General features: G+C 50.8%; 2 protein-coding genes across 2 annotated transcripts; one reads left to right on the forward strand and one right to left on the reverse strand.

Moving 5' to 3' along the window:
- The first annotated feature begins 9,463 nt into the window (after positions 1-9,463).
- SGSM1 (small G protein signaling modulator 1) lies at positions 9,464-64,306 on the forward strand. The gene is made up of 26 exons (XM_028146832.2): positions 9,464-9,482; positions 9,578-9,621; positions 29,758-29,833; positions 31,145-31,307; positions 33,600-33,752; positions 36,642-36,709; positions 36,984-37,129; positions 37,260-37,391; positions 39,536-39,660; positions 41,092-41,159; positions 42,209-42,372; positions 42,541-42,673; positions 44,323-44,487; positions 46,386-46,524; positions 49,016-49,080; positions 50,929-51,074; positions 52,011-52,139; positions 52,546-52,728; positions 53,995-54,063; positions 54,656-55,243; positions 56,275-56,399; positions 58,337-58,419; positions 59,652-59,761; positions 61,232-61,328; positions 62,352-62,519; positions 64,218-64,306. Exons 1-26 carry the CDS (start codon positions 9,464-9,466, stop codon positions 64,304-64,306), a joined length of 3,447 nt encoding a protein of 1,148 aa, XP_028002633.2.
- Positions 64,307-67,439: 3,133 nt separating this feature from the next.
- Positions 67,440-76,665, reverse strand: LHFPL7 (LHFPL tetraspan subfamily member 7). The gene is made up of 4 exons (XM_054712791.1): positions 76,615-76,665; positions 70,816-71,033; positions 69,905-70,043; positions 67,440-67,702 (listed from the first exon to the last, which is right to left on the reverse strand). The coding sequence occupies exons 2-4, from the start codon at positions 71,014-71,016 to the stop codon at positions 67,440-67,442; spliced, it is 603 nt and encodes a 200-aa protein (XP_054568766.1). The 5' UTR covers positions 71,017-71,033; positions 76,615-76,665.
- Positions 76,666-111,804: the final 35,139 nt, after the last annotated feature.

Consider the following 111,804-nt stretch of genomic DNA (forward strand, 5'->3'; position numbering starts at 1 on the left):
ACTAGTTCTTGCTGTAGCTCCTGCTGGGGGACACACAGTACACAAGGGTACACCAAGAGTGTCCACCTCAAGTAACTGGGAGGCTGACCCATTGAACCAATAGGACATCTAGTACACAAAACTACCCTACCAACTCAGGGAAGCAGAGAAAATGAGGAGGCAAGGAAACAGATCACAAACCAAAGAAATGGAGGAGAACAAGCGAATGGACATAGAGTTCAAAACCACGGTTATAAGGTTTTTCAAGAATTTCATGGAAAAGGCCGATAAATTCAATGAGACCCTCGAGGATATGAAAAAGGACCAACTAGAAATTAAACATACACTGACTGAGATAAAAAATATTATACAGAGACCCAACAGCAGACTAGAGGATCGCAAGAATCAACTCAAAGACTTGGAATACAAAGAGGCCAAGGACACTCCTCCAGAGAAGCATGAAGAGAAGAGAATTCAGAAAGTTGAAGATAGTGTAAGAAGCCTCTGGGACAACTTCAAGCGAACCATCATCAGAATTATGGGGGTGCCAGAAGAAGAGAGAGAGCAAGATGCTGAAAACCTATTTGAAGAAATAATGAACGAAAACTTCCCCCACCTGGTGAAAGAAATAGACTTACAAGTCCAGGAAGCGCACAGAACCCCAAACAAAAGGAATCCAAAGAGGACCACAACAAGACACATCATAATTAAAATGCCAAGGGCAAAAGACAAAGAGAGAATCTTACAAGCAGCAAGAGAAAAACAGTTAGTTACCTACAAGGGAGCTCCCATACGATTATCAGCTAATTTCTCAACAGAAACCATGCAGGCCAGACGGGAGTGGCAAGAAATATTCAAAGTGATGAATAGCAGGAACCTACAACCAAGACTACTCTACCCAGCAAAGTTATCATTCAGAATTGAAGGTCAGATAAAGAGCTTCACAGATAAGAAAAAGCTAAAGGAGTTCACCACCACCAAACTAGTATTATATGAAATGCTGAAAGGTATTCTTTAAAAAGAGGAAAAAGAAGAAGAAAGATAAAAATTATGAACAACAAATACATATCTATCAACAAGTGAATCTAAAAGTCAAGTGAATTAAAAATCTGAGGAACAGAATAAACTGGTGAACTTAATAGAATCAGAGGCATAGAATGGGAGTGGATTGATAATTCTCAGGGGGAAAGGGGTGTCTGTGTGGGGAGTATGGGAAGAGACTAGACAAAAATCATACACCTATGGATAAGGGCAGAGGGGGGGTGGGAACTGGGTGGTGGGGAGATATGGGGGGGAAAAGGAGAAACAGTTGTAATCTGAACAATAAAGATTCATTAAAATAAAAATAAATAAATTACTATGCAGAGCATCAAGGAAAAAAACAAACTATGAACAAATTCCTATGCACACTGCACATATCTTATTTTGAAGTAAAAAACCAAAACGGCAAAAACACCCGCATGTGGCCCGCAGGCCGTAGTTTGAGGACGCCTGGAAGGACTTTAGATAGTTTAACTCATTTAATCCTCACAATGGCCCCAAGAAGGAGGGAGTGAGGAGCAGAGAGGCGAAGTTGCTTACCCAAGGTCACACAGCTAGAAAGTATTGGTGACAAGATTCAAATCCATACACCAGTAGCAGATTTCTGTAGCATACTGTCAGTGTAAAGACCAACTGTCCCTGCCTGGGAAGGCTATGATTTATTATTTTCTGAAGTTATGTCCTTTGTTATTATTTACGTGTTAAGATAGTCTTCTTTTATGAAATTATAGGACAATGGATTTGTATATGTTGTTGTTTTCCCTTAATCAAAATTTACAATTTTTGCTATCTTGTTTCTGTCTCTGCCCTGCTTCCACACACACACCAATATTGCTCCAGACTCCAAAAATCCAAGATCTAGGACCATGTCTCCTGATGACCAAGCTACTGATTCAACAAGAATTGTTTTGGTAACTTTATAGTAATTATAGCCCTAGTAATGATTTGCCCCATTCCAAAAAAATCACAAATGTATATTGAACACTTAGTATTCATCCTTTATTTCAATAACAAGTACTTATTGAACATCTACTAGGGCTGGTGATAGTGCTGGAAATACAATGTCAATTGAAAGAGGCATAGTCATTCCCTTAAGGAGCCTGTGGTGGAGATGAGAATGAATCAGATACACGCACACACGCACATGTGAATTTATGAGCTATGAAGGAGAGGTACTTAGGTGCTGCGAGAGAGGGGGCTATTATGTGAACTGTGATGTCGGGGCAGGCTTCCCCAAGGAAGCCACTCATGAGCTGAGATCTAAAGGATGGACAGGCATCAGTTGATAGGATAGATCCTGGAGAACATTCTAGGCAGAGGGAACAGCATGAGCAAAGGCCCTGTGGCCCAAGGGAGAATGATGGGCATGAGGTCAGCAAGAAAACTAGTGAGGCCGGAGCAGAATGAGTGGAGAGAACATAGCATAAAGTTGGGGTAAGAAGTAGATAGAGGCCAGGACTGGTCATAAGGGGCTTCCCAGGGATGTTCTCTTTATCCCAGAGCTTTATTCCTGATACTTTATGTAAGAATTGATTCTTTTCCATTACAGATGATCTTCTTCTTTAATAATTTGGCTTTTGGTTCAAATATTGGTCCTAGTCGATGTGACTGTCTAGTTGGTACCATTCAATGGACCGGTAAATGGAGCACTGGGGAATTGTTGGAGGATTTTCAACCCCTGGCACAGAGGAGAGGGTCTTGACATCATTTTTTATTTGAAAGATTCCCTTGACTGTAGAGTGGGTAAGAGGCCAGAGGGATTTCAGTGGGTCGGGGAGACAGATGAGGAATCGGTGCTCATGTGCAGGGTCAGGTGAGCAGGTGGGCAGGCTCGATCCCATTGGCAAGGGTCTGACCAACCTGTACCGTTTTAAGTAGGAAGATCAATGTGTCCAGGCCGCCAAGGACTTCAGCACTGAAAGTCTCAAGTCGGGACTCCTCCGTCGCAGGCAAACTGGGACTATCGGTCATCCTAATTTCCAGACCGGGTCTTGTCAGTCGGGGTACCCCCATGCCTTGTTCTGTTTATCATTTTATTAGGATGTGCCAGGCAACCCTAATGAGCTGAACTTGAGGTTTTGCCTTTATTAAACTTCCTGCATATGCCCCTGCAACCCAGGTATGCGCCCTTGACTGGGAATCGAACCTGCGACCCCTCGGTGCACAGTCCAACACCCTAACCACTGAACACACGCCAGGGTGGGGTATTTGTTTTCATTTCCAAGAATGAGGTTTTAGCTGCAGTTCTCTCCAGTGCTTGGTGTATGACCTGCAGCAGTTTGTTCACTTCTTCAGCAAGCATTAACTGAGGTCGTGCTCTGTGCCACGCTCTGCGCCAGGTGCTGGGGACATGTGAGCGCTGCCCTCAAGGTTCCCAGGGGATGGACACAGGACAAACCGCTCACAGAATGGGTCTGTCTTATTCATCGAGTATTCGCCAAGCTTCACGTGGTGCGCGGCACATAGTAGGAGCTCATTAATCAGCCACTCCTCTGGGCAACAAGACGATATCATGTCTCTGGCATTTGGACTTTGTCGGATAACAGCCTGTTCCGTCTGTGCTGGGTGACTATGGGCCTGTCACATCGCCTCTCTGAGACTCAGTTTCCTCTTGTGTAAACGGGATCTCACATCGCAGGCTCCTGTGGGAGTTCAAGGAGCTAATCTGTGAAAAGAGCCTGGCACATGCTGAGTACTCGGCAAAGTACAGTTATTGGGGTGAATGTTGTCACCACAATGTCAGTGAACCCTGGTGAGCACTCGGCTCTGCATCAGCTCTGGAAAAGGAGGAGCACTGACCACATCCCGGCGTGTCTGGTCCACACTGCCACCTCGGAAGCAGGAATGGCGGTTGTCTTCGGTGGGTGGAGAGCAGCATCTAGTGGAGGAGAAACAAAAGTGACTGTCACGGGGACATTTGGATGAGAAAGTTTTAAAGGCTGGGACAAAAGTTGGCAGAGAAGCCAGGAAGGTGACTCACGTGTGCTGGTGTCCCTAGCAGGGGGATGAGACAACGTCCCCGTCCTCTGACTTCTACCAAATATTTAAGACAGAAATAGTGTCCGTCTTAAACGTGTACCCGAGAACAGAGAGGGGACGCACCCAGCTGCTTTCCCTGGATCAGGAGAGTCTTGATACAACCACCCAGCAGCAGGCAGGGAATTGCAGGTCAGCTCTTCTGAACGTTAGTGGCAAAACCTGATACCAATTTTTAGCAATCTAGACTCGGAGATTTTAGAGAGAAAGGACACTGGGGTTTCCTGGCGGGATTTGCATGGGTTGATGTGGACAGGATCACGGTGAGAAGGGGCAGAGCCATCGGGCAGGTGGAATGGACATTTGGTGACAGGTTAGGAGGCTCTGGTGTTCCTCAGGGAGCGTCCTGGGGTGGGGTCGCCAGGCTGTGGGTCACACTTGTGAGTCACAGTCTTAGGTAGTGGGCATGGAGGGGTCCCTCTAAGGGGACATGGGACTCGATCCCCTGCCACTGCAGGGTCTAGGGAGGGATGAGGAGTTTGTAGAGACTGGATCTGGGGGGAGGAGGGGCAGGGGCAGGGAAGGTGCACATCCAGAGCCAGTGCAGCCACTGCCTGCTCTCAGCCGGGCCTTAGTCCAGGCTTCTCAGAAGGTTGTTCACATCAACAGTAAGTGAGACATTGAGGATCACAGGCTTGATTCATTAAACCACTGAAACACCAACCCAAGTTCCCTAGTTTTGCTTGCTACCCATCAAAATCACCATCTCATACTTTCTCATCTCTTCTCAAATCTCCTATACTTCCCTCTCCTCCCCTCCCTCCATCTAGCTCAGTCTATGATCTTGCTTCACACTTCACTGAGAAACATGAAACTCAGACAGGAATCCACTAACATTACCTTCTTCCTGTAGACGTACATTGTGCTTGTCTGATTACCATGGAGGGTGTGTCCTGCTCAGAAGAAAAGTCAGTCCCTCTACTTGAGCTATAGATTCTAACTTCACCTTCAGGGATTTTGTTCTTCTTTCTTGTACATTCTGTGTTATATTTCTCCCTCTCTATTGGGTGATTTCCACCAAGATAAATACATATTATTCTCTAATTTTTTGAAATCCTCCTCCATCTACTATACCATTTCCCTTCTCCCTTTTTGTAGCCAATATTGCTACATTTTTTTCAGTGCCTTCCACCTGGACTTCAATTCCCACCATTCCATAATTTGCTCTTGGGGATAAAGTCCATGCTGTGAAACCCAATAGACTCTTTACCTTGTATCTTTTCCACCCACCCCAGCTGTACTGTGGTACAATTGGTGTGCAAAAATGTGTACATAATTAATGTATACAATTTGGTGAGCTTGGACACACGTATACACTCTTATCTATCCCCTCCCGTATCAAGCAACCCCTGCCCCTCACCATATCCATCTGCTTCCCTCTTTTTACCTGGAAGCTGAGATGCTCCCTGTGCTCCTTGGTTGTTCCGACTCAGCCACTTGACTTTTCTCTTGCAGCGGCTGGAGTTTAGGCTGGATTTGGCCAGGTGGCTGGGTCTGCATGTTTTTGGAAGCAGAAATAAAGAATAGTATTATCTATATGTTTATTCATCATCTAAAAGTTATTGTATGCCTGCCAGGTGCCAGACACTGCCGGGGCCTAAAGCAAAGGACCTTCCCTTGAAAATCTCACCTTCCAGTGACATAAAATAAAAACAACAAATAATGTATATAGCCACAGTGTGGTCATTGCTAGGGAAATGCAGAAAAAAATAGCAAAATAAGGGAAATTGGGAGTTACTGGGAAGGTGGGGTGTAAAGGGGGCTGGTTGCATTAATTAATGGAGGACAGGTGAGAATCAAAAGGAGTCTTGGTGAGAATCCAAGACTTGAAGGAAGTGAGTTAACGAGGTTACGTGAGCTATAGGTGGAGGAAAGACAGCAAATTCTTCAGGTAGAGATGTCCAAGGAAGAATAAGGTGGCCAGGGCAGCTGGAGCAAAGCAGACTGAGGGGGAGAGAAGCAGGAGAAATCAGAGAGGGAGGAGTGGGTGGGGGGAGGGCATCTGAAGGAATTTTCTCTGCCTGCGAAAACAGAAACCCTTATGGGGTGGTGGGAAGAGGAGCCACATGAACCAATTTACCTGGTTCTGTGTTGAGAACAGATTGAGGGGAAGACCCCTGCAAAAGCCAGACCATTAAGGTGACCACTTGCAGTGTCCAGCAGGGGGAGCTGGTGGTTTGGACCAGAGGTAGTAAAAGAGGTGATGAAAACTTGTCACATACTGGCTAGTCTTGAAAGGCAGAGGCAGCAGTATCTCCTGGTTGTTTCTGTGAAGGGTTTGAGGTAAAAACATGAGTCTGGGATGAATCAAAAGACTTTTGCCTGGGCAACTGGAAGAATGGGACTTCTTCAAATGAAGTGTCGGAGGGCAAGTCAGAAGTGTGAGACATCCATGGGGTATTAGGTCCTGCAGGAAAGGGATCTGGCCAGAGATATCTGGGAATAAGTGGAGATACTTTCTTTAGGTAGAAGCAGAGCTAGTCCCTTAGGGTGTCAGGGAGGGAGATGTGGTAGGGGAAGATGTTGAAGTTTTGTTCTGATGTTCTATTTGTCTCACTGAGAGTTAGGGTGGAGGAGGAGGGTGGAAGGTTGAGGCTTGAGTGAAGACAAGAAGGAGAGGGGCATGAGATTCAGAGGAAATGAATGAACCTGGATGGTGTCGTGTGAGTGCCAGGTCAGCAGGGGACCCACTGGAGGTCATAAAAGCAAGTCCCCTCAGCACAGCTGTGGGTTCTGCTACATGAATACCAAGTGGATACAGGATAAGAGAATACAGAAATGCATACACACGGCAGGGATAACAAGTTTAAAGTATATTGAAACCTCTGTCCAACTCCGGCTGTTCAAGTAACTCTAACGAAGGGTAGGTCTGTGCCCACTCCAATTTCAACCTGCAGGCCCAGCCTCTTCCGGCACCATGTCCATCCTGGACCAAGTTAGGCTGATATTGAGCTGCATCTGGCAGGGTCTCAAACCCACTGAGTCTCAGTGGAATGGGAGTGGGTCCCTCTGCCTGATCTTTTTTTTTTTTTTTTTTGAGAGAAGGAAAGAGAGAGAGTAGAGAGAAGAGAGAAACATCGAGGTGAGAGCAAAACATCCATCGGCGCCTCCCACACGTGCCCCTACTTGAGATCAAACCACAGCCTGGGCATGTGCCTGGACAAGAATCAAACCTTGTGTACAGGAGGATGCCGCACCCAACTGAGCCACACCAGCTGGGGTGTCTGCCTGATCTCTTGCCCCCCCTTGTCTCGATCATCAACCATCCTCAGATTAACCTGCCAGGTGACCTTACTAAATGGCATGCACTTGAAAATCCAGAAACATATGCCCTTACCACTTAATACTTCAACCAAATCCCTGCCATTGCCAAGATAGCTAAATTTTAGCTGCTGTAACTGTCCTTAAATTCAAACCAAGGCTCATCTGTAATCCTCTAGGCAGATTTGTGCAAGTGGATTCACAGTGATTTGTAAGCTTTCAAACATTTTGGGTCATTTTTAAAAAAATGATATTTGTCGTATCAGTTACTTGTTGACTGCTTACAGAGAAGAAGACGGATATAGTGAGATGCAGGGATGCTTGGTACAGGAGGGGATAGGTAAGAGTGCATACGTGTGTCCAAGCTCACCGCGTTTCTTCGGCCTTGCACTTAAATTTTTTTTAAATCACAAGTTCTTTCTTTTAATATTTTTATAATTGCCTTGTTTGACATTTAAATCTTTGCTGCACACAGTGAATACCCACTTTAATTAAGAGAGAGATCGTTATCCGACACTTTTTCTTGAGCAATCCTGACCTTACCCACTGCTTTGAAATGGCAGTATTAGCTCATAGAAACCAGCATGCACCCTCAGCTCTAATTCTAAACGCAATTCTGCACTGTCCATGGTGCTCCAGGCACAGCAATGTTCAATTTGCTACATCTGGAAAAAAATTCTAAGGACTAGAAAAAACTAAATCTGCTAAGCACTGGAAAATTCCTGGCTGTTTTTTCAAATGAACTTTAGAATCACTGCATTGAGTTCCAGGATATAACAAATTCTGTTGTCCGTTAATTTGGGGTTGTATTGAATTTAGACATTAATTTAGTTCCTCCAAGTTGCAGGGCTTCACTAGGGTTTTCCTGGAAAATCCTTGCACTCGTAAGTGATTCCAAAGAAGATGCCTGTAAGTGTCCAGGTTACTGCTTAGGTTTAGCTGTAGAAACCGGCCCTGGGTGCCTTCTGGGTAGTGGCCATGCCTAGTGTGTGTTCTGGTTTGATTCTGGTTTGTCTGGTGGAGGGTAACCCAGGAGAGAGGGTGTGAGAGAAGAGAAGAGGATCAGAGGAGAAAACTTTGGAGTGTTGGGTTGGAGAAGTCCTATTCCCCTTTGCTCAAATGTCACCTCCTCATTGGGGCCTCTCTCAGCCACCCTACCTCAAAATACAAACCCCACCCATCTGGGCCGGCCCTGTCTCCCTCGTCTCGTTAATTTTTCTCCAGAATCTTCCAACATACTGTATCATTTACTTATTGATTTTGTTGTCTACCTCCTAAGCTCCACAGGGCAGGGCTTTTTGCCTGTCTTGTTCACTTCAGCACCCACAGCACGGTATCCTGGCACAATAAATATTTGTTGACTTGAGTTGCATGCTGGGTGGATGCAGTCAGAAACTTGGTGGAACCAGCCTTGGTCCCACAGAGCCCATAGCCTGCACAGTGCTGGAGATCCTGGCAAACAGCTGCGCCCTGTTGGGGACAGGCTCCTGGGAGGACCCCACTCTCCCAGTGACCTGCAAGTGGTGGGTGGAGTGCGCCACTTAAGGCCTGGCCTCTCCTGGATGGAGAGCCAGTACATCCTGTAACACTGTCAGCAATAATATTGTAACAATATTAATAATATTAATACTGGTAAAAAAAAAATAGCAGCTGCAGTAACATTTTATAGGTGCTGGACTTTTCCTCCTAGGTCTGTATTAAGTGTTTTACATTCCTCATTTAAGTCTCATATCATTCCCATGAGGTAATCACATTATACCCGTTTTAAAGATGAGAAGACTGAGGTGCAGAGAGAGTGCCCCACCATCTCTGGCCACTTTCTAGAGCCTGGCACACAGCAGACATTGAATAGAGGTGCTGTCCTTCCCTGCCCACAAAAGGGGGGCACTGGCGTGGGGCAGGAAGGTGGGGGCTCGTTGGAGGTGCAGGAGTGAGGATGTGCATCTGGCTGGGAGGATCTTCGCACTGGGAACCTGGGGGCCAGGCAGTGTGTTTCCGGGGGGCGGGGCCGCGCGCTTGACGGGTCCTGACGTCTTGGGGCGCCTGGTCCCGCCCCAACGCAGCCGCAGCTTGGGAGCCCAGCGCCCAGGAGCCGCCACCACCGCCACTGCAGGCGCCCGGGACTCGGAACGCCGCGCGCCCAGCCATGGCTTCGGGCCCTGCGGGTGAGGGGGCGCGGGGTGTGGGGCGCAGGGATGGCGGGAGGGCAGCCCCAGGCCCCGGTCCCAGCTTTCTGCTGACCCGCTGTCTTGTCCCACAGGGGCGGAGACCCGGCAAAGGCTGCTGCGCACGGTCAAGAAGGAGGTAGGTGGTGAGGTGGGGGAGGGTGGGGGCGCCACCCCTGAGGGAGGGGACAGTGGTAGCCCCCCCTCCTCCCAGGAAAGAGTCTCAAAGGTGGGGTTGCCACTGGCAGAAGGGGGCGGCCACCTTGGTTGTGGGCTCACCTGGGTGGGTACTTAACCTCCCTCAGGACTGGAGGCTGCTGGATTTGGGGGTGGGGCTTCAGGTATGGGGGGTGGGGCTCTGGATGTTTTTCTGCTACGTGCAGGGGTGAATGCAGCGGGAGGGCACTCCCACTGTGGGGCACTCCTGCATTTGTCTGGGTAGAACCCCCCTCGTGGAAGAGCCAGTGGGTGGGTCTCACTACAATGAGACCAGCACCTGCGGGGCGATAGGGCTTGGGGGGTCTGGATGGGCTACAGAAGGAGGACCAGACTTTAGGAAAGGGGAAAGCTAACCCTGTGGGAAAATAAAGCTTCCCCACACATCCCCATGCCCCCCTCCGATTCTCAGTCCTTGGGCCACCCCAGGAGCCAGGGACTCCCTCCCTGAAAGTCTCTGGTTAGTGGGTTACTTCATTTGTGGGCATGTGCCCACGTTCTCCTGGTAGGCAAGGGCCTCTCAACCCCCCACCCAAGAAAGAGGGTGAGCCGCCCCTCTGGCCCTCTCCCTCTCTCCCTGGACTGCAAGGAGTATATGCCTGTGTGGGTAAGGATCTGTAACTGTGTGTGTATCTGAGAATATCTGTGCATCTGTGTATTGTGTGTACATGTATCTGTGTGTCGTTGTGTTTGTATTTTTAGTATGTGTATCTGTGTGATGCAGGCATCTGTGAATGAGTGAGGCTGTGACTATGTATGTATATACGTGTGTGTATCCACGTGTGTGTGATGTGTGATGCATGAGTCTGTGTGAGTGAGTGAGGCTGTGACTGTGTGTATTACCCTCCTCATGTCACTCACATCCCTCAGCCTTGGACCCCATTGCTGCTGAGCGGGCATCACTGGTGTATCTTGAGTCCTTAGCCTGTAGACCGTGGGGGCTGGCCTGATCCCTCTGTCTCTGTGTGTTTGGGGTGTCAGCATCTGGTGTCCTCATTGAGCACCAAGAAGCCCCTCCCCGCTTGATGGCAGACAGCCAGCACTGGCAGCCTCCAGGCTTCGACCTGTTGCTGCCCCTCCCTCCTCCAGGAGCATGGGGTGTGTGTGTGTGTGTGTGTGTGTGTGTGTGTGTGTGTGTGTGTGGTGTGTGCCCATGTTGTTTCAAGAAGCAGCCCCAGGTTGCACATCCTGGCCTCTCTGAATAAGGAGACACATAGGATACAATGGAACCCCTCAGAAAGGCCCAGAACTTTTCAGCTCAGCCCTCGTAGAGACCCCTGTGGGGACCTGAAGAAAGCTCTGTCTAGAACCTCTTTCCAGCAAAATCTACAGACCCACACGTTATGATGACTATTTCACGGGAGGGTGTGTATAGACACCCCCCCCCACCCCAAAGCCTTCAGGTTAAAAACCTCCAATATTGTTGTTCATTGTTTAACCAAACCAGATGTTTTCACCTGGAATGGCTGTGTTTTTAAGGCTATGGTTGGCTGGTTCCATTGGGAGGAGGCTGCAGGCAGATGAGCATGTCAGCAAGGCACCTGGGGAAGGCAGTGCTTTCTGCCTCTGGGCGGGGCTGCAGTTGGGGCCCTGGTCTCAGCCCTGCCACCAGCTCCCTTGGTGCCCTTGACAAGTCCCCTTCCCTCTCAAGGACTCAGTTTCCACATCTGGAGAAGGGAGCATTGGTCCATTGCCCTTGGAGATCCCATCATACCAGTCTAGTCTGGGTTATTGGCCAAGCTGAGGGGAACACTTTGTCCCTGGTGGCCAGTGGTCTGAGCCTGCATCCTCTCTCCTGGGAGGAGCTGGGTTTAGAGGGGGCGTGGAATGAGCTTTCTGCCTGGCTCCCAGCCAAGATCATCTCCTGATCAGAGGAACCTCCTGGCATCCTGCTTGGACCTGAGAGGGGCAGGGGCAGAACCGAGCAAGTTTGGACAAAGGGCCTAAGTACCTATTGACCCTGGATCTGCAATCAGAAGGCAGGACTTAACAGTCACAAGTTGGTGACTGTTTCTAAATTCTGCATTTCCTGGGGCACATCATCTTAGTAACCAGATCTCCCATCCACCCTGTGTGCACAGTGACTGTGAGGTGAGTGAGGTTGTCCCATCTTACAGACAAGGAAACAGGCTTGGAGAGGGAGGGTGAGTTGCTCAGAGCACACAGCTAAGAAGGGACAGAGTTGAGGACTTACCCCAGGTCTGTCTGAGCCAGGCTCTTGGCCCTTGTGTCACAAACATGCCTTCCACAGCTACACAGCGCCATCATTTCAGCATGTGTGTGAGGTATAGTTTCCACTGTACGGATGAGGAAACTGGCCCAGAAGGAGTAAGTGATGTTTCAAGGGTACATCCGAGTGAAGAGAAACAAGTTCAAGTCTTCCGTTCTGCAAGCCCCTCTGTTTGGCATGGGTGCCCCTAAGGGCATGGTGACAGGTTTGTTCCCCCCCAAGCAGACCCCTCTCCTTTCCTTGCATGTCCCCCTAATACCAGAGAGCCAGTCTCCAGTGGAATGCCTAAAAATCTGGGGGTCGGGTCAGCTGTTGCTTCTCCTCACTGCCTGGGTTCAGAGGAGCCACATCCCTTCTGTCATGGTCTGCCTGGAGGCTCCCCACATCCTTCCTGTGGAAGAGGCGGCTTCATAATCAGTTTCTGTAGGTAGGCCTGGCTGGTCTGCAAGCTCTGCCTGAGCCACTGAAGCCACAAAGGCCAGCGGGGTTGTGGGGCTGGAAGCTCTGTCCAGTGCTGACTCAGGGAGCCACTGTGGAGGCAGGCCAAGGAGCCTTGGGATCCATCACCAGAGCTGGGTTCAAGTGCCGGTGCACTTATTGACTGAGGGGCACCTGTGTGCCAGAGGCAGGGCTGGACTCTGTGGATGTGGCAGTGAACAAGAGAGGCCCTGCCAGTCTAATCAGCCCTTGGAAGCTCTTGGGGCTGACTTTCTAGAACGGGAGACAGACCCCAGCAGACGTTCTGAGTGTAATTAAAAAGATAATTATAGGCTGTGCACCACGGTCCGAAGGAGAGGTACTTTGCAGCACAAGAACATAACAGAGAAGTAACTGCATGCATTACATATCTTAAATTACCTTACGTTTAAGAAGATATGTGAAGGATATGTAAATTTATTTTTATTGCTTTTTTTGAGAGAGGGAAAGGGAGAGAAAGAGAGGAAGAAAGAAACATCGATTTGTTGTTCCACTTATTTACTAGTATGCATTCATTGGTTGCTTCTTGTATGTGTCCTGACTGGTGATCGAACCTGCAACCTTGGCGTATGGGGCTGACACTCAAACCAACTGAGCTACCCGGCCAGGGTAATGAGTGGGCCTTTCAGGTGAAGGGAGGAGGTGAGAAGAGACAGAAGAAAACCATTCCTGGAGGGAGCACTGTGAACATGAGTAATGGGAGGACTCGGAGGAGGGGGGGTTCCAAGAGAAAGGAGCACAATGTGGCCAGAGCACTTGGTCCTGTCATAAAAGCAAGAGGGAAGGAGTGGGGAGAATTTAGGGAATATGGAAAGAAGAGGGAGAAGCTGACATTGATAGCTTGTAAATTGCACAGTCTTGGATGAGCATTCCTCTTTATATTCACAAGTGTCTGGGTTTCAGTTTATTCACAATGGAGATGAAAATTACTCAAGCATCAGGATAAACAATGTGAAAACACCCACCGCATTAGCCTGAGCTTTACCAGGGCAGGCATCTTATTTTTTCCATCTCCCCAATGCCACCAAGGGAAAGCTGGAGACCGGGTGGCCCCAGCATGATTTCCTCCAGTTAAACCCAACCAGCTCTATCCTGGCTCCTTTCCCTCCCCACCTCCACCACTTAATTTTGTTTTGGTTTCCAGAGAGAGCAGGCACTGGCTTCCTGTTGCCATGACAACTGCCATTAAAGGAGCTAGCCATGTGACTCAGAGTTGATAAAGGAAGCAAAGTGACTAACTGCCTTGTTTTCCTGCCTCCAGGCTGGGATTAGGAGGCCACTTAATTGGAGGAGAGAAGGCAGGGGCTTGCTGGCCTAGAGGGCAGACCCCAGGAAGGAGACAGGAGGATGCAGTGGTGCTGGAGAGGAAGCTGCTTTAGTTCTGTAGTCTGGAGCTGGAGCTGATGGAAGGATTATCATTGGGAGCAGTCAGCACAAGGGCTGAGCTGGGCTTGCTTGGGGAGCTGAGCTTCCAGTGCCCTGGAAGGCGATAGGATGGGGGAGGTGGGCTGGATTTTCTAAGAAGGTAGGAGGAAGGTGAGAGAAACCACTGATGTTACTACTGGGATGCCATGGTGATTCCACTTCAACCCAGTGGTTCGTAATGAAGGTTCTCAATCTCCCGCCCCCCATAGGGTTACCAGATGACATACAGGCAAGTCACACAATTAAATTGAATTTCAGATAATGAATAATTTTTAGTATAAGTATATATTGCTGGATCTGACAGTCTTACCCAGAGGACATCTGGCAATGTGTAGAGACATGGTTGTCACACCTGTGGTTGCTACTAGCAGCTGATAGGTAGAGGCCAGGGATGCTGCTCCACTTCCTGTAATGACAGGATGGCCCCACCACAAAGGATCCAGCCCACAGTGGCACTGCTGTTGAGATTGAGAAGGCTCTGTGCTGGGCACTGTCCCGAAGGCTCCCCAAGTGTCTCCTCCTTCACTCTCGGGACAGGCAGTCCACAGAGGCCAGGATTCAAATCCCACTGTGTTAGGACCTGGAGAATGGCTTCATGACCCAGATTCACAGAGGGCAGTGGTAGGGAGCCATGAGCTTCAGCAGAGTTCCTGGAAACACGGCGTGGGTTCGGGTGTGTGCGGGGGAAGGAGATGAGGCAGGAAGAGTCCATTAGTTCTAGCTTGTGCAGGGCTGTGAATGCCAGGCTGCAGTGTCTGCTCCATTAGATAGTGGGAGCTGTAGAGGACTGATGAGCAAGGAGGGTCTTGTGTGGAATTGTACTTAAGGAATTTTCAGCTGATGGCAGGGGCCAGGATGGACCCTTTCTGTTAGTTCTTAAATGAAAACTTCCTCTCTTCCTTCCTTCTTTACTTTCCCTTCTCTCTTCCTCCCCGCCTCCTTTCTCTCCTGCTTTCCTTTCCTTCCACAAATATTTATTGACCATCTACTATGTGCCAGGCACTGTTCTAGGATCTACAGATTGGGAAGTGAGCAAAGTAACATCCCCGTGCACATGCTTTCATGAAGCACACAGTCTATTTGGGGGTCAGAGAGATAAGCAATCTATAGATATAAAAGCCTAAGTGACCGTTATGACCGAATGACTGGTCGCTGTGATGCGCACTGACCACCAGGAGGCAGATGCTCAACGCAGGAGCTGCCCTCTGGTGGTCAGTGCACCCCCAAAGGGGGAGCGCTGCTCAGCCAGAAGCCGGGCTCACAGCTGGTGAGCGCAGCTGTGGTGGCAGGAGCCTCTCCCACCTCCATGGCAGTGCTATCGAGTGGCAGCGGCAGGTGGGGCCAGGATGAGCAGCAATGGAGCTGCGCCCGGCCAGGCTGGGGCTCCTCACCGGCCACCTGCTGCTTCAGCACTGCTACATCCCTCAGGAAGATGTCGGACTGAATCCGGATTGTGAGAGGGCCCAGGCCAGGCTGAGGGACCTCACCCGTGCACGAATCCGTGCACCGGGCCTCTAGTAAATATAGTATATTAGGAGTGACAAGCACTATGAGGAAATAAAGCTGGGAAGGGCTCACCAGAGGAGGGTCAGGGATGGCCTCTCTGATGGGGTGACATATGAGCAGAAGGAAAGGAGGGAGCCATGCCGACAACTGCAGGAAGGGTGTTCCTAACAGAGGGAACAGCATGTACAAAGGCCTTGAGTCAAGCATAGCAAGGGGGCCAATGAGGCTGGAGGGAAATAAACAAGATGGAGGAGGGGAGGAGCGGAGGTCAGAGAAGGAGCAGGAGGCGAATCATTCCTTGGAAGCTTTGGCTTTTACTCTGAGTGAATGGGAGCCGGGAGAGGGTTTGAGCAAGAGGGGAACGTGACCTCACCTATGTTGTAGGCTGCTCAGGCTGCAGGGCAAGCAATCATCGTAGGTAACAAATGGGGGCAACACAAAGTCATTAGGCCAGAGAGGAAGCTTCTATCTTGTTCTCTGAGCTTCCAATTCTTGGGCAGGAAATCACAGCTCTCTCTTTACTCCCCTGCTGGGCCAAGTAGGGGATCCAAAAATGGTTGCAGAAGGAATCTAGACATCTGGATGGGATATTTTGGGGCTCTCTGATGCTGGCAGGGTTGACTCAAACAAGTTCTGTGTGTCATGCTTTCAGGCTTAAGACGGCAGAACTTCTCTTTATGAATAATGCAACCATATCTGCCGGTGCATTTTGATAGTTTTTTCCCAGGTCTCGGACAATGCAGCTTCCAGGAGCTTCTGATAGTAATGGCTTGGGCTTTAGCCCCCAGCTCAGTGTGACAGCAGGGGCCCTGGCTTTCCTGCTTGGTTCTCTCTCCCGTGCAGGCTGGCTGGGTCTCCACTGCAGTAACCTCCCGAGGGGCTCCGGGAGAGGGTGGTAGTTGGCAGGTAGGAAGGACACTTTTGCCATCACCATGGGGAGTGAGGACACCCGAGTCTTTGTCCCAACTCTGCTCCTATCACCTGTGGCCTCCTAGCAGATCCCCTCTCCCTGTCTCATTCTCCTGCTTTCTAAGTGGACAAGATTGGACAAGATCCAGGACTCTAAGAACCTCGAGTCATCTAATTTGGCTGACATCACTCTCCAAGAGCCAAGTCTTTCTGATATTTTCTGTCTTCTGAATTTGCCAAGTCTGTATTTAAGACTTATTAAAACTCAATAGTTGATAAGACTTTTTGGGAGCCTTTACTTCACTTAAGGAAACCAAGGACTCAACTGCAGCCATTCTAATGGGATAAAGTTTTTTTTAAAAAAACAAAACAAAACATCATTTACTGAGCATTTTATATGGATGACCTCATTTAATTATTTCAACACCCCATGAGGTGGGTAAACACTCTCCCTTATAGATAAGGAAATTGAGACACAGAGATGGCAAATAATTGGCCTAAGGGAGTGGACATCATCAATGGCACAGCTTGGGGGTCTGGTTCCAGAACCCTGCTTTTCATCACTCTGGAGCCAAAATCAGTGACCCACACGTGGTTATGAGCTATCTGAGAGTGTGGAGTCAGGGAAAGGGCCTCCTTTGGAGCTGGTCAGTCCTGAGGTCAGGTCTTGGCCATGCCATCAGTAGCTGCGTGAATCTCTCTGGCTTCGGTTTCCTCGTGTATCTGAGAGTGGGGACATCACCTACCGCACAGCAGTGCTGTGTGCCGTCCCTGCCTGCCAGGCATTCAACAGAATTTGTGGGTGAGCCAAGCACAGTGTTTGGCTCACCCAGTTAGGAGCCAGATATACTCAGTTCCATAAGGACATTTTGCTACCCTCTCTGGTCCGACCTGAAGTTGCAGGTGCTCTCAGCATGGGATCTTGTTCTCCCTGGGTAAACCCTGGGCTGGGTGCTGTGGCCACAGGAGCAGTGCTGTAGACTGGGAAGGTGTATTTATGGGATCCAAAGGGACGAGCCCTTGAGTAGGAATCAGGAGGACTGAGTCTTGACCGCCTGTATGGCCGTCCTGGGTGGGCAGCTGGATCTTCCCTCTGGGTCCAGTTGCTCATTGGCCCCTTGAGGTAATCCCTCAGCCTAGGAAGGTCAGAAACCCCCATGAGCCTGCTGGCCCTGCCACTTAGCCGCTAGGAGCCCCTGGGTGAGGCGGCTAAGAGTGCTGAACTCCAGTGGGGAGCAGCATGTTTTTCTTTCTTTTGATAATACAAGAAGATAGGAGACGGGCTATGGCCAGGTAGGTCAGTTGGTTAGAGCATCATCACCATAGGCAAGACTGGGTTTGGTCCCTGGTCAGGGCACATACAAGAATTAGCCAAGGACTGCATAAATAGGGGTACAACAAATCTGTTTCTCTCTCTCCTCTCGCCCTTTCTCTCTCTCTCTCGCTCCCTCCCTCTCTCCCTTTCCCTCTCTCTCTCTCTCTCTCTCTCTCTCTCTCCCTCCCTCCCTCCCCCCTCTCCCTCCCTCCCTCCCTCCCTCCATATGTGTGTGTGTGTGTGTGTGTGTGTGTGTGTGTGTGTGCGTGCGTGCCTGTGCCTTTTCTTTGCAAAATCTTGAAGGAATTCAGATTGTGGATATTTACAAAGGACATTAACAGGTCCTTTTGCAGTAAGGCTCCGTTTAAAAATCAGAGAATTGAAGTCCTAAGAGTTCAAGAGACTTAGTGATACTTGGGCACTGAGTGAATTCTTCTTTAATTATTTAGTTAGTAAATTATGTTTAATTAGTAATTTAGAATTGCAGCAACTACCATTTCTTAAACGATGCTTTACTTTATCTCATTCAGCCCACAAAGCAGTCTTCCTATGGAGTAGGTACAAATAGAAACTCCTCTTTACTGATGAGGTTAAGAAGCCGCACCAAGGTTACATAGCTGAGAAGCAGCAGAACAGGATAGTTTAGTGAGCTCCATTCATTTCAAGTTGGATAGTATCTTGCTCACAAACTAACTAGAACAATAAGTAAATATATCAACACAAAGTGAAAAGGAAAAAGAGACACTAAAAATAGATTTACTGGTTTAGGAGTTTGGGGAGGTTTGGATGAGTCCAGCTTCAGGTACAGCTGTATCCAGGTTTTCCAGTGGTGTCATTAGGACCCCCATCTCTCTCCATCTCTCTGCTTCCTTCCTCTGTGTTGGCTTCATGTTCTGCCCTCTCTGTGGGGAGGTAGAATGTTTCCCAGCAGCTCTCCGGGCACAATCTGCCAACTTGGCATCACAACAGAAGGAGAGCTCCCCTTCCCCATGGTTCAAGCAAAAGTCTTAGTTCTCGTTGGACCAGTTTGGGTCAGGTGCTGCTTTGGTGCCAATCACTGTGGGATGGAGTGCTCTGATTGGTCCAGTCTGAGAGGTGAAGTGTGGAGCCAGCTCTCTGAGAGCGAAGGGGACCCAGAGGAGAGTCAAGGTGAAAGGACCAGACAGGGAGATGGAAACCAGGCAGAGAAGTCACAAATGTCCATCTCAAAGGAGTGAGGGCCCCTGCCTTTGGAGCCCAGCCTCTAACAGTGGACGTATCCACTCCGGTGCTCTGTGCCTGGCTGCGATCCCAGGTGCTGCCTGGGTACCTGTGTGCCAGGTATCTGCTGGATGAGGGATGAGAGATTTCCACTCAGGGGGTGTACAGAGCCCTGAAATTGTACCAACACTTGGTACTTGGTGTGTGGAGAGGGTATCCTCAGCTATCATCAGTAGCTCTAAGTGGTCCACAACTCAGATATCCAAATACGGTTCAGAACCGCCCTGTAATATGCCAGGATACATAGGTCAGCACAATACAGCGCCATGCTCAGAATGACATGGTGCCTCCTAATTTCTGACCCAGTGAGCCTCTAATGTAACAACCCATGATGATAACCATAACTAGCATTTATTGGGTACCTACTGTGTTCCAGATCTGCACTGTCCAATGTGAGCCACGAGTCACACGCCTAGTTATATTTAAATTATGTATAATTAAGTTAATAATACTTCCTGTCCTGGGTGGGTGGATCAGTTGGTTAGAATGCCATCCCGTATACCACAAAGGTTGTGGGTTCGATTCCCAGTCAAGGCACATACCTAGGTTTCGGGTTCAGTCCCGGTTGGGGTGCCTGTGGGAGGCAACCAACCAATGTTTCTCACATCGTTGTTTCTCTCTCTCTCCCTTCCGTTCCCTCTAAAAATCAATAAAAACATGTCCTCAGGTGAGGATTAAAAAAAAGAAAAGAAAAACTTTGCCAGTCAACTAGCCATGTTTCAAGTACTCAGAAGCCACATGTGGCTAGTGATACTTACTGTTGGACAACACAGGGTTAGAGCATTTCTAGAGGTTCTATCGTGTCCTAGACTTTGTGCTAAGTGCTTTACATCCATTAACATATTTAATATTTAAAAAAACCTCAGAGGGGTAGATCCTATTTATTATCCCGTATTCCAGGGAGTAAAGCAAAGCACTGGGAAAGGGAAGTCAGGTCACACAGCTGGTAGGAGGCGGAGCCAGGATGCTAATCCAGTCTTTAGAGAATATTCAACTGCTTTTCCTCCTAAGCTTGCTAGAGGTGGTTAGTCTGCTTTCTGGTTCACGCTGTGTGTGTTTTAAGCAACCATCTGTGAATCTCATTTCTTACTTTCCTCTAGCTGCCCAGCCCCCGAAGTCTGGGCAACCTTCCAGAGAATCTAGGTACGCTTGAGAGTCTGTGTATGTTTCTCGTGCATGAGGCCCGTGGGTCTGGAAGTGGGGCGCGTTGCCAGGGGAGCTGCCACACGCAGTGGGCAGCGTACCCAGGAGAAAGCTGTCTGATCTCCAGGATGTGGGCTGGGAACGTGACACACGGTGCTGTTTTCTCTGGGAGTGGGGGGTGGCCTGGCATTGTCTTCAAGGCCCCGTCATCTCCAGCGGTGACTGTGCATGGGAGTGTTGGCCAGAAGGTCCTTCGCCAAGGTGCCCCCAGGTGAATGCTCCAGGATCAGGCACTGCGGGAACCCCCTTATCAGGGGCTGTCTGAGGCTCCTGTGCAGGACGGTGATGGGAGGCCCGTTTATGGGAACCCCATTCTCAGCCCCAGAATACCCCTCTATCCAGGTTGTGACAGGCTGGCCAGTCTGTGTACTGTTAGGGCACAGTGCTGGCGCCTGTTTATAGCGCACCAGTAAATTATTAACTGGGGTAGGCTGGCAGCAGCTGAGTGGGAGGCATTCCCATCTCCTGCCAGCCCTACAGCCACAGTTAGGCCAGGTTAGGAGGGAGGAGCTGGAGGGAGGAGTTTCCTAACACTCCAGAGATCCACGTGCCACTGCTTTATCCTTGATGTCCCCTCCCCTCCCGCTCACTCCCATCACAGGATGCAGCGGTGGAGGACACTCCTGTGGTTTTGCTTTCGGAATCTGAGGATGTCAGGGCAGGATGGAGGTGAGGAGGGTGGGGCAGGCTGTCCAGGAACTGAGTGAGAGAGGCCAGAGAAGGAAGCTCTGAGCCATTGGCCAGTGGCTGCCGAGCTCCTGCCGGATGCCCTCAGGCTTCTCTCTGTGGAGGCCCCAAACCCCCGGCAGGCCATGAGCGAGGGTGTGGAGGTGCCCATCTGGAAGGAGGCGCTCAGCCTGTCTGCTGAAAGGTCGAGATCCCTGCTGACATCCTCCATTAGTGGCAGAGCAAGGAAAGGACTTTTTTTTTTCTTTCATTTTTTTTAGAGCAGTTTTAGGTTCACATTAAAAATAGAGTGGTAAGTACAGAGACTTCTCATATACCCCCTATTCCTACATGCACAGCCTCCCCTACTACCAACATCCTGCACCAGAGTGGATTTGGGTTCACTCTCAATGGTGCCCATTCTATGGTTTTTGGCAAATTCATAATGGCATGTGTCCACCACTGTAATATCATACAGAATAGTTTCCCTGCCCTAAAATCCTTTGTGTTCTGCCTATTCATCCCTCCTTCCCTGCCAACCCCTGGCAACCCTAGTCTTTCAGCTGTCTCCATATGAGACATGTTTTGCCTTTTCCAGAATGTCATATATTTGGAACCACGCAGTAGGTAGCCTGTTCAGATTGGCTTCTTTCACTTTGTAATAAACATTTCAGGTTGGACATTTCTTTTTGTTACCACAATTCTCCTTTTGGGAACGGATGTGTAACAGAGAGAGAGAGCTAGGAGGCTCCCAGGTGTCCTGGGAGATGAAAAATTATGCCTGGGGCAGAGGTGGAGGCTGGCAGGTGCTGTTGGACCTCGTTTCTGAGAGCAGGGAGTCGACTGTGAATGTGACAGTCAGCTGACTTGGGCTAAGGAAGCAGGTGCATTGGCCACCTGGCTGCTTGGGTCCCCACCTTGACCTGGGACAGTGGAGTAGGAGACCTTGATTCAAATCCTAGCTTCTTCACAGCCAGATGATCTTTGCCCCTCCCAGGTCAGCTGCCTCATTGGGAAAATGGGACACCTGTATTGCACGGTTGTTTTGATTCTTTAGGCTAGTGCATGTAAAGCTCCCACTCGGCTTGTGGGAAGCACCTGTATGTGAACCTCCTATGTGCCAGGGTCTGTACAGGGTAGACAGTCATGCGTTTGAATCTCCATCCTACCGTTTGCAAGCCACGTGCTCTTGGGCAAGTCATTTAACCTCACCAAGACTCCGTTTCCTTGCCTATAAGATGGGGAGGGTAACTGTACCCATCTCACCTAATTACCCTGAGGATTAGGTGAAATAATGCCCCTAAGCTCGGTGCCAGCACACAGTGAACACTTTATAAATAAATGCTGGTTGTCATTACATAAAACTTACTATGTGGCTGCTCTTGTGTTTAATGCTTTTGGTGCATTATCTTACACCTGTGAGGCAGGTACTAATGTCACCCATTTTACTGATGGGAATGCTGAGGCTCAGAGAAGGGATGTGATTTGCCCAAGATCACGAGTGCAAGAGCTGGGATTTGAATTCTGGAAGTTTAACTCCAGAACCCAATACTCATAGCCATAAAGGGGGGTGGGGTGGGGATAATGTCAACTTTGGAGGTTTAAGGAGAGAATGCAACGAAGGGCGCCAGGTCCTAGAGGATTCGGTGGTTTTTCCAGAGCCGGAGATGGAGGTGGGAATGGATGGGAATATCAGGTGGAGGGGACTGTGCCAGCAAAGGCAAGGTGGGGGTGGAATCTCGTGGGTCACACAGGCGGAATGGCACGTGTAGCCAGAGATCAGCATGTGGGGAGGGGAAGGGAGAGGATTTGGCAGGGAAGGAAGATTGGGCCACACCGTGAAAACAGTCACAGCTTGCAGGGTGGCACCATCCTCCCCCACCCCCTGCATCATGTCTGTTGGTGTCTAGGCTTGGGAGCTTCCTAAAATATTCCTATTTCCCCCACCCACCGTCAGCCCTGTTCCTGCCCCTCCTATCTCTCACCTCCTGCACGCCTCGCCCATAACAAAGTAAAAAATAAAAAGCCACCAGCTATTTCCATGCAGTGCTTTTCCCTGCCACATTGTCCTTGCACCTGTTCCTTCCTCTGAGCTCCAAGGCGGCTCTGTGGGGGCAGTTGCAGGGGAGGGCTTTTTCCTCTGCTTTAAAGTTGGAGAAACCGAGGCCCCAGAGTTCCTTTCTGCTTGAACTTCAGATCTGGAATGCCACCTCCTTTAGGAAGCCCTCCTGACCTCCCTGTCCACCCAGTTTCCCATTGGTATTTGTTTAATAGAACCAAGTTCTGCCGCTGCAGAGGACGGGTCTCATCTTGTAGTTACCCATTTGTGTGATCTACTTAATGTCTTTACATTTTGCTGGACTGCGACCTCCATGAGGATAGGGACGCTGATTGTCACGTGGTTCCAGACACATAGGAGGCACTGATACAAGTTGAGTGAATGAGCAACAGTTGAGGTTCATGTGATAAATGCTGGGAAGGCAAGTGTTAGTGGAATGTGGAAGAGGCACACTTATTCCCATTTGGGGTATGGATGGTCCAGGGAGGCTCCCAGGAAGTGATACCTGAGCTGAAGCCTGAGTTGCAGTTAGCCAGCGGGAGCACACGTGGAGGGACACCTGGCAGAAGGCATCGTGTGAGCAAAGGCAGGGAGATGAACCCATGGCACTGCCTTTGGGGACCTGTGTTCAAGGGTCAGTGGTTTGAACTAGGGCTGGAGATGCTGGCCTGCTAAGCACATGCACTTTTTAATATATTTATTTTATGCGAGAGGAAGGGAGGTGGAGAGGGGGGGGGAGGGAGGAAGAGAGGGAGGGAGGAAGGGAGGAGGAAGGAAGGAAGGAAGGAAGGAAGGAAGGAAGGAAGGAAGGAAGGAAGGAAGGAAGGAAGACATTTGTTGTTCTACTTATTTATGCATCATTGGTTGATTCTTGTATGTGCCATGACCGGAGATGGAACCTGCAACCTTGGTGTGTGGGGACGATGCCCTGACCAGGGCCAGGCGTGTGCATTTGTTCTCAGCAGCTAGGGTGCCTGCAGAGCGGCACAGCTATCCTCAGCTCACCCCTCTAGCCCTGGTGGTTGTCAAGGGGCCTTGGAGTCATCCCCCTCTTTTCCCCACAGGCTGTTATTTTTAAAGCCACCTCAAGGCCCCCCCTAATTTAACCATCCTCTCCACCGCTGAGTTTCTTACAAATGTAAGAGTCAGGGTGCCTGGGGGCCTTCCTCTCATAGGCCAGTGCTGGTTCAGCATTAGTCACCCACCTGCACTGCCAGGCACCCACCACCTGAGTCAGGGCTGAGGCAGCAGGCCTCTGAGGAGCAGGTGGCAGCTTGGTGATGTTTATTTAAGTCTGTTACGTGCCACAGGCACTGTGCTGGGTGCTTTAAACCAGGGGCCCAGTGAGCCAAATCCAGCCTGTTAACGTACTGCCCCTGAGCCAAGAACGGTTTTGACTTTTTCAAAGGGTTGTGCAAACAAAAGAGACTACGCGACATAGGCGGTTATGACTGAAAACAGTTTTGTAGATTGAGCAAATAAAACTTCAGGGTGCCTGGTTAAATTTGAATTTCAGAAAAACAACAAATCTTTTCGTATGTGTTCCATGCAACATTTGGTATATATACTAAAAAAAAACAAAAATTCCTTTTTTATCTGAAATTTGGATTTCACTGGGCACCCTGCATTTTATCTGGCAGCCCTAGCTCAAAGCCTAAAATAGTTGCTGTCTGCCTCTTTACAGAAAAAGTTTGCCGACCCCAGCCTTACACATAGCAGACAAGATCAGGTGTCAAAAGGCCTTAGGACACTGCCTGGAGCCGAGGTCCATAAGCACTGGCTGCTGGTACTAGTGTTATTAATCAGAGTGATCACCAAACAGATATTGAGCACTTTCCGCATGCCAGGCACTGTCCTAGGAGCTCCAGATCTACGTGGGAGGGACAGACACTAAATGGATAAACCCACAGATGAGTGGGAAAGGCAGGCGGAGCGTAAAGCCAGACACTCTATTTCAGACAGGGTGGTCTGAGCCCTCATCCTTTTTTGAGTTCTGTGCATGTTTTGTTTTGTTTTGTTTTAAGCTTTTAAAGCAGGAATTTATATTTAGAAACTCTCAAGAGACTTTAAAAAGGCCCAAAGACGTCCAAGTTTAATAGAAGATCATCCTGAGGCAATGTCTGTTTCTCCATTATTAAGGCATCTATTTGATCCTTGTTTTTTTTTTTAATATATTTTATTGATTTTTTACAGAGAGGAAGGGAGAGGGATAGAGAGCTAGAAACATCGATGAGAGAGAAACATTGACCAGCTGCCTCCTGCACACCCCCTACCGGGGATGTGCCCGCAACCAATGTACATGCCCTTGACCAGAATCAAACCCGGGACCCCTCAGTCCACAGACCGACGTTCTATCCACTGAGCCAAACCGGTTTCGGCTATTTGATCCTTGTTAATGAAACACCCTGATGATTCTCCTGGTTGGGTCCTGGTGATTTCCTCTGATTCCTGGTATCTTTCATAAGTGGCCATCAGCTCACAAACAGTGACAAATTCATTACCAGAAATAATCACGAAACATCTGCAGATTCTGCTCCAATATCCTTTCTGCATTCTTTGAAACCAGGTCCAGTGATTATCAGTTTGGGTAGTGGAGACTTTGGTGAGTGTCATCTACAAAGACTGGTATCATCTGCAGCTCTTTCAGACAGAAGCCAGAAAACACCCTTCGAGACAAAACACCCAGAGCTCTGCGCACGTTTTTATGAAATTCTCACATAGCAGCCCTGAGAGGTGGTGTGGGTTTCATCCCCATTTCACAGATGAGGAAACTGAGGCCTGAAGTCACCCAGCCAATGGCAGAGCTGGAGTTTGAACTGGGCCTGGTGGCTCTCAAGCTCATGTTCTTACTCAGTGCACTAGCGTCTCCCTTTAGATCAGTGGTTCTCAACCTTCCTAATGCCGCAACCCTTTAATACAGTTCCTCATGTTGTGGTGACCCCAACCATAAAATTATTTTCGTTGCTACTTCATAACTGTAATTTTGCTACTGTTATGAATTGTAATGTAAATATCTGTGTTTTCCCATGGTCTGAGGCTCTACAGCAGCAGTTTTCAACCTGTGGGCCGATGGTCTTAGGTGACCCTGCTAGCGGACCGCTGCTGTAGAGCCTAAGACCATCGGAAAACAGATATTTACATTATTATTCATTAACAGTAGCAAAATTACAGTTATGAAGTAGCAACGAAAATAATTTTATGGTTGGGGGTCACCACAACATGAGGAACTGTATTAAAGGGTCGCGGCATTAGGAAGGTTGAGAACCACTGCTTTAGATGGTGCCACCGTGTGCTGGGTCCTGTTTGAGGCCCTTGGCCTGCATTTTCCACAATCCTTTTGATAGCCCTGAACACTGGGCCGTGTTATTTCCTTTCGGAGCTTAGAGAGCATGAACACAGCAGTGTGGACCTGCAGGGTTCGAGGTGGGCAGCATGAGGGAACCTGGGTGTGGGCAGGTGGCAGGTATGAGGAGGGGAGCAGACAGGGCAAGCCTGGGAGCCCCAGGAGCCTTCCTTCCTGCTCTGCATATTGGCCAGGATTTCCCTGCCTGACTCCCTCCTGAGATTAATCCTCCTTTTATGTTGTTTAAATATTTGCAGGAAGAGGGAGGGATGGTGGGAGGGCGGGGCTGGTTTCCAAAGGTTTGCAAGGTAGGACTGGAGATGGGGAGGGCACATGCTCTGAGGTCTGACGTGGAGGGGCGGGGCCAGGCCAGGCCTGCAGGCCAGTGAGGCCCTGATTTGGAACATCCATTGCTGGCCAGGTTGTGGACTGAATAGTTATTGTCGGCTCAAGAGTCCCTACAGTTTGTAGAATTCCTACCAGGTGCCTGGTGCAGGGACTGTCTCCATGATCTCCTTCAAGCCTCTCATTACCCCTGTGAGGTAGGGGTGCTGCTGTCTCCATTTTACAGATGGGGAAACTGGTCCAGCATCATGCAGATAGTGAATGGCCAAGGGTTTGACCTCAGGTCAGTGACTCCACATTCCGGGCTCTTAGCCCCTTCCAGCTGCCTCCTGACATCTTGTCCTTAACATGGCTCCGTGTTCAGGGCTAATCTAGATCCAAACGGATCTGTTCAATGAGAGTCCCATCATTGAAGCAGCTGTTGGACGACTCCTGAGAATGGTGCCAGAGAAGGATAAAAGCTTCTTGACCATTTTGACCTTTGAGGTCCCCTCATCCTTGACAGGCCCCCACAGGAAGTGGTTGGCAGAGTCAGATCCTTACTCCCAGTTCAGTACTTCTTCTGGTCCCTAAATTCGGAGAGACTGAGGAATCCCTTCGCACAGGTTTCTCACCACCTTGGGATTTCAGATGTGATCTGTCTGAGGGCCTGACCCGGTACAGGGCGGGGCCGGCGGCAGAGCTCTAGGTCGGGCCCTCAGACAGATCTGGGTTCAGATCCCAAGTGGGCCCCTTCCTGGCTGTTTGTCCTTCGGCAGACTGCATAAACTCTCTGAGCCTCAGTTTATCTATCTTTTAAATGGGGAAAATAATGCTTTTGTGAGGATTAAATAAAATGTTCTATACAAAGCACCTGGTGCATAGGAGGCACTCAGTAAACGTTCTCTCTACTGTAAGCTGGGAAGTAACAAAAGCATTGGTTCTGAATGGCCTCTAGGCAAGCAAAGGCCCTGGGTCTGAATCCTGCCTCCTCTGCGTGACCTTTTGTTGAGTGATCTAATCTTTCTGTGTCTCAGTCTCTCCATCTGTAAAATGGGAATAATTTGGGAAACTACCTCATTAAGGTTGTGCCTACAATCAGTCCCTGGAGCATAGTGAATGCTCAGAAAACAAACAAAATAAAACCTGAGCTTCAGTGTCATAAAACTCCCAACTGTTTGCTAGCCCAGCCTGCCTTTTCACATGTAACAGCACGTTTAATCCTCATCACAAGCCCACAGGACGATAGGTCCACTTTACAGAAGAGGAAACTGAGGCACCAGCAGGCGTGCATAACTTGGCTGGGCTCACCTAGGACGCGAGTGCCCTAGCTGGGATGTAAATGTAGGTCTGCGTGACTCCGAAGTCGCACCAACCACAGCGTTGCCTCCCTGCTTCCAAAATGGGGCACGATTCCTGGACCAAAGCTTAGAAAATCACACAGGTTGCCAGGAGCCAGGATGCCACATTGCTTTCGCCCCCATCTCCAGACCACATGCAGGTCCTTCAAAAATGCTGACCAAGTTCAAGCCCATGGCCGGGAGGCTGAGGGGGAAAGGTGGTTGAGCTGAATTTCGGAGGCTCTGTGGCTGCCTGGCCCTCTCCCCTTGCTCACAGGTCTGTCTGGTCTGTCCCCTGGGATGGGGAGCAGCATCTTTCCTCCTGCGGTGAGGCAGTGCAGTCTCCTGTGAGACTCTCAGTGACCTTCTGGGGAAGGCTCTCATCCGCATTGCCTTTCCCATCTCCTCTCCTGGCCTCAGGCTGTCAGCTTGTTATTAACTAGGGCGAGGTTCTAGCCAACGGCTGGAGCCAGCGGAGCGGTGGGGAGGAGTCCTCACTTGCTGGAACCCTTGGTGCTGCAGTCCCACCTGCACCACCCACTGCCTGAGATGCATCCCCAGGACAGGAGGCCTGGGGCCAGACCGCCACGGGCTCCTCCCGGTAGCAGACTTACAGGCTGTGTGAGAAAGGGGTTGCCCTTCCTGAAATTCAGGACCCACGACTGTAAACAGACTGCTTGCTCTGCTCTGCAGTGTGGACTGGACACCGTGTGTGTAGTCAAGGTGCCAATAGGAAGCAGATGGTTCCCCCAAACGGAGTGAATTAAGGTGACTTTAATAAAGGGGCTATTGACTAAGGCGAGGGATGCCGGGAGACAAGGAAGGGTGCAGCACCCTGAGGCTGTTAATGGGGGCAAGGAGGACCAGAAGCCAGGAGAGGGGGCTGGCTGTGTGGGAGGGTCCCGGGACAGGAGCTCTGACTGCTCTGGCTCTTCCTTAAGGATTGTGGGAGATCATTTAGATCCTCCTCTCTCCTCTTCCTTCCCTACTCTCCCTCTCCTCCTCCTTTCCCTCCAGTCTTCTACTGCAATCTGAGTGCCTGAGAATAACTGAGAAGGTTTCGTAAACACCCTGGAGTCTGATTCAGTGGGTCTGGGTGAGCTTGAGCATTTGTATTGGAACCCGTTCCCACTGGTGCTGGGCTGCTGGATCCCGCATCTCTCTTAGCTTGTGCTGCCTTGGGCCTCACTGGAGGGGCTTCCCGTCCAGTGAAAGCTGCCCTATCAGGGCCAGATCCCTGCCTGGCACATCAGAGGTGCTTGAGAAGGATTTGTTGAGTGACTGAATCTGGCAGGAAAAGCATGTAGCCTGGGAGTCAGACACAGGCTGGAATTCTGTCTCCACTCTGGGCGAGTTGCTTCACTTCCCCGAGCCTCTGTTTCCCCAAATAAGATCACAGATCCAGCTGGCAAGTGACGACTAGGGATTTGAAACCAGGTCTGCCAGATTCCAGGCCTGAACTCCTACACAACACCCTCCTGATTCTTTTATATACTTGTTTCACTCATTCATTCATTCATTCATTTATTCATTCACCCACTCATTTAGAAAATACTTATTGAGCACTTACTGTGCACCAGGCTCCGTGGGCACAGCAGCGAACAAGGCAGATGAGGCCCTGCCCTCGGGCAATGTATATTCTAGAAGAGGGAGACAGACAGTAAACAACACTTGGGATGGGAATAGTGTGAGTCTTCTTTCTAGAATGGGATGGATGGAGGCGGGAGGGCTGCCTCAGGTAATGTGGTCAGGGAAGGAGATGACATCTTGTGTGACACCCGAGAAGAAGCCTGCCATGCACGGAGCCTGAGAGAATGATGCAGTACAATGTGCAGGGTGGAGTTACCCCAGGCCACAGGCCCCGGACCTACAGAAGACACGGTGCACAGGGTGCAGAAGGAAAGCAGTTATCAAAATTCCTCAGACAGCCTGGGAAGGCTCCGGGGGTGTCTGCACCCCAGGTCGCATTGGGGTCTCCCCTCCAGCTGCCTCTGCCTTCCAGGTGAAGCAGATCATGGAGGAGGCCGTCACACGGAAGTTTGTCCACGAAGACAGCAGCCACATCATCTCCTTCTGTGGTGAGTCTGTGGTCCGTGGCCTTAAACAGTGGCTTCTTCCTCTGTGGGCTGCCTTGGGGAGGGCGTGTTTGAGCAAGGATTCTCACATCATTATTTTGCTGTGTAACTTGGAAGGTATTTTTGGATCCCTTCATTAGGGAATTGGGAAATACAGAAAGTCTAGAGAGGAAATTAAGCATGACCTCTGTACCCCATGAAGAGGTAATCATGGTTAACATTGGAGGCCTGGCTTTCTCTGCTGTGGGCTCAGTTCACACGACCCTATCCCATGCGGCAGGGGTCCTGCATCTGAGGAATGGACTCCATGTCCTTTCCTCACTCTGCCTACGGCTGGTGCCAAGTAAAAGGAGAGGATGGATGGGGACTTTTTAAAAACGGAATTAAGAGCTGTGGACACATCCTGAGGTCCTGAGGGATCCTGTCTAGCTGGCTCAGCAAAGGAGGCAGGACCAGGCCTCAGAGCGTGACTCACCTCTCTCCTTGAACCAGCTCCGCTCACAAGGTTCCAGAAATAACCTCACTGCCAGTTCTTACTGTACATTCCAAATGGCTAGAGAGACATGTGTTTTGCGTGTCCCTGAAGTCAGGATTCAGCTCATAATCAGTGTGTACATACAAGCAGACGTGTTTCTTTTTTTCTCCCCGAAAAGCTATTTATTTCACGATTGGAGTGTCTCGTAATGAAGGACATGCTGTAATTTCCCTCTCCTGGTCTTAGCCCCTTGAAGCTTCTGTTCAGATGACTGGGGACACCACCAGGGTCCTGTTATAATGTTATCATGTCAGCTGTTCCTGGAGCCTCAATAGTGATAATGATGATGATGTGGTTCCTTACCACCGATGATGCTCAACAGTCCTGTGGTCCAGTCTCCCCTCCCCCATTAACAGGAGGAATAGGTAACGGTCAGAAAGTACTCACTAGGTCCCCGGCTCTGTGCTAAGTGCTTTTCATGCATTTTCCCCACCTCATCCTAACAGCAACCTTATGGGGTTAATGTTCATACTGTCCCCATTTTACAGATGAGGATATAGACTCACGAAAGGGAAGTCATTGCCTAAGTCTCGCAGCTGGGGAGGGGCCGGGAAAGGGTGTGAGAGGGGAGGTCCTTGGGCTGTGAGTGTGGGTTAACCACTAAGCTCTCTTTCTCCCTTTTGAGGGGGTTGAAGGTGGAGAGGCATACATGCTTCTCCCTGTGATGTTGTCACAAATCTGCGATTCTGGGGGCTCCCGTTCTCCCAGGTGCCTGTGTGACTGAGCTGGGTGCTGGGGAGCATGGGCAGGGCAGGGCCTGCTGACCATTGTCTCTGCAGCGGCTGTGGAGGCCTGCGTCTTGCACGGGCTGCGGCGGCGGGCGGCTGGCTTCCTGCGCAGCAACAAGATCGCAGCTCTCTTCATGAAGGTGGGCAAGAGCTTCCCACCAGCTGACGAACTGAGCCGCAAGGTCCAGGACCTGGAGCAGCTGATAGAGAACGCGTGAGTGCAGAGCGTGGTGTACAGGCTGGGGTGGTCCCCCAGACAGTCAGTCCATGCTCCTCCCTGCATCTGTGAGAGCTCCGGCCTCCTAGCACTCTCTCCGCTCTCCTTTCTGCTCCTCTGACCTGTCAGACTCTTTTCCACCCCAGGGCCTTTGCTTATGCTGTGTCCTCCGCCTGGTTCTCGTCCCTCATCTTCCATGGCTGGTTCCTTGTCATAGTCAGGCCTTCCCCTAGCTAAGGGTAAATTCCAACCCTCATCCCATTTCTCTTTCATATCATCTTGTTTATTTTCTTCCCAATTGTTATCACTATCTGTAATTATTCATTCATTTGTTTGTTTACTATTTACTTGATTATTGTCTGTCTCCCCTTTCTGCCTGAACTCCATGAAGACAGGCGACTACATCTGTGTTATTCCCCATTATGTCCCCAGCGTCTGGGAGAGCCTAGCACCTGGTAAATGCCCAAGAAACAGGTGTTGAATGAGTAAGTGCCTCCTGTGAGCTCAGTCCTCTTCTAAATGCAGCAAGACCGACGTTTAATAGAACCAGTGTGGTCTTGTTCACATGGGCCTCTGGTTAAAACTCACGTCGAGGCAACCACTGAAGGGGAGGGTGGCTTCACGCGCTCGTCTTGGTGGCTGATTGTATGTGTTGGGGTGAGGAGAGGGAGGCTCATGGCCTGCGTGTTTGTACATAAGTGTCTCCTGCTCGTGTCACTCCCAGAGTTCTGACCTGGAGCCTGGTCAGGGATGGCAAATAAGTTGCAACTCCAGTGGCTCCTAGTGGCTGCCTGAGGATCATGTTATGAAAGATTCTGCAGCTGTGATTGGGCTTCTTGGGAAAGAGTGCATGGATTGATTAGCCATGTCTGTTATGGGCAAGGGAAGGGAGAGATATATATGCATGCCATGTGTTTACCATCTCTGCCACGGGTGGTCACTCCACTGCACTGGATGAGAAATGGCCCTTTTCTTGACCTGCAGGCCCTGCCTGCCCAGGGCTGCTGGCCAGAACTGCATGATGGGCAGGGCTCTAGATTTGGCATTGCCAGCTCCCATTTGGTATCTGAACCCTCAGCTATTTGGTCTTCAGGATCCTCTAGTCCCGTGGTCAGCAAACTGCAGCTCGTGAGCCACATGCGGCTCTTTGGCCCCTGGAGTGTGGCTCTTCCACAAAATACCACGGCCTGGGTGAGTCTATTTTGAAGAAGTGGCATTAGAAGAAGTTTAAGTTTAAAAAATTAGTCTCTCAAAAGAAATTTCAATCGTTGTACTGTTGATATTTGGCTCTGTTGACTAATGAGTTTGCCGACCACTGCTCTAGTCCATCTGCTAAATCCCCAGATGCTGCTGATAAATTTCTTAAAGGGATGAGTTTCCATGGGCCTTCCATAATACTGGGAGTGACTTGTTAATGGAGGAATTAGAGATGCCCATAGCAGGTGGTAAAGGAGCGCCATCATTCATTCATGCAATCATGCATTTATGAATAGATACCCTCTGCTAGGCTCTGACACGAAGAGAAACCGTACTTACCCCGGGGTAGACTCTCAGGAAGTTTTGTATTTAAAAAATAATTGTATCACTTAGTCCATGCCCTCATGGTCACAGTGTGGAGGGGAAGACAGAAAAGTGAGCAGGAAGTTATGCTTCAGAGTCATCAGGGCACAGAGGAGAGCCCCTCCCCCAGTTCTGGCCGGTCTGAGAGGGCTTCTGCAGGAGGGGACCTGAAGAGTGAGAAGAGGTGAGCCTGGGAATGGGATGGGGAGGGGAAGCAGGAACAAGCAGCTCATGGACAGTCCTCAGATGAGAGCCTGGCAGCCTCAGGGATCTGCACATTTCTCTGTCTAGCTAGATCATGGGGTCAGAAAGGAGAATAGTAAGGAGATGGATGGAGAGGTGATCAGGAAAAAGGTCACGGAGCGCCCTGTCTGTCATGTTAAGCTTGCGTTTCAAGGGCAATCAGGAGCCACTGAAAGATCTATAACCCAAGGCTCTCCTTGACCAGCACTCCTTTTCAGCAGAGAGAGAGAGATTGAGAGAGAGAAATATCAGTATGAGATTCTAGCTTACCCATCAACAGTGTATGAAATTGTCTCTTTTTCCCACCTCTTCACGCTCACTGGGTATTATTTTTTTCAACTTTTTACCCATTTTCCAAGAGCAATATGGTTTTAGTTGCCATTTCTTTATTTCCTAGATAGGTTGACCATTTTCCCATTTGCATATTGATCCTGTTGGATTTTCCTTTTCGGTGAATATCTTTCTCCTTCCTTACTGGTCTCAAAGGCGAAACCAGATCCAGGGCCTCCAGGAGAATGTGCGGAAGCTGCCGAAACTACCCAACCTGTCCCCACTTGCCATCAAGCACCTGTGGATCCGCACAGCCTTGTTTGAGAAGGTCCTGGACAAAATTGTGCATTACCTTGTGGAAAACAGCAGGTGAGCTGGAAAGACCAAACACCTGGGTGCACTCTGCCTCCACCTGTTGGCATTCTTGGAAATTGCACCCCTTGCACAAAGCCACTTTCTTTTTTACCCCTTGATGTGCACTTGATTTAAAGTTATCAAATACAGGTCGTCTGGACATTTGAATCTGAACTGGCCTAGCTTAGAACCTTAGGAAGATCCAGGTGTTTAGTAGCAATTCGGGGTCTTCGCATTTGGAGTGGGTTATAGGATCTTGAGATTTTGGTTATCTTTCTTCTCCAGTGAGTTAAGCCCACAGTCTACTCGCCAACCATATGGCTGTAGGGAAGTCACTTAGCTTCTCTGTGCCTCTGTTTTCTCTTTTGGTAAGTGGGATAGGGGTTGCTGCCACTCGGAAGAAGAGATGAGAAGGGGAGTTAGTCATTTTGGAAGTGAATAATGACTCTTCACATTTTCTCTCCCAGCTCAGAATTACCTGATGTAAAGGTTTTATAGTATGAGTCCTCTTGGCAAGCATTTATCCCTGTATTCATATATTCATCCAGATAAGTAGTGATCATCTACTATGTGCCAGGCACTAACCTACATGTTGGGGATACATTGCTTTTACCTGTCATATTATGCCAAGAGCAGTGGGGAGCCCTGAAGAATCTATAGTTTGAGATTCCTCATGGCCAGGACTCCTTTCCAGCCAGAGAGAGAGAAATATCTAATAATCCCCCCATCTTTTGGGATATGAAAGTGCCTATTTAACTTAACTGTATCTTCGCGCACAGTGGATATTAGATAATAAAAGAATATCTTTTATTCTTTGCCTGTTTGCTGGGAAAATATGTATGAAAGTACAGAGCAAGGTCCTTTCCCTCACGAAGCTGACATTGTAACAAGGGATCTATAATCCAAGACTTTAATTAAATTATAGTCAAATAGTAATTTAATAATATGTGGTGAGTGTTCCAAGACAAGAGGGTGATGTTTCATCTCCTCCCGGTGCTTATGGAAAGTGTCCTGGAAGGTGTGACAGTTAAGCTTCCATTTGAAAGGTGTGTGGGCATTAACCAGATGAAGGGGGTGGGGAAGAGTGTTCCCCACAGAGGGAACAGCAGGTACAAAGGCCTTGAGGCAGGAGAGGAACTGAATGAAATCCAGGCTCTGGGGCTGCAGTTAATCTCTTCACCTTCTTGTAAATTGTAACACGTCTCTGTCCCCTGCCCTGTCCCCAGAGCCTCTGAGGTAACTGCCTGTGGTGTGTGACCTTGTGTTTTACTACTGAATATGTCAGTCAAAAGGAATGAGTAATTATTTGAGCATCAATGCTAACCTGCTGTTGCTTCATTAAACTTTTTATTTTGAATTTTTAGATTCACACAGAAGTTGCAACATTAGTACAGAGAGTTCTTGCCTCCCCCCTCAGTGATAGCATTCTACACAACCAGAGTACAAGCCTCAAAACAAGAAGTTGCCATTGGTACAACACTGTTAACTAAACTACAAGCTTTATTTGGGTTTCACCAGTTTTTACATATACCCATGTTTTTGCTATATAGTTCTCTGAAATGTTAAAACATCTTGTTTCCTATAAACATCACCACACTCAGGATGAAGAACTGTCCCACAGAAACCCATCACCTTAAAGAAACCCTTTCAGGTGCCTTTACAGTCACACCTTGCTCCCAGGCCTCCCTGGTGTTTTTTAAGGCACCATTTCCAAGGTCACATAACTGCCAATTTTTGGAAGGGACACGGAATGGTGGAATGGAAACTGTCTCGAAGTATTATCTTTAGCTCTGACACTTAACTGTATAAACTTGTTGAGGATGCCTGGGGAATGTCAGTTATGCCTCAACCAATATTCTGGTTGATAGAAGATTTCTTTGGGGTAAAATTACAATGATGCTGCAGCCATTTAGTGGGAAATTCCTGGTGTCAGAGCTGGTGCTGTTGCTATACATGCAGGTCAACATTTCATCCTCCCAATGGCCTGGATAGATGCGTCTGTCATTCCATTTTGCATCGAAGCTCAGAGAGGGTAGTCCCCTGTCCAGGGGCACACAGCATAGGAAAGATAGGCTCCCCCTCGGTCTATCTGACTCCAGATCCTTTGCCCTTCATCCCCGCTATAGGATGGAAAGAGCCAAGCCATCTGGGTGTGGCCTCCAGCAAGTTACCCTCTCTGGGGCTGAGATCCGTTAGGAGGTCAGAGCAAGATCCTTTCCAACTCCGAAATTCTGTGATCTTTAGACTATCTAAGGTTTGCACAGACTTACATACTACACAACTCAAACAAAAACCGAAAACACTCAGCACAAACACTGTAGTAGTGATGGCTTCTCATGTCATTTTGAAGAGCCAGAATCCAGGGGCGTGTGCCAGGCCAGCGTTGTCCACATTAGTTATCTGAACAGGAAGGCCTGCCTATTCATGCAGCCTTTTGGGACAGCCACAGCTGAAAAGCATTTTATCGCCTCAATAATATTAGAGGGGTAGATATCATCTGTGCCTCCTAATGACGTCCTGTGTGAAATGGAAGATGCGGTAGAAGCAGACAAAACCAGCCAGGCCTCAGCAGCCTTCTAATTATTCCCATTACCTCATTAAGGCTTTTATTTCAGCCGTGTATTAAGCAGTTACATGCTCAGCCCCGGGGAGGGTAAGTGACTTGCTGGAGTGACTGCGCTAAAATCAGTGCCTTACATCTGTTGTCTCTCTTGAAAGTCCTTCCAAAAACCCTCTGAGATACATTATCATCTTCCTGTTCCAGATGGGGCAGCTGAGGCTTACAGAGGTAACCTCATCACAAGAGGGAGATCGAACCCATTCTGTCTGCTTTTAACCACCAGGCCATGGTGCACCCTCTGCCGGTCACCTCCCAAACCTGCATGTTCTTTCCTCTCTTGCTAGCAAATACTACGAAAAGGAAGCACTCCTGATGGACCCTGTGGATGGCCCCATCCTTGCGTCTTTGTTAGGTAAGCGGTCCAGCGCTCTGAGCTTCATGTGAATCTCTAGTCCCCGCTCACAGGGCCCCTCCTAAGGGCCTCTCTCACCTCCCTCCAGCCTCCCCCATCAAAACTCACTTGTTTGCTGTCTGTTGCTCCAAGGGTCTTGTTTCTCGCCTTAGCAGGACTCTGGGGCATCCTAGCTGACCGGAGGAGAGGGATAGTGCAATGGGTGGCCCACCTGGTGGTAGATGGGAGGGCAGACTTTCAGGGGCCAAAGATTACCAGCCTCTCTGCTCTGCAGTGGGGCCCTGTGCCCTGGAATACACCAAGATGAAGACGGCGGATCACTTCTGGACCGACCCCTCTGCTGACGAGCTCGTCCAGAGGCACCGCATCCACAGCTCGCACCTGCGACAGGACTCGCCCACCAAGCGCCCAGCCCTCTGCGTGAGTGGGGTGGGCAGTGAGACCCTGTGGGGGAATCAGGCTGAGTTCCTGACTGGGCATGGGGGCAGGGGATGGAGTGGGCCTTGAAGGTCACTCCAGCCTCATCCTCTACCTCCGCTCACACTGCCAGATCCAGAAGAGGCTTTCGAGTGGCAGCATGGATGACCGCCCATCCCTCTCCGCCCGCGACTACGTGGAGTCCCTGCACCAGAACTCCAGGGCCACCCTGCTGTATGGCAAGAACAACGTTCTCGTTCAGCCGGTGAGAGCTCATCGTGGGCCCAGATCTTCCACTGGGAGTCTGGCTCCATGTTATAGAGGAGTTCCCTTTGGCTCTAGGTTGCTCATTCATTCATTCATCCACCTACTCACCCATCTATTCATTCATCTGCCAGTATTTCCGCTATCCATCATTCATCCGTATGCTACTATTTCCTTCATTCATGCATCCACATGCCAGTATTTCCTTCTATCAAATCCATCCATGCATCCATTCACAGGTCAATATCTCCAGCCAGCCAGCCTTTCACTCCTCTTGCAGTTTCTGTAGCCACCATCCCTCTGTTCCTGCACTTCCACCATTCCTTCATCCATCTTCCTGTATTTATATCCACTCACCCATCCATCCATCCATTTGTCCATTTATTTTCTAGTCCACCTGTCCATCTACCTGTTCACCCAGCCATCTCTTCATTCATTCTCTCATTACTACTCATTCAGTACACTTTTATACGGAACCTGCTAAGTGTTAGATGCTTAGGATATCAAGATAAACATCTTCATAGTTAATATTTATTAAGGACTTCCTATGTGTCGGGCACTGTGCTAAGTGCTTTTATAATTATATCAACTCATTTAAACTTCACAACAACCATTTGAGGCAGGTGCTGTTATCATAGCTGATTACACTGAGGCCCATGAGGGCAGAGTAAGGGACAGAGTTATTATTTAAATTCAGGATGGCTGGTGCCAGAAGTTGCCACTCACCAGTCACCCTCTGTGCCCTGCACTGGGCCAGGCCCCAGGAATAGCGATGAGTAAGGCATATGAAGCCCCTACCCTTTTATGGGATTTCTCCTTTGCTGTCCCCTCCTCGGGAACATTAGGGTCAGTGTAGTGTTTGGGCTCAGCTGCAAGGAAGCAGAGGGACAGCTGTTGGCCACCCAGCTCTGTGGTCACAGTTACAATCACTGGGTGACCCTGAGCAAGTCACTCCTCAGTATCCACATCATAGTGGGTACAGCACCCTATTTCCTGAGACCTAAGAAGCATCAACTTAAGATGCACCATTTTTTAACATAACTATCAGGAAATTAAAAGTGCTATTAAATTATAGACAGTGTTTTCTCTCTACTTCAAACTCTTATTTTATGTGTTTTGCAAGCTCTTTGAGATTTATTTGGGTATAGTTTTAATAAATGCCAGGCCTCATTCCAAGAACTTTTCTCCACATGTGCAGTAACCCCCATGCACAAAACGTAACTGAAATGACAATATGAACAGCTGTGACTGAGTTTACAGGAGATCAGGCAGTGATAACAGCATCCCAGTGGTAAAATGCTGCTGATTATAAGCTGCTGATTATAAGATGCATCCTCGTATTCAGGCACATTGAAATGTGAAAGACAGATGTGCATCTTAGAATGGATGAAAGACTGCAACTGTGCTCCGTGGTGGAGCTGCAGGCTTGGGTGGTTAAATTGAGACGTGTGACCCTGAGCCATACTGGATACATACCAGATGCTCAGTAAATGTTAGTTGTTGGTCTACAAATGTTGTTGAGGTGAATTGGGTGGAGGAGCTGCCACCTCTATGGGTGAGGCTTAGAGACACCCCTCTCCAGTCCCTTCCCCACTTGGGATACAGTATAGCAGGTGAGAAGCTCTACAGGCAGATTGGGAAGCCAGAAGCTCAGGCTGCTGGGTGGGGAGGATGCTGCGGGTATTTGGGGAGGGGCTTCTGGGTAATGTCTGGGGGATCAGACAGAGGTTAGCTGCAATTTTTTTCTCCCTTAAGACTGGCTAGAATGATGGTAGATAAATGTCTTCTGCTTTGAAAAGGTGATGTTGACAGGGACAGAGCTCCTTCTTGGTTCTAAAGAATTCCCAGGTCCATCCTTGCAGCAGGGCCCTGGACCTCAGAAGGGAGGTGTGGGTGTGAAAGTGCTAGGAGCAGGCAGCTCTCACAGCTGGGTCTACTAGTATAATACCCATCCTGGGTGGTTGGCTGCAATAGCTTTGCTTAGTATGGCCACTTAGAAGGAGGTTCAGGGTCGTCCAAATAGCCATGACCTTGGAGGGAATGACCCAACCTCTTGGTTCTGGTTATGTGTCCTTGAGTCAAATGGACCATGTTAACTGTTGACTCTGGCACTACAACCAAGCCTGAGTCCTTCTCTCTCTACAGAGGGATGACATGGAGGCTGTCCCAGGGTACCTGTCCCTGCACCAGACTGCTGACCTCATGACCCTGAAGTGGACACCCAACCAGCTGATGAATGGGTCTGTGGGAGATCTGGACTATGAGAAGAGGTAGGGTGCCAGGTCCCTCCCCTTCCCTTGGCACAAGGAAGTTTGTGCCCTGTCCCTTGTGCCCTGACCCTGCTCCATCTGGTTGTTACAGCCGCTTGGCCCAGCCTCCCTGTGGCAGTGGCCTCAGGGGTAACTCAAGAACTTGGGAGGATCCAGTAACCGACTGGAAGAATCTTAGGGTGTGGGAACTAGGCAGAGCCCTGGCCAAAACACCACCCAGAAATACCTTAACCAAGATTTCATAAGTTTGGCCAAGTCAGTTGGGAGTTCCCAGGCTAAAGTCTACCATTCGAGGAGTCCCCTGTCCCACAGGAATAGGCCGACACTGGCCCCACTCGTGCTCAGTCCTGGCTGAGAGGGAGTGTGGCCTTGGCATAGCATGGCGGTGCATGGGGGGGCGTGGCCTCTCATGCCATTTGTCAACTGCTCCCCACAGCAAGGTCTCCTGTTTCCTGAAGGAGTGCATTCCTCTGGCCCCACCTCCCCTTGTGTTCTGAGGGGAAAAGCTGAAAAAGGGAACCTGAAGTAAATCACAGGGCCCATTAGCCCAGTACTTTTTAAAATGTACCAGTGCCTTGTTGAGCCCTTCAAATAGGCGATTCCATTTAATCCTCACAGCAACACTGTGCAGTGGGCATTATCATCCTCATTTTCAGAGGAGGAAACTGTGGCTCACAGAAGCCTCTAGGTCACACGGCTAGGACCTACCTGTAAAGTCAAGGCTGTTGAATGGCTATTCTGACTCCTGCCGTGGACATAGGGTGGCCTGAAGTTAGGGTCAGCATTAGTCAAGACTCAGGTACCAGTGACAGAAAACCAAACTCAAGCCGACTTAAGCATTTGCACACATGAACTGAAAAACCCCGGGCAGTGGCTTCAGCATGGCTGGATCCAGGGATTCAAGTGAGAAAGACCTGAACATTCTCCATCTCTTGGCTCTGCTTCCCTGACTGTTGACTCCAGTTTTCTTGCCATAGCCTCACATCTCCAGACTTCTAGCATCCTGACCACTACTTTTCTAGCATAAAGGAGCATCTGTTTCCCAGTAATTCTAATATAAATTTGACAATTGAATCTCATTGGTTCTGCTTGTGTCATGGGGTCATCCCTGAACCAATCAATCACTGTGGCCAAAACAGTAGAATATGCTGATTGATCAAGCCTCAGTCAGGTGGCCATTCTGGAGTTCTGGGGTGGAGGGTGGGTGAGGTCAGCTTCAGCCACATGGAGTGGGGGCAAGGGAGGAGGGGGTCCTTAGAAAATTGGGACCAAAGAAGAGGAGAGAGTCTGATAGATACAGATGTTAGGGTCAGGTGGGTCCTGGTGAGAAGGGTGGAGGAACCCATGGGTGTGGTCTTCTGGCCTCCTGGGCCCTCCCCCACGATGATGTGGACAGACATCCTGCAGCTCTAACCTTCCCTCACCTTCCAGCGTCTATTGGGACTATGCCATGACCATCCGCCTGGAGGAGATCGTCTACCTGCACTGCCACCAACAAGGTAGGGACTGCCTGCCCCCTTCCACTCCCATCCTGCTTATTGCCTATGCAACCTCAGGCAAGTGACTTCACCTCTCTGAGCCTCAGTTTCCCCTCAGTGGGAATCATACCAGGACCTACTCATGGGGTTATTGTGAGGATCAAGTGGCATATGTTAAGGTCTCAGCATCAAACCCATGATGTTAGTTGCTAATACTGAGCAATTATGATGTGCCAAGCATGGCTCTGAGTATTTACATTCCTATTACTTAGTCATCACAACAATCTAGTGGTAGGGGATCCGTCACTGCCAGTTCACAGGTGAGGAAGCAGCATGGCACAAAGACATGCAGCTTGTAAGCTCCAGAGCCTGGACCTGAACCCAGGTCTTTGTCACTCCAAAGTCAGTGCTCAGCCGATCTGGGATTAATAACTAGCGTTCCCCTTTAAAGCTCAAAGAAGGTATATTCATAATCAGAGAGTCATCCTGCTTTGGAAAGCAAGGGACCTGTGGCCAACCAAGGTGCAAAACATGTAAGCTTATTTAATGAGATAGAACTGGGTTCCAGTCCACACCCTGCCATTTACTAGCTGTGTGACCCTTGGCAAGTTATATAACCTCTCTGAGCCTCGGTTTTATCATTTGTAAACTAGACAGTAATAGATATTTTGAGTACTCAGTAAGATGGTACCTTTAATGTGATGTGCTGATGTACAGTAAGTGCTCAATCCATGCTACTGACAGTTACTACTGTGCTGAGAATGCCTCCGTACAAAAATAGATCAGGTAGTTTTGTAGAAGGTGCTTGAGGGGCATGGGTGTTTGGAGGCAGCCTTTCCCTTTGGTGGGGGGCTGTAGGACATGTTCTTCTTCAGTGAACAATGATCATAGGTGGGATGAGAGGGACTTGGGGGAGGTGAAACTGCCCCTGACCTTCTGTCCAGGCCTGTCCCAGAGCCTCAGAGCAGGTCCATGTGTCTGGGCCTGGGGGTACGTGTTGGCCGGGAGGGCCCGTCGCCATGCCTCTTAGTGACTTTCTGCTGGGTCTTCTCTGGTCGGTCACATGGCAGTGGACAGCGGCGGGACGGTGGTGCTGGTCAGCCAGGATGGGATCCAGAGGCCACCTTTCCACTTCCCCAAGGGGGGGCATCTCCTGCAGTTCCTCTCCTGCCTGGAGAATGGGCTGCTCCCTCACGGGCAGCTGGACCCACCACTCTGGTCTCAGCGGGGGAAGGTGAGTGATCATGGCTGGGGGTGGGGTCAGCCAGGGTGAATGGTCATTCTTGCCCAGGGGCCCTTATGTGGCTTTTCGGGCTCATGCACACCCCATCAAGACCCTCATGCCATGCAGTTGGGGGACAGGTGTGTTCCAGGGACTGTGCATTGGGACATGTTCTTTCAGGGCAAAGTATTTCCCAAACTGCGCAAGCGAAGCCCTCAGGGTTCTGCTGAGTCCACAGCTTCAGACAAGGAAGATGACGAGGCCACGGATTACGTGTTCAGGATCATCTACCCCAGCCTGCAGTCCGAGTTCGGTAAGTTGTCCTGTTCCTGGGCCCAGGGAGCCAGCCTTAGCTGATCCTAAAAATGAACTAGGCGTTTGGAAATAGAGGACAAGTTAGGTCTGGATTCTGGGGCTAAGAGGGGACCTGGAATCAGGAAGTTTATACCTTGGTGGCCTTGATTTGCCCCCATATGAGAATAAATAACCACTCTTCTTAGCTAATAAAGATGCCATTGAAAAAAAAAAAAGATGCCATTGGCTGGGAGGTGGCATGGGATAGTGGCAGTGACATGGACTCTGGAATTCACGTTGAACTTGGGCAAGTCGTTTTAACCCCCTGTGCCTCAGTTTCATCGTCTGTAAAATGGGGATGTCTACAGCACATATTTCATAGGGCTTTGGGGGGATTAAATGAGATAAGTCACTTGACACAGAGAGAACACTCAAATGTTAGCGCTATTGTGTTATTATACTTCACATATTGTTGTAAGGATTTAATGAGATAATGAGGTGATCAATGTAAAGCCCTTAGAATAAGGCCTTGCACATAGTAGGCACTCAATAAAATGATAGTCAAAGCAGCAGAAGGGAAGCAAAGTGCTTGGCCCTAGCACAGGAGGTGATCTGCCTGCTGACTGTCGTGAGACAGATGCTTAGTGAATGGAGATTGTTGCTATTAAGATGATCATTACCATGAACTGTTGTTAGGATTAAGTGAATTACTATTTGAAAAGTTCTTAGAAGGAGGCCTGGCATTTGTTAAGCACTGTATGGACGTCTGTTAAACAAGTCAGTATTAAGTTATGCATCCTTTCTGTTATTTAACCCTCTGTGGCCCCATTGATCCAATCAGATGGATAATGGCTTGAAGCCTCCCTTTGCTTAAGTGACCTTGGCTGCGCAGTGAGAGGCTCTTTTGAAAGCAGATGTCCTTCCCAGCAAGGTTGAACTAACCATGCCCGGCCACTTAGTGCTCCATCTCTCATCCATCGCTGAGTTGGATTGGGGTGTGAGGCAGGCTTGGCAGTAAGGTCCTACAGGGCTTGGGTTAGTGTGTTTTCATCCATATATTCCTTCATGAAGAGCCACAGAGTGTCCTGAAGTGGCTGTCTATGCACACAGCCCCACCAGAGAGCTGATTCATTAGCCAAGACCAGATGCCCTGTGGCCACCTTCCCAGAAAACGCTCTCCACAGGGGCTCATCCTCCAACAGGCTCTTGCCAGAGCCAGGCTGGATTCCCTTATGTGGGGGATATCTATGTGAGCTTCTTGTGGCTGCATGTGCCACCAGGACAGACGCTAGGATTCCAGACACTAGGATGCAACAATTCGTTGTGATGGGGACTGTCCTGTACACTGAAAGATGTTGAGCAGCATCCCTGGTCTCCACCTACTAGACGCCAAGTGCCACATCCATCCCCTGCCCACCAAGTGTGGCAACCAGAATGTCTCCAGTCATTGCCAAGAAACTGGAGGCAGAATTGTCTCAGGCTGAGAACTGCTGGTTCAGAGAAAAGCTCACATCACTGCATTCAGCTCTGCTGCTGTGTGTGGGGCGGTGGGGGTTGGGGTGCAGGGGGAAGGTTCAAGTCCCGAAGAACTGGTTCTTCTGGTCGGTTCAGTGTTCTGCCCACCTCAGACTTTCCATTTCACCGGTGCTTTTTGTTTTGTGTCTCAAGTTGTTCCCGACCCCTTGGGCAGCACATCCTCAGTCTCCGTGGGCCCTGCCTGGACGGTGGTTCCTGTGGGCCGGTCCATGCTGGTGGTGGCCAGGGGCAGTCGGTTGGCCCAAACCAGATGGGACACCGCCCTTCCCATACCAGGCTTGAAGCAGCAGCCCCCCAGTAATGTCTGGGTCCCCCCATCCCTGGGACTGGGTGCCAGCCACCTCTGCCATGTTGTCATTTGAGTCTTGGTCCTAGTGGAGATGGAGGTGAAAGACAAATAAGTACCCTTATGCTGTCCAGTTGGTACCCTGTGTGATGCAGCTTGGAGTGTTGTGGGTTCAGGAGGGAAGGGATCCATTGGTGATGTCTACAGGGTGGGAGGGGCTGGGGGCAGAGGCATGCCTGCCACACCTGGGCACAACTGATCAATGCTTCCCTGAGATTGGCTAAAAACTGGGGCTGTTTTTCTAGAACATTTTACAGGGGCTTGCTGGTCATTTTTGGCCAGCTTATTGGTGCGTTTGCTTGGGAAGGTTTAGTGTAACAAGACACTTTTGGTGGCCCCAAAACCTCATTCTGGAGGCAGCTTTCTCCTATGTCATTGGGTAGGAGCTGACCTTGTCAGCCACTGAGCTCTGATGACAAGTGGGGCTGAAGCCACAACTCCCCTCCCCTTGGAGCCCGAGGGAAGAGGCCAGGTATTACCACTCATCCTTGAGGAATCATGGTACAAAGGTAAATATGCATCCCTCTTAATTCCCTAGAGCAGGGCTTGGCAAACATGGCCTGCAGGCCAAATCCAGCCACATTCTGTACTGCCCATGAGCTGAGAATGGTCTTTACATTTTTTGAATAACTGAAAAAAATCAAAAGCAGAATAATATTTTGTGACAGGTGATAAGGATGTGAAAGTCACATTTCAGTGTTCATAAAGTTTTATTAGAACACACCCATGCTCATTTGTTTACATTTTACTTATGGCTCCTTTTCTACTACAACAGCAGAGTTGAGTGGCTACAAAGCAACCAAGTGGCTCACAAATCCAAAACTATTTTCTACCTGGATCTTTACAGAAAATATTTTTTGAGCCCTGTCCTAGAGAAAATAATTTTTGCACCTGTCTCGAACCGCTAAGAGGCCAAGAAGTTAAGTATAGAAATTGTGATGTATATGTCACCAGTATGTTTGTTCTGCAGCATCACAGATCCTGCGATGTTCTTGGAGCTGGGAAAGAAAACAGTGAGGGAAACTTAAGGGCCATATCCGGGGAGCAGTTGATTATGAATCACCAATGTCCAGGAGTTAGGAGATCAGTCGTGCTTTCTTGGTTTTCAAATGTGGCTGCTATAGCAGAATTGTTTTTGAAATATAGACTCAAGGGATGTATGACCAGGAGGTTTTAATTGGCTAGGTCAGGGGTGGGATACAGGCTTATGGCTTTTTAATAAGCTCCCTGCCCCCATGTGATTCTGGGGGTGGCCAGCCTGCTTGAGACCCATTGGAGCAGCTGGATCAGGACCACGGACAGCACAGGTGCCCTCTTCCTTGTCAGTGGGAGGCTACACTGGGTTCTCGCCCTTGTGTGCCCTGCCTCACCAGATGAGTCAGGCTCCGTCTGTCTCACCACCAGAGACTCTCTCACCAGAGAGTCTGTCTCTGAGTACTGGAGACCATCTGCTTTCCCCAGAAGCCCCCAGCAGGTCCCTTTCCTTTCATGCCAGCCTCCTGTGAGGACAGCTGAATGACAACATGGTGTGAGGCTTGGCCTCCTACTCTGGGATTGGGCCTGTTTTCTTGGCTCTGGTCTCTCTCTGGGTTCTCTTCCACACTCTACTGTCATCAGCTCTGCCCATTTGCTGGGGGCCCCAAATTTTGGTGATGGCTTTCACTGGATCAGGCGGGCTCAAGAACTTGGGTCAGACAACGATTGTGGTCGCTATTTCCTACTGTGACATTAAAGGGCTTTTCCTATCCCTGTACTGGCCTAGGAGTGATCTGCTTCTTTTGGGGTGAGGCTTCTGTAACCCCCATATGCTCAATCAGGGCTCTTCTTCTACCCCTTCTACTCCCCACAGTGCCCCAGGACCTGATGGATGTCTCCATGAGCAACCTGCCATCCCTGTGGCAACCCAGTACCCACAAATCCTCTTGCTCATCCTGTTCACAGAGTGGCTCAGGTGATGGTGGCTCAACCAATGGCTGCAAACATGAGAGGTATGAGGGGCTTGAGCTGTGGATGGAGGGAATTGGGAGGATTTACCAAAGATTTAGAATTACTTGCCTTGCACTGACTTCAGAGGCTCTGGAATCATCCAGATCTAAGTTAAATTCTAGCCTTGTGAAGTCCTAGCTGTTGGAGCTTCCTTACATGGAAAAAGAAGGTATGTCGCAGTAGCAAACAGCCCTAAAACCTCAGTGGCTATTACAACAAAGATGTATTTGTCATGCATGCTATGTGTCTATTATGGATCAGTTGGAGACTGCTTTCTGCACATCAAAGGCCCTGCTGATGGAGCCAACACCATCTTGAATATTGCCAATCACAGTGACCTAGGGAAATGAATTGGAGGGACTCGAAGCAGCATTTAACCCTTTGCACTCGCTTGCTTTTTTCTCGATTCCTTTATTCTACTCGGGATTTAATTTTTTAAATACCCCAGATTTTACAAAGCGCGGCAGTAGAATAAAAAACTGGAGTTTCTTTTCATACAAACTTATTTTTTTGGATTTTTTTATATTTCAAATTATTGATACATTCAAAGAGTAATTTTAATCTCGACATCCGAGTGCAAAAGGTTAAATGCTCCAGGTCAAATGAGGCACCTGTCATTTCCACTCACACCTCATGGCCATGTCTACAAGGAGCCAGGAAGTGAAGTCCCCCCATGCACTTCCAGGCAGAAACCAGAAATATTATTAAATGACAACCACACGTGCCTAAATGGGACACTAATGCTTACTTTATGTAGCTATTATAAGGACAAATCAAATAATGGTTTGAAGTGGCCAACATGTGGTACATGGTAATGCTCAATAAATTACACGCTATTTTACTGTATAAAGTTAAATCCCAAGATCAACTCTTTCTTTGCACATAGAACTGTGGTCTCTTTGGAAGAAGGACTCAGCCCATTCATGAGAATGGTCTTGTTTCCTACTGGCCTGGCCTGCAGGAGTGGAATCCTTTTTTCCCTTCTGGGCCTCTGTCCCCATGGGTGGTCAGTCTTCAGCTGTAGGAACATCAAGGGCCGGGGTCTGGATTCAGATTTTTTAAGTCTTCTAAGCCCTGGGGACCAGAAACCTTATCACCTGAGCAGATTCTCAGTCTCTCATCCAGGACCTGCTGATGCAGAATCTGCATTTAACAAGATCCCAAGACCATGTGTACTTTTAAGTTTGAGAAGCACTGATATAACCAAGAGACTAATAAGTTAATGTGCGTCAGAATCCCCTGGGGGAGGAAGTAAAACCTACTGATGCCTAGACTACTTCCTGGAGGTCCTGACTGAGTAGGTCTATATGGGGCCCAGGAATCCACGTGGTGGAGAAATTCCAAGTGATTATGGGCTGGTGGTCCATGGACAACTGAAAAGTGCGGTTCTAACTTAGTACCCCCTTTCATTGTATCTGTTTACACACTTCTAGTGACAGGGAGCTCACCACCTTGCAGGTAGCTAAGTACACTGTGGGACAGCTGTCAGTGAGATGCTCTTCTCATGTAATCTGAGCAAGCCTGAGTCTTGCCAGCCTGAGGCCACAAAGAGGGTGACTTTAAAGTTTCATGCCTCCAGGTGTACCTGGAGGACTTCGGCCTGCTTTCTACTCAGTGTCCCTGGGTTTTCCTGGGTGTCCCTTGGGATGATTTTCCTCTACTCTGTTTTTTGCAAGAAGGTATAACACTCTCTCCAGCAGCCCTTGTTTTCTCCAACGATGCTGGGGCCTTATTCCTCTCTCCTCTTTCAGCCAAAAAAGCCCCCCAGAATTCCCATGCAAGGAGAATCTATGCAGCATCACCTACCTTGCAATCAGCTAGACTCTGAGTCCCAGTTTGGCTCAGTTTGGTTCAGGTGGGTCACTTCAGAAGTCAGAATTCTTTCTGAAAGTGTCAGAAACCCACTTCAAACTGGTTCAAGTAAAAAGGAAAATCTGCTGACAGAATTGGAAAGTCCACAGGTGCAGTGGCTTCAGGTATGGCTGGATCCAGATGCTCATAACAGGAATCTCTGTTTTTTCTTTGGCTCTTGCTTCTGTTTGCCACTATGATGGTTTCATGCTTAGGCAGGCCCTTCTATGCAGTAGCAAAAATGGATCCCAGCTGCCACTGCCCCATATCCCATTGGCTTTGGAACTTAATCAGGGAAAAGAGTGTCTGTTTCCCAGTTATCCCAACAAAAGTCCCAGGGCTGATTCTCATTGGCCCAGGTTGGATTACATCACCATCTCTGGCCCAATCACTGTGATTCCAATGTGAGTCATGCACTGGGCAGAATCAGCTCTACCCAAACCATAGGGACAGAGTTATGGAGTGACTCCCAAGCAGATAGCAGAAGGGGCATTGATGCTGTATGAGGAGAAATAATACCCGCACAGCCCCCTTGACCGGCTGGCTTTAATCTGCTCCTAGAGATAATGAGTTGTCTCCTCTCCAGGAAACCTGGGCTGTGTGTGGGTCTGCTCTAAGTGTCTCCCTTTCCTCCACCGGCAGGGCTCCCCTGAAGCTTCTCTGTGACAACATGAAGTACCAGATCCTTTCCAGAGCCTTCTATGGATGTGCGTATTGACCTTATTTGCCATCGTGATCTCCAGAGAACATTCATTGAGTGCCTGCTACATGCCATCAATATCAGGGGAAGGAGCCTGGCTCTGGAGTTTGAACCCATGCTCCTCTATTTCCTAGATGCCTGGTTTTAGTGAATTGATACTAACTTCTCTGAGCCTCAATTTCTTCATCTATAAATTGGAGATAAATATACTTTGATCCTAAGAGAGGGCAGTGAACAATGGGGTTCCTTGGTGGCAGGGGTTTGGTTTAATTGCCATTGCATTCCTAGTGCCCACCTAGAGTGTTTGTTTTCAAGACTGAATGAGAAGCATGTATAAAGCCCCTGCAGCTAGTGTTGCACATCCATAGATGTGTGCTCCCTTTTCCTGTGGGCAGAAGAGAAAGGTGGTCTGATCCCTTCCCAAGAACTTAAAAATGAAATTCATAATATAAGTACTCTGATTATTTCATTTTAACAGATGAGGAAACTAAGGTACAGAAAGGGGAAAATGACTTGCCCAAGGTCACACAGCTAATAAGCAACAGACTCAAACCCAGGCTTGCCTGACTCAAAGGCTCTGTTCTCCCCCACACACACACACTCTGCTATATCAGTTCTTAGCAGGGTTTAGTTCCCCAGCCTCTCAGCCTAAGTGTGTGTATTTCAGGATTCTAGAAAAATGTTAACACGTGCTGCATGGGCCTGTGAAATAGCAGTGCTGGTCCTATCCCTGAGTGCCTGGAGAGGCTGGGAGAGTGTGAGCTCTCCAAGATCAAGGCTTTTGCCTATTCTGTGCTGACCCATCCCCAGTGCCTAATGCAGGCCCTGGCATGGAGCAGGCATTGGGTGAGTATTTATGGAACCCAAATGGAAGAGCTTCCTGGAGGAAGGGGAGAGGGTTTAAAGGGATCTTGAATGATGTCATCACATGATGTGGCTCATCCCTGATGGCAGCTGAGAGCCCAGGTTCTGGAACTAGGCAGTTTGGGTTCAAATCCCAACTCCACACTTCCTAGCTATGAAATCTGAGCAGGTGATGAAACCAGCCTGTGCTTCCGTTTCTCCATCTATAAGATGGGGATAAGAGTACCTGCTGTGGCGAGAATTAAATGAGTGAAGTTATGTAAGCTCAGGTGGCAGCTCCCTGGCACATAGTATGTGCTGTGTAAGTGTTAGCCATTATATCATCATCATCATCACTGTTGGTAGGGGCGAGTCCTCAGGCTCAGGAAGGTCCAGGGTCCTCTCTGGGAGTTAAGGATGAGATGGTGGGGGAGATCCAGAAGAAAGATATGCAGTCAAAATCAGCAAAAGCCAGTATTTGCTGAGTGCCTCGTGTTCCAGGCATTGTGCCCTCTAGGTGCCCAGGATGGATCGGGTGAAGGTTGGCAGGCATTCTGTTTAGAGTGCAGGGCCATATTTGAAAGCAAACCAGTGCCCTCAGCATCCTCTTGGTTATGGCTCACTGGGACCTTACTTATCCAGCTCCACTTTTTCTCCCACTCTCTTTCCCTCTGTGTGTGGGTTGGAGGCACCCAGAGGCACAGGGAGCCCACCCCTACTCTGCTTCCAGCCTGTGAGTTATATACCTTGGATTCTAGCGGAGATGGTGTCACCCTGACCAAGGTTGAAAAAGGTGATAGGACCTCCCCATAGTCACGGAGCAATTAAGCAGTCAAGACCCCCTCTGACTTCCCCACTCTGAGCCTAAGCTCCTTACCTGGAAAAGGGGGTGATGAGAACTTGTTGGGTCATGAGGGTTCAGGAAGATTATAGGCAACATTTTGGAGACTCTGAGACAAGGCATGGAGGGTTGGATGGTGGGTGATGACCCTTTCTCTGTCTCCCCCCACAGGGCTTGCCTACTGCAGACACCTGTCCACCGTGAGGACCCACCTGTCAGCCCTGGTCAACCACATGATTGTGTCTCCAGACTTGCCCTGTGATGCTGGACAGGGGCTGACGGCCGGGATCTGGGAGCAGTACCTGCAGGACAGCACAGTAAGGCTTGGCCTGGCTCGGCCTGTGGTGGGACTGCAGCGAGTGGGGGGCATCTTGCAATCTAAGGAATAGACCTATTTGCTTGTGGGGACTCAAGGATGTTGTGATATCTTTGGGTTCTGCATACCCAAACTCAAGAGTTCCAAGACCCATAGCCTGCTTCTGCCCATTGGGGTGAGGATCAAGGAGGATGGAAAGTACACATGCTCTCCTGGAAGGAGTAAGAACCCACCAGTGGCTAAGCATTTATTAAGCACCAGCTGTATGCTCAGTCCTGCATGAGGTGCTATGAGTCCCCAGTGAGCAGGAATTCATAATGCGGTCGAATCTACTTAGAATGATGAGAGGTGCTAAGTTAGAGGGAGATAGCTGTTAAAGCCATCCTAGTGTGCCCCAAATCATTAGTGTATGCAGAACCAGCTACTAATGTTCACTGTGGATTAATTTGCTTTAAAACAATTTTCTTAGAGCTTAGTTGAGATGAAAAATTCCCAGATAATATTCCCAAATAAGCACAGTATACAAAATTGATTGAAAATTAAGTAGAAATATAAGTTCATTATACCCTGGCTTTTCCTTTTTTCTTTAATAAAAATGAGTTCACACTAGACATGATCTGCATCTTGTTTTTTTTTCCACTAACAGTACACATTGAACATCATTTTGTGCAGGTTCTCATAGATGCACCTTTCTACTTTCTGTGTGGTGTTCCCGTGTTGGGGTGTACTGTTCTCCCATTGGTGGGCAGTTGAGGGGTTCCCAGGGCTTTGCTCATTCATGTCACATTGTAGTGGGTATTGGGTACATATGGCTTTGCTCATTCATGCCAGGTTTCCTAAGGGCTAGGTCTGAAAAGTAGAACTGGATCACAGAGTCTGCCCCTGGCTTTCTGTTGACCAAACAAACCCTTTGCTCTCCCCTGTCTCCCCACCACAGAGTTACGAGGAGCAGGAGCTGCTGCGCCTCATCTACTACGGGGGCATCCAGCCCGAGATCCGCAAGGCCGTGTGGCCCTTCCTGCTGGGCCACTACCAGTTCGGGATGACAGAAACGGAAAGGAAGGAGGTTGGTTACCCGGAAGGGCATTGGGGTCTTTGGCAACCGATGGAGCCAGGTACTGTGAGGCTGGGGGAGCTCTGGTCCCTTTTGGACCAAGGTGGGGCAGGGAGCTGGGGGGAGCCAGGAAGCTCGAGGCAGCGCTCTCCCATAGAAATACAGCACAAGCCACCGATGTCATTTTTTTTTAATAAACATTTATTTTGAGATAATTATAGATTCACACCCTTCTTTATTACCTTCCTTCTCTCCTTCCTGGCACATAGTAGGTGCTCAGGTAATGTCGGTTGAATGTTATGCCATGAATGTTAGATGGGTGCTTCCAGGGCTCAGGATCCCAGGTCAGAGCCACCTGGTCTTCCCAGTGGTATTGGCTTTCCCCAGCACTTCCGGTGACCTTGCATCTGCCCTGCAGGTGGACGAGCAGATTCATGCCTGCTATGCACAGACCATGTCCGAATGGCTGGGCTGTGAGGCAATTGTGCGGCAGAGGGAGCGGGAGTCCCACGCAGCTGCCCTGGCCAAGTGCTCATCAGGGGCCAGCCTGGATGGTCACCTGCACCGGATGATGCACAGGGACTCCACCATCAGCAACGAGGTAATGGGCGGGTCACCCGAGGGAGTGGAGGGTGGGGTATGAAAGCCAGGATCCTCTCCATCAGGCTGTGGTAGGAATGGTGAGGGCTGGGTATTGGGCCTGTGGACAGACCTCACCCCTAGTTTTTGGGTGGAAGGAGACTTTGTAGTTTGACAGACCTAAGTTTGAACTCTAGACCATTTTCTAGCCCTGGAGCCTCAGGCAAGCACCCATACTTCTGGGCCTCAGTTTCCTCATCTTTCAAAGGGAAATATTCATTTAGAGGGAAGATTTGTGTGCAGCTTAAAGGAGTAGTGTATATAAAGCACCTCCCGCAGTGCTAGACTTTTATTTATTCAACAAATGCTTATTGAGTGCCTACCATGTGCCAGGTACTGTCAGGAATGTTCTGAGATATCAGGAATACTTAAGTGACCAAGTCAGACATATCTGTTCTCACAGAGTCTCCAGTTTAGTGGCCTAAAGCAGGAGCTGAAAAAAAAGGTAATTCTCTTCAATAGTGATGTATCAGCTATCATTTTGCTCCACTAAAACTGCATAACAAGCAATCCTCAAAGGTCAATGGTTTCCAACAACACACATTCCTTTTTTCTCATGAGTCTGTGTGTCAGCCAGGCAGTTCTGAACTCTGAAGGTCAACTAAGGTTTTCTTGACCTTCACAGAGTGCTCTCACCTGCCTGGACTGACTCAGTTACGCTCCATGTCTTATCCTCCAGCTGGTTACCTGGGTATGTTCTCACGGTGAACGCAGATTATAAAGAGAGACATACACAAGCTCTTTTTCAGGCTCTGCCCTGGTGACTTTGCTAACATCCCATTGGCCAAAGCAGGTCACATGGCCAAGCATAGCATCAGAGTAGCAGGAAGGATAAGTTATAGGGCCAAAAGCACAAATACAGAGAGGGAGTAAAAAAAAATCAGGCCATTCATACAAGTTACTCTGAGTCTAAAATGTTAGCCAGAAGTCTCAAGTAGAGAGCAGTGAAAGATGGGGTTTCCTGCTTGCAGGGGTGGGAGGTGGAGGCCCAGGGGCTGGTGGAGTGGCCTCTGAAGAGACTCCTGGGAGCAGACAATGAGACCCCCACCCCTTTCATTTCATAGATAGGAGCCTGAGGCCTTGAGAGGGGACCTCCTGGAGTCAGGAATAGAAATGAAACTAGACTTCTGACTCCCGCCCCAGCAACCCCTCCTGAGCTCAGTGCAGGGGCTCTGAGCCGGGATGCTGCAGCCTCACCCAGGCTCCCTCCTGCCTCTTTTTCTCTCAGTCCTCCCAGAGCTGCAGTTCTGGCCACCAGAACATCCGCCTGCAGAGCGACTCCAGCAGCAGCACACAGGTGACCTTCCCAAGGCCACGTCCCCTACCTGCCTATCACCCTCCCTTCATCCTGGAGCAATAATGGACTTGGATGCCCATCATCTCCGAGTCACTTACGGTTTATTTGTTTTAGCTGTTATACTAGCATTAAAGATTGAGTTTTTAATTATGTAAGTAACATGAATCTATTTTCCCTGTAAGAGAGTTAAAATATTATAGAGAAAGCTAAATTTGGCTGTGACTTTCATCATACAAACTTACGTGCACATAATTTAAGTGCAATATTAGTTAACAATATAAGGAACAGGTTAAACAAGCATATCATATCCATGTAAATTCCTTAGTAATCCCTCCACAGAGTCAACTGCAATGCTTCCTTGTTTCTTTCTGGATTATTCTATGCATTTTCATACACATAAATCACTTTTTTATTCTTCACAAATGGGAGCATGTATTGCACCTTGTTCTGCCTCACTCCTTTTACTGACTGTGTAGTATTCCATCACACGCATGTTCCATATTGGCACCAGTCCCCTGTTGATGAATATTTAGGTTACTCCTGGAAGCAGTGTCCATCCTGGTCCATCTGTCTTTGTGCACCTTGTCTTCAGGTGTTCGAGTCTGTGGACGAAGTGGAGCAGGTGGAGACAGAAGGCAAGTTGGAGGAGAAACAGCCAAAGATCCCCAATGGGAACCTGGTGAATGGCACCTGTTCCCCGGACTCCGGCCATCCTTCCTCCCACAACTTCTCCTCTGGCCTCTCGGAGCACTCGGAGCCCAGCCTGAGCACAGAGGACAGTGTCATGGACGCCCAGCGCAGTGCCTCCCTGGCGCTTCGACCTGGGGACAGCAGCGTGGATGAAGGGCAGAGTAGCGAGGCCACCACTTCCCGGGACGAGGCTCCGCGTGAGCAGCTGGCCGTGCAGGACAGCCTGGAGAGTGACCTCCTCGCCAATGAGAGCATGGACGAGTTCATGTCCATCCCAGGCAGCATGGACGTGGCTCTGCCTGAAAAGGAGGGCCCCCCGATGGAGGGCTGGGGGGGCAGCGAGGTGAAGTGCAGCCGGGTGGACAGTGAGGACAACCTCTCAGAGGAGCCCGAGATGGAGAGTCTCTTCCCAGCCTTGGCTTCTCTGGCCGTGAGCACAGCTGCCAACAACGAGACGTCCCCTGTGTCATCCAGCGGTGTCACCTACTCCGTAAGTGTCTAGAATTCTCCACTCAGTTTCCTACAGCTGCAGTAGGGAGGGAGTGTACCCCAAACCTCAGTTTCCACACAACCCTGGTTCATTGCATTTTCCCTATCACAGAGAGTTTACTATGGAAACCCATTTGGGGGAATGATGATAAAATACTTAAAGAACACAGCCTTAGGGGTCAAACAGTCCTGGGTTTAAGGTGACCAGTTTAGACAGGTCCTTTCATCTTCCTGAGCCACAGTTTTCCTATCTGTCTTCCTGGGTTGTTTTCAAAATTACTGAGTCAGGTCCTCTGGGCCTACCACACCATGAGCACTCGATCAATCAATAGCAGCCTTGACGATGAGCATCTTGACTTACACGCAGGTCCAATATCTTTTAAATCTTTGAGTTTGGCTCTTTGGGGTCCTGCCTTAATGAGGAAAGTCTCACTAGATTCCTTACCTTGAGGGTAGGGGAACCACAACACCATTAAATCCAAGCTTAAACGTTCCCGTGTTGGCACCTCCCCTCAAGCAAAAGCCAGCTTTGGTGTTTTCTTGCCTTTTTGGATTAATTTTGGCCTTCAAATGTTCTTTTTTTTTTTTTTTCTTGCCATATTGAGCCATGTCATCAGGATTTTTGTGTCCAGGCATCAGGTCCAGCGTATTTCCAGAATCGGACTTCTGTTCAGTTCTTCCACTTCTTATCCAGTCTTCAGTGGAGAGGGACATACTTCCAGCTACAGTTAGAACTCTCTTTTAGTTTCTTCCTCTACAAAATGGGAGTAATACATCCATGCACCATAGGATTGTTTTGTGTTATCAAAGAAAAAAATTAAAAGAATATTCCTCATACAGAGTGAAAGAGGATTTCTTAGAAAACCAACAACAAAAACCAAATCAAACCCTCAACTGGCCAGGTAGAGGATGTCCTTAGAGTGTCAACAGGAGAGGGACAGGAGAGGGGAAGGGGAGGGCGAGAATCTCTAAAATTAGCCTCTGAGAGGGGTTGGGGTGTAATTGTTTTCTTCCCTTCCTGTGGGCCGGCAGCCGGAGCTGCTGGACCTGTACACAGTGAACCTGCACCGCATCGAGAAGGACGTGCAGAGATGCGACCGCAACTACTGGTACTTCACGCCCGCCAACCTGGAGAAGCTGCGCAACATCATGTGCAGGTGGCTGGGGCGGGGCAGGGCTGCATCTGTAGGGGATCAGATCGGATGGGGAGGGTAGAATGTGGGCTGCAGAGAGCCCAGCTAGAACTGCAGCCTCTGCCGCTGGCACCATGCCCACCAAATCTTATTCCAGCCCACACTGACAACATAACAGTCATAGTAGTGTTAATAATAGAGGACATTTATTAAGCACGTACTGTATACTAGGCTCTATCCTGAGCCCTTTACTGACATCATCTCACTTAATCCTCACAACAAGCCTCTGAGATAAGTATTATCCCCCTTTATAGGCGAGGAAATGGAGGCTCAGGGGGTACGGCATTGCTCAAAGTCCTCCAGCTGGGCAGTGGCTGAGCGGGAACTCACCCCCACATCTCTGGGGCTCTGGAATCTGTGCTTTATTTTATAAAGCCAAGATCTGGGGCTACTGACTACTTTTCATTAAAAATTATTTCTATTTCTAAAAGTATGGAAGTAACCCATGCTGATTAAAAACCTAAATCAACCAAGGAAATCAGTTCATAGATATAAAGAGAAACTTCTCCCATATCCAGTCATCAATACCACTCACCAGAAGAAGTAAGTTACTGCTAATATGTTAGGGAATATTCCTCTAAAGCTATATATATAACACATAGATAGTATATTATATGATATATAATATAATATCATGTTTTATAGTGTAAAATTTTTTTACCTACATGGAATTATACTATAAACTTTTTCTACAACCGGATTTTTGCACTCAGTAATGCATCCTGGACTTCTTTCCATGCTACTCTAACTTGGTTTGGCAACTATTATGGCCCACAGGCCAGCTCTAGCCCATCACTTGTTTCTGTAAATAAAGCTTTATTAGAACCCAGCCATGCCCATTTGTTTGCATAGTGCTGTGACTGCTTCTGCAGAGTTGAACAGTTGAGAAGATGTGGCCTACAAAGCTGAAAATAATTGTTGTCTAGACCTCTCGGAAAAGGTTTACTAATCCCTGCTCTAGCACATTCTTATTAATAAGCACCACTGCTTAACTATTCTCTATTACTGTCCCCCAAGCAACCAAAATTTAGTCTAGGAAATACAGATATAATGTAACATATTAATGTTACATTAAAATGGAAAAGTACTGGGGGAGAAGGAAGGATAGACTGATTTTTGCTAGGTTATGGCATTGGGAAAAATCATGGAAGACACCATAGAGGTGGTGACAATCGAGATGGACTTGGACAAAATTAGGAAAAACTGAAGAAACCATTTGGCCTACAGGTTAGGAGCACATACGCTGGGCTGAGATTGCCTGGGTTCAAATCCTGCCTCTGTCCTTTATTATTGGGCATATGACTCTGTGTGTGTCACTTATCTCTGCCTGTGTCCATTTGTGAAATGGATAATAGTTCCTTTTTTGTATTATTCTGAAAATTAAATGATGCAATATATGTATAGTAGGCTGAGTAAACAGTATGATCAGTAAATATTCGCTACTTTTAAGTGGCAGATGGGAATTCAAGACAGGGAACTGTAAAAGCTCAGGGGCATGAGCATGTGCTTTATTTGTACAAGTTAAATACTTCCTTGTGGCCAGAGAGGAAGAAGTACTGGGAAGTGATGGGTGAGACTGAATATGGAAGGGAAGAGACTGTAAATGCCTTGCGCCCCCATTTCCTAGTAAGGAGCTTGGATATTGTCTTGTTACACAGTGGAAGGCTGTGAAGGTTTTGAGCATTCAGTGACTTCGTTGAGCTAGACTTTGGGAAGGTCATCCTGGTGTTGAGCATGTGATGTTTGAAGAGAGTGAGATTGGGGATGGGGATGCAGGCAGGAGGTTGAGGGCATGGTCCAAGTGAGGGGTGGGGAACTGGACCACAGAGGAGGCAAAGGAAGAACGGGTGGGAGAAGCAGGTTGTGAGTGTCCACACTGAGCCCCTGTGTCTCTCTCCTAGCTACATCTGGCAGCACATTGAGATCGGCTATGTCCAGGGCATGTGTGACCTCCTGGCTCCACTGCTGGTCATTCTGGATGACGGTGAGTGTGTTCTCCTGCCCAAGGAGGTGGGGGTGAATTCACTTTGTGTCAGGACAGGTGCTTAGAAGGCCTGTCTGGTGAACACATCAGGGTGCTCATGAAATAAAAACTCCTCTGTCCATGATGGCCAGTGCTGAATGCCAAGTGCCCGCCACCCAGCCAGGCCGTTGCTAGCCACTGATGGTACAAACAGGAATGGGAATTAAAAGAAAAACCCAGGCCCAGATTAGAATGACACGTGACCTGTGTGGTCTTTCTCCCAGTAACCCATAATTCCCGTCTTATCATGATAAAAACATCAGACAGATTCCAGTAGAGAGGCATCCTAGAAAATACCTGACACGTACTCTTCAAAACCTCTCAAGGTCATAAAAAACAAGGAAAGCCTGAGCAACTTGCATAGCCAAGTGGAACCTAACGAGACATGACAACCATGTCTATCCTAGATGGGTTCTTGGAACAGAAGAGGCGCATTAGGGTAAAAACTATGGTCTTCAGTAAATAACATATTATCAGTGGGCCATCAGTTACAACAAATGTACCACATTACATAGAAGATGTTCGTAATAGGGGAAACTGGGTGTGGCCGTATATGGAAATTCTCTCTACTCTGTTCTCAGTTGTTCTGTACATCTAAACTGTTTTTAAAAATAGTCTTTAAAAAAATGAATGAGATCCTACTGTGCCTTGGGAAACCATATAACTCTCCCCAAAATTACTAGGTGTTAAGAGAAAAAAGTTACCCCTTTTAAATAAATTTTTTAAACAGTGGGTTAAACAATATGAAATATATTTCTTTATTGTAGGACTTCTCAGAGCTTTCTTTTTTCTTTTTGTTTTTAAACGGTACAAACAGCATTTGGTTGCAACAGGAAGTGGAATAGGAGGGGATACGACAGCTCCAGATCCTGTGGCGGCTTCAGACTCCGTGGCTGCCCTCGGAAAGCGAGTTTTTTCTTAATATATGTAGTGACTCTTAAAGCAGCTTTTCTCAACATTATTTTAGCATTTCTTTGCATAACGTCCCCAATATTGACGTTGGCTGTTTTAATACAGAAGTCCCCAGACTTGAGAATTTCATGAACCCTGCCTTGAAATGGAATGCACCAGCATTCCATTGTCCATGTGTTTCTCATTTGTGGCCCAGCTCAGGGCCTCAGACCCTCACTTTGGGGCCTCCAGTTCCTTGGGCAGTGGTGGACTTGATGGTTTCTCCTGTGCTCTTTCCCCAGAGGCCCTCACCTTCAGCTGCTTCACGGAGCTTATGAAGAGAATGAACCAGAACTTCCCCCATGGAGGCGCCATGGACACACACTTTGCCAACATGAGGTCACTAATCCAGGTATGATTCAGTCCTATTCAATAATATAACTTATTCCAACTCAACCCAATGGACCTCAGGTCAACTTAATAGCCACGCCTAGTATAACTCAACTTAGTAACTCAGCCCAGCTGGGTTGAACTCAGAAACCCAAGTCTGCCCAGCCAGCATTGCTCAGTGGTTGAGTGTTGACTTGTGAACCAGGAGGTCAGGGTTTGATTCCTGGTCAGGGCACGTGCTTGGGTTGTGGGCTCGATCTCCAGTGTGGGGCGTACAGGGGACAGCCGATCCATGATTCTCTCTCATCATTGATGTTTCTATCTCTCTCTTCCTCTTTGAAATCAATAAAAATAATTTTTTTTAAAAAAACTCAAGTCCACTTAACCTCTGAATTGAACTAAAAAATTTAATTCAGCTCAACCTTAAGTCAACAACTCATCAATTCTACCAGATTCATTTTCACTGAGCATTTACTCAGTCCAGGCTCTGTGACCACACAATGACCAAGACATGGCCCCAGCCCTAAAAGGATGTTTGATGGTATTGGTCTTTTTCCTCAAAGTAATGTTTGGGTATATTTATACACACACACCACACCCCTTTATTGAGATGCAATTCACATATCATCAAATGTACCCTTTTAAAATGTACAATTCAGTGGGTTTTAGAATATTGACAGTTGTGAAGCCAACATCACAGTCTAATTTCTGAACATTTTCATCCTCACAAGAAGAAACTCCATACCCAGTAACATCAGTTCCTCTCCCCAGCCCCTGGCAACCACAAGCCTACTTTCTGTCTTACACATTTATCTTTTCTGGACATTCCATATAAATGGCATTATACAATATGCTGCTTTTGGGTCAGGCTTCTTTCACTTAGCATAATATTTTCATGGTTCATCCACGTTGTAGCATGTAGTATTTGTTTTTATTGCCAGATAATATTCCATCGAGTGGATATATCTTTTTTTATTTATCAACTCATCTGTTGATGGACATTTGGGTAGTTTCCACTTTCTGGCTGTTATGAATAATGTTGTACATTCATGTACAAGTTTTTATGTGGACATATGTTTTCATTTCTCTTGGGGATATATCGATATTCAGCCACACCATTTTCCATTCCTACCAACAGCATATGAGGGTTCCAGTTTCTTTCCATCCTTTGCTGCCTGTCATTTTTATTATAGTCGTCTTAGTGGTATCAAATAGCAACTTATTATGGTTTTATTTGTATTTACCTAATAAGTCATGACATTGAGAATTTCTCATGTGCTTATTGGCCATTTGTATATCTATTTTGGAGAAATGACTGATAGGTTGAGATAAGCTGATTTCTACTTCAAATCCTTTGCCCACTTTTTACTGCACCTGGTTATTAAGGGCTGTCTGGTGTCCGATATGGGGATGGATCATCATTTTTCCAGCTGTCCCCTCTGGCCTGGCCTTTTCCCGGGAGGCTGATGCCCACCTTTCCTTCCTCTGACAGATCCTGGACTCAGAGCTCTTTGAGCTGATGCATCAGAATGGGGACTACACTCACTTCTACTTCTGCTACCGCTGGTTCCTGCTGGATTTCAAACGAGGTAAAACTTCAAACTGGGGCCTTGTTCCCAGACTCTTTGTAGCAGAACTTCAGGGAAGAGATACTACAGAGCAAACGCTAGTAGAGGAGAGCAGCACCTGTTTATTGAATTCTCATGATCAGTTCACCTACCTTATCTTGCAGTGACACCATGCAGTAGTATTGTCGCAGTCCCCATTGTACAGCTGAGGAAACTGAGACTGAGAAAATTTGAATTCAGAGCTGGGAGGAATAGAGCCAGGATATGAGCTCCCCTCCTCCTAAGACCAGTTCACTTCCATTCTGTTATGCTGCTTATCAGAAAGCAAGAATTCTGAAGCCTTTGGAGCATGTTTCACATGGGACTTAGATAGTATGTAGAACACAGTAGATTACTATTGTGCTAATTTGGGATGATAGTAAGAATAACATCTAACACATACGGAGGTGTTCATTAAGTGCCAGGCTCTGTGCTGAGCCATTGTTAGTCTTTTACTACCATCAGCATCACTCCACTTAGAGATGAGGAAAGAGAGTATCTAGCCAAGGTCACCTTGATGGAGCTAGAATTCAGACTGAGTTTATTGGACATAGAAAGCCTTGCTCTCTTCTTTTTCTTTTTAAATTACATTTATGGGGTTACATAGTAACATTATGTAAGTTTTAGTATACAAAGCCTTGCTCTTAACCATTGCTCTATTCTATCTCTTCACTAGACCCAGATGCAGCAGCCAGTTCTGTGTACAGGGGAGAGGGGAGATACACCCCCCCCCCATGGGTGCTAAAAGAAATGGGAGGGTACAGGAAGAGAGGGGGAGACTGGTCAAGGGGTTAGCCCATTCTACAGATGGGGAAAACTGAGGCTTTTGATGGTCAAATGGCAGAGTACAGGTCTCCCAGCTCCTGGCTTGAGCTCTGTCTGCTGCACCAGGACAGAAGCTCAGAGCACAGCTGGCCTGGGGTTTTTCCAGAGGGTGGGTAGCACCATAAGCCCTGTGGCTGACTCTCTCCCCATGTGTGTGTGCGTTGGTGTCTGTCTCGGCAGAACTTGTCTATGATGATGTCTTCTCTGTCTGGGAGACCATCTGGGCAGCCAAACACGTGTCATCCACCCACTACGTCCTGTTCATCGCGCTGGCTCTGGTGGAGGTCTACCGTGACATCATCTTGGAGAACAACATGGATTTCACAGACATCATCAAGTTCTTTAATGGTACCCACATGACCGGGGTCTCATCTGAGGGGGGCAGGCTTCCAGAGGGCCCCTTCCTGGGGCCTTAGGAGGGATGGAGATTTACTGAGACTGACACACAGGAGGGGCTGGAGGGGGTTCTGCCCACTACTTGTGTCTCTTCCCATTGGATGAGTCGAACTCTGGTAATGCTGAGGATATGTTTTCCCCTGGGATCTGGCCGAAGGACCATGGGTGTTGACATCAAGCTCGGGGCAAACCCTGGCTCTGCCACTAGCCAGCTGCGCCCATAGACAAGTCACTTCCCCTCTCTAAACATCTGCTTTCTCATCTGTGAAATGGGGTAACAGTGTCTGCTTCAGAGGGTTGGTGTGTGTAGGAAAAGCAGGCAAAGGAAGGCAGTTGACATGAATAGAAAGGGTATAGCTTTGAAAATCAGAACAGATATGGATTCTGATCCCAGCTCTGCCACTCAGGAGTTGGGGGACCTTAGGCAGATGGCTTCTTGTCTCTGGGCTTCAGATCCTGGAGGATGAAAGTGGCGCTAGACCTCAATCACAGATATGTCAGGAGAGTTAAATGAGACATGAATAAAGCCCATCACATGATAGCTAATCCATAGGAGGGGCCCACAGCAGGAAGCTGTTGTTACTGTTTTTACTACTTGTGATGTTTTTTTAACTAAATAAGGTTTTGGAAAAAGCAAAAGAAGAAGAAAAGCCATCTCTGACCTTCCCCTGGAGACATCATCATTTTATTTTAGAATAATTGTAGATTTACAGAGAAGTTGCAAAGAGAGTGCCAGGTGTTCCTGATGCCCCTACCCAGCTATCCCCAGTACAGTTACTGATGCCCTGATGCCCCTTACCCAGCTACCCCCAGTGCTAAGAAGTACAGTTACTGATGGGCGTGTGCACCCGCTGGGCGTGGCCCACCTTCTCAAGCCTTGGCATTCGGTTGACACCACCACCTCCATTCCCTGTGCCACAGGATTTCCATCCGCTGTCTGGAAACCTAGCTGTGCAAAGCTACAAAGTCATCGACAGGAATGCAATGTAGTTTGTGAACTCACTCACACTAGTGTTTAGTAGATGTGGCCTATTGAGGTGTTTCCCTCTCAATTTTTTTCTGGGTTCACGGTGGTGCCCTCAGGTACCTCGGGAACCAGGGTCTTACTGCCTTTTTCCTCTGCTAAATGACTTCCTTATGACATATGTCTAAGTTTATGATTATTCTGCCTTAAAGATTTGACCATTTTGTGTGGCTCTTGATACATTTACTTATTTATTTATTCATTTATTTATTTATTTATTTTGCTTTCCGTCTTTCCCTCCCCTTCTTTTGCTTCCTTCCCCTCACACTTCTAAGCATCTACTGTGTGCCCAGCATTGCTTTCTTAAAAAGTTCCCAGGCACTGTATTTGTAGGAAGAGGATGGGAAGACCTAACATTTTTAAGCATGCACTGAACCAACATCATCTCATCTGATCTCACAGTAACCTGGTGAAGCAGGTACTATTACAATCCCCATTTTACAGATGAGAAAACTGAGGTCCAGAGGTGCCGGCCTTCCCCCAAGGTCTCTGCTTCCAGATCCCTCTGGGGATGAAGTTAGATGACAATGATGGGAAAGCCACACAGACCCTTCCAGGTGTTGGAAGTGTGTCCCAAGGATGGACACAGAAGGAGGCTCACGATCTGTCGCCTTCTGCTCTTTCAGAAATGGCTGAGCGACACAACACCAAGCAGATCCTGAAGCTGGCCCGGGACCTCGTGTACAAGGTGCAGACTCTGATTGAGAACAAGTGAGGGCCGCCTCGCCCAGGCAGCATCAACCGAGCTGCCACCTGCCTGTCGTGCCCACTTTTCCTCCCGGCCACCTGGGGAGCGAGGTCCTGGTGTCTGTCTGTGAGCATGGACTTCTGTGCAAAGAGAAACTGGCCCGACTTTGGCCGCCGGGCAGGTGGGGTCGAGGGTTTGCCCCTTGAGTTCAGCCTTACGTTTTCCTGTTTGACCAAAGATCGCCCGTGTCTGGGATTTCTCCTTGCAGGAATTGTCAGTGGACGGAGGGAACATCTTTGTTCAAGGCCTCCAGACGTCTCCTCTCTTCTCTCCCCATCCCTCCAGACTGTCGTGTCAGATGAGACTTGGGATGGGATTGTTTTGGAAGTTGGTGTAGGAGTCTGTGGGGCGCCCTCTGTACTCTGGAAGGGGCCTTTGCAGATGTTCCAGAACAGCCTGGAAGACCGGCTGGCCGCAGGGTTTCTGCACTTGGCACTGTTGCCATTTGGGCTGGGTCATCCTTTTTCTGGAGGGGGTGGGTGTGGGGGGGTGTTCTGCACATTGTAGGATGTTGAGCAGCATCCCTGGCCTCTACCCACCAGATGCCAGTAGTACCCTCCTCCCCACCCCATTGTGACAACCCAGAATGTCCCCAGATGTTGCCAAATGTCCCCACTGGCTTAGAGGAGGGGCTACCAATGTATCTCCCAACCGGTTCTCTTTCTCCCTAAGCCGCCCTTGTCCTGAGGCCCCTCCCATTTATTTTATTTTTCTCCAAATATATATATTTATTGATTCAGAGGCCCCTCCCAATTAGAAAAGGCACGCGGGAGGCCTCACACTTCTCCCCCTGAGGTTTGGGATTCCGTTTGCTGTATTCTCTCATTTTTCTCCTCCACCCGACTCTGGGAGAGACTTCTTTTCAAGAAGGGAGTCATCCTGCAGGGCACTGGGATCCCAGAAGTGTCTGCAGGTGGGAGGCATTCCAGGGCTTTTCTGGGTTCGCCCAGAGCCCCCTGTGATCCCCCCAGGAAAGACTGCCTCTCCTTTCACACATTGGTCTGGCGCTCCGGGAGCTTGGAATGTGTGTGTTGGTGCAGCTTTTCCCCAAGTGCCCTTGCTCACTCAGGACGAAGGAAGAGGAAGACAGGGCAGCCAGGGTGATGTGTGTGTTTGCCACGGTGGCTCAGGCCGGAAATGGTCCCCACCATGTCTTCTCTCAAAGGGTCCCCAGTCCACAAACAGACCTTGAGTTCGGTGGTTCGGCTGCCCACCTGTCCTCCAGGAAAGTGGTCCTGCCCACTGTGTTCTGATAATGCACCGGGATCGGGGGAAACAGAGTCGAGGAACTGCTCTTCCCAAGAATGGCAGGTCGGGTTTGGGAGATGGCAGGAGACACGTAAGCACATTGAAGCATTGACACGGGGTGCTTAGTCCTCCCGCCCTGAGCAAACCAGGACTGGAGAAGTCCCTGTCCTGCGTGCTGGGAAGCTCTTCCCTCGGTCAGTGTGAGTCCCCACCTTCCCCTGGGAGGGACAGGCAGGCCCAGAGGGCCTTTGCTTCCGAAGAGCGGACATCCTCTCACCCTGGTTCCCCAACTTCCTTGGATGGGAAAAATGTGCGAAAGGCCCCTCCGAGAAAAGTGTGTTCTGCCACATAGCTGCTCATTGCAGGGGACGTTTCGTTAGCACGACCCAGGTCCTAGACCCTCTGGTTCTTACTTATTTTTTGACAGACTCGTCACACAGCACAGCACAAGATTTCCTCTCTGCCTTCTCTCGTGGTGTCCAGAGACACGTCGTGGTTGTGGCTTGGACTAACTGCTCTCTGTTCAGCTCTCTGCTTATTCAGGTGTCCGTGTGCTGCATCCTCGTGTCCTGGCGTTGAGTGTGTGGGAGTCGTTCTGTCTGCAGCGTGCCCTTTCTCAGTGTTACCAGCACTTCTTGTAACTGTTTACTGAAGAGTTGTGTCTATATAGAAAGAAAACATATATAAACCGAGAGGTGTGTGAATCTGGGTTGTTTTTGTTTCTGTGTTTGGGGGAATATTTTTAATTTGAAAGAAAGAAATGTTTGTTTCTGAAGACTCCGTCCTCCCGCCGCAGTGGCTCATACCCCCGATGGACACAAAAGTTCAAGGCAGGTGAATCACTCCACACCCTTGTATCTTACTGTTCCCACGAGTAATGCCGCAGAACAAACCACCCCAAGTCTAGTGGCTTAAAGTAGACATTTATTTAGCTTGTGACTCTGTGTCAGCAATATGGGCTGTGTTCAGCTGGGAGGTTCTTCTGGTCTCAGCTGGACTTAATGTGTTTGTGATCAGCTGCTGGGCAGCTGGGCTGGCTGTTGGCCAGCCAGTGGGGCAGACGGGGCGCTGTGTCTCGTGTCCTCCAGCCGGCTAGCTCAGGTTGTTTACATGGCCGTGACAGCATTTCCAAGACAGTGAGCAGAAGCATGCAAGGCCTCTGGAGACTGAGGCTCGAGATTGGCATCAGGTCATTTCTACCATATTCTCTTGGTCAGAGTAAGTCACATGGCTGAGCTCAGACTCAGAGAATGGAGTAGACTCCACCACCCCATGGGAGGCTTTGGAAAGTGACATTGAAAAGGGGTGTGGGCCTGACTGGCATGCCTCAGTATGAACCAGGAGGTCATGGCTCGATTCCCGGTCAGGGCACATGCCCAGGTTGCGGGCTCAACCCCCAGTTTGGGGTGTGCAGGAGGCAGCTGATAAGTGCTTCTCTCATCATTGATGCTTCTAGCTCTCTCTCCTTTCCTTTCTGAAATCAATAAAAATATTTTAAAAAAAAGAAAGAAAGAAAAGGGGTGTGGATACAGGCGGGGAAATCATTGAGGCCATACACATTTTGCAAACAGTGTATGTACCATGTACCCCAAGGTCCATGCACAAGAGTGGTCCCCGGGTGGGGATGGTTTCTTGGTTATGACCCCAGTTTCCCTGAGTTCCCATCGTAACAGCTGGATAAGGTAGGCAGTATTTCACACACCTCCATTTTACAGAAAAATACAGTGAGGTCCAGAGAGGTGAAGTGGCTTGCCTGAGGTCACAAGGAAGCAGTAGAGGTGGCATTTTGAACCTGGGTACGTGGTGGTTTCATGTAGCTGTAAAATGGGCTCTTTTTGCTCCTGAGAAAATTTTATTTGCTCACTTCTGGCATAAGGATGATTTTCTCAGTGTCGCTGGAGAAGCGGATGGTCCTCCCCTGTACTTGGGTCGTGCGGGGCCACCTGATGACGGGCAGGATGCTGGCCAGGACTGCGTTGAAGATGGCGGTCACATAGCCCCAGCCCAGCTGGCACTGTCCACTGCGGTACACAGAGGAGGCTCCACAGGCCTCCTTGGCAAATGGGGAGGCCAGGCCGATAGGGAAAGCCAGCAGGCCCACAATGGTGGTGGTGGCTGGAGACAGCAAGGAAGGAAGCCAGTGTGTCAGGGGCTCTGGGCTAACCTTCCTTCCTGGGACTCCCTCACTCATCCACCCTCCTGTCCACCCGTCCGTCCATCCATCCACCCATTCGTCCCTTCATTCACTTATTTATCAGCCTGTCCTTAAAATTTTTTATTAAAGTATAGTTGGCATTCAATATAATACTAGTTTCAGTTGTACAACTGAAACAAATAGTGATTTGACTATTATCTATACCTTATGATGTGATCACCACAATAAGCCTAGTAACAGTCTGTCATCATGCAAAGTTAATACAATAACTCTTCTTTCCTTTTATCCACCCATCACTCAACTATCCTTGTACCCATTCGTCCATCTACTCATCCACCCATTCAACCATATTCTCATTCACTCATTCTCTCCAGCCCTCTGTCTGTCTATCCATTCACTCATCCAAACATCTAGTCACCTGCCCACTTAGCCACCTGCCCGCCTCCCATCCATCCATCCATCCATCTCCACCTTCCATTCATATTCCAATCTGCCCATTCATCCTTATCCATTCATCTACTAAGACATCCATTGTCCACTTACCAATTCATCCACCCACTTACCCACCCACTCATTCATCCATTCACCAGTCTACCCGTTCATTCACCAGAATTGTTAGAGGTGCTGTTGTGGGCACTGAGGATGCTAAGGAAATGGGCTGGACACCTCCTCACGTTGGGCACTCCCAGTGCAGGAGAATCAGGTGAACCCTCAGCCCCCCTTGCTGCTCCTCAGCCACACCAGTCTCCTGGCAGTTCCCTGCACACCCCTGCGCTCTTGTCTCCATGCCTTTGCCCCCGATGTTCCATTACGTGAAATGCCTTTCTACATGTGACCAACTCCCACTTGTCCTTCCAGACTCAGCTCAGGTGATGCCTCCTCCAGGACATCTTCCTTAACATCCTTCACCCTCCTGGAATTTCTCCTTGCACCCTGTGCTCATCCCTATTGTGCCAAATATCTATTAGTTACACATGCCTGATACACCCCGTCCTCACTAGCCAGTGTGCAAGCCTGGGACCAGGACTGTATCTCCAACTATTGAGCATCTATTCTGTGCAAAGCACCGTGGTAGGTGCTGGTGATATTAAGACAGACATATGCTCACCCTCATGGAACTGACGTTCCAGTGGAGAGAAATGGACAGGAATCAGGAAAGCAGATAAGAGATTTCAGGTAGTAAGTGCTATGCAAAACACAAAGCAAGACAAGAAGGAGAATCTTAAGGAGAGGGGAGCTCCTACCTGGGGCCATGGAGGACCTCGCGGAGACAGAGCCCTTAATGAAGTAGGGAAGCAAGGGAAGTGAAGATGTGAGAACAGGATTCCACGCAGGGGGAACAGGCTGGGTGTATCTGAGCAACAGACGGCAGGCCGGGGTGGCTGGAGCACATGGAGCCTGGCAGAGGGGGCCGGAGGTGAGGCTGGTAAGAGAATGGGGAGTTGATCAGGTGGAGCCTCAGAGGCCACCATAAGGAGTTTGGATTTTACTCCGTGAGACAGGACGGCAATGAAGGTGGATAAACCTGTCTGGTGGCAGGATCTGATGTCAGTTTTGACAGGGCCCATTTGGCCAGTGGGTGGCCAACATTCTAAGGTGGCAGGCAGCAGAGGGGCCCATGAGGTGGTGGTGGTTCTAATGCAGATGAGAGATGGTGGAGAATTAACTGGGTATGATTGCCATCAAGGCCTGGGCTAGGTCATTACAGAGACTAAGTGTGAGTCAGAGAAAAGCAACTGTTCAGGACAGAAGCACCCCCTGCAGTCTCACAGCTTAGTGAGTGGAGCGTAGGCTGGATTTCAGCGTCTGTCAGCCCTCTGCTGGCACCCTGTGCAGTACCCACACTGCCCAGCTGTGTGTGGTGGTCCAGGTAGAGATGATGCAAAGTGGACGGATAAGAGAAATAAAGGGGGACAGACTATTAGGACAGACTATTAGCTCAGGGCAGGAGAGGGTGATGTTAAGGATATCATCCCCTCCGCCCCCACCCCTGACCATTTCTGGCTTGCTAAAGGACCAGGAAGAAGAATCTACACTCACTCCTAGGGCTTATCTCTGAGATTTGACCCAGGAGGCCAGACTCTGCTTACAGGTTTTTCCCTTTCATTCATCATCCATTCCACAACATCTCTGGACCGCTTACTATGTGACAGTGGGTTTACCTGCAGCTGCCTGCACCCCCCGCATTTTGCCACTGCCCCTCCTTGGGCACAGCTCTCTGGGGGCCAGGACCCAGGACAGGAGGAGAATTGCATGGAAGGCCACCAGCAGCCAGCCTCCCAGGAGAAGCGCAGCTGAGACCTGCCAGGAGGAGAGAAGAGGGGGAGTGTTTGACTGGGTGGGGGAAGGGGGAGGTGCCCCTGCATATTGACCAGCTACTGGGTCCTGGAAACCCCAAGAGGTCTGTGCTGTTATCCCCATTTTACACGTCAGCAAACTGAGGGCCAAGGAGGTAGAGCCATTTGCCTCAGGGCACATGGCTATTTAGGTAGTAGAGCCAGGATTAAGATCTAGACGTACAACCACCACACCCGACCACCTGCTGTACGGCGGATCACCTTGGTAGTTACCGGTTTTGAAGGCTCTAATTTTCCTTACAGGCACTGGACTGGGAGCCCTGCCCCCACTGCCGCCATGGCTGAATTTGGTAATGTGCCTCATAACAGAGACTTCCAACACCTTGGCTGTGGTTTTCCACCCTAGCAGTGCATAGAGGGTGGCCAGGTAGGTGTGTGCAGGTTGTACATTGCACCACTCAAAGACGCACTGGGATCCTAGATTTGCATATTGATTACAGGAGTTCTCCAGCAGATGGCAGTATAGTGTCCTGAAGAAGGGGCCCCTTGTCTTAATTTGTACAAAGGTGCTATATGGGCTGACAGCTGCTTTTAGAATCATCCTGGGTGTTTGCTAAAATGCAAATAGCCAGACCCGACCCCACGGCTACAGAGTCAGAGGCTCAGGTCAGGGCTGCTGGTGGTGGTGCAGAACTTGGCTTTGTTTCGCTCACGTGGGTTTGATAGTCCTCCTTCCCCGACACCCCAGGTCCCAGTGAATCGAGCAGAGGACTCACCTTCCAGGCAAAGTCCGGAATATCATCCAGGGACCTGAAGATCCCACAGCTCTGGTTCCAGCTGTCACCCTGAGGCCAGGAGCAGTAGGAGAGGACGCCAAAGGAGAAGGTGGGCGTCTGGAACCAGGCAGGGGAGAGGAGGCTGAGGGCCGAGATGCAGGTCAGGGAGAGTCCCAGAGCGACCCACACGCTGCCCACCATCGTGGCGAGTCAGTGACCTGGGGGTCAATGAGCAAGATTAGAGGTGGAGACAGTGGGGCGAGGAGAGGAACAAGGTGCTCCCCTCCCCCCACTCCGGAGCCAGGGATGTGGTTCTGTGTTCATACCCCAGGTCATCAGACTCCCCTCGACCTCACGATGCAATGGGAGATGCTAACAACTGGTGTGGAGAAGTGGTTCTCCCCAACAAGTCCTGGAAGTAGGGACCCCAAATCTCCGAATAAATGTTAGTGCTTAGACCTTTGAATAGTCCCACCCTGCATTGCATGTCATCATCACTGCAAGGCCCCCTCAGTTCTGTTCGTTCATTCATTCTCTCTGCCCATCAAGCCTTGCAATGTCCAAAAGGACTGTTTCTCTCTACCCAGAGGGGTCACCTTTTCTAAGTCACACAAACATGCTGTGTTTCTAGCAACCACCCTGCCCTTTAACCCCTGCCCATCAGTGACCATTTCAATTATCTAATGTGTATCTTTTTGTTTGGAGGTATTTTTGCAAAATTGACATGGATCAGTATGCAGGTATCTTTCGTTTAAGTAAATGGCATTATTTTAGAAAACCACATGGAGACCCAGAGAGGTTATGTGACTTGCCCAAGATCCCCTGGCAAATCGGGAGAACTGGAAATAGAAGCCAGTACTCCTGCCCCTGATTTATAGAAAGAAACACCCCTTCTTCCCCCAGCCATATCCCTACCACTCCTCTTCCCCAAGTTTGTGTCCCTGTGGCTAGATCCGAGAGAGAGAGAGAGAGAGAGAGAGAGAGAGAGGAGAGAGAGAGAGAGAGAGAGAGAGAGAGAGGAGGAGAAGGTGGGGAAGGAAGGGAAGGACTCCAGCGATGGATGGAGAACTGAGAGTGAACCCCGAGGACAGAGAGAGTGCGATAATGGAGTGCAAACTGCTACAAAGGGAAGGCGAGACCCCACTTCAACCACTAACCAGTAAGCACCCCTTAGCATCCCCTCCACCCTTCCCTGAAGGGGTGAGCATGACACCCCTCCCTCACACCCTCCTCCCAGCCCCCTCCAACACACACAGCAACAAATACAGAGAGTTTATGACATAACCTCGTGCTGTGAGGTACATAGAGTACCTGCTGTCGAGTTTTCCAAATGAGGAATGCGGATGCCACGGTGCTTCTGGCGGTCCTTGGGGGACATATTCCGATGGCACCTGGACCCAGCAGCCTTCAGTGTCGCTCAGTCATAAAATGCCGGAATTGTTTAGTTCTCAGTTCTCCTTCCGTCCCTCTCTACATCTAAGACTAAGTCTCTGTGGAAGCTGATGGGTCTTAAACTCCTCTCAGGCATTTATTTGTCATCCTCTCTCTCTCACAAAGACGGAGCCCCGAGCAGGCAGCAGAGTCAAGTGGGGACCTGGGGATACAGCTGGATTTTCCTTGTATTTGTAGTGGTGACTTTGTGTTTTTGTTTTTGGCACAAAAGTGATTGCCATTTACAATTAAAATTTATTTAAATAAAAAGGTGAGTCAATATAAAGTCTAACCTACACGATAATAGAGGAGGCAGGAAGGTGGTATGCCTGCACTGTCACTGATGGCCAGAATAGCCCAGAGGGTTGAGCCTACCCAAGGGCACCCAAGGTCAAAAGCAGCTGAGCTGTCAGCCAAGCCAAGGGCCCGTCCTTTTCAACCTTAGTTTCACTTTGGGGCGCTAAGCCTGGCCAGCACTTTACACATGGCAGGAGCCCTGGGCTTGGATGCCGGCCAGTCACTCCGCCATTTCCCGGCTGTATGACTGGGGCAAGTGGCCCCATTTCTCTGGGCCTCAGTTTCTCCATCTGTGAGAGCGGATTAGGAATCCCAAGGGGCAGGTGGCATTGGGTTCCATCACTGGGCGATGTTGTAGACAGACCACATCCTCCCTTTCCCAGTGCTGTGACCTTGGGGATGTCCCCTCACCTCTCTGGAAAATGGGGGTGGGGTTGTTGTGAAGGTCAGAAGGGATAAAATCACGGGTGTGTTGCAGAGGGGAGGGGAGAGAAGCCTGGTCAGGTAGGTAGGTCGAGGTTATGTTGCCTAGACTTTTTATTCCCAGGATTAGAATAACCTCGTGGCTGCTATCCAGCAAGTGAGAGGTGGCCCTTTGAATGAGGGAAGATGGATTTGTTTTCCCTCCTCCACCAAAACCAGCCTCTCCTTGGCGTTTGGCAGGATCCCAAGGGGTGTAATTCCAGCCAGGAAGCCGGGGAGCCCTGGCGGCCCGAGGCCCGTGATTTTGCCTCTTTGGCCGTCCCAGTGGCTCTCCGGGCGTTTCTGACCTTGAAAGGAGTTTTGTTCTCCAGATAATGTGCTCAATGTCACCTGGGAAAATCACGCCGACTGTCCAGGTGCCCAGAAAGCTAAATGAGGCATTATAACCCAAAACCACATCCGGCCAGGCTCCCCTGAGCGGGACTCCAGCTAAGGGACGCCTGCAAGGGACTGGGCCGTTTCTCCTCCCGCTCAGCACTAACTGTCAGTGGCGGTCAGCGCCGTGGTCGGCAAACTGCAGCTCGCGAGCCACATGCAGCTCTTTGGCCCCTTGAGTGTGGCTCTTCCACAAAATACCACGGCCTGGGCGAGTCTATTTTGAAGAAGTGGCGTTAGAAGAAGTTTAAGTTTAAAAAATGTGGCTCTCAAAAGAAATGTCAATCGTTGTACCGTGGATATTTGGCTCTGTTGGCTAATGAGTTTGCCGACCACTGGGTCAGCGCTTCTTGAGCACCTGCCAGCCCCGTGCTGACCACGTGGGGCATCTTGTTTCATTGAAGCCTCACGGCTGCTGGGTGGTAAGCGCTGTTGTCTTGGTCCCCGTTTCACAGATGACAAAGTGAAGGCTAATTTTACACCTGCCAGAGCGGCGGACCAGCGACTTTCGCCCAGGGTATCGGGCGCCTGACTCTGGGCCCTGAGCCCAAAGAGATATTAAAGAATTAGATTAAAAGTCAAACACCCCAGTGGTTTCCTGGGGCTGCCCGGGCGGTCGCCCCTCCCACTGCTGCAGCCAGGGAGCATGGGCAGTCCCGGGGGAGCCCTAGTCGGCCAGCGCGGGAGAGCTGGGACTTGGGAGTTCAGAGGTGGCTGCTAGTGCCTTGTGAGGTCCCCAAGCCAAGTCCCTCTCTCGTCCTGGCTTCCATGTCCTCCTCGGGCAGCTGAAGGGGCTCATCATTTATTCAGCTTACACGTGCCCAGCTCTGTGCGACCCTCACGGATACAGTGTGAACAGAACACAAGTCCCTGCCCTCAAGGAGCTTAGGGCTTTGTGGGCCAGACAGATAAACAGGATAGAGCAAATATGGCCCATCTGTCCTTCCATCCACCCATCCACCCCACCCTCCCACCCATCCACCCAGGAACTGTTCTAGGTGCTGGGGATTTAGCAAAATGACTGCCCTCGGGGGGCTCACACTTTTGTGGGGAAGACAGTAAGAAAAGAAACAAGTCAACAAATAAGGGGCCAGGTGTTAATAAGTGCCAGAGAAAAATGAGCAGAGAAGGGGGATGGTGAGTGATGGGGCATGGGCATGGAAGCCTCAAAGAAGGTGACCTTTGAGCAAGAGCTGAGGGAGGCAGCCATGTGGGCGTGTGGGGGAGGAATGTTCCAGGCAGAGGGAGGAGCAGTGCAAAGGCCCTGGGGTGAGCGGGTGCTGGCATGTTTGAGGAAGCAAAGGCCCAGGTGACTGGGAGGAACGAGGAAGGAGGTGAGTGGTGGGCCTCGTTGGCAATGGAGATCTCTGGCTGTGATTTCTGAGTGAGTTGGGGAGTCTTCCAATGGTCATGAGCCGAGGAGTCACATGACCTGTCTTGTGTTTTAAGATCGCTCTTGCTGCTGGATGAAGAGTGGGTGGAAGGGAGGGCAAGAGAGAAGCAGTGAGGAGGCAGCTTCAGACAGTCAGGTGAGGGGCACTGCTGGATGGGGTGGAGGGGCAGAGAGGGCGGGCGGGGCAAGGAGTGGATGGAGTCTAGATCTTTGTTGAAGGTCAAGGGTCAAGCCAGCCGGAATTGCTGATGGAGTGTGAGAGACCTTGAGGAGGCAACGATGCCCCCAGGGCTTTTGACCTTGGCACCTGGGACAGGGGAGCTGCCATTACTGAGACGGAGGAGGCAGGGTTGCTAGGAGAGGGACAGGTATCTGAGTGTGATGAAGCCTAAGGGAAGTTTGAGGTGTGCATTTCACCAGCCCTTCAATGAACAGAAGCGAAAGGCAAGCCCCACACCGAGAGAAGGCGCAGGGCCATGTTTGGGGCAGGCACAGAGCAGGGGCACCTGATCCAGCCGGGGGCACGTGATGTCCAGGCTGAGATCTGAAGATGGGCAAGTCGGACCGGGGAGGACTTTAACCTGCACCCTGTGTCTCCTCCCAGTGAGTGGCACAGCCGAGGAAGCTGGACTTCTGGTTCTGTTCCAGGCTCTGTTACAAGTTGGCTGTGCGAGCTGGGTCTCGTTAGGCAATGTAATGGCTCAGAGCCTCAGTTTCCCCATTGCAATGCAGTGAGTCTTTGTGTGCCTTCACCCCCTCCCAATTCATGTTGAAATTCTAACCCCCAAGGTGATGGCCATAGGAGGTGGGCCTCTGGGAGGAGGTGAGGCCATGAGGGTGGTGCCCTCATGTGGGATTAGCACCTTATAAAAAAGACCTCAGAGAGCGCCCTTGCCCCTTCCTCCTTGGGAGGCCATTATGAACCAGGACGTAGGCTCTTCCCAGACACCAGGTCTGCCTACGTCTCATCTTGGACTTGCCTCCCAGCCTCCAGAACGATGACAGCTAGATTTGTGTTGTTTGCAAGCCACTCTGTCTGTGGTACTTGGTTAACAGCAGCCTGAACAGACTAAGACACCCACCTCCAGAAGGATGGCCAAGTCCTATACCAGCAACTTAGCCTTTCAGATGTGATGGATTTCTTTGAAAACAGGATTTAAAATGCTGGATGCATTCCCCCATGCAGGCTCATGTATACACACACACACCACATCACACACCACATCTCACACACACACACACACACACACACACACACACACACACACCACATCACACACACACACACACACACACACACCACATCACACACCACATCACACACACACACACACACACACACACACACACATCCCACATCTCACACACATACACACACCACATCTCACACACACACCACATCTCACACACATACACACACCACATCTCACACACACACACACCACATCTCACACACACACCACATCTCACACACATACACACACCACATCTCACACCACATCACACACACATACACACACCACATCACACACACACACCACATCTCACACACACACACACACATCACACACACACACACACACACACCACATATCACACACACACACACACACACACATCACACACACACACACACACATCACACACACACACACATACCACATCTCACACACACACATCACACACACACACACACACACACCACATCACACACACAATAGTGTATGTAATTTCCGGGGCTCACGGACCCCTGAAGCCCATTATGGCCCCTGGGTAATACTTCCCTCCTGACCTCAGAACACTCTTGCTTCCAGACTCACCGCGCTTCAGGTCAAGCCCCTCTACCGCGGCCTCTTCTGCGTGGGCTCCGGTGTTAGGCTAAGTCTGTGACCTCGTGCGATGTCTCCTTGCCTCTGAGGGAAACGCTCAGGTCGGTGAACAAAGCCCAGGTGTGTGATAAGCTGGGGGTGTGTGTATGTTTCTTCCCACTTCCTTCAGTCAACAGCCTTTCATTCTAGGCTGTCTGGTGGGCTGGGCAAAGAGGGTAAAGCCAGCCCCAAATCAAAGCGGGGCGAGGGTGTGGTGTTTCTGGGTGGAGAAGGCACGAACAGGGATTACCGCTCCACACCTAAACCTCAGGGTGGACCTTCTTGCCACTGTGCTCTCTCCCTTTCTGCCTCGGTCATTCTAGTCCTGTGAACAGATTTACGTATTTCTCTGGGTCCTGAGGCTCTCCCTTGCAGGCTGTGAAAGTTATGGGCACTGCATCTAATGAAAAGTCTTTACCCCAGCATCCGGCGTGAGACTTGCAGAGCAGGTGCTGGTCTTGTTTTCTGCTATGTGCGATGCAGGTGCAACTCCAGCTGGCTCCGGGAGCAATGGGAAATGCATTGGGCTACATGCTGGAAATGCTGTGGTGCCGCTTTAGGCATGGGCAGCAAGCAGCTCAGGACCTCACTCACTCTCCGTCTCTCAGCTGTTTTCTGTTGGGGTGGCTTCACTCTCGGGCACCTTCTCCCTCACGGTGTTGGCTTCTGGTGGCTCCAGGCTGACCTTCTGAGGCTTAGCAACCCCAGAGGGAAAATTAAAAAAAAGCTCCTCTGCACATAGTTGCAGCAAATATTGTGATGAACTCTCATTGGACAAACTTGGGTCACGTGCCCACCCCGGGAGCCAATCACTGTGGCCAGGGAAATGGGATGTTCTGATGGCCAGACTTAGGTCCTGCACCCTAGGATTGGTGTTGAGGGCTGGAGATTGGGGACCGGGTAGGGGTGTCAGGAGGGTGATTCACCCCACTGGAACTATATGGAGTAAAGGTGGGGGTGGGGTGGTTTTTAGGAGGAAAACTGAGGTGCTGGTGGCAGAGGTTGGGGGATGGATGCTGGGCAGGCGAGAACCAGAAGTGTCACTGTAATGCTGGAAATGCTGGGTGACAAATGAGCACGTACCCGTTGGAGGGTTCAGTGAACCATGAGATGGAGGTTCAGGTCCCAGCTCTGCCACTACACTCGGGTGACCTTGGTGAGGGCATCTCGGCCTCAGTTTCTTTACCTATAAAATGAGGACACTTGGAATAGGTGATTGCCAGGGATTTTTTTCCCACCCGTTCAGTCATTTATTTATACATTTTTTTTCCTCCCAATTAATATTTGTTCAAGGGCTTGGGAGTGAGCCCGAGCTGTTCTGATGTTTACTCGCTGCATCAGGCTTGACTGATGCACCTGGTCAGGTGTGCTCAGCTGTACCCTTCCCGGGCACCCAGCGGCACTGGACGCCATGTGGTCTCCGCCTGCCTCCCACCGTGGGTGGCCCGGGCCAGTTGCTGCCGTCACGTGGCCAGCTCCGCCTAAAGTGGCATGGTCTGAGTTATGGCCCAGCCTCCCAGCATCCCCAGCTGTCGCCCAAGCCATCCTGACCGGAATTCTTGGCAGGGGAGGGGAGGACCTCTTGGCCGCTTCTTCCAGACTCAGGTGAAGAAACTGCCTTCCCTTTCGGCTGCCCTAAGGCTCAGGTCACACCACGCAGAGGTGAGGAGCAGTTGGGCTCCACGGTGACTAATAGTGAACCGGAGATGGGACGCGCTGCAGATGAAGTTCTTGCCCTTCATCCCTGCAATGTTTCCTGTGGCTCCTGCGGAGACACCCTGAGTGACAGAACTCCCGGATGTGTTTTTTTGAGACGCTGTGGCCAACTCAGTAAGGCATGATTTGTACTTGTTTTCCCTCCTTCCCTGCCTCACAGCCCCCTTTCCTTCATTTCTGTTGGGTCCAGATTACATCCCCAGGAAAGCATTAGCATAGAAGTTTTGCCTCAGGCTCTGTTTTCTGGGGGAACTCAGAGATGCTGGCTGTGTGACCCTGAGCAATTTACTTAACCTCTCTGAGCCTCAGATCCCTCGTCTGCAAAGGGGAGATAATAATAGAGCAGCTATTACAGGATTGTTCAGTAAATGATAGCTTTCATTAGTATCACTACTTTGAACCAGGTGCTGGTTGTATCATGTGAAAACATTTATTCAACATTGAATTCCAAGAATATTTATTGAGTGTCAACTGTTCCAGGTTCTCTGCTAGTCTCTGCTCCCAAGATGCTCACAGTCTAGAAAGTGAGGCAGAGAAGTAATTGGGCAATTGTACTATGGTGTTATCAGTGCTTGAGAAGACTCAGGGGCTAGCCATGGTGGTCAAGGATGGTAGGAATGGCTTCTCAGAGGAGTTGATGTTAAAGCTAAGATCTGAAGGATTTGAGGGAAAATGTTTCAAAGATTATATTGGCTGTCATTATCAAGAAGCAGGTAAATTATAGGAGAAACAAAGTGGATAAATATATGCTGGCCAAAACCCATGAATATGGTCTTTGCCAAGGAGTGTGTGGGTTACTGTTCAATATGGGAACCATAGCCACATATGCCTATTTAGATTTAATTAAAATTAAATGAAATTTAAAATTCAGTTCCTCAGTCGCACTGGCCGCATATCAAATGTTCAGCAGTCATCTGTGGCTAATGTTACAGAGCAGACATAAAACAGCTCTGTCATTGCACAAGTGCTATTGGACAGAACTGCCAGAGAGTCTGAGAAGAGTCAGCCAAATCAGGACAGACTTCCTGGAAGAGGGGGTTGAAGATGGCAGACAAGGGGTTCTGGGAAAGTCCCTGGGTGGCACTGTCCTCTATCATTAGGAAGAGAAGAGCCAGGACTGGGAATGGGGGGTGGGGTGTTGGCTCTGGAAACCATGTACAACCTGACACCTCCTTGGTCAGAGTATAATCTCTGGGTGTGTGCTGGCTGGCAGCCTCATGCCTGGGAGAGAGGACACAGGAATGAGGGGGGAAATCAGCTAAGGTGGGACTGCCAGGAAGTCCCGCCTCTTCTGTGGCCAGGAGGACTCTGGGAGTTGTAGTTTGGTACCCCTCAAAGCTTGACAGGGGTAGAAGAGTTGACACTGGGCCTTTTGGAGATTAGAGTTGCGCTGGCGAAGCTGGTCAGGGCTGGGGGCACACCTGGGATTGGGGTTTCCGCAGGTAATGTCAGTAGGGAGGCTATCTTCTCTTTCCCATTCTTAAATTCTAGGATAGAGGGGAGATGCCAAGGTGAAGGACTAAGTTGGATGAGGTGTTGAGGGGCATGGAACGTTCAGTTAAACAGAACCCTCAGCCCACACATTCTGGTTGACTGAGACTTGCCCAGGAAAGATAGAAAGTTCCCATGAGGTTAGAGAGGAGAGGCAGCAGGTATCCTATCAGACCATTCTCCGACTCCTGCCACACACACTTCTCCCTGGGAGTAGAAGTCGTATTTAAAAGCCATGGAATTGGGCCCCATTGATCACTGTGCTCAAGACATCCAGATGATAAAGGAGAATATTCTGACATGGGACTTCCAGCTCACCAAGGCTGTAAAAGGGGGGTGGTGATTGTAACTTCAAAAGGATTGCTGTGCAGATTCAGTGAAACAGTGGTGTGGTGTGTATGTCCTGTAACAGGAGTTCCCTTTCTACACACACACACACACACACACACACACATACATATATACACACCATACACACAGGAGGTCAGAGAGCTCCCTGCCAATTCTCCTGAGGCTACACAGTGATGTTCTTTCCCCCCCCTCTCTAACGTTATTGTCTGATTTACAAAATGTACATATGATTTTAGGACCTTCGGTTACTCATGCTCCGTATGTTTCCTTAGGAACACGTGTCACAAATGCAATTAAATTTGTGCAGTTACTGTTGACAATGTGTGTAAACTCCACCAGTGCCTGCAACTTGCAGGCTGCTTTCACCACTATGTCCCCAAGCACCCAGCATACAGTAGGTGCTTAATACAGATCTATGGAATGAAATGAGTCAAGGATAGCAAAACCGGCATTTTCCATTCCGATTTTGAATGACCTCCACCGATTTTCTCAACTTGTCTACACGCCTCACTCCTCAGCCCCCACTTCAACACAATGGCAGAGACTGGCATAGGGCAGGCGCCCCAACTTGGGGAACTCAGGCCAGGCTCCCGGCCCTGGGTGCAGTCTCCAAGCTCGCCACCAGGGGGCGCCAGTGAATCGCGCAGACCCCGCCCGCTCTCTGGCGGGCGAGCGGTTCCACGGGCGAGCCTTTACCGAGCGCCTCCTGAGGTCCCCGGCTGCATTAGGCTCTCGGGGGGCGCAGACTCGGCGGCGCGTCAGTGTCCGTTGTGGGGGATCCGGGGAATCATCCAGGGAACGGTGGCGGGACCATGAACAATATTCCCGAGTCGGGCACGGCACGTTCCGGCCTCTGGGGCCTGGGGCGTTTCCCGGAGGAGTGTCCTGGGAGGACTCGCGACCTCTGACCCGCCGGACCGTCCTCAGGCCCCCGAGCCCGCGGGCCAGCGCGGGTCCGGCAAGTCACGCTCCGCCCTGGGGCTCTCCGCGCAGGCGCCGCCCGCCGCGGTTCCCATGACGACGGGGGGCGCTTCCCCGCCCCAAGCCCCGCCCCCAGCAGGCTAGGCTGCGCGGGGCCGCGGGCGGCGAAGGCAGGTGCTGTGGGCTGCGGGCAGGTGGCGGCGCGCCGCGGGCCGGCGGTGACGGCGGCTCCAGGGTAGGTTGCGCGGCGGCCGCGGGGGTGTGGGGGCCGGCCAAATGCCCCCTGTCCCGGGCCATCCAGGGGGCTGGGGAGGCTGCAGCCGGCGGTGGCCACTAAGTTCTGCTCGGCTGAGGCCCCGGGAGAAAAGTTGGCAAAGTTGGCCGGGGAAGAGGCGGGGAGACCCAGTGGATCTCCCCGGGCTCCGGGTCTGCGGGGAGGGGGCAATCCCGATTTGGGACCGAGGAGATCTGTTTCCCGAGACCAGGGAGTGGATCCCGCGGGTAGGTCCCGCGCCACCCGGTTGAAGATCCCAGAAGGGGTCGGGGGACGGCGGCCTGGGGTTCCACTCGGTTCCAGCCTGGGAGTGACGGTGAACGGTGATTGGAGGCTAGAATCTAGTTACCCCCCGCCTCACCCCTCACGCTGGTCCTAGAGGAAATCTGGTGTTCGGGAGCTGGGGGGTCGCTGCAGATCCGGGGTACCCAGCCTGGAGCTGCTAAGATATGGACGTCGGTGCGGGTTGGAGACCCAGGAGGTGGACACTGGGGAACCGGGTGCCGAGCGAAGCGGAGCTCTGGGCAAAGGGATTCTGCGGGCAGCCGGGGCCCAGGAGAGACCGCGCGCCGGGCCCGCGGACGCCTGGGCTCTGGACGCGCCCTCCCCGCCCGGCCTGCGCTCCGCTCCTAACGCCTTCCCCGGGCTGAGGCACCCTGATCGGTTTAGGGCTCCGGCTCCCGAGCTCCCAGGCGGGTTCCGTCGGTCCCCACCCCTCTGGCGGCGCCGCCAGGGGCTGCAGGCGGGGCCCTAGGGAAGGGAAGTGGCGCATTGACCCCCACCCAAGCCTGACCTTTCCACACCCTCCTGGCACACACACTCTCCTCCAGCTGGGGCGCCGCGCCCTGAAACCTTGCTCGGAGCCCCGGAGTGGAGCGTGCGACCTTTGCGGTTCGCCTAGGTGGCCAAAGCCTCCTGCCGCTGGACAAGTTTCTCTCGCAGGGAGCAGCCATTACCTTTGGAAAGGAAAGGGCTTGTACCTGTTGCACAAAGACGGGGCTTTTTCTTTGCAGCTTCTTTGTGACCTTGAGCAAAACTCTTAACCTCTCTGAGTTCAGGCCTCTCCTCTGAGCAACATCAGGTGAGGGTGGGGACCACAACCCTCCCTCTTCTTCGGCTGGAAAGAAGATGAGTGGGTATGATAGGCATGGAACAGATCCTAGTGGGCCCTCATTTGTGACCCCTCCTCTCCCACATCCCATCCCCTGTGCTTCCTCCACAGTATCTGAGGGAGGGCTCCAGGAACCCAACTTGTTGCCTTTGTAAACTGCAGAGGGTTAGAGAGATGTTTAACTTGGTCTTTCTTCCAAAGGGGTCGATTGCCTCTGACTCCCCACCACCCCACCCTCCCTACTCCACCCCACCCCACCCTCCTCCAGTCCTTGCAGTGAGAAGCTCTGGGGTTTGGCTAATCAGTAACCAGGGCCTTTGGATAAGGCTTCTCTCCCTCGGCCCAGCTTTCCCTTTGCTGATCCATCGAGGCTCCAGGACAAACGTGCATTCACCCCCAGACACAGGCATCTCACCCCCCGGAGACAGTTCCCCAGGGAGCTGTGCAGACACCAGCTCCCGTCCTGGTGGTTTTAGGGGGAATCCCTAAAGGTGTTTTTTAAAGGATCTACATGCTCGACAAGGGTGCAATTACCTGAGAGGGGAGCCGGGTTTCAATACAGTGTCTGGGCACATGTTTCAGTTGGGCACGTGAGCTGCCTCATTTAGTCACCCGTGTGTGTGTGTGTGTGTGTGTGTGTGTGTGTGTGTGTGTATGTGTGTGTGTGTGTAGCACCTACTATGTGGCAGTCACTATAGACGTGCTATGGCCCAGGGCAATATAGGATCTGTCCTCCTGGCATTACATTCTAGCTGTGGAGTAATCAGCTTGCCCTCCAGTCCAGTGAGGCAGCTGTGCTGGCTCTTGACGGGGGTGCAGCCCTCACCCCAGATTCTGAGGCTGGAAGGGCCTCTCGTTCCCCTTGGAGGTCCTGGGGGCTGGCTTTTGTTCAGGGCTGACCTTGGCAAGAGAATAGAGGATCCCACTGTCTGGCCCTGAGCATTTCTCCCATGTCAGCATCACCTGTTTCATCTCTGATCCACTGAGAAAAAGAGCCCCTGCAGAATATTTTAAATGTTCATTCATTCATTTATCCATCCATTCATTCATCCATTCAACAAGTACTACAAGACACTGGCAGTCACATCCTTAATGGAGGGGTAAAGCCTTTATGAAAGGAAGCAATTGTTTAGAAGGGGGCAGTTGTGATAATGGGAGGAGGGGCTGATGCCTTCAGGATGGAGGTTGTGGGGGGGGGGGGCAGAGGTCCAGGGTTTAGTTATTGGAGAGTTTGCTGTGGGAAGAAGAGGTGGGTGTTAGGGTGTTAGGGCCTGGGAAGAGAAACAGGGATAAACCTGGGAGCTTTCCTGAGAAAGCAGGGGTGGAAAGGAGGGAGCCAACCAGGGGGGTTTGGAGCCAAATCCTGGCCCTGCCCCTTCCTGGCTGTGGTCTTGGGCAGGGTACTTGTTTTGAGACTCGGCTTCCTCATCTGTGAAATGGGCTCATGATAGGCTTGTCATGTGAGTTCAGTGAACCAGTGCATGGAAATGCTGGGCAGTGTCTGCACTGGTCTGTGCTCACTGAGCAATGGGCATGATTATTAATACAGTCTGGCATTAGGATGTGTTTCAGGCAGGATGTGTGTGGGGGTGGGGGGATGAGGGGGGGCGGTGACCACAGGTGACACTTGAGCTGAGTTTTCAAGGAGGAGGCAAGGAGGGGAGAATGAACAGTCAGGCAGAAAGAGCAGCACAGGCAGAGGCCCAGCTCATTTGGAGAATTACGCATTGATTGGTATATCCAGAACGAAGGGTGTGTTGAATGAATATAAGTTAGACCATCTGCCACTAAAATTCTCTTTGCACGTCCCTGCCCCTCCCTAAATACCCAAACAGGAAGGCTTTAGCAGGTTTGGGATAGAGAGGAAGACAAGTGGATGGCTGTCCAGGAGGTCACGTTCCTTCCCACACTCACCCATCCAGATTAGAGAAGTGTGACCCCAGACAAGCCACTTCCTTCTTGGGACCTCAGTTTCTTCTTCTGTAAAGTGGGAGGATTGGAGAGACTATGGGTAAAGCACATAACAGAACAGCCGCTTTTCATTGGTTGATTTTTAGAGAGAGAGAGAGAGACAAAAAACATTGATTTGTTGTTCCACTTTCTTATGCATTCATTGGTTGATTCTGGTATGTGCCCTGACCAGGGATCGAACCTGCAACCTTGGCTTCTCAGGATGACGCTCTACCCAACCAGGCTACCTGGCCAGGACCTGTCCTAAGGTCTTTTAAAAATATTACTTATTGCCCAGTCCGTGTGACTCAGTGGTTGAGCATTGACCTATGAACCAGAAGGTCATGGTTTGATTCCTAGTCTTAGCACGTGCCCAGGTTTCGGACTTGATCTAGGAGGCAGCCAATCAATGATTCTCATCATCGATGTTTCTCTCCTTCCCTCTCTGATATCAATAAAAAAAATATTTATTTATTTTTTTGTGCCACTCCCACTACTCAGACTCCTGTCATTCAAAAGGAAGCTAGCCGCCTTTGAGTTGAGGGATACACGTGCACAACATACACCAGGCGTCCTCAAACTACGGCCCGCGGGCCACATGCGGGTGTTTTTGCCGTTTTGTTCTTTTACTTCAAAATAAGATATGTGCAGTGTGCCTAGGAATGTGTTCATAGTTTTTCTTAAACTATAGTCCGGCCCTCCCACGGTCTGAGGGACAGTGAACTGGCCCCTGTTTAAAAAGTTTGAGGACCCCTGAGTCATACACGGTTTCCTTCAGTGTGATGAATGATTGAGCATCTTCCCCGGGCAATTCCAAAGAGCCCCTGTCCTCGGGAGCCCGCCCTCAGGAATCTGGTCAGTTGGATGGGAGGCGGGGAGGGACAAGGCGAAGTGAGGCAGCAGACACACGGTCTCACATGACCCCTGGAGGTAGTGTGAACTGCTCCGATAATGACCTTCGAAATGTTCTATGGCCTTGTCTCCATTAAGAATATGAGATACATCCCCAAAGTGTGATCTTTGGGTGTTTACATGACTGAGTCAGATGTGATACACTCCGTATCTGTCTTATCGCTCTCTTTCCTACCTATCTGTTTAGTATTACGAAAATAACATATAATATGTCCCCAAAGCATGAACTCTGAGTCAGAAGTGATGTACTCACACGCTGTGAAAATAACACATACCTGGCAGCACACCAAACACTTCAAAGATGGCAAAAATGATATTGTCTTAAGTGAAGCGTGACTTTCCCACCCCAGCCCTTATCACACTCTGCTAATTGTCTAAATGGTTTTGCATCCACGCTGGAGCCAGACAGAGGGAACTGAATCTGGGTTCCACCCCTTATTGGCTGTGTGACTTTGTGCAGGTGGCTTAACCTCTCTGAGCCCCAGTCTCCTTGTCAGTAACGGGGGATCATGAGGGATCCTGCCTCGGAGGGGTGCAGTGAGGAGTAAACGAGGGAGGGGGGCTGGTACACGGCCAGTGCTCAGGCCGTGTGCATTGCTGTTACCACCCTTGTTGTTTGTGGCGGTCTTAGCGGACGTGTTATTCTCGCCTCTTCCTCCTCTAGCCTTTGCACTCCCAGAAGGCAGAACCCCTGTCTGTCTTCATTTCACTCCCCTTTCCTCCAGCTAATCGTGGTGGCATAAACAAATGAATCAGCATGTGCAGACATAGCCTTTTCACAGCAACCATAAAACAATAAATTTCGCACTTATGTTAAAAAATAGATTTGGGCACGGTCCCATTTCCGAATGTGTTGACTTAAGCCCACTCGTGTAGAGAGCTGAGCAGCGCTCCAAAGCGCGAAGGTGCTGTTCGCCATGGAGCAGATTCCCCCGTCGGCTGACACGGAGTTGTTTTTTTGCTGTGACGATGCAGCACTGCAATGAGCTTCCCTGTCCGCGTCTTTGCACACTCCCGGCGGTCGATTGGAGGGCAGATTTCAGGATGGGGAATTTTATCCCAGGCTGGGATAAAGCCCGTTTAGAATGGTGATCTAGCCTGGGGTAGTTGTACCTTTCACACTCCCACCAAGGCTGTGAGAGAGAGAGAGAGAGAGAGACAGAGAGAGACAGAGAGAGAGAGAGAGAGAGAGCCACCCCGTTTGTACATTTCAGTGAGAGCGCACAGTGGATGGCTGTGTCTTATCAGTGGCCATGAGATACAGCCTCTGGCGTGGCGGTAGGGAAGGCTATAGTTCTCCAGGCAGCAGGTTTTGTGGCTCTTTGTTTTTGATCCAGCTGGCTGGGGACTGTGTCTTGGAAGATACTTGCCCATGTATACACACGTCCACATGCTTCCTTCTGGAGATACGTGGTCCTTGTATTAGTCAGGTTCTTCTATGGGAACGGTGCGTAACAAACGTCTCCCAAACCGCAGTGGCCTTTAATAGCGAGCATCCGTTTCATGGTTGTGGGTCTGCGAGTTGTGGCTGGGCTTGGCCGGCAGGCTGGACTCCGGCCTTTGGGTTCATGTCTGCCCCGTGTATCTTCATCTTGATACCCAGGCTGACAGGCAGCAGCCGGCCAGGGAGCCCAACGGGAACCGGCAGTGCCTCTGAATGCCTCCACTTGGAACTGGGAAGGTGTCACTTCTGACCTCATTCTGTCGGCCAAAGCAAGTCACGTAGCCATGCCCAACATCGAGGAGGCAGAGAGGGAGTCAGGATGAACTTTCTGAGAAGTTAATACAGCCTGCCAAGGTCATGTTTCTGACGGGGCAGCATGGGTCCATGCAGGGGAGAAGGGTCTGCCCGGAGTGGTGGTGGGAGTCGTGGCTCGCGACTTGTGTGGGACACATCGGAACAGGGCTCTGGGTAAGAAGACCTGGTTCGAGTTTATGACCTGGAATAGGCGGTTCGCCTCTCTGAGCCTCAGTTTCCTCATCTGGAAAATGGGAATAACGCCTTCTATCTGACAGAGCTGCTGTGAGTGGGTAAAGAGGTGCTTCATGCCCGTGGCACGAGATGTGTGAGTTACAGCTCCTCAGGCGGTGGCACCTGCAGCCGGTGGAGTGGGAGCACACGGTGAGGCCAAGGGAGGCTGCACCAGAGACAGACCTGGGTTCAGATCCCAGCTCCGCCCCTAGGGGTCATGTGACCTTCCACCAGTCTCATCGCCTCTCTCAGCCTCAGTGAGTTTGCCTGTTTGTAAGGTGGATACAGGGTGCTTGTGTCATTAGCGGGAAGGACTTGGCATGAACTAGATGATAAATAAACGGTGCCTGTGGTTGTGGAGCTAAGTGGGTCCTGGTTGGGTGGAATGAGGAATTCTGCAAAATTGGGTATTGGTTCTGCAGAATTGGTTGCCGAATTAGACATTACCCAAGAACCCTTGTGGATATTACTGGGGACCCAGATCCAGACTGCCTGGGTTCAAATCCCAGCTCCACTACTTTCCAGCTGTGTGACCTTGGCCCGGGCAGTAAACCTCTCGATGCCTTAGTTTCCTCATCTGTACAGTGAGAGTAACAGTAGTGCCTGCCTCATGAAGTTGATGCACATTAAATGAGTTAATATATAGTACTTGCTAATGAATGGATGGGCATTAGCTAGTTGTGTCATTATTACTAACTAGAAGCCCAATGCACGAAGATTTGTGCAAGAATGGGCCTTCCTTCCCGTGGCTGCTGGCACCGCCTTCACTCTGGCTGGAGCCGCCTTTTCCCTCCAGCCTGGAGCCGTCTTTCTGCCTCAGCCACCTTTCTGCCTTCCCACACTGCCCAGAGGCCCGAAGCGGCTGGGGTGGTGCAGAACACCTGCATCATTGCCATGGTGATGATGCAAGAGTCCCACCAGGCCACTTGGCGCCTGCAAATTAACCTGCCATCTTTGTTGGATTAATTTGCATACTCACTCCTAATTGGCTGGTGGTTGTCGTGAAGGTACAGTCAATTAGCATGTTACTCTTTTATTTGTGTAGATACTCTTATTAGACTGTGAATTCTCAGGGAAGTTGCTTCTCGTTCTGGGAGACACCAGGGCCTTGGGGGAAGGAGAGGGAAGGAGTGAGGAGGCAGATGCTTTTTATTTATTTGTTTTTGACTTTTTATTTATTGAATTTAGAGAAAGAAAGAAAGAAAGAAAGAAAGAAAGAAAGAGTTATTTATGCATTCTCTGGTTGATTCTTGTACGTGCCCTGACCGGGGATCAAACCTGCAGCAACCTTGGCGTATCGGGTCGATGCTCTATGCTCTAACCAACTGAGCTACCTGGCTGGGGCCGGGAGGCAGATGCTTTTAGAGCAGGTGCTTTCCTCTTCTGCTGTGGCTGGAGGGCCTGTTAATAGGTCCCTCATTACCTGGTCCTTTCCCCAGAGCAAGCCTTACTAGCCAGGGAGGAACCAAGGGCCTCAACCAGCCACTCAGCACCCTTGAACCTGAAGCCACTGCAGTCCAGCTGGGAAGAGTCCAGGGAGCTCTGCATGTAAGGGACAGTCACACTGTTCCCGGGTGGAAGCACCCAGCAGGCTTCAGGGAGCCCCATGATTATGGGACTCTGCAGGAGGCCATCGACCCAGGTGCGGGGTTAGAAGTCACCCCTCCTTCATTCATTCGTTCATTGGGCAACCGTTTATCCCGTGTCAGTTACATGGCGAATCCTGTGCTGTTTCGGGGGAAATGGGATTCTGCTGGATGTCCGGGGTGGCTTCTGAAGGAAGCTGGGTCAGGAGGGTGAGAGTTCGGAGTGCACAGGTGTGGCATCCCTGTGTGACCCTGGGCATGCCCCTTCACCTCGCTGAGCATTTCCTCGTCTGTGAAGTGAGTCTCAGATGGGCCAAGGTGTCCTAGGGGGCGAGAGGGGACAGCCTTCGACTTCTGTGTCGCCGGTGGCTCCTGTCCTGGCCCCTGTGCCTTCAGAAGCTTGAAGGAGAGGACTGAGGCAGCCTTGCCTCCGTCTGCTGAGGCCTGGCTTTTGAGAGCAGTAACTGTTCTCCACTGTAGAATAAAAACAATAAGCAGAGAGTATCCACTCTGTCCTAGGTACTGTGCACATCATTGTTTTACTTGATTCTCATGTCCCCATTTTACAGATGGGAAAACTGAGGCTCAGAGAGGGAGTTGCATGCCCAAGGCCGCTACTGGGAGGGGGAATGTGGATCTGTGCAGCCCGACTGCAGCCCCTGTGCCCTAACTCTCTCTCCCCAGTGGTGAAGCAGGGCAGAGCTGGACTGTCCTACTGTTCCGTCCCATCTCCACCACATCATTGCTGTGTGACTTTGAGCAAGTGACTTTGCCTCGCTGAGCCTCAGTCCCCATCTACAGAAAGAAGATGCTAAGATTTTCCCCCGTGGGGTCATTGTGGGATTAGGTGCGTTAGCTGCCCGTGAAACTCCTGGAGCCCTTCCCTGTAAAAAGATCAGCTGGTGTTAAAAAAAAAAAAAAGAAAGAAAGTGTAAGTCATACCAAAGAATTGCTTTATAAATTACAATATAAATCTTTCTTGTTTGCAGCACAGGCAGAAATAGTGGCAGTAATAATAATTTGCATTGGCAGACTGCTTCTTATATTCCAGTTCCTATGATACATGGCTTTGTTCATTTTATCAGATCTTTTATCAAGTCCTTTCTTCATCCTATAAAGAAAGGTGCTAGTGTTGTTCCCACTTGACAGATGAGGAAACCGAGGCCTGAAAGGCGTTGTCCAACTTACCAGCTAGTGGCAGGCAGGGACCCCCAGAGCCTCTGGGCTGAGTCCTGCCTGCTGGGGACACAGCTGTCTTTTCAAAGGCTCCAGGTCAGGGCTGCGGCTCCCAGCCGATTGTGGTATTTCTTTTCTTTTTTGTTTTGCTTCCTCAGTGATGAAAGCCCTTTCTGGGAACCATCCTGTTTATCCCCCGACACGGGGAGGCCCTGCCTGGGGAAGGAAACTCGGAGTGTGCGGGACCTCCCAGCAGAAGGAGGCCAGCCAGCAGGCGCATTGGGTACACCAAGGTCGCCCTGTGAACTCCCGCAGCCCCGCCTGCCCGGACACGAAGCCTGGGCCTCGATGGGCACTGTGCCCGCCGAGCCCCGCCCAGTGCCCTGGGCTGGGCCGGGGAGTGACTTGGTTGGGGAACTCCAAGGGCCCTTTGGCCTAGGACGCTGGCCAAGTGTGTCTCTCCCTTTCATTTTAGGCCCCAGCACTGGAAACCTCTTGTCTTTGATCCTGGAACTGACACCTGCATGCCAGGCGCTATGCCTGGCCTGGGAAGGGCTCCTAGGTCACGGGGAGAACCCAGGGGGTATTGGGACGGTTCTGATACTGAGTGCTAGTACCAGCTTCTCTGCTGTGTGTCCTGGCGTAAGCCCCTTCCCCTCTCTGGGCCCGAAGAACTGGATGAGTAGATCCCAGAGCCTCTTATTCCTGCTACCCGTTCTGGGAAGAATCAAAATTAGCCGTTTAAAAGGTAGGCCCTAGAAAACCACCTTTCTCCAAGGGCCTACTGTGTGCCAGGTCTTTTGCTAGGGAGGTATTGTGTATACATCTCGTCAGTCCTCAGAGTTGGTATTACTAGCCCCCTTTACAGATAAGCAAACTGAGGCTCAGAGACGAAAAGCCCTCCTTGTGTTACTCAGCTTGAGTTAAGAAGTAGCGGAGGCTGGATTTGAACTCAGGTCTGCTCCCTGCAAACCTAGACCTCCCTGTAATAATAACTCAACTCGGTCAGTTCCCTTCTCCCCCACTCTCCCTGGAATACTCTCTCTCCTCAGAGCTTCCAGTGCGGTGTGACCTTGCCTCTCTCGGGTTCGTTGATCATTGTCATTGTTGTTATTTATTAAGCACCTCCTGTGTACCAGAGCCAGGCCCTGGTGTCAGAGCTGCCTGGGACACAGCTCCTGCCCCCATGGAGAGTTAGATGGGGGGTTACAGAGCAGCATGCCCAAGGCTGTGATGGGGGGGGGAGGGCACTGGGATGGGGGGCCTCGGAAGCAAACCCCCTTCCCTTGCCACACTCAGGACTTAGATGAGACTGGGGAGCTCGGCAACCAGCAGCCCACCTTCCCGGGAGGTGAGATACTGGTTACTGTCCTTGGAACTCCGGAGCGGAAGTGACAGTGCTTCCAAGTGTGGTCTTCATCCAGATGCCCAATCCCAGCCCCTCTTGCCTCTCTTTCTTTTAGATCATGAAAAGGAAGCGGCGGGGGGAGGGGAGAGGGCGGGTGGAGGCAGCAAAAAGCTTTGGAGGAATTTCTGGAATGCCCAGCATACTGGCTGACCCAGCAGAGCAAGGGTGAGCCATCTGCCCTGGCTTTAGTCGGGGTCAGCGGGGTGTCCCCAGGGGCTCTCTGGGTGTCACCCAGTTCCTGTTCTGAGGCCTGAGTCACCCCCCGGGAAGGTGGCTCTTCTGTGGACCTCAGCAGCTGCCTGCCACCAAAGTCACTGCCTGGGTTCGAAGCTGCGCAGCCCCAGGGTCATGTCCTGCCTCTGTCTTCTCCCCTCTGCCTTGGTGTCCACATTCGTGGCATGGGGGTGCTGGCGCCTGCCTTTCAGCCTGGCCAGGCGCTCTCAGCGAGGTCACACGGTCAATGTTGGGGTGAATGGCATGGCGATGTTGGATAAAACCCTCACTGTGCACACTCCTCCCTCTGGAGCACAGTGAGGGTCTTGTACCGTGGTGGGCCCTTCTGCTTTACTCGCCTGTCGCCTGCATGCCTGGCACGTGGTGGCGCATTTCATTTTCCTAATTAATAATCTTATTCTCTTTTTATTACAATACCTTCACAGGATAATACATTTTCATTGCCCAGCATTTAGAAATCCAGGTAAATATAAAGGGGGAGGTAAAACTCTCAGGAACCCGTATTAAAGATAACCAGTGCTGATATTTTGGAATGTGATCTTCAGACCTGTCAGTCATGCCAGGCGTGTGATTGAGAGGTGTCAGGAGTGCATCTTGGGGTTGAGAATGCGGGCTTTATTCTCAGGGGGCTTGGAATCAGATCCTGGCTCTGGAACTCCCTAGCCGTGTGCCCTTGGGCAGGTCCCTTCCCCTCTCTGAGCCTCAGTTTCTCCTTTGTAAAATGAGGTTGCTGTGAGGGTTGCATGAGTTCATGTCCGTGGCATGCTCAGAGAATTTATGGATGCTTCATTTTCACTAGCGTTTTCCAGGGATGTGTGCTTTTCCTTGTTTTGCGCGATGAGAGTGCTGTCATTTACAGCCGGGGGAGTTGGACTTCCGGTTGGGAGGAACCCAGGTTACCTTCTCCGGGCAGGTATCTCAGAGCTGGGGGCTTGCTCAGCCCGGGAATGCCGGTCAGGTAGTTCCGCCCACACCAAGCACTGTGGGCGCCCACAAGCCAGGCCTGATCTTTATCCCTCAGGGATGCTTCCTGTCTCCGCCGAGGCCTGGGCATTGTCCAAGTTAAAGCCGCTGGGACCCAGCGGGCTGGAGGTGGCCCCTGTAAGACGAGCTCATCTGGCGCCTTCCTCCACCCCTCCTGGCTGCAGCAGTGGCTTCAGGAGGCGCAGCCACACCTGGGAAGAGTGTCTGTAAACTAGGACGTCATCCAGACACCAGTGGGGACCCGGACTTGCCAGGGAGAGGAAGGGGCTCATGGAGCCCGGTTTTCAGAAGTGAGGGTGGGGTTGGTGACATCCATGGGGGCGGGGGGAAGTGATGCTGCCCTTTGCTAGCTCTGTGACCATGGGTAAGTGCTGCAACCTCATCCATCCTCAGTTGCCTTGTCTGTAAAATGGGACGAAATCCAAGTAGGCTTCACCTTATAAGGTTGTTGTGCCACAACGTATAAAGGCTCCGACACAACCAGGTACATAGTCAGGGCCCCCCCCCCCCTTCCGAATCCCTCTCCCCCGCTTCCTCCACCACTTATTCCTAACAGTAACACTGTCAGTCCCTATGCTAACCCCTTGCTGGGCACCATCTTGTCGAATCCTCATAGAACATTCGAGTTGCCGTTATTGATACTCCTGTCCTGCAGTCTGATTCCGCGTTGCGTGTGAGTATGTTTAACCAGGACTTCACACTTGAGTGAGGACGGAACGCTCAGCACACAGTAGGTGATCAGGAAAAGGCAGCCGCGGTGCTGACTCGTCTTATTTCTGCCGGTGCTGCGCAGAGCCGTTTGCACCAGGAGCAGCCCCCTCGCCCACCCGACGTCCGAAATGTGGAGCGTCCGTCCCTGTGCGTCCTCTTGGGGGGCCGACCTTGGGGACCACGAGCATTTCACAGTGTTTACCAACACGGAATCATTACGACGTACCCCCGAAACTAACATAATGTCGTGTGTCAGTTACACTTCCATAAAAAAACTGTACACTTTTAGGAAAGTGTACAATTCAGTGGTTTTTTAGCATATTCACCGAGTTCCGCAACCTTCACCACAATCAGTTTGAGGCTATTTCTGTGACCACAGAAAGGAGTTCTGCACCCGTTAGCCGTCATTTCCTCGTTTCCTCTAATTATGCCAGTCCTTGGTAACCGCTAATCTACTTTCTGTCTCTGTGGGTTTTTCTGGGCGTTTTATATACATGGGATCACACAATAGATGGCTTTTTGCGACTGACTTCTTTCACTTTTCATAACGTCCCAAGGGTCATCCATGCTGTGATGTGTATCAGGATTCCATTCCTGTTCCTGGCTGAATAATATTCCATTGTGTGGCTAGAACCACATGGGACTCATTTTTCAAAACTTAACACACATCTTTTTAAAAAATATCTATTTTATTGATTTTTTTTTTTTTTTTACAGATAGGAAGGGAGAGGGATAGAGAGTCAGAAACGTCGATGAGAGAGAAACATCGATGAGCTGCCTCCTGCACACTCCCTACTGGGGATGTGCCCGAAACCAAGGTACATGCCCTTGACCGGAATCGAACCCGGGACCCTTCAGTCTGCAGGCCAATGCTCTATCCACTGAGCAAAACCAGCTAGGGCTTAACACACATCTTACAAGGTGTTCGATGTGCTGGTTACATTTGCTCTAACACACGTGGAGATGCATCATATAAAATACAGCGTATGTGTCAGGGGATCACACACCCCGTGCTGTGCTGTACCGGGAACCTAACCTTGTAAAGCAATGGGCCGCCCGCAGGCGAACTGTGTGCTGTGTGGTTGTTATGGTTGGGTGCGTGTACAAGATGTTTCCCGTTGTGCCCTGTGAATGAGACACTCATTCTGCTCACACGGAGGAGAGATTCTGACCCCTCCTCGGTTCTGCTCCCGCTGCCTCCTCCTCCTCCTCCTCCGAGCAGTAATTCCCCCGTCGTGCTCAGTTTTGACCAGCATTTATTGCCCTCGCCCACCCACCTATGGGGCTGAAAGTGGGAAAGTGCCCTCTTTGTGGGTCAGCCACGGTGGAATATTGTACTTTCATCTGGGACCGTGGTCGGCAAACTGCGGCTCGCGAGCCACATGCGGCTCTTTGGCCCCTTGAGTGTGGCTCTTCCACAAAATACCACGGCCTGGGCGAGTCTGTTTTGAAGAAGTGGCGTTAGAAGAAGTTGAAGTTTAAAAAATTTGGCTCTCAAAAGAAATTTCAATCGTTGTACTGTTGATATTTGGCTCTGTTGACGAATGAGTTTGCCGACCACTGAAATGGGATGTCCTCCGGATGGCCCCACCAAGTAGGCAGCATTGATCCCTTTTTGCAGATGAGAAAACTGAGCCTCGGAGAGGGCAGTGAGTCAGGAAATGCAGGCAGGACGGGCCGAGCTGGGATCCAAAGTCCCTGCTCCTTTCATCTGGCCTGCGGTGCCCCTGGGCACTTGGCGATGACAGTGCTGACTCACTGGCAGAGGTTGGGAGCTCTGGCTTATTTGCTGAGTCGTGGGGATGGTTGTGCTGCTACATCCACACTCCCCTGGAGTCAGAGCGGGCTCGCTGCTTGGCCGGCCCTGGGGGACGTGGCCAGCAGTGGCTGAGCAGCTTGGCTGGGGCCTGAGCAAGGTCACTGATCCCTGTCTCCAGGGCCCCTGACGGCCTGCTGCTCCTCTCCCTCTCCTGAGCCAGCGACTAGAGGCCCTTGGCGGTGCCGCCGTTGGGGATGCCGAGCCTGGGGATGCTGAGCCGGCGGCCGCCCCGGGGGAGGATTGCTTCACGTTCTTCGCGTTCCCTGTCTGTGCAGCAGGCAGCAGAGTCCCCAGGGGCGGGCACGGGATCCGGCCCTGACAAGGCCGTCTGGGTCTGTGTGCCTTTCCTTTGGAAGCGTTCCTTTCCAGGGGAGGGAACAAAGGGCTTGGAGAGGATGAGTGTTTCGTTCGAGGTCACACAGCCAGCCGGGAGCCGAGCCTGAGCTGGGACAGGATGTCAGGATTCCTGCTCCTAATTCGCGCTTCTTCCCACCCGACAAGCTCTCCGCCCCTCCCTTCTCCCCCACCCCTGCCCCCTTGCTGGAGGGACCTGTCCTTGCTGCATATCCCCCCCAAACCGCGTCCCCCCCCCCCCCCAGCAGATGTGAGCTGGCTCAGGCTGCAGAAGCTCTGGGGCTGTCTGGGTGGAGCCCAATACCCTCTGGCCACCTGCCAAGCTCAGGCACTCCCCTGGGTGACAGGCCCACAGGGCAGGTTGTGACATGAAGACGCTTCAGCACCCAGCACTGGGTGGGTGGAGGAACAGGTCTGGGCCCTTTTGCCGCTGGTCTCCGCACGCTGGAGGGCCCGGGGGCCGCCTGCCTCTGGACAAAGCCTTAGGGGGGGCCCTGCCCGTCGGAGGTGGGGGTGGCCAAAGTCCAGCCCAGCGAGGATGATCAGGGCCCTACAAAGAGACCACCCCGAGTACCAGTCCTGCCCCTGGATAAGTCCCATCCCCTCCTGCTTCAGTTTCCTCGTCTGCAAAATGGGTGTGATTGTGAGGCCTGCTTCAAAGGACTGTTTAGGACTGGGCGTGTAGTAGGTGCTCAATAAATGGCCCTGTCTGTGGGGTAGAGGATAGAGCCGAGCAGGTAGGTTCCTGTGTCCGGTAAACCTGGGTTCAAGTTGTTAAAATTGAACTCGGGGCAAGTTCACGCCTCAGCCTCAGTTTCCCTTTCTGTGCCGTGGGAATGATAGGAGGACTGACCCGTGAGGACGGAGATGCTGACGTTCTTATTAGCGTGGTGCTGGGCTTGTCTTCGGCAGCTGTTATTTTTTCTTTTAAATATTTTATTGATTTTTCACAGAGAGGAAGGGAGAGGGATAGAGAGCTAGAAACATCGATGAGAGAGAGACATTGACCAGCTGCCTCCTGCACACCCCCCACCAGGGGATGTGCCCGCAACCAAGGTACATGCCCTTGACCGGAATTGAACCTGGGACCCTTGAGTCCACAGACCGACGCTCTATCCACTGAGCCAAACCGGCTTCGGCTGTTATTTTTTTTTAAAGTTGATTTTAGAGAGAGAGGAAGGGAGAGAGAGAAACTTCGATTTGTTTTTTCCACTTGTTTATGCATTCATTGGTTGATTCTTGTATGTGCCCTGACCGGGGGTCGAACCCACAACCTTGGAGTATATCGGGACGACGCTCTAACCAACTGTGCTACCCTGCCAGGACCGGGATGTGTTTCTTTAAAAAAAAAAAGTGGGGGGGGACCAGCAGGGCGATGAAGGTAGGGGGATGGACAGTGTGACTCCTTAGGAGCCCTTCCTGTCCTGGGATTCTGGATGAGATGTTTGGTCCAAGGCCAGGGACTCTGTGTTCTGCCTGCTCTGGGCACTTAACAAATGGGCTGGTGGCCTGGGAGAGGCTCGTCGGTCAATGGTAGGCAGGTTCCACCCCCAGCTCCCCTGGGGAACATTTCCCACGTCTGGCCTCCTGGAGCCTGTGGGTCGGGAACAGAAAGGCCTGAGTGTGTTTGTGACCCCCTGACCCTGTGGCCACCTGCCTCCCTTCACTCCTGGGGTTCCGGTGAGGCCCAGGGGCCTGATGTGCTGATAGTTGGGGCCATGGACTGGCTTCTCGCCTTTAGATTCATAGGGGCAGGGGGAGGGGAAGCAGGGGGAGCTGAAGCCCAGCCAGCCGAGGGCAGAGGGCCCTTGGCCCTGGCTCTGAGCAGGGACATGTAACTATTGCTGAACTGGCCTCTGTCCTCAACGGGTTTAATTTCTCCTCTTCCCTACCTGTGGGAAGTCTTCATTCCTCGCTCATCAGTGGCACCTGGCATTAAACAAACCACAAGGCCAAAATCCACCCCTGTGGGCCCACATATTTGTATGCGTGTCCTCCACACTCCGAGCTCCAGCCGGCTGTAGTGACCACCACAGTAGCATAGCTGTTAACGTAGCTGTTAACATACGTGAACCGGGCACTCTGCTAAACAAGCACGTGGTTGCATCGTTGTAACTCATTTCATCCTCTCAATGGCCCCAGGAGGCATGCATTATTATTTTCATACCCATTTTGCAGATGAGGAAACTGAGGTACAGAGGAACCAGGCAGCTGGGTCCAAGCCCTACCTTTAAAAAAAAAAAAAGCATTTATTTTTAAATTGTAGTGAAATATACATTTATCATCTTAACTATTTTTAAATGTAAAAGTGGCATTAAGTGCCGTATTTTCCAGCGTATAAGACGACTGGGCGTATAAGACGACCCCCAACTTTTCCAGTTAAAATATAGAGTTTGGGATATACCCGCCCTATAAGATGACACCCGGCATATAAGACGACCCCCAACTTTTGAGAAGATTTTCCTGGGTTAAAAAGTCGTCTTATACGCTGGAAAATACGGTACCTTCACATTGTTGGGCCACCGTCACCACCACCCATCTCCAGAAATTTTTTCATCTTGCAAAACTGAAACCCCGTCCCCATTAAACACTAACTCCCCATCCCCCTTCCCCCAGCTCCTGGCAACCACCGTTCCACGTTCTTTCTCTATGAATTTGACTACTTTACGTACCTCGCATAAGGAGAACCATACAGTATTTGTCTTCTTGTGATTGGCTTATTTCACTTAGCAGGATATTATCGATATTGTAGCACCTGTCAGAACTGTCTTGCTTTTTAAGGCTGAGTAATATTCCATTGAATGGAGATGCTACTTTTTTTTTTTTTCCTGCAAAAAGTTTTATTGTTTCATTTGGTCCAGTGCATGGGAGAGGGCTTCAGGGTGGTTAGAAGAATGGCTAGTAGTTTCGAGAAGAGGCTCAGGTAAAAGCCAGACACCAGGGGATGCAGAGGGACCTCTCCAAGGCCTCTGGGCTCCACAGGCTCCTAGTCCTGCTTGAGGGTGAGCCTTTCGAAGAGATACTCACCCAGCCCAGCCTGGGGGCCGGCCAGCATGCCGATGTGAGTCAGGTGTCGCCCATCTTCTTGATGCGTTTCACCCGCTCACCCCGGAAATGGTTCTCCAGGAAGTCACAGAGATGAGGGTCTGCGCGGGTAGAACCCAGGGCCGGCAGCTCCAAAAGGGCCTGGTTCAGGCTCCTCTCCGAGGCCTGGGCGTCTTCCCTGGCGTCCTGAGTGCTGCCCACTCCTCTTGGGGAGGCTTCAGCTCGTCCTGGAGAGAATGCGACCCCCGCGCTGGGTTGGCATCTTTAAGAGACGCTCAGCGCCCTCGCGCTTCTCCGCCAACTCGTGGGAGAAGCGGCCCAGGCCCTCGAGAGCCACATCTTCGTGGCGAAATGGAAGCCCCGAGAGAGGTAGGTGTGGGGGGCCCGCGGAGGCAGGTTGGCCGGACGGTTGACCGCAGCCTCCACCTCGGTGGAATAATTCTGGCGAATTTGGGAGCTCATGGTTGTTCGGCAATAAGGAGTTAAGGTTGAAAAAAAACCCAAAAAACCCACGGTGTGTTGGCTGGTCCTGAGGTGGTTCTGAAGGTGGTGGCTGGATAAGACGCAGGAGAGTAGAGTGGTTGGAGGCTGGAAGGAGGGGCGTCCCTGGGTCTGTTTCCTGCAAACACTGTTGAAGCCAGAGGCAGACCCGGGGCCGCCGAGGGCCCTGCCCGCACGCTGTGTTATCCATTTTCTCGGTCCATGGACACGGGTTGCTTTCACGTTTTAGCTCTTGGGAACAAATTGGACATGGGTGTGCCGATATCTCTGATTTCTTCGTTGGGGTCTGTACCCTAGAATTGCTGGATGATATGATTCTATTTCTAGTTATTTGGGGGACCTCCAGACTGTTTTCCACAGCAGTTGCACCATTTTGTATCTCCCCCCGCGTCCCCGCCTCCCCGTGTCCCCGCCTTCCACCCACGGTCATGCACCAGGGCTCTGGCTTCTCCGCTCGGCCAGCACCACTTGTTACTTTCTGGTCTCTGATTCCAGCCGTCCTAATAGGAGTGGCTGGCGCCTCATTTCAATGGGAGAGTCTTAGGATCGGTATCTGTGGGGCCTCGGTTACCGTTAGGACGTCTGTTGCATCACGATGTGTTTTCTGGAACTACCTCGGCCTGCCCCGCCCGACGGTGAACTTTCTCAGGACGAACCTTGGGCCCCACAGAGAGCTGGCCTGGGTCAGACGCCGAGGAAATGCTAACGAACCACTTCTCACTGGCCCAGGGCTCGCCCTGCGTCTAGTTCTCCCAGGATGCTCCCTGCACACGAGGGACCCAGCTGCCCACTCACTGGGGGAAGCGGCAGCAGCTGAGCACCTGGGACTTGGCTGCCCAGAAGACCCCCTCTCACCCCCCCGCCCCGGGAGCTTTAAGAAAATGCAGGTGCTGGGACCACCACCTGCAGGCTCAGACTCACTGGGAGTGGGGTGGGGTCTGAGCATCGGTATTGAAAAAAGAAATCTCTTGCCCTGGCTGGTGTGGCTCTGTTGGTTGAACGTCATCCCATGCACCAAAAGGTCGCCGGTTCGATTCCCAGTCAGGGCAAATGCCCAGCTTACAGGTTCCATTCCAGTTGGGGTACATACAGGAGGCAATCAATTGATGTTTCTCTCACATCGATGTTTCTCTCTCTCCCTCTCTCTTCCTCTCTCTCTAAAAAATCCATAAAAACATGTAAAATAGATAAAATGAAGGTTAAAAAATCCTTAAAAAGAAATCTCCCGCCGAAACCGGTTTGGCTCAGTGGATAGAGCATCGGTCTGTGGACTGAAGGGTCCCGGGTTCGATTCCGGTCAAGGGCATATACATTGGTTGCGGGCACATCCCCGGTGGGGGGTGTGCAGGAGGCAGCTGGTCGATGTATCTCTCTCATCGATGTTTCTAGCTCTCTATCCCTCTCCCTTTCTCTCTGTGAAAAATCAATAAAATATATTAAAAAAAAAAAAGAAATCTCCCCAGGTGATTCTGAGGGGCACCTGAACCAAGAGGCCTGCCCATATACACTGAGTGGCCAGATTATTATGATCTCTGAACGCATAATAATCTGGCCACTCAGTGTATATCCTATATAATAAAAAGCTAATATGCAAATTGTCCCCTCGACCAAGAGTTCGACCAGTAGGCAGGCCGGCGAACCGCCCATGTCCCCTCCCCCTGGCCAGGCTGGCTGGACCCCACACACACACACACACACACACACATACTGAGTGGCCAGATTATTATGCGTTCAGAGATCATAATAATCTGGCCACTCAGTGTAACTTATTAGGCCATGTAACATATTACTCAATTCTGGGGAAAGTTGAGGACTTTATCATAGAACTACCCGAGGAACCTGGTGTATGACTGACTGCCTCTTAGCTAGAGAGTGAGTGAATGAATGAATGAATGAATGAATGCGGAGCTCCCCAAGCTCTGTCATTCACACATCATCTTTCTGATTTTTGCCAGGTCTGTATACCTCCTATGTTATTACTCACCTAATATTTTTTTATTATTTTTTTCTCACCTAGTATTTTAATACAAACCTATGTATAGTTACTATAAATTGAAAAAAAAACCCACAAAAAACAGCATCTCTGGCCATAAGTAGAAATTTCCCTAAAAAATACAAGCCAAGGAAACCAAACCATGTCATCATTTTCCAGCCAAATAAACGCTGCCCTCCCTACAGCCCGAGGCCTTGCTCTCACTTTGTTAAAAAGGGGTGATTAGCAGGCGGTGCAGGAGTGTTAAGGAGAGGCTAGCAGCCTGGAACGACTTGTCTCCCATGAGTCAGTGCTATTTAACGCCCAGCTCTTGGACTGTGTGCCTTCGTGAATGCAGTTAGGCAATGAGGGTGTGTGAGGGAGGAGCCAGGGGCGTGGGGTGAGAGGCAGAGTGGTCCCCTGGGCAAGGCCATGGCTGGAACGGCCCTGAGGGTGTCAGGTAACCCAAGTCCAGGGCATCCCGGAACCTCAGAGGAGTAGTGAAGAGACTTTATCTAATGGGTTCATTGAGCCCAGACTGGTCTCTGCCAAGGTCAGGCTCTGGGTCGGGCGCAGAGCCCAGAGGCCACGGGCCTGGCCTGGCAGCTGGGAGTCAGGAGGGAAAAGGAGGCTCACCTGCAGGGGCCACCGGGCTCCCCAGGTCACCTGTGTGGAAGCCAGTGGTCTGGGGGCTGGGACCTGCCTCTTCTGCTGTGTGACCTTCCCTGAGTCTCTCAACCCCTCTGAGCGTCCCTTGGTGCATCGGTCAAATTAATGCATTTGCAGACTTCTAGTGGATGCCTGCTGTGAGCCAGGCTCTGAGCTGGTTGCTGCAGGGAGCCCATGGCGGGGACCCCTTCTCTCTGGGCGTTTGTGCCGGGAGGGGATGCAGGCATTTCAGTGGGGGAGCAGGAGGCTTTGAAGAAAGCCCGGAGGTTGCACTTTAGCTGGTGGGTGGGCCCGGGTTTTTCTGAGGAAACAGAATCTGGGTGGCGCAGGACAGCACACATTTCTTCTCTCGCGGTCTAGAGGCTAGAAGTCCGAGATCAGGGCGTCAGCAGGCCACGCGCCCCCGAAGGCTGCCGGGGAGAGCCCTTCCTTTCTCTCTCCCAGCTCCTGGGAGCTCCCGACACCCCTGCTGTTGCTCGGCTTGAATGTGCACATCTGCATCTTCTCCTTTTCTCCTGAGGACACCCGTCCTTGGCGTAAGGCCCACCCTAACCCTGTGGGACCTCCCCGAGACCTCATGAATGACATCTGCAAAGACCCAAGGAGGCCACATTCCCAGACTCCAGGTGGTCATGACTTTTAGGGGGACATCATTCAACCCACTACCTGCGGAAGGGCCATTAAAGCTGAGACCTAAAGGGTGTGTGTGTGTGTGTGTGTGTGTGTGTGTGTGTGTGTGTGTGTGTGTGTGTTTGGAGAGGGGTAAGCGGGGGTGGGGTTGGGGGCGGGGGGCGGGCGTAGAGTCCTTCCAGGCAGAGGGAACAGCATGGCGGGAGTGCAGGAGAGGCTAGTGTGAGCAAGGTAAGCAGCGGGAGCAGAGGGCGGAGAGAAGGGGGGCTGGGGCACAGAGCCAGGGAAAGGGGATGGATTTCATTCTAAGCGCTTCCGGGGCATTTAAGCAGGGGCTCCCTTTTGGGAAAAGGTCATTCTAACTGTGGACTGGCAAGGGGTGTGGCAAAGACCAGCAGTGCACATGCCTTAAGGTGTACCCCCAAGCGCATGTACTTCCCTGGGGTGCTTTCCTGTCCAGGGCTCTGGCAGGTAGGTAGGGCAGTCCTGCTGTCCCCTGAGGAAATGGAGGCCCAGAGAGGTTGAGCATTTTCCCCCCCCCGGAGCACAGCTCGGAGGAAGGGCCCGCGCCGGTGTCTTCTGTCTTACGATCACGTGATGCACCTGGAGGTGAAGGTCCCTGGACCTGTGGGGTCCACCTTCAGATGTAGCTGAGCGGGGAGCACTGATTTTGCACCTGCCTGGCCCAGGTTATGTGCCCAGCCCAGGGAGGGTCAGCTATGGGACCGGCGTAAAGCAGCCACGTAGTGAGTGTGCAGTTAACCGCTTACCGTCTGTGAGCTGCTGCGACCCTGCCCGTTCGTCACGGAGCCCCCGAGGAGAAAGAGCGGGCACAGAGGGCACACACTGCCCTCTTCGCCCGGAGCATTTGGGGGGATGGGGTGAAATCTGGGCCCGAGACCCAGAGGAAACGGCCGGCTCGTGACCGCTGTTCTGGAGCTGATGTTCTCTGACTTTGGGGATGTATATGCCATCTCCATGGAAAAGAACTGTCATCTTGGGAAATAAAAATACCTATCTGCACAGCCGAAAACATCCCGAAGTGTGAGCATATCAAAGCCCCGCCCCTCCCCAAACCCCCGCCCGGGAATTAAAACATCAATTAGGTGCCGTCCCCCAGGTATTGAGGGTGCTAACTAATTTCCTCCTGAGAGACCAGCTTATTAGCTGGATGTGAAATTCCCAGTGTCGTGCAAGGTCCTTATTTCCTGCTCTCTCTTGTTTCTTTAAAAAAAAAAAAATATACATATATATATATATTTATATATATATATATATATATTTGTATTGATTTCAGAGAGGAAAGGAGAGGGAGAGAGAGATAGAAACACCAGTGATGAGAGAGAATCATCTATCTGCTGCCTCCCGCACGTCCCCCCACCGGCAGGGATACAGCCCACAACTCAGGCATGTGCCCTGACCGGGGATCGAACCTTGACCTCCTGGTTCATAGGTCAGTGCTCAACCACTGAGCCAGCAGGTTGGGCGCTCCTCTTTCTTTAGTTCCCTCTTTGTCTCAGTGCTGAGGGGGGCAGGGAGGGAGGGAGAGACCGGGAAAGACTGAGGGGGAAGGGGAGAAGGAGAGGGAGGAGTCTTTCTGAATTACTGCCTTTCTGCTGAGGATTTTCTGTGTGTTGAGAGTCCTGGGTGCTCCTTCCCGGAGAAAGCTGAGCAATGACTGCGATGCCTCCATCCCCCACCCCGATGGCTCTGCTGTGTGTGTGTGTGTGTGTGTGTGTGGTGTCTGGGGGGAGGTGCGTGGAGGAGAGGAGTTAAATTTGGTGCCAGATCTGAGGGCTGACTTCCTTCCTCTCCCGGTGGAATGAATCACGTCCTCCCTGCAGAGCGCAGGGCTCCCAGAATGAACCTCAGGGCCCGGCTGGTGCTCTCGGGGAGACGCCTGCCCAGGGGGTGCCAGATCCTGACTCGGTGGGGGACCCGGGAGGTACCCTAAGGGATGATGCCTGTGGCTTCCCTTTGAGATTTAGATACTCATTCACTCACTCATTCATTCATTCATTCATTCATTCATTGACCCATTGCAAGCCTGGGATGCTCGGCCCCCTGTTGGGACTCAGCCCCCTGTTGGGAGCGGGGCCTCGTGTTAATCATCTACCTCCTTTGTTGTTTGAGCACCTGCCTGGCGGGACTCGCCCAAGGAAGTGCGGACAAGGTCCTGCGCCCTGGGGCAGGGTCAGCCATAAAAGTCTAGCCTAGATAGTGAATATTTTTTGGATTTTTTTTTTTACCATGTTACCCCCTCACAACTGCTGACCTTTTACTGCACAAGCTGCCAGAGACAGTGGGTAACCGAGGGGGCAGATTTTATTTGTGGACCCTGAGATTTGATTTTCATGTATCATGAAATGTTATTCTTTTGATTCCCCGCCCCCCGATGATTTAAAAAATGCAGAAGCCATCCTTAGATCTCAGGCCATATACAAATAGGCGGTGGGCCAGACGTGGCCCGTGGCCCAAAGTTTGTCAGCCTCTGTTCCAGACGGATAGTGAAGGAAGTAAACCATAAAGAGGATAATTTCAGAGAATATAAATAGGGCAGGGCCGTGGGACAGGGGCGCTGCTGTGGGCTGTTCAGAAAAAGCCCCTTTGAAGGAGTGACAGAACTGAAGGTGGGAGAGGCGGCAGCCGGCCCCTGTTTCCGGGCGGTAGAACAGCACGGGCAAAGGTCCTGTGGTACAAAGTCGCTGAGGTGGTGGGGAGGGAGCAGCAAGTGCAAGGGTCAGAAACCTTTGTGGCTGAAGGAGTGGAGTGGAGAGAGATGGGTGGAGATGAGAACACCAGTCATCTTGGATTTTTTTTTTTAATAAATGTTTTTATTGATTTCAGAGAGCAAGGGAGAGGGAGAGGGAGAAACATTAGAAGCATCAATGATGAGAGAGAACCATTGATAGGCTGCCTCCTGCACTCCCCACACTGGGCCTCGAGCTCGCAACCTAGGCAACCCGGGCATGTGCCCCGACTGAGAATCGAACCTGGGACCTCTTGGTTCATAGGTCGATGTTCAACCATTGAGCCACATGGGGTGAAATCTGGGCCCGAGACCCAGAGGAAACCCTTCTTTTCTTCTTTAGTCAGATCTCCCCTTGCTTCCCTCTTACAAGGACACGTGTAATAGCATTCAGGGCCTACCCGGGTCACCCCAGATGACCCCCCCTTCTCAAGATCCTTACGGTCAGCACATCTGCAAAGACCCCTCTCCCAGGGGAGGTAACAGGGCTCTCACCCCAGGCATGAGGACCGGGTCCCTTCTGGAGGCCCTGTGCAGTGTCGCGCTCTCGGGCATGACTCCAGGCCTCACTCTTGCCCCCCACAGTTGAATCTCCACGGCGGGAGGGGTGCCCGGCGTGAGCTGCATCTCCGTCACAGCCCTGCAGAGGCCCTCCAGGGACTTCCACTCTGGACCCCCCTTTCCCGGCTGTTTGCATGGCCGGCTCCTTCTCTTCATCTAGGTCTCAGCTCAGGTGTCACCTCCTCAGAGCATCCTCCCCGTCCTCCCAGTCCTGACTCTTCCTTACCTGCAACCTGCTGCATTGCCTTCGGAGACCTGGTTGGCTCAGAAATGGCTTCGTTCTTTCATTTACCGAAAGCTCCACCTTACGGAGCAGAGACGCCATCCGTGTGCTTTGTGGCTGTGCCCCCAACCCTTAGAGTAGTGCCTGGCACCTAGTAGATGCTTAAATAATGCCTGTTTGCCGCCCGGCCAGTGTGGCTCAGTGGTTGAGCGCCGACCTATGAACCAGGAGGTCACAGTTCGATTCCCGATCAGGGCACATGCCCGGGCTGTGGGCTCGATCCCCAGTGTGGGGCGTGCAGGAGGCAGCCGATCAATGATTCTATCTCATCCTTGATGTTTCTATCTGCTTCTCCTTCTCCCTTCCGCTGTGAAATCAATACAAATACATTTTTTAAAAAGTAATGCCTATTTGTTGAGCGAATGGTCCTGGTGCGGAGGTCCAGGCTCAAGTGTGGACCTGGCCCCCGCTTCCTGGATGTCCCTGGGCAACTCACGTTCCCCTCTCGGGGCTCAGTCTCCTCTGGGGTCTAACCGGGGAGTTTGGACTGCGTGGTCTTTACGATGGAAGATTCTGGGCTTCCAGGCCCCAGGAATTCAGGGCCGGTCAGGGCTCTGGGGGGACATGCTGGCTCAAAGTAAGAGTGTGGGAGGAAGGCTGACCCTGAGCCACGGGAAAGGGAGGGTCCTTGGGTGGGGAAGAAACTATTTGGGACGAGTTCCCGAGCCTTAGCAAGAGCTCCCCAGCCCCCTCCCCACGGCCCCCCGAGGAAACACTCGCTGTTGTCTTAGCTGCAGTGTCGGTACCGGGAGGGTGCGTGGGGGAACATCCCCCCACCCGGGGCCTCTGCCAAATGGACTTTTGTTTACTTGAGATTTGTACCAAAAAGAAGTCTGTCTTCTTAAAAACGCGGCTCCAGAAACTCATGAGGGTGTGGGGATCTGGACAGAGGCTGGCAGGGAGCTTTTCTCGTTGTTAAACATAAAAAAAAAAAAAAAATCTGGATGGGACATGATAAAGGCCCGGCAGAAGGAAGAAGAAACGCCATCCGGAAGCCCAGCACAGCACCGTCGGACAAGCACTGAAATGGTGGGGGGATTTTGGACTTGGGGGGAGGCGGCTGTTTTTCATGTAGATGGATTATGCTGATTACATTTTGGAAGGGGAGCAAAACCCCCGATGTAAGCAGCTTTGCAGTTTCCTTTTTGCACTTAACATCATGCCACGAACGGTTTCTCTCATCACTGGTGTTCGGAAACTTCATTCGGGACAAGTGCATCCATTGCCAAAGGGCAGTAGAGTACCGCGGTCTGGGTGACCAGGCCCCACTCGTTGGACATTTAGATTGTTTCACGTTTCTGGGCCCATCTCTCCAGCCTTGTGGCCCTGGTGTCCTCGGCCCCTGGGGTGCTGTGCACTTTCAGCTCCTGCACGGCACTCCTGCCCCAGGACCTTTGCACAAGCTGCTCTACTGCCTCGCTCTCTCTCGTACCTTCTTGGTGTGCCCCCTTGACTCTCACCAACCACAGTTTGTTTGGAAACCTTTCTGGGGCTCCTCTTTGAGTCCTGCCCCATCTGCCCTTAGTCTAGCCTGTGAGCGCCCAGAGGACAAAGGGGTGTCCTAACTGCCATTCATTGCTGTAACCGAGGGCCCATTTTGAGGTGTCTGGAGGGTGCCAGGGGACTGTTAAGTTTCATGCCTCATCCGTGTTCGTTCTTGTGTTGTGGACAGGGGGCCTCAGTTTCCTCTGTGCTGAGTGGGGAGTGGGTACATTTAATGATGGGGTGGGGAATAAGTTTTTATTTTAGCCTCCAAAGCACAAGGAAAAGACGACCCCCACAGAGACGCGGCATCCCCTCCCTCCAGCTCCTCCACCGACTGCTGCACACATCCGGCCCCACATAGTGATGGCAGGAAGGCTGCACAGCCAACGCGTGCTGGCCTCGGACCCCGGCCTACACCATCCACTGTTGTACCTGTGCTTGTCCCCAGGTATCCCGCACCCACCGCCAGCGCCCCCACATACACACACACGTCTCGTACCCACCCCGCCCCCTGCAAATCTGATCCCTGAACCCGAGCATGTGTGTAGAAACACACGCACACGCGTGCACATGCGTGCCGGCCGTGTGCACCTAACAGCCCAGCCCTGGATTGCGGTATTGGCTCCGGGCTGTAGAATATTCCGCCTCTAACCCGGCCGGCCTCAGCGTGAACAGGCCACCGCTGGGTATCCACTGGCATGACACGGCAGGTGCGGCCTGTGCCCTGGCCTTGCCCTTCCTCCGGGGGTGGGGTGGGGTGGACAGATTCACGCGTGCTGGCCTCGGACCCCGGCCGTAAGCCTGGATGCCTGTCTTTCCTCCGCGGCCGGAAGGGCTGGGGTGGGTGGGCGTGCCAGGCACCGCGCTAGGCTCTTTTTGTCCAGCTGGGGAAACGGAGGCTCGGGACACACAGCTGAAGTCGCCAGCCGGGGCCACGGGCGTCCCCTTGTTCACTTACCGGCCAGGCAGCCCCTGGCACTCGGGCCGGCTTTGGGGACCCGCCTCTTGGTGTTTTTAAGATTGCCCCCTCTCTTCATTCCTGCCAGTCCAGCGGTGGTTTGGCCTTTCGGCCTCTGGAACTTGACAAGATGAGTGACTTGGGACGAGGCAGTTCATCTCCTTAAACCTCAGTTTCCTCCTTTCTCACGTGGGAAAAGGAACAATACCTCTCGTGCCAGGGTAATTGGGAAGAATCCAGGAGATCATCTCTGTCCCGAGTTTATTTTCGAGCTCGTGTTTGGGGTCATTTCCGCCGCTGTGGGAGGTCAGGGCCTGAGCTGGTCCTGCCCGCTCTCGCCCGCCCCGCTCTCTGCCTGTCCGCTTCTTGGCATGGCCGCATCCCATCAGCGTGTTTGGATGTGGGTCTGGTGGACCCCTCCCCCGTCCTCCACCGAGCGGGCAGGACATGACTCATGCCCGGGCTGACGGACACCGCCCTTGGCATAAGTGACCGCGCCCGCAGCTAATCTCCCGAGAGGCTGGCTCTCAGGTTTAGAGATGTTGCCAGTGGGGGTGAGGGTAGGCGGCTGGTCTTGGATCCTGCCGGAGCTGAGTTGCCCCTAAAGAGCTGAATTCTTTAAAAAAATAAATATATAAAATATATATAAATATATATATATATGTTTCTATTGATTTCAGAGAGAGGAAGGGAGAGGGATAGAGGGATGAAAACATCAGTGATGAGAAAGAATAATTCATCGGCTGCCTCCTGTACGCCCCCTACTGGGGATCGAACCCACAACCCTGGCCGGGAATTGAACCATGACCTCCTGGTTCATGGGCCAGCGCTCAACCACTGAGGCACACTGACCGGGGAAGAGCTGAATTCTGTTTTTTGTTTTTTTTTACAGAGAGGAAGGGAGAGGGAGAGAGTCAGAAACATCGTTGAGAGAGAAACATCAATCAGCTGCCTCCTGCACACCCCGCTACTGGGGATGTGCCTGCAACCAAGGTACATGCCCTTGACCGGAATCGAACCTGGGACCCCTGAGTCCACAGGCCGATGCTCTATCCACTGAGCCAAACCGGTCAGGGCGAGAGCTGAATTCTTTAAGGATGCCGTGCTTGGGTCTTGGCCAGGAGACAAAAGCCTTAACCTGCAGGCTTCAGGTTGTAGCTGTGGGTGTGGGCTTCGGTGCGGGACAGGGTCTCAGACTGAGGGAACACACCTACTGCACGTTCATAAAATCTCGTGCTTGTGATCACTGACTTGAGTGAGCCTCGCTTGCCTCCCCTGCCCACCCAGCTGGCCCCGGCTCCCAGTACAGTGCCTGGTGCACTGGCCAGCAGGAGACCAGTCAAAGTGGAATCGATGAATAAACAGCGCCACGGGCTTTTACACGTACCACATGCTCTTAGCAAATCTCTCAGCCGATTTTGGAAATAGAAGGGATTATTCACCCACTTGACAGGTGAGCAAACAGAGGCTGAGGAAGATAAGAAACTTGCCGAAGCTCATAAAGGCAGGAGAGGCATGTGAGTCTGGGGACGATGAACCGCTCTCCAAAGCTCGCTTCCGACTCAGACGCCCACTTACCGGGTGCTGATCTCAAAGCACCTCCCTCCGTGTCTCTCTCTACCTGCCTTGAAGCCAGCAATTCTCACCTGGACGCACAGGATGGAGGATGCTGACATGTGAGACGCCCTCCCCTGGGACTTGGGGGCTCAGTGAGGCTCCTGGCAGGCGGGCGGTAACTCCACCCTCTCCCACTCAGAGAAGCAGATCAGAATGCAAGGGAGACAGGGAGAGGAAGGTGATTCTGGGGGAGCCTCAGATGCACTGTCTCAGGCGGCCTCGGAGCCCTGTAGGGTCTGCTCGGCACCCCCTCTCCGGACTCAGCCCATGCCCCCTTCCTGCACTCCACTCAGCCAGGCTGGCAGAAACTTCCATCCCATCAGTCCCCCGAGCTCTTTTTTTAACTAGTCCTCATGGTCCTCCCTTGGCCGGCTCCCTCTGGTCCTTTAGGTCATGCAGCTGAAACGCCACCTCCTCCAGGAAGCCTGCCTTGATTACCCAGTCTGTGGGGCCCACCTGTGATTCTCATCACCGACCAGTTCCCTTCACCTGCCTTGCCGTATCCTGCTGTCTTGTCCTGGCATGTTGCCTTATCCATTCCCTGTCTTTTCTACTCCCCGACTCGAAACTCTATGTAAACTGGGACCCCCGACCTTTGGGGTTATCAGTATCTTCCCATCATAAAACATGTGGGCGGACACATAGTGGGTCAATAAACCTTTTGAATGAATCGGTAAAGAGCAACCAAAAAAATTCAGCCAGCGCAAACGTGGGAACCTCACATCACCGTGGTAGTCAGCGTGTTGTGGCCCCGTTTCACAATGGGCTGTGTCTCATCATCGTGTCAGGACACCCTAGGGGAGAACGGGTGTTCTGAACAAGTCCATCTCTGATGCGTCAGTGGTTCTAGGAAAGAAGGGGTGTCTCAGGTTGGGCTCCCCAGAGGCAGAGCCTGAGCCAAGGGTGCCCGGGCAAGTGGTTTACTTGACTAAATGGTACACCATTAGGGTGTGCTGGTGAGCAGGTTACCTCTGGGGGCGGGACCTCTAAGTTGTCCCACCAGCGGGAGAAAGCGGTCCACCTGCGCCAGGAGGGTTTGGGTGAGGCTCCGCCAGCATCAGCTGTGCCCAGGCAGGCTCTGCCCTGGTGGCTGACAGGCGGTGAGCTCTGCTGCCTCCTGCAGGCAGAGGGCGACGGTGGCTCAGGTGAACCGGGCTCAGAGGCTGTGACCAGGGAGAAGCGCCGTGTTCCTGCGTTTGCCCCAGACCTGGGGCTGTTTGCACGAAATCGCCGCACTGCACTGCACATAGAAGGATCCCCGAGCCCAGAGCGGTTGTTCTCTTGGGTCCCCTTTCTGAGGAGGGATTTTACAATAAGCAGAGCTCCTGTGTACTGTGTGCCGAGTGCCTGCTGTCTACACTTGTCAGGCCTCTTTAGTTCCCCTGTGGTCTTTGGGATGCCAGACGGAGCCTGTCCCTCCTCCTGTTTCACTACCTTCTCCTGCACATGTGCAGGCTCTGACCAGCAGTCTTAATTCCACAGGCTCCCCCCTCGTCCCGGTCTCTCTAAATGATCAATAATAATACTGTCGATGAGGACAGTGATCGATGCATGTGGCGACCACAGGCATTGTGGCAAGCACTTCACACACATTTTTTTTTCTTTAATCCTCACCCAAGGATATTTTTTCCATTGATTTCTAGAGAGAAAGTGGAAGAGAGGGAGGAGGGGGAGAGAGAGAGAAACATTGATGTGAGAGAGA

This window comes from Eptesicus fuscus, chromosome 23 (genome assembly GCF_027574615.1).
Source record: "Eptesicus fuscus isolate TK198812 chromosome 23, DD_ASM_mEF_20220401, whole genome shotgun sequence".
NCBI classification, from domain to species: domain Eukaryota; kingdom Metazoa; phylum Chordata; class Mammalia; order Chiroptera; family Vespertilionidae; genus Eptesicus; species Eptesicus fuscus.

Bases quoted from the DNA above. Each gene is read 5' to 3' on its own strand.
- SGSM1 (XM_028146832.2), top strand. The intron at 37,392-39,535 runs GTGAGAGCTCAT...CTCTCTCTACAG, and splicing joins ACAACGTTCTCGTTCAGCCG to AGGGATGACATGGAGGCTGT. The intron at 52,729-53,994 runs GTAATGGGCGGG...TTTTTCTCTCAG, and splicing joins ACTCCACCATCAGCAACGAG to TCCTCCCAGAGCTGCAGTTC.
- LHFPL7 (XM_054712791.1), bottom strand. From the start codon at position 71,016: ATGGTGGGCAGCGTGTGGGTCGCTCTGGGACTCTCCCTGACCTGCATC. The intron at 70,044-70,815 runs GTGAGTCCTCTG...TCCTCCTGGCAG, and splicing joins TTCCGGACTTTGCCTGGAAG to GTCTCAGCTGCGCTTCTCCT. The intron at 67,703-69,904 runs GTAAACCCACTG...TGCTGTCTCCAG, and splicing joins GGGGGTGCAGGCAGCTGCAG to CCACCACCACCATTGTGGGC.